This window comes from Ptychodera flava, chromosome 6 (assembly GCF_041260155.1).
Source record: "Ptychodera flava strain L36383 chromosome 6, AS_Pfla_20210202, whole genome shotgun sequence".
In the NCBI taxonomy this organism is placed as follows: Eukaryota; Metazoa; Hemichordata; class Enteropneusta; family Ptychoderidae; genus Ptychodera; species Ptychodera flava.
Genome location: NC_091933.1, coordinates 43,256,423 through 43,400,601, shown reverse-complemented (window position 1 = coordinate 43,400,601; position 144,179 = coordinate 43,256,423). Strand labels below are relative to the sequence as shown.

Here is a 144,179-nt window from a genome sequence, read left to right as displayed (position 1 = left end):
CTCCACAAACAACAAACACCAAAAACTTGAAAGCTATCTGAAGCTGCTAAACTCGCACTTCTAGAGATACCCTTTCAAACAAGGAAACAAAACATGTCGCGTGCTAAAAGAATCGCGATAAACCAGCTTGCAAACAATAGACAAATTTCGGGGAAAAAAACCCTCGACAAGGGTCGGGTTTTCGTCATTGTCAACACAAACGATTACGTACTCGAATGCGAAAGGCAATTACGCAACACTCAGTATTATACACAACAAGCCAGAACAAACAGTAAACAAAGTAAACGAACTATGAATCAAAATGTACGAGAACAAGCACATCAACCAGGATACTTGTGAGTATCTTGATCCAATAAACATAAAATCCGTACCCCCAGTGGTACTTATTGCCTAAAAATTCACAAACCTCCGCAAAAATCTAAAAGACACACCAGTCAAAACAAAATTTACCGAAGTAAGAAACATAGAACAAACAAACCGAACCACCAAACGGACTCACAACGTGACCAAAAATTAATATACTTGCCTCGCTAATCGAAAAGCAAGACCACTAAAATGCATTAAAATAAATTTTCACAAACACAAACTAAGGAAAGAATCTACACCGCGACTGATGAGAAACCACAACCGGGTTTCGAAACGCAAGCGTCAAAGGGCGACTCTATCAACTTTTGTAACAACATAGGTCCGGCTGCGTCTCGCCATAAGCTTTCCCCACACAAACAAAACATTACCGTACACACTAATCCAAACTTCTCTACAAATATCCAAAGCGAAACAAACATTTTTATTAACACACACAATCGGATAAGAATGTAGGAACACATTTTCGAAACGAATCAAACACAAACTCGACACAAAAACATTTAGGATAGTTAGATGGGGAGCCTCTTTTACATTTTTTACATCTCGCTATACTGTCTATGATTCTAAAAATAAAGTCATCTGCCACTTTTTCTGTATACGCGGTTTGGCAAAACTCATCTCTTCAATCGAAAGTCGGGCGATTTCATGGTTCTTTGGGGTACGTCGAGCTTAAGGAATGTGGTTATATTCGCGATGTTTTATTCGAAATTATTTATTTCTTCTAGGGCAAATGCACGTAATTCATGCTGTTGGAAATACTGGCCGCTCATAAACAAGACAATAAACTCGATATCTGTGCATCTTTACTTTTATTGTCAAAGTACCATCGACACCCAAAAAAAACCAAATGGTTCAGTCCACGCGTGGGTTCAGTCCAGGTATTTGCAACGCCAGTCACCTAGGCGACGGTAATCCGCACCACTTATCACCATGAGGAAGGTACTCCTCCCCCTATGCCACTGGCGATCCCACCCTCAAGGCACTGCGTCATTCGACCAAGCATTGTTATTGTAATTTTCTGCATAAAATTAACAGCGAGGTCAACCGGTCAAACTCTCTCGGCATTTTCTCTCATGGCAATATTGAAATTTATGTAATGTGAACTCGATCGCGATCGTGATCGTACTCAGACAAAACTCATCGTTGTACAATCATAATCAACATCACAAGTCAACTCTTGTTTCTTTTGCGGTCCATTTCGTTGATCAAAGCATGGGAATGTGATCAAAGGCCCTGCTAGTGCTACACCGCCTACCTCTGTGAACACTTGTCCGCGATGTATACTGTCAGCTGTCTTTGTTGGTCGTAAACTAATAGTCGTTCTGGAATGAAAATTTGTGAACAACCCAGCCGATTCTTCTATTGTTTTAACGTTCCTCTCAACACTTCCGGACAACTTATCTGATGCATACCATACTTCACACCTTCCACTCTTTCACCAGGTTAAAAGTTGCAGTGAGCGCTTATGTGTAGACAATGCATGCATCAGCTGGTAGCTACGCAGAGCGTGTGAACTAAAGGATGGCGGGAATATTTTAAAGCGTAGCGGGGAGAATCAAAGCGTAGCGGGGGGAGGCAAAAGCGTAGCGGGACCGCTATGGCCTGGGGATAACACTGAGTTTTGTAGTTTTATCAATATAGTAACATTTAAACTGTTCATGCAGTCACTGATCATGTGCCCCAAAGAATTTTCTTTCTCTTCAGCCGTTTTGGTTTGGTGTTATAGTAATCAGTATGTAGTTTGCCACAGCCGCCGGCCTCAAACCAGGAAAAAAAGGGTGACGCGCTGTTGTTCAAGTGACGCGCGCGCTGACCAGAAACATTTTTTTTTTTTGCCTAAGCAGTTAATATTTGGCTTACTGAAGGCGGCAAAAATGCCTCTCTGCCTCGCCTTCCCTAACCAGAGACATATTTTGGGGTCTGTTAAATTATTCTTTTTCTTTAAAGAAACAAATCAAATAATAGTCAAACCAAAGAGGATATTTCTGTTTTCTTTTATTATTAACCTTAATTTTACACTCTCATTGATGGCTGAAACAAGACAATCGTTGCAAAGTTGTATGAATTTATCAACACCATCTTAGCTCAGTGAAAGGTTTGAAGTAAGTCACAGGTCCCCACCAACGTAACTTTATGAAGGTTGGAAGTAAGTAAGCTCGTAAGTTGGCACTTAGCTCTGTGAAATGTTGAAAGTAAGTTGACAATGTTGCACAGGCCCCAACACTCTCTTTAAATTATTTGCTAATATTATGTTGCTCATTAACATATTTTCGTGTATCCCCACCTAATTTCGTGTCAGCTACATAGACTACCTGGCTAAATTGAGCTGCAAGCTGGCTGTATGTTCAAAAGGAGTAAATAATATGATTGTATATAAGCTTAATCTGCTGAGCAACTTTCTTTATTGAATATTAAGAGAAAAAAAATGAAAAGATCCTGCCACTTTGGGAAATTCGTGCGCTCCGGTAACACTTTTAATTTTGCGGTCCGAGAGCACCTGCACACGGCCGTGTTTTTCACTCTACTCACACGAAAAGGTAAACAATTTGAGACACTCATTTTTCACATCATTCTACATCTCCGTTGGAGCATTAATCTGTCTCTCACATATCTTTCACATTCGAAAAGTTTAGAAAGTCACAAAAAGAAACAAAACAACACTACAAACCTTTGTCTCCACCTAAGATCGACATCGGCGTCACTCAGGGTCATAAACCTTATATTTGTACCAGTGTAGAACAGTTTCACGTATGCCATGCTTTCCTGTTTTACTCCTAACTAATTTGGGGAATATTGAGCCTATGCCCGATTGTTTCGTGGCTAAACGTCTTCTCAAAAAAACGTAGCACCGATAGTTTTTTTATTCGATCATAGTCTAAACATCCTAAAATTGAGCTGCAAGCTGGCCGTACGTTCAGGAAAGGTAAAAAATATGATTGAATATAGCTTAATCTGCTGAACAAGTTTGTTTATTTGAAGATCAACAGGAAAAATGGAAAGACCCAGCCACTTCTGAAAATGTGTGCGCTCATTGGCACTATTAATTTCGGGGCCCTAGAGGGCCCGCAGACAGCCGCGTATTTGACTCTAATCGGACGAAAAGGACAACAATTTCTGACGCTTACTCGTCACCTTGGTTTACGCTTCAGTGGGAGCATAAAAAAGTGTTTCCTCACATATCTTTAACATCTTAATCCTAAGTTTTGAACAAGAATGGCTTCAAGTCAGACGCCTCCAACTCAGGTACTACTTTCCTCATGGACTTTCTTCATGGGTAATCTAGTCTAATTGCCTTGTTACATTCCGCTACTGAAATTACTCATTTGCAAAAAAATGTAGTTTGACTGATCACTATTAAAGTTGCTGGTATGCTATCGAATTTGAAGATTGCTTGTAAGTGATCGAAGTAGAACAAGAGAAGATATACAATAACATTATAAACTGCTACAACGGACATAAATACGTTTCAGGAGCTGACATTAGTACTGCCTTTGCTTTCAGTGTCAATAATACGTTCCCTGTTTAGACACTGTCGTTTACTTTTGAAAAGTAAAGGGTTATTATTTCTGATATTTCTATATTCTGTCCAAGTGATTATTGATTTGGTGTCTATAAGTTGCCAGCAACTGTTTCATGTTTGCGTGATACAGGTAACGTAGAGCTGCAACCCTAATGAGGTTCTCATTACTCACTGTCCAATAGAGCAGTGAGGAGTAAACATGGTGGTTTCAGTCGGATTCGAACTCAAAATGCACGGCACCAAGTCGCCTGGCGTAGAAGCAACAGACAAAACCGCTCAGCCAAATCCCCAATCAAAACCAAAGTGCCTTCCTCAAGGGCACAACACAGTGTATACTGGAGTCCGAATCCTCTGAAAGTGATTCCGTCACTCTGGATATAACGGGTCCTGAACTCGCCATCCTCTGATAGTGAGACCAGTACCCTAACTACTGCCCAGCGGTGCCTCTCTTGTCTAAATTCAACGATAATAAGTCAACGTGTTCTCTTGATAGAAGACCAATATGACATTAAACTGGTCCAATAATCATTTCCGTTCAAGATAATATATTACTAGGTCCATGGGACAATTGTGATTTACAAATTTAAGTCGGACCATCCTGAACCACTGATAGTTGGTGGTTGTACCAGGTGTCCGGAATGGGTAAGCGTACCCTGCTAGCATGCTGCACCCGTCAGGATTGGTCCCAAAATTGTCTAAATGTTTTATGAAAAGATACAGGATATGAATCACTGTAATAAGTCAAAACCGGTAATGCTGTCCTTAATAATTTGAGTGACCGAGGTGTCATATTTGGCCACAATGTCGTCATATCGACTGTAGAACCTTTTGAAAGTCCCAAAGTGTCTTTTTGTTGTATATCCTTGTCTCAGTAATTTTGATGCCAATGAGCTGTGTCTCAGTTGAAAATCAGCGTAGGAATCACAAGCCCTACAATACCTGAGAAGTTGAGACACGTACACACCCTAAGCAGGTGCAGATGGAATATTACTTGACAAGTGGGGATAATTTATAATTTCAAAATCAAAATCATCCCTTTTGTCATACAGTTTTGTGTGTAGCCCTTTAGTACCCACTTGTAGGAACAGATCAAAATATGAAGCAGAGTTCCTACCCTCTGTTGTTTCTTTGATTTCCAACTCATCGGGGTAAATATGATGTACGTAATTTGATATGTCTGGATTGTCTAGACTAATTAGATCATCGATATATGTGTGCGTGTTGTTAAAATGCCTTACAAGGTTTTTAGACCCTGCTTTGTAGAGAGATTGTAGGAACTCTGCTTCATATGAATACAGAAATAAGTCTGCAAGAAGGGGTGCACAATTTGTACCCATTGGTATACCGATAGATTGTTGAAATGTCATACCGCCAAACTTAACAAATATGTTGTCGATTAAAAAATTAAGTATTTTAATAATTTCTTCATCTGTGTATTTGTGCTGGGCATCCATGTTGTTACTGAAATAACCTGACCTATGTTTGATGGTAATGTATTGGTACCTTCTACTGCCATTTTTATGCAGGAAAGCCAGTTTAACAAGAGATGACAGCCTTGTTTTAAGTTTATCGTGGGGAATTGTGGTGTATAATGTGGAAAAGTCAAATGTTCGGATTGATCTGAACTTGTTTTCTTGACTTTTAAATCAAGCAACAATTCCTTAGAATTTTTCAGTATCCACATTTGATTCAACCCACTTGTTCCATACACTTTGTCACAATATCGAAAAAGACGATTTTTGATGTTGTTAAAATCATAAAATCATAGTCAATAATTGTGACAGATGTTTTGTAGTGCAATTGCTTGATCCTGCAATAAAACGTTGTTTGTAAGGGTTCTGTGCAGTTTAGGTATCCAATACAACATAGGCAGTTTTTTGTCCTTCTCTTTCAAAGGAATGCCAAATTCATTGAGCACAGATGAATGATTTGGAAAAATGTCTTCATCAGTGAGGGAGGAAAAAGTGTAGGTTGTATTACTCTTATCTGAATGAAGGTTTAATTCATCTATTATACACTGGACATAATAGTTTTTACAGACAAAGATAATGTTGTTTGAAGCTTTGTCTGCAGGAACTACAACATATTCGTTGTGTAAAGCATCGAGGCATGCTTGACAGATGGGTCATCTAATACTGAGGAAGTATTTACATCTTTACTGTGAGAACGGAAATGTGAAATACGTGATTTTAATTTATCTCTGACTTTGCTCAGCCAGTCAGAGAGACATTCCACATCAACTTCCTCAACTGCAGCCCACTGTGTTGCATATGTTTCGGTGGCATCCATGATAATTCTTAAATTAAATTTCTAATTAATATTTTGTGGCTCTCGATATTTTGGGCCATATTGAAAGAGTTGCCGAAGTTTAATGTTGATAATGATGGTCAGGTCACCAGTTATTATGTGACCAAGTGGTTTATAGCAAAAGGGGATGACAAGCAATTGCAAGTTCTGCTGTTGTTCAATGGAAAGTTGAAATTTTTCAAGACATTGCTATAGTTAAAAGTTTCCTACCAATGGTTTTGTGTATGAGTAGGAAACTAGAGGTGGTTCTTGAAATTTAAAATATGGAGGTATTTTTTCCACAACTTTCTTATCATGCAAAATATTGCTGATGTTTATTTGGTCAATCCCCTTGTATTTGTCCCCTTGTTTGCAAATGGTACAAGAAAAAGTAAACGCTTGTCACTGTTCAAGAGTTCTGTCCTTACTGGCTTAAACAGCCGGTAATTGCTGATATCGATAATAATTTGGACTAAACGATAATCAGGGCTGTTTTGGTTGATATTCATCGTTTGAACTCTTAACAGTAGCAATCTCAATTTCTGCAAGGAGCAAGCAGACAAAGTAGTTCTTATTTTGTGAACTCCTAACGGCTGATTAACAATAGACAATAGATCACTGAACTTGGGAGGACGGCTGGTATTACCATGTCTATGCCCATGGCTACGTCGTCTTCTTGTATGAGAGTTAAATAAACCCATCACATTTACACGACTCCCCCTAGGGCTGGATAAATTAAACCCATAGTATATTATCGTTACATCCATAGGGCATAGCCGTACCAAGTTCAGTGATCCAATAGTGTTCACGTTGCTTGCGGTAGCTCCTGCAAAGTTTAGAACTATTGGAAGGATGATAGATTTTTTCCAGTATTCTGACTTTCATGTTTAGTATGGAATGTTGAGGACTGTTAAAATGAGTGTATAGGCATGTCGGCAAGTTATTATTTATACCTGACATATGGCCACACATTCTCTTAGATAGTTTTTCTCCAGTCTCTCCGACATATATCAACCAACACAAAGTACAGTCAATGCCATAAATGACATGTTTAGTTTGGCAAGAAAGGTCTTCAAAAGCCTAGTGTGGTATGTCTTTTTGGATAAGTTGGAAGGACTGGAAACTAGTTGCAAAGACTGTTATTGCAACTTGTTTTGAATATTAACCAAAGTTCACCGAACAGCTTGGTCTAAATTTCAGTACTTGTACTAGCGGATTTCACTGCAGTGTGTAGTTTGCTACTTTTGGATAGTTTGTGTTCTAACTGAGACAGGTTCAGAAAGCTTGGCTAGATAATTATCTCCTTGTGTTTCTCGCATAAATCCAATACTCAAGGTCCAAGAACCCTCTCCATTTTCTGTAATGTATCATAATATTTCGCCTAGATTACTTGTTTGCCTAGTTGTGACTGTAGCAACATTAATTACAAGGAAACATTTTTCGTCCAATGACCACCCTTAACATTTTCAAGATCGACAGCGTGTCAGTATGTACAAAAGTTGAAGAGATGTTCGGTTACTGAATAAGTTGACCATTTTACTTCACTCTTCATTCCTTTACATAACACTGTAAACACACACAATCAACGCAAACACGACAGCCTCTCACATTAAGGTAGTATTTGTCTTGAAAATAGAAGACTTACATTTTTGCCTAAATTCTTCTTCTGGATACTTTCAACCATACTCTTTCAAAATCAAGAATAAAATTGGGTCGCCATGCAAATTATACTACTAGAGAAACAAGTTACCCATGATTTACCGATATTTTATATTTAAAGTAGCCACCATCCCTGTTTCAACATTATGGAGCAGGAAAGTTTCGATTTTCGAAAAACTGTGACGGTAAAAAATGTCTTACACCAAGAGCTTTAAAATCAGCCCCAACAAGAGGTAGATCATAGAAAAATTGTAACAGTTCGAGAGTCCGAACATCTGCCGCATTCCGTCTGACGATAACAAAAAGAGATTACGTTCACGTGGGCTAGACTATTCAGCGTAGGCCAAGACCCGGGAGCATTGATATTTTGTGTGTGTCCGTTTTGCTGTGTTTGTTGATTTCAAAAGCTTACAGAAAGGTTTTCTGTTGAGTGAACGTTCCTGAACAGCACACATACAAACAGTGACTCATAAACTAAATAATAATCACAAACGGGCCATTCAAGTAATGATCATGACATGATTTATTCTGACAATCAGTAAACTGAACGTTACAATTGATTTGAATTAGTAATCATTATAAATTCTACAAGTACACTGTGTTAAATGTGATCCGAGACTTTGATAATAATCAGTTGATTAATCTACTTCCCAACACAAACCGGAGCCACTGGAGCTTCGCTGCAACAACATTGGTCTAAAAGAGATGAAATATATTAATATTAATGTCATGTATATTGTTATGTAGGTCATTTCCCCCACACTCATCATGACCTGAGTTCAATCAGTCTAGAACATTCCCAAGGTCACTGCCCTTGATGACCTCACAACCTTGAATTCAATTAGTCATGTTTGGAATGTTCTGGAAAGTTGATTAGTTGTGTAAGGGAGATAATTTTAGAACAGTAATTAGCATGTCAATAAAAGGTTCTAGATTGTTCTACATGCCTTTATAAAAGGGACGTGCACAGCTTCCAGTCAGACTTTTGGGATCGTGTCTCTTGTGTGTTACTAAACTCCAGCAGTAGTCATTCTCAAGACTTTTCAAGACCTTCACTGTCAACGCTGGATTTATACTGTGGTCTTTGTGCAGCTTCAAGCCTGCAAGCCAAAGGACTGTTCATTCATCCAACTGACTGTTACAACTCTGAGACTGGAGCTTTGCCGTCCCAGCTGAGATAAGTAGTCTGTACACTTTTAAAGCTTGTACTCTGTCCCTAACTTAGCAATTAGTTTTGTTTTCGTAATAAATTTTGTTTAAACGGAAACTGCTGAGTTCACCCTTTTGTTCGTTTTCTCTGCACGTAACAAATTGGGGGCTTGTCCGGGATACGAATATTTTGAGCCGTTTGACAACATTTTGACAACATTTTCAAAACTACTGTATACTTTGAACTCAGCGAAATTCAATCATGGCGGAATTTAAACCAGAGGAAATGGATGACCTTGATCAGGACACATTTGATTCCCTCAGAAAAGATGACCTCATAACACTGGCCAATTTCCTTAAAGTAGAAGTCAAAAGATCTATGCGCAAGAGGGAAATACAGTACCGTATTGCCAAACATCTAGTTGATTTAGGCCAATTTGAGGAATCCACCCTGAAAGATTATGAGCCCGAGTCTACCTCTGAACTCAGAAAATTAGAATTAGAAATGCAGACAAATTTGGAGATCAAGAAACTAGAATTACAAATGGAAAAAGAGAGACAGGCATTAGAAAAAGAAAAAATACAAATGCAATTAGAAAGGAAGAAAGACAGAGAGAGAAAGATAGGCAGGAAAGATTAGAAATGAAACGTTTGGAGCTTGGACAGTCAGGAAAATTCTTCCCTTCAGACAAGTTTGACATCACTAAGCATTTCAGGTTAGTTCCCCCTTTCCAAGAAAAGGATGTTGATAAATATTTCCTTCATTTTGAGAAAATTGCTCAGAGTCTGAACTGGCCTAAGGAGTCCTGGTCTATGCTTTTGCAGAGTGCTTTGGTGGGTAAAGCCAGAGAAATTTACATTCAGTTGTCAGTAGAGCAGGCTTCAGATTACGATTCTGTGAAGGAGTTAATTCTCAAGGGTTATGAGTTGGTGCCCGAAGCTTACCGTCAGAAATTTAGGGATTGTGAGAAGGTGAAGGATCAAACTTATGTTGAATTTGCTCGAACAAAAGAACAACTGTTTGATCGTTGGTGTTCTTCGAAAAAGGTCAGTCAGAATTATGACAAATTACGACAGCTTGTTTTGATTGAGGAATTTAAAAGGTGCATCAGAAGTGACATCAAGACGTTTATCAATGAACAAATGGCAGATACATTGGAGGTTGCTGCACGTTTGGCCGATGATTATTCATTGACCCACAAATCTTCATTTCTCAGCAAACCATCCCAGTCCTTTTCCTACAGAAACAATGCAGGTAAATTTAACTCGTCCTTTTCATCCAAGAATTTTTCAAAGGACAGTAGAAAATCAAATGACAACAGTTCACAGAGTTCAAGTAACACTTCCACATCATCAAATCCCAAGTCTCAATCTCCTTCTGACAAACAGTTCGGTACACTTTCTTGTAATTATTGTAAGAAAGACGGCCATTTAATGTCAGAGTGTTTCAAATTGAAAAAGAAAAGTGAAGGTCAAAGTGGTCAAAGTGGATCTAAGCCAACCGGCTTTATTTCTTCATCAACTCAATTAGAGTCTAATAATGTGTGCAACACATTTTCTGAGGTTAAACCCCTCTTATCCCCAATTAATGAGGTCAAGGTCAATTCTTCTCAAGATAGCATTATGGGTATTTTCGAGCCATATTCATAATGGTTTATATCACTTTCTAGTGATTTCTCTTCCGCTACCCTGTCAAAATTTTAAGAGATACCGGGGCTTCCCAGTCTCTTTTGTTGGCAGATACCCTGCCGTTTTCTGAAAAGTCATTTTCAGGTTCTAAAGTTCTTATTAAGGGGGTAGATTGTAATGACTACATTCCTGTTCCTCCCATAATGTCTATTTGTCTTCGGACTTTGTTTCTGGACCTGTGGCTTTAGGTATTAGGCCTTTTTTGCCTTTTGAAGGGATTCACCTTCTTCTTGGAAACGACCTTGCTGGGGACAAGGTCATTACTAATCCACTTGTGACTGATAATCCTAGTTTAGATCAGGATCCAGAGCCAATTGAACAAGAGATACCCGATTTATTTCCTTCGTGTGCAATTACTCGAGCCATGTCCAAGAAAACTTCTGAGAATCAAAATACTCTCAAAAATAATGTCACAGATGTTGACTTAAATGACACCTTTCTCAGTCAGGTGTTTGACACGGATCATTCCGTTATCCCTCGTGGATTTGAAACTTCCAGTAAAACTTCTGCTGACCAAAGTCAGACATTTTCTAGATCAAATCTCATTGCAGAACAACACAAAGATCCAGATATTTTGTCTTGTTTGACAGGGTAGATGATGAAGATAAAACTTCAGATAGCTCTGTTTCCTATTATACAAAATCTGGTATTCTCATGCGTAAATGGAGACCTCCAGATGTTTTGGTTGATGACGATTGGCTATAAAACATCAAATTGTGGTTCCAAAGCCCTACCGTGCTGAAATATTGCGCCTGGCCCATGAAACCCCCTGGGCTGGTCACTTAGGAGTAAGGAAAACTTATCACAAAATTCTCAGTCACTTTTATTGGCCTAATCTCAGGCAAGATGTAACACATTTCTGTAAAACTTGTCACACATGTCAAATGGTAGGAAAAGCCGAATCAGACCATTCCAAAGGCCCCTTTACAGCCAATTCCTGCATTTCAAGAACCATTTAGTAGGATACTAATAGACTGTGTTGGGCCCCTACCAAAAACAAGATCAGGAAATGAGTACATGCTGACAATAATGTGTACATCAACTCGGTTCCCCGAAGCCATACCACTGAGAAATATAAAGACAAAGACTATAGTGATAGCTTTAGTCAAATTTTTCACTTTATTTGGCCTCCCTAAATGGTCCAGTCCGATCAAGGCTCCAACTTTATGTCTGGTATTTTTCAACAAGTAATGGATCAGCTAGGCATTAAACAGTATAGGTCATCCGCCTATCATCCAGAAAGTCAGGGTGCTCTTGAGCGATTTCATCAAACTTTGAAAAACATGGTTAGGACCTACTGTTTTGACACAGAGAAGCAGTGGGATGAAGGAATTCATTTTCTGCTCTTTGCTGTTAGAGAGTCAATTCAAGAGTCTCTTGGTTTTAGCCCATTTGAGCTTGTATTTGGACACACAGTCCGTGGCCCACTTAAGCTCGTTAAAGAGAAATTCCTATCAGACGATGATGATTGTCTGAATATTTTGCAATATGTCTCAGATTTCGTACAAAGCTCTCTAAAGCATGTGAATTAGCCAGAAAAATCTTGAGTCATCTCAGCAGTCAATGAAAATCAAATACGATAAAAGCACCTCAAAAAGGAAGTTTGAACCAGGTCAAAAAGTTCTTGTTCTACTTCCAATTCCTGGCAAACCACTCCATGCTCGTTACTTTGGGCCATACCTAATTGATAAAAAATTGAGCGATTTAAATTACATCATAATAACACCTGACAGGCGAAAACAAAAACAGCTATGTCACATAAATATGCTTAAGCCATATTTGGATAGGGATAATCCTACTATAACTCAGCCTGTCAGTGCAGTCAGTTCAAACCATTATGAAGATAGTGATACTGAAACTGACTTGAGTGAAAATACTCTAAACTCAAAGCTGGGCTCGGTCAAGCTTCAAAACTCAGAAATCCTGGAGAAGCTGGAGTCTACAAAGTTGGCACACCTCCAGCCAGAACAACAACAACAGGTGAAAGAACTGCTCCACGAATATAAACACCTATTTCAAGATGTTCCAACGAGGACAAACGTCATCTATCACGACGTTGATGTTGGGGACAGTAAGCCTGTAAAACAACATCCATACAGACTGAATCCAACAAAAGCGAAATATCTCCAGGAAGAAGTCAAATACCTGCTGGACAATGACTTATTGAACCCAGTAAAAGTAACTGGAGTTCGCCGTGCATACTTGTTCCCAAATCAGACCACAGTTATCGTATGTGCACGGACTTTAGGAAGGTCAACACTTTAACAAAGACAGACACTTTCCCAATCCCGAGGATTGATGACTGCATCGACCGAGTGGGAAAAGCCAAGTATGTGACAAAATTTGACCTACTGAAGGGATTTTGGCAAGTCCCTCTGACGGATCGTGCTCGTGAAATATCCGCCTTTGTTACACCAGACGGATTGTTCCAGTACAAGGTGATGCCATTCGGAATGAAGAACTCTCCGGCAACGTTCCAACGGATGATCAACGACGTCATATCCGGGCTAGATGGGTGTGCAGCCTACGTTGACGACGTCGTCCTGTATAGTGACACCTGGGAGGAACACATCAAGCTCATGCGGAAGTTCTTTGAGAGACTGAGTAAAGCAATGTTGACTGTCAACCTTGCAAAATCTGAGTTTGGTGGGCGAGGGTGACTTACCTCGGACATACTGTAGGACAGGGTGAGGTAAAACCTGTTGATGCCAAAATCAGTGCCATTTCAAGTTTTCCCATACCAAACTGCAAACGACAACTGATGCGCTTTCTCGGTATGGCTGGTTACTACAGAAAATTCTGTCCAAATTTCTCCACAATTACTGAGCCTTTGACTAACTTACTTAAAAGAAAGTAAAGTTTGTTTGGTCAGAGCAATGCCAACAGGCATTTGATACACTTAAAGCCATACTGCAAAGTGCTCCAGTGTTGTCTGCACCAGATTTCACTTTGCCATTCAAATTAGCTGTGGATGCTAGTGATACGGCTGCTGGTGCTGTTTTATTGCAAGAGGATAGTCATGGGGTAGATCATCCTGTTTGCTATTTTTCACGCAAATTTAACAAATCCCAGAGAAACTACTCTACAATTGAAAAAGAGTGTTTATCTTTGATATTAGCTTTACAGCATTTTGAAGTTTATGTTACTTCTTCAAATCAGCCAATAGTGGTTTATATTGATCACAACCCTCTTGTTTTTCTGCAGAAATTTAAAGGCAAAAATCAGAGATTGCTAAGATGGAGTTTAATGTTACAGGAGTTTAATCTTGACATTAGACATATCAAAGGCAGAGACAATTTAATTGCAGACTGTCTCTCTCGTATTTAGAAATTATTGTTGTTCACTTTCAAGAAATTTTATTGTTGTTCACTTTCAAGAAATTTTACTTTAGAGTAAAACAAAATTTGAGTACTTAAATCCTTTTCAAGATTACATTTGTAAAAGAAAGATTTTTCTTTGAAAAATTTTCTTTTTTGAAGAGGGGGTGTGTTATGTAGGTCATTTCCCCCACACTCATCATGACCTGAGTTCAATCAGTCTAGAACATTCCCAAGGTCACTGCCCTTGATGACCTCACAACCTTGAATTCAATTAGTCATGTTTGGAATGTTCTGGAAAGTTGATTAGTTGTGTAAGGGAGATAATTTTAGAACAGTAATTAGCATGTCAATAAAGGTTCTAGATTGTTCTTACATGCCTTTATAAAAGGGACGTGCACAGCTTCCAGTCAGACTTTTGGGATCGTGTCTCTTGTGTGTTACTAAACTCCAGCAGTAGTCATTCTCAAGACTTTTCAAGACCTTCACTGTCAACGCTGGATTTATACTGTGGTCTTTGTGCAGCTTCAAGCCTGCAAGCCAAAGGACTGTTCATTCATCCAACTGACTGTTACAACTCTGAGACTGGAGCTTTGCCGTCCCAGCTGAGATAAGTAGTCTGTACACTTTTAAAGCTTGTACTCTGTCCCTAACTTAGCAATTAGTTTTGTTTTCGTAATAAATTTTGTTTAAACGGAAACTGCTGAGTTCACCCTTTTGTTCGTTTTCTCTGCACGTAACAATATGTATAGTCAAAATGTGCATTAAGTGAATCTATAGGTTATTATATCTGTAAACGATACGAAGTTTTAAAGCCTAACCGGACTCCTTGCTGCCTACCGCCAGTTGCCAAACAAATCGTTTTCCTAGTGCAAGATTTTATATGTCACATCGTCTGAAATTTAATTAATTGCACAGCGAATGCTCGGTTTATATCAAACTTACTTGGAATTTCGCAGATGTATCCTCTGCGCCTAGAATGGCAGTATTCATCATCCCATAAGCCATTATGACCAAATTTGTACCTGAAACAAACAGACGTAAAATGTAAGAACAGTGGACACCCATAACTTGTGTTCGATGTCGATATATGACACGGCCGAAATTAAGCAAGCAGAAGCTTTTCTTCAGCACGTGTTAGATACATTCTTTGTGCTTCACACCACAAAGTTAAACCAGCTTTTCCATTAACTATCAAATTTGAGATAGTTGCGACAAAATAATTACGGTATTTATATTCATTATCTACTAGAGGAACAGCTTTAGGCCGTAATTGCACGCTCCTTTCGTATCATCATCATCATCATTGTTTATTTCTGGCCATAAAATGTGCAAAATTTTAGGCAATTTTACAATGGCGGCCAATCAATAGATGTATCACCGTATGACATCATCCGGTCACATCTATTCACGTGTTCTTCTCAACCTCGAACGAAAACATTACCAACACACTAAATAAGGAGTACAATACACTGCATAACTTTCCTTTGAAAATATCATCAAAAGAATATGTGTATTTGGCAGTAAAAACAATTGCATGTTTTTAAGATTGACTACCATGTAGCCAATCTTTGACTTGCAATACTTTGGTATTGTCACGATCCTGAATACGGCTAGATATGACTTCTTCCTTGTTTCCATTCCATATTTTATTTTATTTCATATATTTGAGAATAATTGTGACACGATCAAGAACTTACCAAAGCTTCACACAGTCTTGTCCCACCAGATCTTTTCTCCCAATTTTAAGGTTGTTTGGTTGCCCCGGGGCCCAGTTAGTGAAACTACCTGGGCATATTGGGTTGCCATTGCTCCGTACATAAGTACCTTCAGCCGTGGCATCGCTAAGACCGATAAAAAATCCATGTTTTTTTATGCATGGAGGTCCACCAAGTCCTTTTCGGCGATGAAGTTCTTCACCATGGTGTCAATTTCGCTGTCAACTAGGTTGGCAAGGTAACCTCCACGTTCAGCACATTGGGCCGCAGCGTATCCCTGGGAGGTCAGTCCATCGAAGTTAGCATCTTCCAGTATGTCACAATGCACCTCATACCTCTTGCACAGACAGAACGATGCTACCAACGAATAAAGAACATCGAATGTAAAAATCAAAAATGCACCATTACCATGCAGAATACAGAGTGCACAAGAAAGACATTGCAAAGAGGGACTGTTCACATGCCAAACGAAAAAATCTTGATTTCACATGACACTCGCTGACTAAAAATAATAGTCATCGGGGCTCATCATGCATTAATTGTGAAAGCAGGGGGGAAGATTTCTCCCATAAAGCATACATTAATGCAGTTAGTCAAGTAATGATTCAAGCCCTGTCCTCTGATCGTATCCTGCAGTAAAGTGACATTTCAGGCGTTTTGTGAAGTGACAAAATTATTATTATAGTGTCTTTATGGTTGCGTAGTCATACTTACGTACGCAGTCCTGTGAAATAAAAACAGATAAAACTGATGTTTAGAATGAATGTCTCATTCGATTGCAACTTAAACAACTAGGATTCTACTCAGTAGTTATTATTTGACGTGAGAGATAAGTATCTGGGAAGAAAGAATTTTCTTCGGACGGCCAAAATCTGCAACATTCTAGTCTGAAATCTACGGAGCTAGATGAAGATATTGAAAAAGATTGATAACGCTACCTCTGCAACAGCAAAAACTACCCCGTAAAGGAAGATAAGAACAAGTCTTGAATTCATATTTTGTCTGCAAATGAAAAGGAAGCACAATATAAATTGAGTATAACACGAAGATAATCAAAAGTGAAAAGTTAATTTCTGACTATGACAGACAGCTACAGTCAAAAATAAAAGACAGTGATAAGAAAGTTTCTCATACCTGGTCAGAGTACTTGAAACAAAGTTCCTCTTCTGTGATGAATACTTGTTTCAGTTGAAGATATAGGTTTTTTATTAAAACTGTTGAAATCGAGGGTGTACAGTTCGCTCAGAACACTATTGACATACAACTTTCACTTATGAGCATTTTGAAAGATAAGAATCGGTGACATGTCTGGCGGGTTCTCCAATGGAACAGGAAATACGTCACATCTGAAATTTCTTTTGACTGGATTTCGTTTTAAATCCATCTTGCTGGATGTACGAACAATAGGATATTGACTGCTTTTGTTCAGTCCATCACCACTAATATAGCGATTAATGTAGCATTCCAACTTTTCCCCACACAGAAACTGGGCAGTTTGGATTATTCATACCTATCTTAATCCTACTGTTCGTAATTTTTATGTTGTAAACACATCTATCGCACACTTTAAACACCTTTCCCGGGTTCTTGAACCCGGTTGGTCAAAATTGGCTGTTCTGGCCTTTTTGATCACCCCTCTCAAAATGCTTGGATAGTTGACTTGGAAAACAATTAACATTAAAAGTTTCATTAGCAATTAAGCCAAACACCGGAGACATCATGAGACACGAACAATCGCAACAACACCAATTCAAAGAAAAGTCAAATTGGACTCCACGAACAGCAAAAAATACAAAAACCTGAAAGCTATCTGAAGCTGCTAAACTCGCACTTCTAGAGATACCCTTTCAAACAAGGAAACAAAACATGTCGCGTGCCCAAAGAATCGCGATAAACCAGCTTGCAAACAGTAGACAAATTACCATAAAAACTTTGACAAGGGTCGGGTTTTGTCTTTGTCAACACAAAAGATTACGTACACGAATGCGAAAGGCAATTACGCAACACTAAGTATTATACACAACTAGCCAGTGACGACACAGAACAAATAGTAAACAAAGTACACGAACTATTAAACAAAATGTACGGAAACAAACACATCGATCATGATACTTGTAAGTATCTTGATCAAGAAAACATAAAATCCGTACCCCGCAGTGGTAATTATTGCCTAAAAATTCACAAACCTCGGCAAAATTCTCAAAGACACACTATTCAAAACAAAATTTACTGAAGTAAAGAAACATAGAACAAACAAACTGAACCACCAAACGGACTCACAACGAGACCCAAACATTAATATACTTGCCTCGCTACTCGAAGAGCAAGACCACTAAAATGCATTAAAATAATTTTTCACAAACACAAACTAAGGAAAGAATCTACACTGCGACTGATGAGAAACACACTCGGGTTTCGAAACGCAAGCGTCAAAGGGCCACTCTATCAACTCTGTAACACAATAGGTCCGGCTGCGTCTCGCCATAAGCTTTCCGCACACAAACAAAACATTACCGTACACACTGATCCAAACTTCCCTACAAATATCCGAGGCGAAACAAACATTTTTGTTAACACAAACAATCGGATAAGAATGTAGGAACACATTTTTGAAACGAATCAAACACAAACTCGACACAAAAACATTTTGGATAGTTAGGTGGGAGCGTCTTTCACACTTTTTACATTCATTGCTCTCGTGTGGGGGGTTGTCAACCTGATGTAATCGCAAATCCTCAGATTTCCATCTGATATAGGTATGTACGTAAACAAGAAAAGTAAACTCATGAATTTTAATAGACGGGGTGGCTGAGACTAATTTCAATAGAGATTGGTCTCAGCCACCCCGTCTAAGTCTGTGTGGGGAAAAGTTGTCATGTAGCAAACATGTTGTAAGCCATCATTTCTATAAAAGATAACCCCTTTACCATCTGGCTTTACTTATTTCAGCCGTTGCCTGAAAATTAACTTTTTGGCAAGGGTATTGCGAATAAAATAAGAATTGAAAGTCTATCTTCAACATAAAGGAATAGGCAAACCAATGCTGGCTGACGTTTGGAAAGAATATCAATCAAAATATCAAAAGTATAATATGGTTTGAATGGCTGCTATTCTGTGTCAACTTATTGAAATTGCACATATAGCTCATTGGTGAGTAAGTCAAGCCTTTCGAGGTCATGGACAACGATTCCACTTTTGGGACATAGACTTTGCTCTGCAATCAGGCCCTTGGACCAGCTGATCACTAGAGCACCGTGAGATCAAGACCGAGGAAATAACGATATGTCAAAGTTTCAGGATCACTGCATAAGATCCTGTGGACTCCAAAATTATTCTAAAGTGATCTGTATTGATCTGCAGTCACGTCGTGAAATAAGAATAAGTGTGTTTATATGTTACGAACGAGCACCAAACCAAAGGCACTTTAAGTTATTATAAATATCAATTTCTACATTAGACAGATATGCAGTTAATTTTTGGTTTTACTGAAGGCGGCTCGTGTGACAAATAAGCCCCTCTGTCAACACTATTTCGGGGTCTGTTGAACTGCTCTTTTTCATGAAGAGACAAATCAAATAATAGTCAAACCAAAGAGGATATTTCTGTCTTAACCTTAATTTTTACTCTCTCATTCATGGCTGAAAAAGACAATCGTTGCAAAATGGTATGCAAGTATCAACACCATCTTAGCTCTGTCAAATGTCTGAGGTAAGTAAGTTCGCAAGTCGGTGTACAGGCCCCTACCACCTTACAATACTGGAAGGTTGGATGTCAGTAAGTTCGCAATATGGCAAAGCCCCCACCAACGTAACTTTATGAAAGGTTGGAAGTAAGTTAGCACGCAAGTTGGCACAGGCCCTTACCACCTTAGGGACTGTGGATAATTAAAACATGCATGGTGAACGCAACTTCTGTGTTTAAGGGGGAGGGGGTTTGGCTGTATTTCGATTACTGTGCACAAAAATCGCACTTACTACAAGTTTTCATATCGCAACATCTCGCTACACGTATTTATGTATCACAAAATATCGCGCTATATTGTTCGGTGTGTACCAGGCCAGGCCAGTACAGCACCGGCACTACACCAGCACTCCTTTGACATAAGCTTACATGTGAATCAGTGCACGAGTAAATAACGTAACAATCATTTTGGAAACACTGTTTCATTTCATGCTATTGGTTGCGTCATTGTTGAGTTGCGCTGAACAGAGATTGATTTTAGAGGGGTTATGGGGGCGGTATACGTGATTTCATAGCGACGGGAGGGGGGTTGAGGCCAAACGCACTCAGTTTCGTTTAACGTGCGCGTGTTTTAATTATATACGGCCCCCTAGGTCTGTGAAAGATTATGACAGAACCGCATGGCCTTGTAGGGCACCTATGCAGTTCTGATATTATTACATCGTTCCCAAATTTTGTCGATCGCCTTCGAAAAAACAGCTAATCACAACACGGCCTAATTGCATATAGATTCTATATAGTAGGCATTGATATGCTGTCAATGAACTTTTTTATCAGCTGTGAGCTCACGGATTGGCTAAGGGAAACTTCCATATGGAAAAATTTTGACGCAGCGTACCGAGTTCACATCAGTGTATTTCCATCTCAACTAAGACAACAAAAACAGACGCAAACAAAGACCTTTCAGGACAGAAATCTTAAAACATTTTTAATACATGTGAACAAGATTGGTATTTGGAGTAACTAGATCAACTGTAGTAAAAATTCGAATGACTTAAAAATAATCGCAATCATACCAATCCATAATCCAATAACACTAGGTCAGAATTCGTAAGACAATAGTTATAAACATTGACACAAAACAGCACAGAACAGACAGTAACTAGACAGTACCCGAACAAAGTCAAATTCAAAGTTTAAAGTTGTGCTCGAAATTAAACTAATCAGAGTCCGAGTACGGCTGTCAGATCTACGGTGAATGAATAAGACGCTGTTAAGAGTTGTTTCCTGAGGCCGCGATGTTGAATGTGAATTTGAAGACTCCTAACGGTGATTTGAATATTTGACAATAGCCTAGGTCACTGGTTTTGAACTTGCTGGCTACACCATTGCAAGGATTGCGAAGTACTGATCGCTCATTGTCTGAGGAGCAGATCTATCACTCACGTTGCTGACCATGGCCAAAGACATTTGCCTCTGTCATGGCCGACACCGGTATCGCACTATCGCTTGTCTATGCACTCGGTCACGGGTTGAATTTGTTATCAATCCCACTCAATTATATTACTCATGTGCCGTTGTTGATCTTCGTTTACGACTGATTAATGGTAACTGGATACCGAATCTAGCTCATACTCTTCGTCGCTATCTTTCCGTGCACTGACGTAAAATCTGGCAAGATTTACTTCTCGGTCGTGGGTCAAGCTCAGCTGGTGGAAATACATTCGAGTCTACGACCTTCCGTTGTTATTGCCCGAAGCCAGTCGTTGAAAACAGCAACTTCGCGACGTGTTTTCATTACGGTTTTTTAGTTTTTTGGCAAACTGACGAGAGCTTTGACATCTTCGGTCGAGATCTGGCAGCAAATCTTGCAAATGTCAATGGCTTATATCGTTACGTAGCTTTCGCCGGCACCACTTCCATCGTAGTCACAGGTTTTTTTTTGTTCCGTCCATGCCAAGATATTAGTTTAGCTTCGGTAATAAAATTCTGATTCCAAATGTTCGAAATAAATACAGTTCTGCCAAGCCTAATAATTATTTTCCTCCACTGATATATAATCCGCTTCAATATATGGCCAGGTGTTACTTGCATTGAATAAATTTATGGTTAGACTTTCATTTATTCAGTTGTTTAAGCATTCATTTTCATAGTTTCAGTCATATGAAAACTCTATACATTACACTCAATGGGAACTGTCATAAACGCCCTCTTGTGTCATACATGTAAGGGAAAGTCCCCGAGTTTGACCTTTTACACGGCAACTCACTATAGCCTTGATCTATCTTTGACATAGGTAAGCGCTTTCCCTTTAAACATTCATTTATCAGCTTATAACCTAGCCATCCGTCATCAAAACATGCATCAAAGTGTTAATTGAGATCTAGAGTCAACTTTTATTGTGTTTATCATGAAGATTTACTAGGATTGAGTTATTTTGAAGTTTAAAACTTGTAGCTTTTGACGCGACAACTCACATGGACTTAATCTATCTTTGACATAGGGAAATAAAGACACCGTGGCCGCTTCGGCAGTTGAGCGCACAAAACAAATTCTCTCGGCATGTGTGTGTCTGTATCCGCTCTTCCCGCGGGAGGCGTGAGCACCTACTAAGTAATTTCGTGTCCCAGGCTTTGGTAGTCCGTGTGGGCTACCATTTCATGGGTTTTGGTAGCCCAAGGGGAAAGTTGGCAGTCTGTGGACGCGGGACTACCGCTAATTTCGAGCCCTGATTTGTCAAAATATCTAGTTATATTTGACCTTGTTCGAGAGTTCCTTCACTATTCATCGCATTTTATGAGATACTGTGAATTATACATGAATTAAATATTGCCAGGAGAAATTTTGTCCTTTTCCCTGCGGTAGTTGGTTGAAATGAGTACTGGTAACTTTACATACTAAAATAATTCTGTAATGTAAATCGTTTCCATCCACGAAATTTGATGTATAGTACTATACGAGGTAGAAATTTCAAAGATATATATGTACCGGTATATAGATATATTGAGTAATTTTGAACAAAATTGGCATCGTCACTCGGGTCTTGAAAATAAGTAATTTTAGGACCATGCAAATCAGTGAATACACTACAGTAGAAACGGACATAATCTTATACAAGGTTGAATAATCTTTAGAGAGTGTTTGTGGATTCTCGCAGGTTAGCTAAATGGCTCTGATAAATTTATTGATCAAGTCAATTTTGCATTTCTCCAAGAGTTTTCAAGAAAGACATTCATACATGTCTGTCTAAAAGATCGGTTTATGTAGGTTACGACCGGTACAATTGACCCACAAGAATCTATGACGGCTGACACCAGCTGCAGTCAGTTGACTGCGAACATCTGTTCTCACACGGTCACAATTTTCGATCTTTGGAACATGGTAAACGGCTTACTGAATTATATAATGAACCCCATGTGTTTCCCTTGAAGCTCTATCGTTTCTTCTTGTAATTCACAGGCCTTACTATTGTCGATGCGGCCAATACCCCCGTCAAATGAAAATGAAAATGAAAAGCGTGAACTTTGTACGTAACCAACAATTGAAAAACAACTAGCCGACATGCCTGTAATGCATAAAGGGACAGGGATAAGTAAAAACATGGATATTTAACGCATGAAGGTTTGTCAGGCATTTTTCGTTGTAACGAAATCCGTGAACATCAAGAATAAGGTATTACTTCAGCAGTCCCAGGAAGCACGTGGGACATTGCATAATGAGGCAGTGAACACTGGAGGACCGTACCTACACATTAACCAATCAGGGAGCTGTAAAGTGAATAATACATAATAATGAGACCTAACGCATGAAGTCCCACCAATCAGCGTAACTCGAATGGACCTTAAATTACCAGATGAACCAATGACTGATGTTGGTACATATGTCATTGACCTGACTTATGAAACAGGACTACTACAACAGACCACCAGTCAGTGGGCAACAGATGTACAATACCTCATCCATACCTGCTGGCACCCAGTTTAACCTGTATACATTGTCAAGTGGACCAGTGGTCAGTGGGCAGCAGATGTGTAATAATTCCGCCATGCCTGTTAGTGCACCGTTTGGCCAGTATGCATTGCCAACTGGACAGACTCCCGTCGTACAAGGGTATCCAACTCCCGCAATGTAACCTGTGCAGGGTATGGCAAACCAGGCAAACCAATCTGCAGAACAATGGCAGCCCACTACACCTCTATCCAATCAGCAGTTTAATATGGTGTCCAGCCACCAGCTGCAAAATATACCCATATTTAGTGGATTTTAGGATGGTAAGCTTCTGATTGAAGACTGGATACGTGATATGCAATACTTGCTACAAGCAGGCGGGACACCATTGAGTTTGCAGTTTCCGACAATTGTCAGGCATTTGAGTGGTGAAGCAAGGAAATTGGTGTTAAATTTGCCTGTTCATAGCAGTTACCAGACAGGGCATTTGAAGAGCTGAGAGCCGAGTACGGTGATTTCAGATGTCTCTTGATCCAATGGCTTCATTCTATGTGAGCTATCAGAGACCAAATGAACCGGCCTGTTCGTATGCAATTGCCCTTGAGGACATTCTGCGCACCATACAAGAACAACAAAATGGTGGAGTACCTTTCCAGGACAGGGACTATAAGCTGACTCAGCAGTTCATGAGAGGATTACAGGATAGTGCAGTTTACCAACACCTTGCACCAATGAAGCCTCACGGTATGTGTTTCAAAGTGCTGAAGGAAGAGATAAGGTATATGGTACGTGAAAATAGGAAGGTAGCAGAAATGCCGGACAAGTCAAGGAATAAAGCACAAAATCAGCCACAGCAAACAGTGGGGTCCAGTCAGCCAAAGCAGGGGAATGAGCATAGAAACATACGTGACAAGGAAACCAAAGCAATTGCAGAACTGACAGAGATGGTTAGGCAGATAGCAGCAAATCAGGAGGAGTATGGAAAGAGGATGATGACGATGGAGCAAAAGATTGAACAAGGTGTGCCAAAAAAGGATAGTGGTCGGAAGTGACAGGAAGCTAACCAAGGCTTGATCAACAAACGCTTCAGTCGTTGCGGTGGTAAACCAGTCGTATGTTATCTGTGCGGGCAAGAAGGGCACTACACCAGGGGATGTGCATCCACTCCCAAATCAAGTGGTGATATCACAACAACAGCGCCTCCTTTAAACGAATAAAGCCCATGGCAGGAGGGCAAGCCATGGGCTACAACAATACGGACAGCCCTAATGATGTGTGTTTGAACACACCAGAGTCTAGACTTGTAGGGGACCAGACTAGTGAAGTGGGCAGCGAGATGTTGGATTCTCCACCTAATTTCTCAGCGCCACACCAGCAGTTGGTTGGCCCGACTAATGAGGACACTGTCAAGGTAAATGGTGTAACCTGCGTTGCAGTAGTGGATACCGGATCCATGGTTACTATGGTTACTGGGAATTTTGTGCATCAGCATCCAGAGCTGCGTAGCCAAGAGTTTGAAGCCAGTGACATTGAAATTGAAGGACCAGGTGGATACAGTGTCCCTCACAGTGGTGTTGTTCGACTATCAATTTCCTTTTTAGGACATACATACCAAGGAGTGCCTGCATTTGTAGTGCCTGTGGATGACTATAGAAAGGATGTACCCTTACTTATAGGAACTAATTTAATAAGGGCATGTAGAGATGAAGAAAGAGAAAAATATGGTAGAAGCAACCTAATGAAGACGAAGAAGAAATCTGAAATGTGGTATGGTGCTTTTGCCAAGATTGGATGCAACGACTTTGGTGGTAAGAGAGGTAGAGTTGGATATGCAAAGTTCAAGGGTCGACGCCCTCGTACAGATGGCCCGGGATGGGAGGTGCATATCGGTTATTGTTTGTGTCAAGAGGACTGAATGGCGGAGATTACAGCGCTTTAGTTGAAAGCCCACAAGACAGAGACCTGCCCAGTCGAATTCTGGTGGGAAGAACACTGTCAAGTGTACAGAGTAGCAGAGTCACAGTGCGACTTTGCAACATCTCCACCAGACCAGTAGTCCTCAGACCTAACGCAATACTTGGTGAGGTGTTTTTTGGTGGAAGGGTTGTTAAGACACTGCAGATGGATCATAAACCAGCAGCGGAGACAGTTAGATAATCCCCTTCCAACAGAAGCAGACCAGCAAGACGCAAAGTTGATGTTGATGGGAGACCAGTCAGTAGGAAAAGACGCCAGTCTACAAGCAAGCATGACCGTGTTAGATGCTACCACCAACGTTCATGTGCAGAGAAGCCAGACTACCCTCAGGTAGATCTCTCACAGGCTTCGATTTAGAGTAAGGAGAAACTGCAGCAAGTTCAAGAACTACTCTATCGCAACAAAGATGTCTTTTCGCAGCATTCCATGGACTATGGGTGGACATCAATAATCCAGCACGGGATTTCATTGATAGATGACAGGCCTGTGCAATTGCCTCTTCGTAAGATAATCCCTATAAACTATCAAGAAGTCCGACTATGGAAGAGATGGCAGAAGTGGGAGTTATACAGCCTAGCCAGTCACCATATGCATCCCCTATTGTGGTTATGCGCAAGAAAGATGGTTGTATGAGAATATGTGTTGACTATCACCAGCTAAACTCTCGCACTGTACGAGACTCATTCCCTCTACCAAGGATTGAGGAGGCCCTTGAAGCGTTGGGCAATGCCAATTTCTTCTCATCACTAGACCTGACCTCAGGCTATTAGCAGGTTGAGGTGGCAGAGAAAGATCGCCAAAAGACTGCCTTCACCACACCCCTGGGACTATATGAGTGTAACCGTATGCCCTTTGGCCTTCAGAATGCACTGGCGACTTTTCAAAGGCTTATGATGTGTTGTTTTGGTGATCAGAATTTTGAAAGTATATTGATTTATTTGGACGATATTATTGTTTTCTCAAAGACTTTTGAGGAACACCTTGAGAGACAACAGATGGTATTCGAGCGTCTCAGAAAACATGGCCTCAAGTTAAAGCCCTAGAAGTGCCATTTGCTGAGAGAATGAGTTGGATACCTGGGCCATATTGTGAGCAGGGATGGTATTGAAACCGATCCAGAGAAGATCAGCAAGGTGATAGATTGGAAGCGACCAACAAACCTAAAGGAAGTTCTCCAGTTCCTTGGATTTTCTGGATATTACAGACATTTCATCAAGGGTTATGCTGCCATAGCTGCTCCTCTGTACAGACTGAAGACGGGAGACCCACGGAAAAAGATTGGGAAGAACACTCAGAAGTGTAAACCCCAACCGTTCCTATGGATGGAAGAGTGTGAGTAATCTTTCAATGTACTGTAGACAAAGTTGACTACAGCACCTGTCCTGGTTACCCTGACTTCGGTCTACCATTCATGCTACAGACAGATGCATCCATAGATGGACTTGGTGCAGTGCTAGCACAGACCCAAGGCAAGCATGAACGTGTGATAGCATATGCAAGCAGAGGATTGACCTCAGCTGAGACTCGATTTCCAGCTCATAAGCTTGAATTCTTGTGTCTGAAATGGGCAGTCACTGAGAGGTTCAGGGATTACCTCTATGGCAACCAGTTTACCGTTCTGACTGACAGCAACCCACTCAAGTATGTGATGTCTACTTCTAAACTGGACGCGACACGACAGCGATGGGTGTCAGAGTTGTCAGCCTTCAATTTTGAGATTAAGTACAGACCAGGTAAGAGCAACGCAAATGCGGACGCCCTGTCCAGAATGCCCAAGAAGGAGGTACAAGATGCTCTCAGAGTTGTCATTGGTGTAATGAAAGGAAAGGGACACTAGAACGATACTTGTAAAGAGAGGAATCAGCAAACCCATTCTGAAGACAAGGGATCACTGGCTTTGCCTGGCATTAGTGCCATTGACATGGAGGTATTATAGTGGAAAGATGCAGTTGTTGGTAAGTTTTTGCATTTCCTCAGACATAGTAGGAGGCCAAGTCAACGGGAGAGAGCTCTTGAATGCAAAACACCAACCTATTGCTGAAACAGTTGGATAGACTTTTGGAGTCAATCTGGGGAACCAAGAAGAGGAAGTCGAGTATTCAGAGTACATTTCAGGTCTGCGTGACAGACTCCAGATCGCTTATGAGGAAGCCACAAAAAGAGCAGATGTGTCAAGAGAGAAACAGAAACACACATATGACAAGAAAGCAAAGGAAGATGTTCTACAGCCAGGAGACAGAGTTCTTGTTCAAGATAAGCGCCCAGTTCTTGGAAGGCATAAACTGAAAAACAAGTGGGAACCTGTCCCTTATGTAGTCATCAGTAAAAAAAACAGATATTCCAGTCTATGTAATTCAGTCAGAGGAGACCGAAAAACAACGTGTTTTGCATAGAAACATGCTAAAGCCTTGCATGTTCTTGACACCCAATCCAGACCGTTTAGAAGAAAAGATTGACAGGAAAGAGAGAGATGGGGACTAATTAAGCAACACGGCAGATGAAGGTCTAGAAGACTATGCTTCGGATTGTTCAGATGATGATGAACTCATTCAGACACACATACTTAATTACACATCATTGAATGAGATACAGCCAATAGATGACAGAGCCCACCATGGTCTAGCAGTAGACGATACAGGAGGATACCATGGTGAAATCACAGTTGCTGAAACTGTACCATTAGTAGCGATGGAAACAAAACTAGACAGTCAAGTGCAGTGTGGTGCAGGACACTCCACTGAATCAGTGCAGGACAACTGAGTAGATCTGGCACAAAATGAAACGATGGAAAAGCCAGAAGCAGAAGACTGCTTTTCAAGAACACTGCCAGGAGAAGGAGAGTACACCCTCCAGTGCAATAGTGAGACACAGCATGAAGCATCACAGTCTGATCAAAGTGTAGTGATCACTTCACCAGAATCAAACTTAGCACAGATGCAGTCATGTTCAGACACCTTTGTAGATGGAGAGTCGAGTGTAGCACAGAGCCCTGTTACAAGAAACGAGGCAACGTAGTGTGACCAGACTTCTGGAGAAGAAACTTTACAGGAGGAGACAGCTCAGTGATATCCTGTCAGAGTGAGACGGCAACCTGATATATTGATGTACTATTGCATGACTTTATTGTGTCATTTCATGAGGACACAGTCAGATTTCATGGGTAAAACAAGTCAAACTGACTGTTGTGTCAGTCGAGTAACTTAAAAATCATTAAATAGGTGTTATAGTTTTAGGTGTTATGGTTGAACAATAGGGACATCGTTCCATAAACTGGTGGAGTATGTGGCCAGATGTTACTTGCATTGAATAAATTTATGGTTAGAATTTCATTTATTCAGTTGTTTAAGCATTCATTTTCATAGTTTCAGTCATATGAAAACTCTATACATTACACTCAGTGGGAACTGTCATAATCGCCCTCTTGTGTCAGACATGTAAGGGAAAGTCCCCGAGTTTGACCTTTTACACGGCAACTCAAATGGACTTGATCTATCTTTGACATAGGTATAAAGCGCTCTCCCTTTAAACATTTATTTATCAGCTTATAACCTAGCCATCCGTCATCAAAACATGCATCAAAGTGTTAATTGAGATCTGGAGTCAACTTTTATTGTGTTTATCGCGAAGATTTATTAGGATTGAGTAGTTATTTTTGAAGTTTAAAACTTGTAGCTTTTGACACGGCAACTCACATGGACTTGATCTATCTTTGACATAGGGAAATAAAGACACCATGGCAGCTTCGGCGGTTGAGCGCACCAAACGAATACTCTCGGCATGTGTGTGTCTGTGTCCGCTCTTCCCGCTGGAGGCGTAAGAGCCCTAATTTACGCCCGTCCCACACGGACGCCCGACCTAAGCGCCACAAATATTTATTGTTATTCAGGAGCCGCTAGCTGGCAACAATATTTACAAATTGAAAATAGTACTGGATAATAACTAATTTGCATAATTTAGCGTGAAATAATTCTTAACCATGGTTTTCTATGTAAAAATCTAATGGCACGTGACCTGTTTTCAAAATGCTTTGCAGTTGGCAAAACACGTAAAATATTATGCTGAACGTAAGCAATCAGTAAAATATTTAAAAGCAGTGATACTTAGCTAAATCAAAAGCTAAAATAGAAAAGTGTCAAAGTTTTTGAGAAAACACAAAAAATATCAGGACTATATTAACTCTGTCTGTGAAAATACCAACTTTATTTTCGCTGCTAACAGATTGGTAATCTGTGATATATATGTAATAATGGAAGTTAATTAACAAAGTTTCACAGGCCGTCAGACTCACTCTTTCAAGTCTTTGCATACTAGTATATTATTTTGCTCATGAATATATTTTTAGTGCAAAGTACAAGTTTCTTTATTTGAATATCAAGATGATAAAACAAATTAAAAGATCCAGCCACTTTGGGAAATTCATTCACTCCGGCAGCACTTTCAGGACCCTAAGCGCCTGCAGACGGCCGTGTTTTTTCAGTCTACTCAGAGGAAGACGACAAACATTTCTGAGCCCCACTTGTCACATCGTTCTATTTTTCTGTCGGAGCATTAATCTGTCTCTAACATATCTTTCACATTTGAAGTCTCAAGTTAAACAATAATTGCTACAGGTTAGAAAACTCAGAAGCACTCTTCATGACAGTGAACAAATCTCCGCAAAGGTTCTACCGACATTGAAATATATTCCGAGCCTAAAACTATTTTCTCACCAATCTTTCACATCTTAAGCTCAAGTGGAACAAGCACTGCTGCAGATTATTATACTCAAACTCGGATACTACTTTCCTTACGGACTGTCTTCGTCGATAACCAAAGCAATCAGATTAATAGTGAACAAATCTCCACGAAGGTGCCACCACAGACAAACTTTTCTTCTTGTCTTTGGTTCCACCGACAATCCCGACCCTAAAACTATTTTCTCACGAATCTTGCACATCTTAAGCTCAAATTGAGCAACTCACATCTGGATACTACTTTCCTTACGGACCATCTTCGTGGGCAATCAAAGCACTTCGCATGACAGTGAACAAATCTCCAGAAATGTTCCACCGACATTGGGAAAAAAGTTTAGAAAGTCAAAAAAAAACAAAAAAAAAACAAAATTACAGGAAAAGGACAACACTTTCTGACGCGTACTCTTCACCTTGTTTTACACTTTCGTGGGAGCTTAAAAAGTGTTTCCTCACTTATCATTAACATCTTAATCCCAAATTTTGAACAAGAATGATTGCAGGTCGACACCTCAAACTCAGGTACAGGTAACCAAAGCAGTCTGTATGATACAGAGACAATCTCCAGAAAAGTTCAACCGACATTGGAAAAAAGTCTAGAAGAAACCATAAAAACAAAGCAAAACAACAAACTATTGTCTGCACTTTGGATTGGCATATCGTCATGCAGGGTCATCAACCTTATGTGTTAAGTGGAGTAGTATGAATATTTTCTTTAAAATATACGACAATTCTTCGGAATGAAGCACCTGTTTTAAAAGTCTGCCTTTGTCTTCAGATACTTGAGTCCAACATTGGTCCGAAACGTATTGTTATCTTCTTTTCCGGAATGATGGCTGCTGAAGCTGAGGTAGCTTTAGTGGAATTAGTTAGATTTTTTCAAGTAATAGTTAAGAGATATTGACTAGATCTAGCTGCATTTCTGTCAGCGCACAATTTGCACAAAGCTGCCACTAAGCGTACTCAAATGATAAAAGCAAGGACATTTAAAGAACATCTACGTCTTTTGTTTCCTTTATAATTAGCTCCACAAGATTGCGTACGTAATTATGAAATCATATTTTATGGTCCGAATTAATGTTGTAAACATTACATGTCAAATGGACACACTGTCTCCTTAGATTGTATGGATATGATAGTTCAGGTTTGATGCCATATTAATACATTCTTCAGACAATCTGATATCACGTTTTTATCACTTTATTCTCGCAATGTGAGGCAGGACCGTTTTTAAACGAACTTTGTTTAAAATGGCATTTCCAAATGCGACAAAGCAGGTAAACCAGGATGAAGATGACATTGTTTGTCTTTCATAAGGTTCAATATCTGTATTTAGAGATGATGAGAAACATTTCCTATAAAAGGCTTCTTACTTTGAACACATTAATGTTTATGTAAGGAGGTACACACACTGTGAAATGCCTGTGAAATGCCTGAGGATGTCAACTCTGGTGGATTCACCTACTATGAGTTTGCGGCAGATCAGTGTGATCTATGTGGAGGTTACCTCACTAACTAAGAACATAGACCTCTCCTGTCTATGCATAGACAACACGAATATTGACTCCTTGTTGGAAAACTTCATCTCCGCAGAAGGCCTTGATGGCCCTCCTCGCCTCATCAAACCATCGTATGGATTCTTTATTGGTCTAATCGATTCTGACATCGAAGATACATTTGTTTGGAGCAATGGAAACAGAATCTTCCCTGTTGACTTTCAAAACTGGGATCGTGGTTACCAAACAACAATGTTAATCACGATTCTAATGAGCAAGACTGTGTACAGCTTTGGTATGTAAACCTTATTTCTAACAATTTTGAGCAAAAGAACAATTGCCATCCATTTTTTATTGATGTCCGCATAAAACACGATTGGAACTAATTTGGGATGAATGAATCTTCATATTTTTCAAATTTCTCAAAAATGATAGCTGCCTTATAGCTAAATGTTGCAATATTACAAATTACTCATAAAAACGAGTCTGTAAAGTAAAAAAAAGCGGATGAGCTTATGTTTGCAGATGTAAGCCACTTTACTTTACAATCAAATTATTCCAAATTAGTTCCAATCGTGTTATAAGCAAAAAATAATACAACTTAAATTGTGATATAAACGTAAGTTTCAGTCATTATAATGATGTACGTTTGAATTAAGTTACATTGAATAAACAACATTTTCAAATCGAACGACTCTGGTTTGGGTATACATGATTGAAGTGGAAAATCATGATCATAATAATCAACTGAACATTCAATGAAAAAGTTGACAAACTTAATACTTGTGACTATTCTAATAACGATAACAATAAAACAATAAAATTGGAAAACTAATGATACTAAACACTGTTTCAGTCAGTAATTAGATATTTAAAAGAAATATTATACGTTTTGCTATGCAATGCACGGTATTAGGCTCATATTTTGAAGGGAGTCGTCGCAACGTAGCAACAGGTGGCGAAGGTAGCGAAAATTGGCAAGAAATCCTAAGAGTATTATTAGACTAACCCGGAACATTTTCAGTTGAGAGTCGATGTGCTTTGTAGCGAATCGCTTCACGTACAGCTGGCACTGCAACTTTGATAAGTGATCAATAATGTGGCGTGCCCACTTGACGTGAATAAAATGATGATGATCAACAAAGTCCATTTACCTTCCATATTGTACCGCGAAAAACTGCAAAAGTCAACTTACATTAACGATTCCAATTAACAATCGTAGACCTCATTTCTGGAAGGTAATGTCGCTTCCATAGAGTATCATTCTATTCAAGAGACAAGTATGGTAATAGGGAGCTTGATGAAACTAAAAGGTGTAAGTTTCTTCTTAATGTCACTCTTAGAAATACCAGGTGTTTGCGTAATACAATTAACGTAGAACTACAACCCTAATGAGGTACATATTACTCACTGCCCAATTGAGTAATAATGAGTAACCTGCCTTGCTCAAGGGCACAACACCGGAGTCTTGAACCTAGCATCCGTGAGTGAGTCCGTCACTCTGGACTGATAGTGAGACCAGTACCCTAACGATTGCCCCGCGGTGCCTATTTTGTCTGAATTCAATGATAATAAGTTCAACTAAAATGTGGTATTTGTACTGCCAGTGTTCACTGCAGTTTGTACTCTGACACTTTCGGATAGTTTGTGTTCGACTTGCAACAGGTTCAGAAACCTTGAATGAATAGACAATTTAATTCTCTTTGTGTTTCTCGTTGAAATCTAATACTCAAGGTCCAAGAACCCTCTTTATTGTCTTTAATGAAGCATAACATTTCGCCTAGATTGTTTGTTTGCCTAGTTGTGACAGTAGCAACAATTACAAGGAAACAGTTTTTGCCCGATGACCACCCTTAACATTTTTAAGATCGACAGTAAGTCAGTATGCATAAAACTTGAAGAGAGGTTCGGTTACTGAATAAGTTGACCACTTCAATGCACTCTTCATTCCTTTACATAACACTGTAAACACTCACAATCAAACATAAACACGACAGCCTCTCATTTAGGTACTATGTGCCTGGAAAATGAAAGACTTATTTACATTTTTGTCAAACTTTTTCCTCAAGGATACTTTCAACCATACTCTTTCAAAATAAATAATAAAATAGGGATCACCTTGCAAATGTTGCTACTAGAGAAACAAGTAACCCAAGATTTACAGATGTTTGAAATATAAAAGAGCTGCCATCCCTGTTTGAAACCCTAAATTGAAAAAAATTCTATCTGAGATGGTAAAATTGTTCTTGCACTAAGAGTTTTAAATGTGCCCCCAACAAGTGGTAGATCAGAGAAAAATTGTAAAAGATCGAAAGTTCGAATATCTGTCGCATTTCACCTAACGATAACAAAAAGAGATTTCGTAGATGTGGGCTAGACTTCTCAGTGTAGGCTAAGACCCCGGAGAATTGATGTTCTGTGTGAGTGTACGTTTTGTGAAAGATCCTGTTGAGTGGATGTTCCTGAATAGCAAACATACAAAAAGTGACTCATGAAACAAATAATTACAACATACATCTCATTCTAGTCATGATGATGCCATGATTTATTCTTAGTATCGGCAACCTGAACGTTACAATTGATTTGAATTAGTTATCATCGAAAATTCTACAACTACACAGTGTTAAATGTGATCCGTTACTTCGATAATAGTTGGTCGATTACACTACTTCCCTTGAGCCGCTGGAGCTTCGCTGCAACAACAGTGGTCTGAAAGAGATGGAAAATATTGAATGAATGTCATGTATAAGTCTAGTCAAAATTTGCATCAAGTGAGTCCATAGATTGTTATATATGTATACTATACACAGTCGTAAAGCCCAACTTGAATCTTCGCCACCTACCGCGAGTTGCCAAACAAATCGTTTTCCTAGTGAAAGATTTTATGTCACATCGTCTGAAATTGCACAGCGAATGCCCAGTGTATATCAAACTTACTTGGAATTTCGCAGATGAATCCTTTAGGCCTAAAGTTGCAGTATTCATCATCCCATAAGCCATTGTGACCAAATCTGTACCTGAAACCAACAGACACAATTTACGAATGATGGACACCTGTAACTTGTGTTTGATGTCTATATCTAACAAGGCCGAAATTCAGCAAGCAGAAGCTTTCTTCAGCACGTGTTAGCAACATTTTATGCTTCACTACACAAAGTTGAACCACCTTCCCCATTACCTACCAAATTTGAGATAGTACCGACAAAATAATTACGGTTTCATTATTCATCATCTACCAAAGGAACAGTTTTAGGACGTAATTGCTCGCTACTTTCTTATCATCATTATAATTGTTTATTTCAGGCCATAAAAATTTGAGAAAGTTAAAGTAATTTTACAGTGGCGGCCAGTCAATAGAAGTATCAACCTCTGAAATCATCCAGTCACATCTACTTACGTGTTTTTCTCGCCCACGAACCAAAACATTACCAACACATCTCTAAAGGAGTACGATACAGGGCAAAACTTTTCTTTGAAAATATCATCAAAAGAAAATGCGTCTTTGGCAGTAAAAAATAATTGCATGTTTTAAAGATTGACACCCATGTAGCTAATCTTTGACTTGCGATAGTCAGGTATGTGTCACGATGTTGGATACGACTGTTAGTTCTTCTTAGTTTTTACTCATTGATTTAGGTTATTTAATATATTTGAAAAATAAGCATAACAAGATCAAGAACTTACCAAAGCTGCACACAGTCTTGTCCATTTGGATCTTTAGTTGTCAAGTTGTTTGGTTCGCCCGGGGCCCAGTTAATGAAACTGCCTGGGCATATTGGGTTGCCATTGCTCCATACATAAGTACCTTCAGTCGTAGCATCGCTAAGACCGATAAAAAATCCATATTTTTTGATGCAAGGAGGTCCATCAAGTCCTTTATCGGCGATGAAGTTCTTCACCATGGTGTCAATTTCGCTGTCAACTAGGTTGGCAAGGTAGCCTCCACGTGCAGCACATTGGGCCGCAGCGTATCCCTGGTAGGTCAATCCATTGGAGTTTGCATCTCCCGGCATTTCACAATGCACCTCATACCTCTTGCACAGACAGAACGATGCTGCCAACGAATGAAAAAAACGAAAACGCACTTTAACCATGCAGAATACAGAGTGCACAAGAAAGTCATTGCAGAGAAGAACGGTCCCTATTCATGTTTAACGAAAAAATCCTGATTTCATATGACATTGGATGACTAACAATAATATTCATCGGGGCTCATCATGCAGCAACTGTGATAGCAGTGGCAATATTTCTCCCATAAAGTATACATTAATATAATTAGTCAAGAAATGATTCAAGCCATGTCCTCTGAGTGGATCCTGCAGTAGAATACATTTCACGCATTTTGTGAAGTGACTAAATTACTATATTGTATTTATAGTTGAGTAGTCATACTTACGTACGCAGTCCTGTGAAATAAAAAAAGAAAAGACCGATGTTTATAATAAATCTTCTCAATCGATTTCAACTTAAACAACTAGGATTCTCGTAAACTGGTATTATTTAATGTGAAAGGTAAGTATCTGAGACGAAAGAAGTTTCTTCATACGACGAAAATCTGCAACATTCTAGTCTCAAATCTACGGAGCTAGATGAAGATATTGAAAAAGATTGATAACGCTACCTCTGCAACAGCAAAAACTACCCCGGAAAGGAAGATAAGAACAAGTCTTGAATTCATATTTTGTCTGCAAATGAAAAGGAAGCACAATATAAATCCAGTATAACACTAAGATAATCAAAAGTATGAACATTTAATTTCTAAAGATGACAAAACGCAACATTGATACAGTCAATAATTAAAGATAGAGACATGAAGGTTTCTCATACCTGGCTAGAGTACTTCAAACAAGGTTCCTCTTCTGTGACGAATACTTGTTTTAGTGGAAGAAATAGGGCTTTTTATTGAAAATGTTGAAATCGGGGGTGTACATTTCGCTCAGAACACTATTCATATACCACTTTCACTTACGAGCATTCTGAAGGATAAGAAGCGGTGGCACGACTGTCTTGTTCTCCCCTGACACAGGAAATACGTCATCTCGAATTACTTTTTGACGGGATGTCGCTTTAAATCCATCTTGCAGGATATAGGAACAATAGGATCTTGACTGCTTTTGCTCAGTGCACACCACTAATATGGCGATTAATGTAAAAACCATGTTTTAAGCCAGAATTTCGATTAAAGAGAATCGCTTTACCATCTGGCTTTGCTTCTTTCAGCTGTTGCCTGAAAATTAATTTTTGGCAAGGGGCTAAGCCAGCGTATAGAAAATAAACTAAAAATGGAAAGTCCATCTTAAACAAAAAGGAAAAAGCAAAGTAATATAGGCTGACGTTTGGAAAGAATATTATCAATCATTTTTGAAAGACCTCCGAATTCAAAAGTATAATATGGCTGTGTATTGCTGCTATTTTGTTCAACGTATCGAAATTGCACATAAAACTAATTGGTGAGTAAGTCAATTGCTTCGAGGTCATGGACAAATATTCCACTTTTGGGACTAAGATTTTGCTCTACAATCAGATTCTTGGACCAGCTGATCACCAGAGCACCTTGAGATCAAGACCAAGGAAAGAATGATTTGACCAAGTTCAGCATCACTAGATTAAATTCCGTGGACTACAAAATTATTCCAAAGTGATCTGTATTGATCTGCAGTCACGTCGTGAAATAAGAATAAGTGTGTTTATATGTTACGAACGAGCACCAAACCAAGAGGATGAATATCAATTTCTACATTAGACAGATAAGCAGTTAATATTTGGCTTACTGAAGGCGGCTCGCTTGTTAAAAATGCCTCTCTGCCTTGCCTTCCCTAATCAGAGACATATTTTGGGGTCTGTTAAATTATTCTTTTTCTTGAAAGAAACAAATCAAATAATAGTCAAACCAAAGAGGATATTTCTGTTTTCTTTTATTATTAACCTTAATTTTACACTCTCATTGATGGCTGAAAAAAGACAATCGTTGCAAAATTGTATGAATTTATCAACACTATCACTGAAAGGTTTGAAGTAAGTCACAGGTCCCCACCAACGTACCTTTATGAAGGTTGGAAGTAAGTAAGCTCGTAAGTTGGCACTTAGCTCTGTGAAATGTTGAAAGTAAGTTGACAATGTTGCACAGGCCCCAACACTCTCTTTAAATTATTTGCTAATATTGTTTTGGTCATTAACATATTTTCGTGTATCCCCCACCCAATTTCGTGTCAGCTACATGAACTATCTGCCTAAATTGAGCTGCAAGCTGGCTGTATGTTCAGAAAGGGTAAATAATATGATTGTATATAGCTTAATCTGCTGAGCAACTTTCTTTATTGAATATCAAGAGATAATATGAAAAGATCCTGCCACTTTGGAAAATTCGTGCGCTCCGGCAACACTTTTAATTTCGGGGTCCTAGAGCGCCTGCACACGGCCGTGTTTTTCACTCTACTCACACGAAAAGGTAAACAATTTCTGACACGCATTTGTAACATCATTCTACATCTCTGTTGGAGCATTAATCTGTCTCTTGCATATCTTTCACATTCGAAAAGTTTATAAAGTCACAAAAAGAAACAAAACAACACTACAAACCATTGTCTGCACCTAAGATCGACATCAGGGTCCCTCAGAGTCATAAACCTTATATTTTCACCAGTGTAGAGCAGTTTCACGTATGCCATGCTTTCCTGTTTTACTCCAAACTGATTTGGGGGAAATATTGAGCCTATGCCCGATTGTTTCGTGACTAAACGTCTTTTCAAAAGAACGTAGCACCGATAGTTTTTGATTCGATTATAGTCTAAACATCCTAAAATTGAGCTGCAAGCTGGCCGTACGTTCAGGAAAGGTAAAAAATATGATTGAATATAACCTTAATCTGCTGAACAAGTTTGTTTATATGAAGATCAACAGGAAAAATGGAAAGACCCAGCCACTTCTGGAAATGTGTGCGCTCCATCCGCACTATTAATTTCGGGGCCCTAGAGGGCCCGCAGACAGCCGCGTATTTGACTCTAATCAGACGAAAAGGACAACAATTTCTGACGCTTACTCGTCACCTTGGTTTACGCTTCAGTGGGAGCATAAAAAAGTGTTTCCTCACATATCTTTAACATCTTAATCCTAAGTTTTGAACAAGAATGGCTTCAAGTCAGACGCCTCCAACTCAGGTACTACTTTCCTTATGGACTTTCTTCATGGGTAATCTAGTCTAATTGCCTTGTTACGTTCCGCTACTTAAATTACTCATTTGCAAAAAATGTAGTTTGACTGATCACTATTAAAGTTGCTGGTATGCTATCGAATTTGAAGATTGCTTGTAAGTGATCGAAGTAGAACACGAGAAGATATACAAAAACATTATAGACTACTAGAACGGACATAAATACGTTACAGGAGCTGACATTACTACTGCCTTTGCTTTCAGTGTCAATAATGCAATCCCTGTTTAGACACTGTCGTTTACTTTTGCAAAGTAATGGGTTATTATTTCTGATATTTCTATATTCTGTCCAAGTGATTATTGATTTGGTGTCTATAAGTTGCCAGCAACTGTTTCATGTTTGCGTGATACAGGTAACGTAGAGCTACAACCCTAATGAGGTTCTCATTACTCACTGTCCAATAGAGCAGTGAGGAGTAAACATGGTGGTTTCAGTCGGATTCGAACTTACAACGCACGGCTCCCAGTTGCCTAGCGTAGAAGCAACAGACAAAACCGCTCAGCCAAATCCCCAATCAAAACCAAAGTGCCTTCCTCAAGGGCACAACACAGTGTATACTGGAGTCCGAATCCTCTGAAAGTGATTCCGTCACTCTGGATATAACGGGTCCTGAACTCGCCACCCTCTGATAGTGAGACTAGTACCCTAAGGGACCGTTCAGTTTTTACGGCCGGGGGGGGCGGGCAAAATCCAGGGGGGGTCATCATAATTTTGGAATCCGCGAAGGGGGGGTCATCACTTTTTCACTGGTAGGAAAGGGGGGGGTCACCACATTTTCAAAAACATAATACCTACAATAAAGTTCACTTTATGCCATGGCCATGATCGACCCTCTTTACCGGCGGGCCGCCTGCGGCGGTCCACTACAAGACATTGACCTTATTGTAATACCCCATGACCATCTTAACGGCTGGACGCCTTCAGCGGCCCTGTTCAGTAAAGTTTACTTCGTGCAATGGCCATGATCGACTCTCTTTTTACCAGTTGGCCACCTTTGGTTGCCCACAAGAATAAAGTTGACTTTACGTAATGGCCCATGACCCTCTTAACCAGAGGGCTGCCTTTGGTGAACCACTCCAATAAAGTTACTTTATACAATGTCCATGGACATAAGTTGTCTATGGAAATGAAGTGAAAAATTGCCTTACAGTCGTCCTAAGTAACAGACGTTGCATGGATGTGGCTGAGAAGTTTGTGCACTGCCATCTCTGCTACACGAATAAAGTGCGCCGCGTACCGGAGTTCAAATCCAAACCGTGCGGGTAAATTTGACAAATGGGTTTTGGTTATTTTTCAGCGGGGGGGGGGGGCGTCATCATTTTTTTCGTCTGACAAAGGGGGGGGTCATCATTTTTTCGCGAAAAATGCAGGGGGGTTCTATATTTTTTTGAACACCGGCGACAAGATTTTGCCGGCCCCCCAGGCCGTAAAAACTGAACGCTCCCTAACTACTGCCCAGCGGTGCCTCTCTTGTCTAAATTCAACGATAATAAGTCAACGTGTTCTCTTGATAGATGACCAATATGACATGAACTGGTCCAATAATCATTTTCATTCAAGATAATATATTACCAGGTCCATGGGACAATTGTGATTTACAAATTTAAGTAGGACCATCCTGAACCACTGATAGTTGGTGATGGTACCAGGTGTCCAGATGGGTAAGCGTACCCTGCTAGCATGCTGCACCCGTCAGGATTGGTCCAAAAAATTGTCTAAATATTGTATGAAAAGATACAGGATATGAATCACTGTAATAAGTCAAAGCCGGAAATGCTGTCGTTAATCATTTGAGTGACCAAGGTGTCATATTGGCCACAATGTCGTCATATCGACCGTAGAACTTTTTGAAAGTCCTAACGAGTCTTTTTGTTGTATATCCTTGTCTCAGTAATTTTGATGCCAATGAGCTGTGTCTCAGTTGAAAATCAGCGTAGGAATCACAAGCCCTACAATACCTGAGAAGTTGAGACACGTACACATCATAAGCAGGTGCAGACGGAATATTACTTGACAAGTGGGGATAATTTATGATTTCAAAATCGAAATCATCCCTTTTGTCATACAGCTTAGTGTGTAGCCCATTAGTACCCACTTGTAGGAACAGATCACGATATGAAGCAGAGTTCCTACCCTCTGTTGTTTCTTTGATTTCCAACTCATCAGGCTAAATATGATGTAAGTAATTTGATATGTCTGGATTATCTCGACTAATCAGATCATCGATATATGTGTGCTTGTTGTTAAAACGCCTTGCAAGTTTTTTAGACCCTGCTTTGTAGAGAGATTGTAGGAACTCTGCTTCATATGAATACAGAAATAAGTCTGCAAGAAGGGGTGCACAATTTGTACCCTTTGGTATGCCGATAGATTGTTGAAATGTCACACCGCCAAACTTAACAAATATGCTGTCAATTAAAAATTAAGCATTTAACAATTTCTTCATCTGTGTATTTGTGCTGGGCATCCATGTTGTTACTGAAATAACCTGACCTATGTTTGATGGTAATGTATTGGTACCTTCTACTGCCATTTTTATGCAGGAAAGCTTGTTTAACAAGAGATGACAGCCTTGTTTTAAGTTTATCGTGGGGAATTGTGGTGTATAATGTGGAAAAGTCAAATGTTCGGATTGATCTGAACTTGTTTTCTTGACTTTTAAATCAAGCAACAATTCCTTAGAATTTTTCAGTATCCACATTTGATTCAACCCACTTGTTTCATACACTTTGTCACAATATCGAAAAAGACCATTTTTGATGGTTGTTAAAATTATAGTCAATAATTGTGACAGATGTTTGGTAGTGCAATTGCTTGATCCTGCAATAAAACGTTGTTTGTAAGGGTTCTTGTGCAGTTTAGGTATTCAATACAACATAGGCAGTTTTTTGTCCTTCTCTTTCAAAGGAATGCCAAATTCATTGAGCACAGATGAATGATTTGAAAAAATGTCTTCATCAGTGAGGGAGGAAAAAGTGTAGGTTGTATTACTCTTATCTGAATGAAGGTTTAATTCATCTATTATACACTGGACATAATAGTTCTTACAGACAAAGATAATGTTGTTTGAAGCTTTGTCTGCAGGAACTACAACATATTCGTTGTGTAAAGCATCGAGGCATGCTTTGACAGATGGGTCATCTAATACTGAGGAAGTATTTACATCTTTACTGTGAGAACGGAAATGTGAAATACGTGATTTTAATTTATCTCTGACTTTGCTCAGCCAGTCAGAGAGACATTCCACATCAACTTCCTCAACTGCAGCCCACTGTCTTGCATATTTTTCGGCGGCATCCATGATAATTCTGAAATTAAATTTCCGATTAATATTTTGTGGCTCTCGATATTTTGGGCCATATTGAAAGAGTTGCCGAAGTTTACTGTTGGTGATGATGGTCAGGTCAGCAATTATTATGTGACCAAGTGGTTTATAGCAAAAGGGGGATGACAAGCAATTGCAAGTTCTGCTGTTGTTTAATGTAAAGTTGAAATATTTCAAGACATTGTTATAGTTAAAAAGTTTCCTACCAATGGTTTTTGTGTATGAGTAGGAAACTATAGGTGGTTCTTGAAATTTAAAATATGGAGGTATTTTTTCCACAACTTTCTTATCATGCAAAATATTGCTGATGTTTATTTGGTCAATCCCTTTGTTTGCAAATGGTACATGAAAAAATAAACGCTTGTCACTGTTCAAGAGTTCTGTCCTTACTGGCTTAAACAGCCGGTAATTGCTGATATCGATAATAATTTGGACTAAACGATAATCAGGGCTGTTTTGGTTGATATTCATCGTTTGAACTCTTGAGAGTAGCAATCTCAATTTCTGCAAGGAGCAAGCAAACAAAGTAGTTCTTATTTTGTGAACTCCTAACGGCTGATTAAGAATAGACAATAGATCACTGAACTTGGGAGGACTGCTGGTATTACCATGTCTATGCCCATGGCTACGTCGTCTTCTAGTGTGAGAGTTAAATAAACCCATCACATTTGCACGACTCCCCCTAGTTCTGGATAAATTCCCAGCCCTAGAATGTTATCGTTACATCCATGGGGCATAGCTGTACCAAGTTCAGTGATCCAATAGTGTTCACGTTGCTTGCGGTAGCTCCTGCTGAGCTTAGAACTATTGGAAGGATGATAAATTTTTTCCAATATTTGGACTTTCATGTTTAGTATGGAATGTCGAGGACCGTTTAAAATGAGTGTACAGGCATGTCGGCAATTATTATTTATACCTGACCTATGGCCACACATTCTCTTAGATAGTTTTCCTCCAGTCTCTCCGACATACATCAACCAACACAAAGTACAGTCAATGCCATAAATGACATGTTTAGTTTGGCAAGAGAGGTCTTCAATAGCCTTAGTGTGGTATGTCTTTTTGGATAAGTTGGAAAGACTGGAAACTAGTTGCAAAGACTGTAATTGCAACTTGTTTTGAATATTAACCGAACCGAACAGTTTGGTCTAAATTTCTGTACTTGTACGAGCGGATTTCACTGCAGTGTGTAGTTTGCTACTTTTGGATAGTTTGTGTTCTAACTGAGACAGGTTCAGAAAGCTTGGCTAGATAATTTTCTCCTTGTGTTTCTCGCTTCAATCCAATACTCAAGGTCCAAGAACCCTCTCCATTTTCTGTAATGTATCATAATTCAATTCAATTAATTCAATTCAATTCATTTTATTACCTTTTTTTTAAATCTTGACAAGTTCATTATTACAAAAACTGAAAATAGGCAAAAGGCAAATATGGATCCAGAAAAATAGCTATATGCTAATCGAGTCTGGTCCCATTCTCTTAAATATTTACATTACATATTCCACCATATGGCGCTCAGTGAAGTGAGTAGTATAAACTTTCTCAACTAATTTCGTAACAACCACTGTTTTAATGATTTTATGAACTTATACCTGTACTTATTTTAACAGTATTTGGTATATTATTCCATAACTTTGCACCCATGTACGAAATTGCAAATTGACCAAAAGAGGTATGCATTTTAGGTAAAGATAGATTCGCACCAAGTTTGAATCTAGTGTCATAACAATGATCTGCCATTTCATAATAATCTTGTATAGGAAAAGGAAAATTATGATGCAACAAGTCAAAAATAAATATCCCAACAAGAAGTTTGTGAAGTTTATAAACATCTACAATTTCCAAGTTCTGGAATAAGGGTGAGGAAGGCTCTTGGAATCCAGAAAACGTTATCGCACGTGCACACATTTTTTGAGAGATAAAAATAGTATTCAAGTATGATGAATATGTATTACCCCAGACTTCAAGACCGTACATTATATTAGGTAAAATGAAAGCATTGTATAATAAAACAAGTACATTTCTTGGAACATAATTTCTTAATTTGAATAAAATCCCTGCTTTTCTTCTTATGCATTTATTTATTTCGGCAATGTGTTCTTTCCACATTAGATGTTTATCAATTGTCACTCCGACAAATGATGCCTCCGAGGCCTCGTTAATTACAATGTTTCTGACAGACAAAACCCCTGTGGTTGATAACAATGTGCGTTTACTGTGAAAAATTACATAACTTGTTTTAGAAGTATTTATTGTCAACTTATTATCATCGCACCAGCGTGTAACATTCTTAAGATGGTGATCAACTGTAGATAGATCTACATCCATTATGTCAGCTGGAAAAGTATGAAAAAGGTTTGAATCATCTGCAAATAGTCGAAAGTCAAAGTACTTAGAAGAATTTGGTAAATCATTGATATACACTAAAAATAAAGTCGGTCCAAGTACAGATCCCTGAGGAACACCACAATTCACTGATAGTTTTTCTGACATAAATTCGTTTCTACACACATATTGGGTTCTATTGTTCAAATAATCTGTAAGCCAGAGAAGTGGGTTTCCCCTCACACCATAGTGCTGGAGTTTCGATAGTAGTACATTGTGATTAATCGTATCAAATGCCTTCGTAAAATCAATGAAACACCCATGGTTGAATGTCCTTGATCAATTTGCTGTATTAAATTATTCACAAGATTGATGAGGGATAATTTGGCACTTCGTTTCTCACGAAAGCCGTATTGGTGTTTGAAAAGAAGGCTATGCCAGTCCAAAAACTTCATAATCTGCTTATTTACAATTTTTTCCAGAATTTTACTTACTAGGGGTAAAACAGAGATCGGACGATAATATTTCGCCTAGATTACTTGTTTGCCTCGTTGTGACTGTAGCAACATTTACAAGGAAACATTTTTCGCCCAATGATCACCCTTAACATTTTCAAGATCGACAGCGTGTCAGTATGTACAAAAGTTGAAGAGATGTTCGGTTACTGAATAAGTTGACCATTTTACTTCACTCTTCATTCCTTTACATAACACTGTAAACACACACAATCAACGTAAACACGACAGCCTATCACATTAAGGTAAAATGTGTCTTGAAAATTGAAGACTTACATTTTTGCCTAAATTCTTCTTCTGGATACTTTCAACCATACTCTTTCAAAATCAAGAATAAAATTGGGTCACCATGCAAACTATACTACTAGAGAAACAAATTACCCATGATTTACCGATATTTTATATTAAAAGTAGCCACCATCCCTGTTTCAAAATTATGGAGCAGGAAAGTTTCGATTTTCGAAAAACTGTGATGGTAAAAAATGTACTATACCAGGGGTCGCGTTAACACGGTATTCCGCGTCCGGGACGCAAACTTTTTGGCTGGGACGCGGGTTCCCTTTGATGTCCGAGTCCAGGGGACCCCTAACTTGCACTGCAATGATCAATTTGTGATTTTTTTTTTCTTTTGAAAACCGCTCATACTGCTCGATTATCCGTAAGATTGACACTTTTGAACAAAAACATAGAAAGCTGATTGGAGTTTTACCGACAAAAGAAACTGGGTTCATTACGAAGTCTTTGGCGTGTCCGGCACGCCTTGTCAACAAGTCACTTGTGAACAACCCGCCGTTAATTAGATGATAATATATGCGTTGAGTTGAAAGGTCGGCGGATTGACTAAAGATGGCGGCGGTGCCCAGAAACGAAGCAAGCGCGTTCTCGCTTTTGATTTTGCTTTTAACGATAGTCGGTCTTCATCGGTGTAATCCATTCACACCGTTTCTCTTGAAACTCTTTGATTTATCCGACTCCTAGCTTGACTGTGTATAAATATGGGGATAAAACTCGTGAACGATCAGAACACTCTGACGCTGATACAGCCATGCATCGCTTCCTCACTGTGGTACCCCGTAAGTCTACTGACGAGCAACGTCCATGCCTTGGTCTTCCATGCCAGTCAGTAGCAATGGTGACGTCGGTAAGAACGGTAAAAGAGTGTTTTCGTGTGTTGATCAAGATAGTTCAACACCAACTAAGCCTGCGGCAAAGAAAGTCAATCGCCACGAGAACTTTCTTCCCAGTGGTTGTCAGTATTTCCGTGGCTAGAGTTAGCTCTGCATGGCAGGGCTGTGGGTTACCGGCGTTACACGGCCTCCCACCACAGCCCTGCAGACTGATATAGAAAGAACCGCTGGTCCACCTGCAGAAACACGGTGGGCAGTTCATCCGCCGAAAACAGGCGATTTTGAATCCAAAACTTGCATTGATCTTCGTTTTCGAGCACACCCACCTCGCCTGGGTACACGATGTGCCCAGCCGCGCTTGTAAACTCACGCAAAGCCTAATTTCACTCTCTATGCGAGGGAAGCATTCGTAACCGCCGCCATTGTTATTGTCATTCAACCCATGAGCACTCGGGCGAAAACCAGCCTTGCTAACAAAAGAGCATCGCGCGATATAGAGCTTCTAAAGTCGACGTTCTGAGAGGAGTGGAACAAGAGAAAATTGTGAAATATATAAAATGTTGAAGAGAAAAAAAAAAATTATTTTGTCAACAGAAAATAATCATCGTAGATTGTACATAGCTGAGTGGTGGTTAGAAATGATATTTATTACAGTGTGCAACATCGCGATGCTCTTTTGTTAGCAAGGCTGGTTTTCGCCCGAGTGCTCATGGGTTGAATGACAATAACAATGGTGGCGGTTACGAATGCTTCCCTCGCATAGAGAGTGAAAATTAGGCTTTGCGTGAGTTTACAAGCGCGGCTGGGCACATCGTGTACCCAGGCGAGGTGGGTGTGCTCGAAAACGAAGATCAATGCAAGTTTTGGATTCAAAATCGGCTGTTTTCGGCGGATAAACTGTCCGCCGTGTTTCTGCAGGTGGACCAGCGATTCTTTCTATATCAGTCTGCAGGGCTGTGGTGGGAGGCCGTGTAACGCCGGTAACACACAGCCCTGCCATGCAGAGCTAGGTTAGAGTATACCAATGGTGCCATGTTTTGCAAGTGGTGCAAAACGGAAAAGAAGAAGAACAAATTCACCGTCGATGGCTGTAAGAACTTCCAGAAATCTGCACTTAGTCGTCATCAAAGCCATCAAGACCATTCTGATGTTCTACTGGCTAGAGCGGGTAGGAAGGTAAGCATGGCGTTTCTTTTTTTTTGCATGAAGTTTCTCCTCTACGCCACACTACGCTGTAGCTAGCGTGACGGACGAGTTCCTCCGACAATGGGGCTGACACGAGTTTTCTGAGAGTGAATACTCGAAATCGAAGGCTTCAGGGGGGCTCAGGTAGTGATATGTTGTACAAATTCGTGTTAAGTATGCAACAGTGGTGCACATTTATGTCTGTGAACAAGGTAATGGCGTCAAAATCTTGAAGTTTACTAACACATTTTGTCAACAAATGTCAGGGAGGACGCCATCTTGGAAGTCGTCCACTCCCACACGAACGGCAGCGATCGCGTGAACGGAAATACTTGTATTTTACAGTGAATGTTGCGAAGATTAGGAAGTCAAGATAAGAGCAAAAATTTCCCCGAAACGTCTTTTTTCGCTGACGAATTAGAATTGAAAGTAACAGAATGCAAGAAGAATAAGCATATTTTTTATTATTTATTTATTTTCCTTCTCTCTTTTTTGTTGCTGCAGCCACTGAGAAGTCATCTGACAGCCTTCAAACCCAGATGAAGTGTGTTTACTGGTTAGCAAAGGAAGAACTGCCTGCATCAAAGTTTGAGTCGTTGGTTGGGTTTTTGAAGGAGACTGGTTGCCCAAGCCTCACTGCTGTGCCAAGTGACAAGCTGTACAGTCATCACAGTTCTGTTGAAGACATGGAAGAAGCCATTGCTGAGGTGATTGACTCTGAGATAGATAGAGACATTCAGAATAGTGGTGTTTATGGCATTATGGTTGATGAAAGTGTAGATATAGCTGTCCATAAAGTTATGTCCATTGTAATTAGAATAGTGGTAGGAGGTGAAGCCAAGAATTGTTTCCTTGGAAATGTTGAGGTGCATGATGGAAAGGCAGAAACTATTACAAATGCTGTATGTGACTTTTTGACTGCTAGGAACATTCCTTTAGAGTACTTTGTAGGTTTTGGTAGTGATGGTGCTGCAGTCATGACTGGCAGACTAAATGGGGTTGCAGCTCGTCTTAGACGAGATGTTAACTCTTCATTGGTCTCTGTTCATTGTGCTGCACATCGTCTCAGTCTTGCATCTTCCCAGGCCGCAAAGAGTATTGAGTCATTGAAGAAGTACCAACAGGTTTTGAACAATTTGTACATGTTTTTCAATTCATCACCAGTGCGTTATAACAAACTTAGAGAGATACAATCTGTATTAGATGAGGTTCAGGTTGCTTTGCAACAGCCAACACCAGTCCGTTGGCTTTCTGTATCCCATGCAGTTCAGGCTGTGCATAGGTGCTGGATAGTTTGGTTACAACTTCGGAAACTATTTATTCTGAGTGTAACAATTCTGTCGCTAAGGGTTTGTTGTCAGAGATAACCAGTTACAGTTTTGTATCAATTACTGCATTACTTATGGATGTTTTACCTGTAGTGTCAAATCTTTCCAAAGTTTTTCAGAGAGAGCATGTAGACTGGTCAGTTATCAAACCCAAGTTACAGATAGCTATTTCACTCTTCAGGATATGTCAAAGACACCTGCTTTGATGAGACATCTTTCGCAGTTCAAGCTTGAGTGTAATGAATTCATGTACTTTTCGAAAGGCAGAGAGTTGAGGTCTGCTGGTAGAAATGTTGATATTGACAAGTTGTGTAATACTTACATTGAAAGCCTTGTTTGTAATTTGTCTGATAGATTTCCTCAAAATGACATGGATATTTTGCAGTGTTTTGATGCAGTCTTTAACCCCATATGTGTACCTTTGGAAACCAGTCAGCTGTGCTCTTATGCTGACAAAGAGTTTGAGAAGATTGTCACTCATTTCAGTAGCATGGTAGACAAAGATAGGGCAACTGATTGTTTCATTGAGTATAAGTATTTGTTGCACTGTCATAGAAGCTTGTCATTTCAGCAGTTTTGTAGATTGTTACTTTGTCAGCACCAGGATGATTTTCCAGACTTTTGTAAGTTAGCATCAATAGCTTTGGTTATACCACTGTCCAGTGTACCTTGTGAGCGGGCCTTTTCATGCCAGAACAGAATCAAAACTAAGTTAAGAAATCGTTTAACACCAGCCCATTTATCAACGTTGATGAAAATTTCACTAGAGGGTAAAGAGAGATCTGAGTTCAATTTTCTTCAAGCTGTGTCAAACTTTAATGAACAGAAAGCTAGGAGGAAGTTTGCTTTGTAAAATAGAAAAAGAAAATAAAAAAATGAATGTGGAAATACACTTACATTGTATAACTGATTTTGCTTATGAGTGTGCGGGTATGTGCGTGTGTATGTAAATTGGAAAAATGAGGACCCACAAAAATATTTTGGGACCCCTAATTTTCACAAGGAAAGGGGTCCCAGGGACCCCAACATTCTGAGAACTAGCGCAACCCCTGCTATACCAAGAGCTTTAAAATCAGCCCCAACAAGAGGTAGATCAGAGAACAATTGCACCTGACGATAACAAATAGAGATTACGTTCACGTGGGCTAGACTATTCAGCTTAGGCCAAGACCCGGGAGCATTGATATTTTGTGTGTGTCCGTTTTGCTGTGTTTGTTGATTTCAAAAGCTTACAGATAGGTTTTCTGTTGAGTGAACGTTCCTGAACAGCACACATACAAACAGTGACTCATAAACTAAATAATGATCACAAACGGGCCATTCAAGTAATGATTATGACATGATTTATTCTGACTATCAGTAAACTGAACGTTACAATTGATTTGAATTAGTAATCATCATAAATTCTACAAGTACACTGTATTAAATGTGATCCGAGACTTTGATAATAATCAGTTGATTAATCTACTTCCCAACAAGAGCTGGAGCCACTGGAGCTTCGCTACAACAACAGTGGTCTAAAAGATGTGGAAAATATTAATATTAATGTCATGTATAATTATAGTCAAACTGTGCATCAGGTGAATCCATAGGTTATTATATCTGTATACGATACGACGTTTTAAATCCTAACTAGAGTCTTCGCTGCCTACCGCCAGTTGCCAAACAAATCGTTTTCCTAGTGCAAGCTTTTATATGTCACATCGTCTGAAATTTAATTAATTGCACAGCGAATGCTCAGTTTATATCAAACTTACTTGGAATTTCGCAGATGCATCCTTTGGGCCTAAAATTGCAGTATTCGTCATCCCATAAGCCATTATGACCAAATCTGTACCTGAAACAAACAGACGTAAAATGTAAGAACGGTGGACACCTATAAGTTGTGTTCGATGTCGATATATGACACGACCGAAATTAAGCAAACAGAAGCTTTCCTTCAGCACGTGCTAGATACATTCTTTGTGCTTCACACCACAAAGTTGAACCAGCTTTCCCATGAGATAGTTGCGACCAAATAATTACGGTATTGACATTCATGATCTACCAGGGGAACAGTTTTAGGCCGTAATTCTTTCTTATCATCATTATAATTGTTTATTTCTGTCCATAAAATGTGCAAAATTTAAGGCAATTTTACAATGGCGGCCAGTCAATAGATGTATCACCCTATGACATCACCCGGTCACATCTATTCACGTGTTCTTCTCAACCACGAACCAAAACATTACCAACACACTTAACAAGGAGTACGATACACAGCATAACTTTCCTTTGAAAATATTATTAAAAGAATATGCGTATTTTGCAGTAAAAATTATTGCATGTTTTTCAGATTGACTACCATGTTGCCAATCTTTGACTTGCAATACTTTGGTATTGTCACGATCCTGAGTACGACTAGATATGAGATCTTCCTAGTTTCAATTCCATATTCCATTGACATGAAAGGCTGCTTCTTCCCTGAGACTGACGAATGTCATCTGAAATTATCTTTTGACTCGATGTCGTTTCAAACTCATCTTGCAGAATGTAGGAACAATAGGATACTGACTGCTTCGGCAAAGTTCATCACCACTAATATAGCGATTTAGTATGTCTATAAAAGATAATCCCTTGACCATCTGGCTTTACTTCTCTTAGTCGTTGCCTGAAAATTAATTTTGGCCTTGGGACGAAGCTAGCGTATTGTAAATAAAGTAAGAATGAAAGTTTATCTTCAACAAAAAGGAACAGGCAAACTAATGCTGGCTGACGTTTGGATATAATGTCACTCATTTTAGAGGGCCTCCGAATTCAAAAATATAATGTGGCTGTTTATGTCTGCTATTTTATTCAACTTATCGACATGTACAGAAAAATTTAAAATAGAAAATGTAACTCACTGGTAAGTAAGTCAAGCGTTTCAAGGTCTTGGACAACCATTCGACCTTTGGTACTCAGACTTTGCTCTGCAATCAGACCCTTAGACCAGCTGAATCACTAAGGCACCGCGAGTTCAAAACCAAGTTAAGAATGATTTGACTAAGTTTCAAGTTCACTGGATTAAATTCCTTTGACTACAATAAAATTATGTTAAAGTGATCTGAATTGATCTACAGTGACTGTCACACCATAAAATACGAATAAGTGCGTTTTTCTGTTTTCAACGAGCACAAAACGAAAGGCAAATGGAAATATTATGAAAATCAATTTCTACATTAGACAGATATGCATTACACTTCACGCGTTTGCCTTTACTAAAGGTGGCTCGCGTGGACAAAAAAGCGCCTCTCTATCAATAATATTTCGGGGTATGTTAATTGCTCTTTTTGATACTCTAGTAAGGGTGAGGTAAAAATTTCCGTTTTCTTTAAATTATTTTAGCCTTGAGTTTTTACACTCATTTTAATGGCAGAAAAACAAAAACTACCACAATCGTTGCAATATTTTACGTAATTATCAGTACATGAAGAACTTCCTTTAAAAATTGAGTGAAGTGAACTAAAAGCTCTACACAGCCTTATATCGATAAATCAATATTATTGCGTGTGCCTTCAGCTATAACCAACATGTGTGAGGGACGAACCGATGGATCTTAGCCTTGAAGGGCTAGTTTCCAAATGCCTGCAATGCAACGTTAACAAATGCATTACCACTGAATTAAAACTCTAAATCTGAGCTATTGACAATCCCGTCAATTTTATGTGATTGTTTTCAATTTGTTCAGAGATTGGGTCAGTATTGTGAGCTTAAATGCCATCTACTTACATGATCATCTGGCCTATTTCTCGATATGTATAGCGCGTAATTCAAAGTTTTGTATGGATGTAAATAACCACAACCCCCTCAAGCAACTGAGCAAAAATAGCCTCTAGCTTTTGAAAAAATAACCTCTAGGTATTGATTATCCGCACTGCAACTTGATTATCACAAAATATTTGCACCTTGTTACAATCCCAGAGATGGCCCCATATTTTGACGAAAACTGTAGCAACGAACTGCTTTGGTGCATTGATGTGGTTTCTGTCAAAGATGTGATGTAATCCATACATAAAATACATATTCATCTCTAAAGAGACCACTTATACTTGTCAGACACGCGTTACATGACAGTGTATATGAGATGTCCCAGTCAGAAATATTTATCATTGATATCCCATTACATGTATTCATGAACTCCATCCAACTCAATAAATCAACCATAAGACTGATGATTGGAACGACTCATAGTGCGGAGTAGCTCCAACATTCGAGCCAGGACTAGTCGGTCTGGTTTTACACACTTGGCAATGAACGCCAACTTGGCTATGAGAGACTTAACTGCTGTTTAGTTGTGAGTTTACCATTTTGCTGAAGTAAAAGCTCGTTTCCAACCTTACAAGCCTGTCAGGGTTATCTCTTTAGTCATGGTAACTGTGTCAAGAGGTATCCCTAGAAATTTCATCCAAATTGTTGCTGCTACTGCCATATGAGTAGAGTCTTGTAATTCTCACGCTGAAACACTGTCTTTAGCATTAAAAGAGCATCTTAGCTCCGTTAGGAGTCTTAGACCCCCCCCCCCCAAAAAAAAAATCATCAAGGTAATCGACACATTCGTAACTCTCTCAGCTGAAAATGAATGTATAGATCAGCTGTGTGTAATCCAAACGGTAACACCAAGTCGAAAAACAAGAGATCATCCCATTTACAACCTAACAGATTTCAGTCTTTTTGATCCAAAGATTTGTTTATATGCCCTGCTAAGGGCACATGACAACAAATGGCAACATTTACGTCTGTGAGTTATTTCTACAATGAAGCTGCGGTACTGGAGTTGTACCAGTTCCTCCAAATATTCGCCTTTTGGTATACCATCGTCTACTGAATTATTTGGGGGAAACTAAGATGGAAAACAATCCCCCTTGACAGGAATGACTTTCTATTCAACCGTCTGTATGGGGATAAGATTAATGGAAAAGTTAAAGGATTTCTCCGCAAACGCTCCCATTATGGCCCCATCTGTTTCCATTACAATCAAACTGTCAACATGTCCAGCATGACAAAGTTGTGAGGGATGATTTCTTATGATGCTAATTGGTAAATCATGCACTGTATAATTTACTGGTCAATCTAGTAATCGCAAATAATTTTGTCATAGTACTGTTGTAATTCACCAAACCAAATCGGTATCTGTAAATTTGACGGTACTGGAATTAAGCAAACCTGAAAATTTGGTAAGCCTGACTTGGCGACAGTTCCATGACATTTCCATGCAGTGCAATCACTTTCTGCAATTAAAAGGTGACTCTGGGGGCCATATGCCTTGATTTAGCGTTGTGTTTTGCTGAATCTGAAATTGTTATAAACCAGCATCTGTTTATATCATATATGTCTCCAATGCTGACCTTATTGGCCATTTCTGGTATTTTATCCAGTGTGCTTTAGCTCTTGGTGAAATTTAACTCAAGATTGCTATTTTGTGTAATATCCATCAAATCGTCTAGCATCACGAAACTGTCGAGTTGACACCCATGTTGTCAACACCAGGCACACTAGCTCTGGGTGTAGCCATAACTGTGGTGTTGTACGGGGTGGTGGAGGCGTTAAAAGTCGTAAAAGTCAAAATCTGCCCGTGAAAGGCAGGAATCCCGTCTGAAAACACCACAGCTATGGACCCACAGCTACAGGCACACTAACAGATTGACCATATCTTGAATCAGTTGCTAGCTACTTTATTCGTGAGCATGGTGAGAATCGATTAATCTCTCACCATACAACAAGACAAATGGGTTTGACTATGCTATCCTGAACGGTAACAGGACAGTTACCCCCGGACATTTAGTCCTCGGACATTTGCCACCTACCATTTAACCCCCCCCCCCCCCTGCCCGCTTTTTACCAGCGGACACTTACCACTCGGACACATAACCACACAAGACATTTACCACCAGGACAATTACTCCTTCTCTTAAAAATTAATGTTAAAGGATGTCTGATTCATTATCTTTATTGTATCGTATTGTATTGTATATGTTGGTGATAAAGGAATTAGTGTAAGCATTTTATGAAACACTAACACATATTCTACTCGTGAAACACGAAACTGAAGATGTGTGTAACTTTCGATGCAACCCGGTTTTGACTATAAAAAAGACAAAAATAGAAGAAGAGACAAATATTATTAATTGCCTAATGTTAAGGTCAGGGTTAGGTTTAGGGTAAGGCAACAAAATGATTCGTAGAGAGATATCATTTTAGTCCGTTAACACCATATAGTTGTTATTTTATTGTCATTCACAAACACTGTTTTACAAGACTCGCCATTTTTAAGGCACTATTCCCAGTATATTGGAAGGGTCACCATTTTTCAGTAACCGATGATGCGTGATTTATTTTTAACGTTCACTGATGCTTACTCCGTAGAATTTGAATCATTTTTTACTTTGACTGTTTTTATTCTGCAGAAATTTTCATCATTTTAACAATTTACATTTTTACCTAATTTGATTGTTTTTACATTTTACGTTTGTTGTCTTGCTTTGCTGGTATTTTACCGATTTCAATGTGTGAAGCACACTGAGACGTTTGTGTATTGCGTTTTTAAAGAAATATATATTATTATTATTATATTATAATTATTCATTTATAGTATTCATTTATTATATAATGCATGGTTAGGCATACAGTGCCAAGTTCAAGATTAACATTTCAACTGACAGCCGCAGACAACTCCGCGTGGCGTAGTGATCAGAGAGGGGTCTTTAGTATCGGGCGTCCGTGTTCGCTTCCCTGATAGGCATAGGGTAAAAATTAGAATGTAAGGTAACACTTGCCAGGCCATAGCAAAAGGTAGATCATGTGGCACCCACCAGGAGACAGAACTAGCAAAGATGCAAACGCAGTCTTCGCGATTGTTCGGGAACCTTCTTTTTTCATCGTTTCTCATTTGACATAATTTTCGACGAAGCAATATTGTTGTTATAAATAGTATTAGGGGTAAATATCCGGGTGGTAAATGTCTTTGGGGTAAATGCCTCGATGGTAAATGGTTGGCGGTAATAAGCCGGGGGGTAAATGTCTGGTGGTGACTGTCCAGAGGGTATTTGTCTGGGTTCTAACTATCCTTGAACCTCATGAACAATCACAGTTACACGTGTCAGATCACAAATGCAAATTGAAACTTAACAAGCATCATTTTATTGTAATTCAGTTTGTGTTCTGGTTTGTCTGCCTGCAATGGCCCACCCCGCTACATCATATAACCATAGAAAGTAAAATTGAATTATAATAAACAAGAAATGAACTCATTCACGGAGAGAGGCCACTAGTATATCAGAATACTTTAGTTGTAGCTCGGGCTGAGTTCCAATTTTGTAAATAAAGCCATCAGTTTTACCGACGTGTTCATCCTCAATTATACAAGTATTGCGGTCCCGTGGTACCCCGATGTCTGGTGATGACTGGACATCATACAACTACTGTTCTCAATAGAAAGGTCGAAGCAAAAGCAAGAGTGATGGTAAATTGAGTTGCGACAGTAGATAGCGGTTCAAAAATTGAAACGTCAACTTTTCCTAAATGTACTCTTTCCTACCACACAGCAACATACTATGGCTAGGCTACCCACAAAAAAGTTACAATTTTCCCTGTTAATTAAGGTTCCAAGACAACAAATTGACCTTTTTAATGTAACAATTCTCTGGTGGTTAATAAACTCGGAAGCCCCGTTAATTATAATTTTCTGAAAGCCTAGATATAGGGGAACATCTTGGTAACAACACCCTTGTTGACATAACTATCACGTGAGAGGTAAATTGCATAAACTTTCAATAATCGGTTTTCCCTATGTTTTGTCTCGATACTTCAAAACATCTGGCCCAAACTTGGTGGAATGCAAGCCGTCACAACGCTCTTCCAAAGCGTGTCTCAGATTTTCTTTATCTTTCTTAGCTTTTAGCACAATTTTAATGAAATTAACTAGGGTTAAATTCACCGCTCTGGAAGTATTTCTGGCAAAACGATTGTTTAAGGAAGTTTAAAAAAATTCTGAGACACTGTTTAAAAGATCCTTAGGACAGCTTGCACTCACACAAATTTCAGCCACATATCTCAAAGCATTGAAACAAAACATAGGGAAAACCGATTTTTGAAAGGTTATGCAAATTACCTGTCAGGTGATAATAATATCAACATTGGTGACAAAAATGTTCTCCTATATCTAGGCTTTCCGAAAATATACAATTTACGGGGTTCCTGAGCTTATTAAACACTAGAGAATTGTTACATTAAAAAGGTCAATTTCTTGTCTTTGAACCGTAAGTATTGTAATTAAGAGATCCATATCTACAAGCCAAAAACAAGGTGACATATTTTTTTAGCCTCTCAACATACAAGACATTCATGGTTTTTGAGACCAATGCTCCCTTCTATGTGACCGGGGAAAGTTCATATTGGTATCATTCAATTTAATTTGATAAATTTGACATTGTGTAGCACTATAATCCCAGCTTCAAACAGCTGCATAATCCTACCAACTGTTTTCCAAAATAGTCTATATGATAAAACAGAATGTGAGCGTGGGTCAGGCCTGCAGGTCTGAATAGTCAATGTACTGACTCCGATATTGGAATTTCATGTCTGATATAATAGCCTCATGAATGAGAAAACAGTTAAAGAACCAGTGACCTATAGATAATACTGTTTTGTGCGTTACATGTCTATTGAATTACAAATCTAATACGTCTTAAAGGGGAAGAGGAGGAGGAGGAGGCAAAGGCAGTGTAATTAACTCCCCTCTAAGTGCTTAGATTATTATCTTTCCCCTAATTGTACACATTATACATATGGGAGGGGTTTATTACCAACATGCGGTTACGGTTGTGAACTTAAGTTGGTGTCAGTTACTTTTCTCTTTTAAATGTTCGGGAGGTTTTCATAGTTTTCTGTAATTAACTTTAGTAAATTTCTAGTAAATATGCAACTTTCCTTAAAATCGAAATATGAATATATTTCTATAATAACTGTTTGTATAAAAACAGTATAGCAAATATTTTAAGAGACGAACTAGTATTTGCAGTGCTTTAATTCTTTATTGCTCGAATCGTCTACGTTAAGATTTACAATGTAATATTGTTTCAAACGTGAAGTAGGTTTACAATCACTGATAATGCTTCACCGTCACTGTTACCGTGGCTGTCCATGGAAAGTGTCCTACTGTCCCTCACTGCAACAGCAATTCGCTGTAAGAGACAAACAGTCTTAGGGTTATTCTTCTGGTTACGCCATACAGCGATCATGCAACAATAAAATATAAACATACCCTTGAATAAGCCATATGTATATATAGGCAGGTAGGTAGGCATGTATGTATATATAATATGTATTTAGATAGACATAGACATAGATACATCCACACATAGATATATGCACACAGAAACATATATTGGTGTACATAGTCTAGACATATACACATCAATTCTCTTTCTTGAAGTTGAATATGTGGAGTATTTGTGTTTGTTTGTACGTATGTACGTATGTACGTACGTATGTATGTATGTATGTATGTATGTATGTATGTATCTATGTATGTATCTATGTATGTATCTATGTATGTATCTATGTATGTATCTATGTATCTATGTATCTATGTATGTGTGAGCAGATATGTTATAATAAGGAGATATAGATAGACATAGACACAGATACATCAACACATAGATATATGCATACATAAACAGTAATATACTGGTCCAATAATCATTTTCATTCAAGGTAATACATTACCAGGTCCATGGGACATTTGTGACATACAAATTTAAGTAGGACCATCCTGAACCACTTATAGTTAGCGGTGGTACCAGGTGTCCGGAATGGGTAAGCGTACCCTGCTAGCATGCTACACCCGTCAGGATTGGTCCAAAAATTTCCAAATATTGTATGATATGATACAGGATATGAATCACTGTAATAAATCGAAGCCGGGAATGCTGTCACTAATCATTTGAGTGACAGAAGTGTCATATTTGGCCACAATGTCGTCATATCGACCGTAGAACTCTTCGAAAGTCCCTAACGAGTCTTTTTGTTGTGTATCCCTGTCTCACTAATTTTGATGCCAATGAGCTGTGTCTCAGTTGAAAATCAGCGTAGGAATCAAAATCCCTACAATACAGGTGTACATGTTTCTGACATAAACATAGCAATGCTTATTCGTCCTCGTTGAATACGGAGAGGTTTGGTAAAAGTGAATACCATACGTTGCAATAGAATATAGAAAGAAAGGAAACTTACTTGGAATCTCGCAGATGTATCCCTTTGTTCGGAAGTTGCAATATTCGTCATCCCATAAACCATCGTGACCGAATCTGTACCTGAAGACAACGAAATAAAAAGTATCCAAAAATCACTGTTTTTATTTCACACTTTCGTCCTTCATCTTCACTCGAACTTATGTTTCTGTTGTGAAACGTTTATTCACTCCTGCCTACCACATCAATGCACAATCAACTACATATAAGATCGAAGTTCTTACCATGTACTTTACTGTAAAATTTATAAAGTCTCTTTGAATATCGAATTACTTACTCCTATAAGTGTTTTCCAATTTTAACATCACGTTCCTTTTATTTGTTGCCTTTGTTGTGCGTTGTTCAGCGTCTATAAGTACTCTTTTGGACATATTGAACTTCGTAAATGCGTTATTATGTTTTGTAATTTGTTATTAACATCATTATTGATGTTGGTGCTGATGTTATTGTTATTTATGTTGTTTTAATTTGTTGTTATTTTGTTGTTGATGATGATGTTGTTGTCGATATTGTTCTGAATAATGAAAAGTATTGCAATATTTAATTTGTCAAATTTTCATTGTATGCACAGTTGAATGTGCCTGACTTAAATCATCAATGCAAAAACTAGAGCTGTTAGATTTGAAAATATAGACTGTTAAATGTAACTAAATTTAAACATACATCTTTATAATGACGGAACCTGGCGTTAATATCATAATTTACGCCATGTACTCATTACTTTGCTTATGCTAACATAAAAATGGGTAGCATTTTTTTTTTGCACAAAATTATTAGAAATATGGTTTACATACCAAAGCTGTACACAGTCCTGCCCATCAGGATCTTTATTCATGTTGTTGTTTGGTTCACCTGGAGCCCAGTTTGTAAAGTCACCATCGCAGATGACGTTTCCATTGGTCCAAACAAATGTATTTTCGGTGACAGTATCGTTTAGACCAATAAAGAATCCAAATGATGGCTTGTTGATGCAAGGAGGTCCATCAAGGTCTTCTGCGGAGATGAAGTCCTTCACCAAGGAGTCAATATACGCGTTGTCTAAGTTAGCAAGGTAACCTCCACGTTGAGCACACTGATCTTCTGCATACGTATAGTAGGTGAACTCACCAGCGTTGGCATCTTCAGGCATTTCACAGTGCACCTCGTACCTCTTACATACACAGAAATGTGCTGAAAGCAAGAAGCTTTTCATAATGGAGATTTCTGATCTTCTCTAAATTACGTGCAGAGAAAACGAACAAAAGGGTGAACTCAGCAGTTAACGTTTAAACAAAATTTATTACGAAATAAAACTAATTGCTAAGTTAGGGATAGGATACAAGCTTTAAAGTGTGCAGACTACTTATCTCAGCTGGGACGGCAAAGCTCCAGTCTCAGAGTTGTAACAGTCAGTCGGATGAATGAACAGTCCTTTGGCTTGCAGGCTTGATTTGCACAAAGTCCACAGTATAAATCCAGCGTTGGCAGTGAAGGTCTTGAAAAGTCTTGAGAATGACTACTGCTGGAGTTTAGTAACACACAAGAGACACGATCCCAAAAGTCTGACTGGAAGCTGTGCACGTCCCTTTTATAAAGGCATATAAGAACAATCTAGAACTTTTATTGACATGCTAATTACTGTTCTAAAATTATCTCCCTTACACAACTAATCAACTTTCCAGAACATTCCAAACATGACTAATTGAATTCAAGGTTGTGAGGTCATCAAGGGCAGTGACCTTGAGAATGTTCTAGACTAATTGAACTCAGGTCATGATGAGTGTGGGGGAAATGACCTACATAACACACCCCCTCTTCAAAAAAAAGAAAATTTTTCAAAGAAAAATCTTTCTTTTACAAATGTAATCTTGAAAAGGATTAAGTACTCAAATTTTTTTTTTTTTTTTTTCTAAAGTAAAATTTCTTGAAAGTGAACAACAATAAACTCTAAATACGAGAGAGACAGTCTGCAATTAAATTGTCTCTGCCTTTGATATGTCTAATATCAAGATTAAACTCCTGTAACATTAAACTCCATCTTAGCAATCTCTGATTTTTGCCTTTAAATTTCTGCAGAAAACAAGAGGGTTGTGATCAATATAAACCACTATTGGCTGATTTGAAGAAGTAACATAAACTTCAAATGCTGTAAAGCTAATATCAAAGATAAACACTCTTTTTCAATTGTAGAGTAGTTTCTCTGAGATTTGTTTAAATTTGCGTGAAAAATAGCAAACAGGATGATCTATACCATGACTATCCTCTTGCAATAAAACAGCACCAGCAGCCGTATCACTAGCATCTACAGCTAATTTGAATGGCAAAGTGAAATCTGGTGCAGACAACACTGGGGCACTTTGCAGTATGGCTTTAAGTGTATCAAATGCCTGTTGGCATTGCTCTGACCAAACAAACTTTACTTTCTTTTAAGTAAGTTAGTCAAAGGCTCAGTAATTGTGGAGAAATTTGGACAGAATTTTCTGTAGTAACCAGCCATACCGAGAAAGCGCAAAGGAAAGCGCATCAGTTGTCGTTTGCAGTTTGGTATGGGAAAACTTGAAATGGCACTGATTTTGGCATCAACAGGTTTTACCTCACCCTGTCCTACAGTATGTCCGAGGTAAGTTACCCTCGCCCAACCAAACTCAGATTTGGCAAGGTTGACAGTCAACATTGCTTTGCTCAGTCTCTCAAAGAACTTCCGCATGAGCTTGATGTGTTCCTCCCAGGTGTCACTATACAGGACTACGTCGTCAACGTAAGCTGCACACCCGTCTAGCCCGGATATGACGTCGTTGATCATCCGTTGGAACGTTGCCGGAGAGTTCTTCATTCCGAATGGCATCACCTTGTACTGGAACAATCCGTCTGGTGTAACAAAGGCGGATATTTCACGAGCACGATCCGTCAGAGGGACTTGCCAAAATCCCTTCAGTAGGTCAAATTTCGTCACATACTTGGCTTTTCCCACTCGGTCGATGCAGTCATCAATCCTCGGGATTGGGAAAGTGTCTGTCTTTGTTAAAGTGTTGACCTTCCTAAAGTCTGTGCACATACGATAACTGTGATCTGATTGGGAACAAGTATGCACGGCGAACTCCAGTTACTTTTACTGGGTTCAATAAAGTCATTGTCCAGCAGGTATTTGACTTCTTCCTGGAGATATTTTGCTTTTGTTGGATTCAGTCTGTATGGATGTTGTTTTACAGGCTTACTGTCCCCAACATCAACGTCGTGATAGATGACGTTTGTCCTCGTTGGAACATCTTGAAACAGGTGTTTATATTCATGGAGCAGTTCTTTCACCTGTTGTTGTTGTTCTGGCTGGAGGTGTGCCAACTTTGTAGACTCCAGCTTCTCCAGGATTTCTGAGTTCTGAAGCTTGACCGAGCCCAGCTTTGAGTTTAGAGTATTTTCACTCAAGTCAGTTTCAGTATCACTATCTTCATAATGGTTTGAACTGACTGCACTGACAGGCTGAGTTATAGTAGGATTATCCCTATCCAAATATGGCTTAAGCATATTTATGTGACATAGCTGTTTTTGTTTTCGCCTGTCAGGTGTTATTATGATGTAATTTAAATCACTCAATTTCTTATCAATTAGGTATGGCCCAAAGTAACGAGCATGGAGTGGTTTGCCAGGAACTGGAAGTAGAACAAGAACCTTTTGACCTGGTTCAAACTTCCGTTTTGAGGTGCTTTTATCATATCTGGTTTTCATTGACTGCTGAGATGACTTAAGATTTTCTCTGGCTAATTCACATGCTTTAGAGAGTTTTGTACGAAAATCTGACACATATTGCAAAATTTCAGACAATCATCGTCGTCAGACAGGAATTTCTCTTTAACGAGCTTAAGTGGGCCACGGACTGTATGTCCAAATACAAGCTCAAATGGGCTAAAACCAAGAGACTCTTGAATTGACTCTCTAACAGCAAAGAGCAGAAAATGAATTCCTTCATCCCACTGCTTCTCTGTGTCAAAACAGTAGGTCCTAATCATGTTTTTCAAAGTTTGATGAAATCGCTCAAGAGCACCCTGACTTTCTGGATGATAGGCGGATGACCTATACTGTTTAATGCCTAGCTGATCCATTACTTGTTGAAAAATACCAGACATAAAGTTGGAGCCTTGATCGGACTGGACACATTTAGGGAGGCCAAATAAAGTGAAAAATTTGACTAAAGCTCTCACTATAGTCTTTGTCTTTATATTTCTCAGTGGTATGGCTTCTGGGAACCGAGTTGATGTACACATATTGTCAGCATGTACTCATTTCCTGATCTTGTTTTTGGTAGGGGCCCAACACAGTCTATTAGTATCCTACTAAATGGTTCTTGAAATGCAGGAATTGGCTGTAAAGGGGCCTTTGGAATGGTCTGATTCGGCTTTCCTACCATTTGACATGTGTGACAAGTTTTACAGAAATGTGCTACATCCTGCCTGAGATTAGGCCAATAAAAGTGACTGAGAATTTTATGATAAGTTTTCCTTACTCCCAAATGACCAGCCCAGGGCGTTTCATGGGCCAGGCGCAATATTTCAGCACGGTAGGGCTTGGAACCACAATTTGATGTTTTATAGCCCAATCGTCATCAACCAAGACATCTGGAGGTCTCCATTTACGCATGAGAATACCAGATTTTGTATAATAGGAAACAGAGCTATCTGAAGTTTTACCTTCATCATCTACCCTGTCAAACAAGACAAAATATCTGGGTCTTTGTGTTGTTCTGCAATGAGATTTGATCTAGAAAATGTCTGACTTTGGTCAGCAGAAGTTTTACTGGAAGTTTCAAATCCACGAGGGATAACGGAATGATCCGTGTCAAACACCTGACTGAGAAAGGTGTCATTTAAGTCAACATCTGTGACATTATTTTTGAGAGTATTTTGATTCTCGGAAGTTTTCTTTGACATGGCTCGAGTAATCGCACACGAAGGGAAAAGGCCCGGATTTCTTCCTCTATTGGCTCTGGATCTGATCTAAACTAGGATTATCAGTCACAAGTGGATTAGTAATGACCTTGTCCCCAGCAAGGTCGTTTCCAAGAAGAAGGTGAATCCCTTCAAAAGGCAAAAAAGGCCTAATACCTAAAGCCACAGGTCCAGAAACAAAGTCCGAAGACAAATAGACATTATGGAGAGGAACAGGAATGTAGTCATTACAATCTACCCCCTTAATAAGAACTTTAGAACCTGAAAATGACTTTTCAGAAAACGGCAGGGTATCTGCCAACAAAAGAGACTGGGAAGCCCCGGTATCTCTTAAAATTTTGACAGGGGTAGCAGAAGAGAAATCACTAGAAAGTGATATAAAACCATTATGAATAAATGGCTCGAAAATACCCATAATGCTATCTTGAGAAGAATTGACCTTGACCTCATTAATTGGGGATAAGAGGGGTTTAACCTCAGAAAATGTGTTGCACACATTATTAGACTCTAATTGAGTTGATGAAGAAATAAACCGGTGGGCTTAGATCCACTTTGACCACTCTGACCTTCACGTTTTCTTTTCAATTTGAAACACTCTGACATTAAATGGCCGTCTTTCTTACAATAATTACAAGAAAGTGTACCAAACTGTTTGTCAGAAGGAGATTGAGACTTGGGATCTGATGATGTGGAGTGTTACTTGAACTCTGTGAACTGTTGTCATTTGATTTTCTACTGTCCTTTGAAAAATTCTTGGATGAAAAGGAGGAGTTAAATTTACCTGCATTGTTTCTGTATGAAAAGGACTGGATGGTTTGCTGAGAAATGAAGATTTGTGGGTCAACGAATAATCATCGGCCAAACGTGCAGCAACCTCCAATGTATCTGCCTTTTGTTCATTGATAACGTCTTGATGTCACTCCGGATGCACCTTTTAAATTCCTCAATCAAAACAAGCTGTCGTAATTTGTCATAATTCTGACTGACCTTTTCAGAAGAGCACCAACGATCAAACAGTTGTTCTTTTGTTCGAGCAAATTCAACATAAGTTTGATCCTTCGCCTTCTCGCAATCCCTAAATTTCTGACGGTAAGCTTCAGGCACCAACTCATAGCCCTTGAGAATTAATTCCTTCACAGAATCATAATTTGAAGCCTGCTCTACTGACAACTGAATGTAAATTTCTCTGGCTTTACCCACCAAAGCACTCTGCAAAAGCATAGACCAGGACTCCTTAGGCCAATTCAGACTCTGAGCAATTTTCTCAAAATGGAGGAAATATTTATCAACATCCTTTTCTTGGAAAGGGGGAACTAACCTGAAATGCTTAGTGATGTCAAACTTGTCTGAAGGGAAGAATTTTCCTGACTGTCCAAGCTCTAAACGTCTCATTTCTAACTGTAGTCGATGTTCTTCCAATTCTCTCTCCTTTTCTCTCTGTCTTTCTTCCATTTGTAATTCTTTGTCTTTCATTTGTAATTTTTCCTTTTCTAATTCCAATTTCTTAAGCTCCAAATCTGCCTGTATTTCTAATTCCAATTTTTTGAGTTGGAAGGAAGACTCAAGCTCATAATCTTTTAAGGCAGACTCCTCAAGATGGCCAGAATTAACTAAATGTTTTGCAATCTTGAACTGTATTTCTCGCTTGCGCATAGATCTTTTGACATCTACTTTAAGGAAATTGGCCAGTGCTATGAGGTTGTCTTTTCTGAGGGAATTAAATGTGTCCTGATCAAGGTCATCCATAAATTCGTCTGGTTTAATTCCGCCATGATTGGATTTGGCTGAGTTCACAGTGTACAGTAGTTTTGAAAAGGCTGGCAAAATGTTGTCAAACGGCTCAAAATATTCGTCTCCCGGACGAGCCCCCAATTTGTTACGTGCAGAGAAAACGAACAAAAGGGTGAACTCAGCAGTTAACGTTTAAAACAAATTTATTACGAAAATAAAACTAATTGCTAAGTTAGGGATAGGATACAAGCTTTAAAGTGTGCAGACTACTTATCTCAGCTGGGACGGCAAAGCTCCAGTCTCAGAGTTGTAACAGTCAGTCGGATGAATGAACAGTCCTTTGGCTTGCAGGCTTGAATTTGCACAAAGTCCACAGTATAAATCCAGCGTTGGCAGTGAAGGTCTTGAAAAGTCTTGAGAATGACTACTGCTGGAGTTTAGTAACACACAAGAGACACGATCCCAAAAGTCTGACTGGAAGCTGTGCACGTCCCTTTTATAAAGGCATATAAGAACAATCTAGAACTTTTATTGACATGCTAATTACTGTTCTAAAATTATCTCCCTTACACAACTAATCAACTTTCCAGAACATTCCAAACATGACTAATTGAATTCAAGGTTGTGAGGTCATCAAGGGCAGTGACCTTGAGAATGTTCTAGACTAATTGAACTCAGGTCATGATGAGTGTGGGGGAAATGACCTACATAACAGATCTTCTCTAAATATAGACATTGAACATTTTGAAAGACACACAATGTTATTTAAATCCTAGCTTATCAAATCTTTCGTATATGGAAAGACCACTTCAAACAACGTGCACTTGCCAAATGTCCTGCATCAAATTATGAGGATAACGAGGCAGTCTTTCAAATAGTGGAAAAAACTTGATGTCAGGTGGTTTAAGGAATGCATTAATATGACATTCAACCTGGACCAATAATCATATCCATACAATATCACATATAACTAGGTCCGTGAGACAATATGTTTCCAACATTAGTTTTGGCTATAAAATGGAACAAGATAAAATAAGAATTTATACTTACGTATGCAATCCTGTGTAGCAGGTAATATGGAGATAAGACGTAGACATTAATTAAATTAGCATGCTGTTTGGTTTATCATTTGAGTACAAATGTCGCAAATTTATTATGCGAAGTGTTCACTGACAGAAATACAGCCAAGATAATTATTATCTCGTAACCATTACTTGCCAAAAACCTAACAAATTCTGATAAAGTGACGCCAATCAAAATGTTGACATATAGGTTACATTACCCATGCTTCTGCAAAAACCATTCCGGAAAAGAAGATGAGAATCAGTTTCGGATCCATTTTGGACTTAGGTATCTGGGAATGAAACGCAAACTTTTCAGAACAAACAACAACTTCATTCTGAGGAGTTGTGTTTTATTTTTACCTTTTTAAAAAAATTATTATAAGTACCATTACAAACTTCATCATTTCATGTCCACAAAAGCCAGTGAATTGTCTCAAGGTGTATTCATATCAGCGCACCACTACTACAAAATAACGTAACGTCAAGCTAAATAGACGAAATTCAACAAATAAAATTAATAGAAATAGAATCTTTAGCATATTACCTTATCGGCTGATATGACGAAAATGTTCCTTCTGGTTTTGTGAATATCTTCTAAAAAGAGCTCTATTTATTAGAAATGATGCAGACGGGGTACGCACCTTTCTTTCGCAGGATATAACATTTTATCTCCAGACGTATGAGACGTTCTCTAGCAATATAACTGATTTCTATTTAGGATGGTATCCCCCTGGTCGATGTTCTTACCTCATCATTTTAAAATTCTGTTTCAATAGGCGTAACTCAATGTGGACTTTTTTACAAAGCACATCAAATTCTTTTGTTCATCTGAGAAAACCAGATGGTGTATGTTAAAAACCCATACCAACTTCTTTTGTTTAACTAATAAAACCAGATGGTGAGAATAGCTGTCCATCTGTAATTTATATAATACTAAAATGGTTTCATAATGTAAATGGAAGCCAAAAATTAATCTGTCTGGCCAGACACTGTCTGACTGTTCTGGTTTCTATTCTTTTATCAAAGCAACAGAGTTTCACACACACAAGAGCACTTTACATGTTTATATTTTGTCTTTCCATCCCAGTTATCTTGACTGTCTCAAACTTTCATTCCATCGAAGACACGGCCATGTGGAATATGCTGTCTTTCGAAAGTTCATAAACTTTGGGATGTCACCTTTGAACAATCTGGTTTTTCCGTCAATGGCATGTATAAGAGTATGATTTTATTCTTCGGCGCAAATGTGGAACACACAATAACATTTTCTGATCAAGAATCGAAGGTAAGGGTGCAATCTGGAAACTGTGGCCGTCTTTGTGAATTTCAAGGAAAGGATTGAAACAATTTACGCTTACAAAAATTAGCAATCATCACTGACTCTTCAGTTTCCTCACATCTGTCGGAACCAAAGAGATAATCATTATTACGGAAAGACGGCAACATGAAACAGTTTCAATAAATAGTTGCATATTGCGTTTCGGCTGTATTATCGATGATCATACTGCCCCACCAACAGTAGACATCATGTAATAAAAGTTTACTACCTAATCCCGATAAGACGTTCACTACCCAAAACAATCGACATTTGTGAAATGTTGGAAAGCGCGAATATATGTTTGACGAAAAGTGTATTCGAGCAGACTTTTGAAAGAAAACTTCAATAAAAGCAGAGCAATGAATAATAACAGGTAATAGTACTTTCTTAATAATCCGCATCCCTGCGGTATAGTTGCCTTTATGTGATTTATTGTGTACTTAGTCTACATTTACCTCATCAATCTAAATTTTGTAAATTTATTATGTTCTTAATCAGAATTAACCTGACAATCTATGTCGTATTTTTGATTTATTATCCTACAATTTGATATTATTTCCTAATATTTCTTCGTCCGCTCGACAAATACTCATGACGTAACGACCGCGTTGACGCAGTGTTGAGCTGAAAGAAGCAAAATACCGGGGAATCATAAACTTATCATATACACAAGCCAAGAATACGTTATTTTTGAACTTTCCGCGAAGTCATACACGATTTGAAGATAGCATAGGCCGAGAAATTTACCTCAGACAAGTTACGCTATTTTTCCGAGAACAAAAGTCGACTGAATCTTAACGGCGCGAACACTATACAATGTCGGTCCAGCCGGCTGTCGAACCCGGTTGCAATTCTTACCGAACCACTTATGCGACCAGCATAGAGTTCTTTGTTTCCAAAAATTATTCACGTAATTTGTTAGGATAATCCGGGCGTTAAACTCTTGTCTTTTCACTGTTCGGATTGTTATTAACGTAGTCAATGAAAAGATTGATTTCAGGTACAACTGTAGGAGGCTTAGCATGCGGTCTGGACGCAAAACCTAATGTCCTCCGTTGTTGTAATGGAAACTATGTCCATCGCATGAAATAACTATCACACGTTTAAAGATCAGGCGGCGATGGGGTCTAGATATACGAATACAAACTCCCATATTGGCGACAAAACAAAAACATAGGGACTCAAAATATAAGAATGGATGCATTCTGTCAGACTCTAGTAATTATGACTGATATCTACGAAATGTTCAAGTCAGACAAATTTTGATTGTAGTAGAAATACGGGCCGCCATGTTGTTTGTTTACATCGACCAGCACATTGAAGATCGACGCAGTTCGAAGCACCAAAAATGATGGCATATATGTGAGCTGTCATGACATAGAACGACCAGAGGATAAAATGCGTATTTTTGTCAAGAGATGACAAACTTGGCTTGTGCATGTCATAATTGATGTTTATTTTGATGACTTTTTCTATTTTTTGACTCCAGTTTTGGAACAGATAAACGTTAGTACGTTAACTTTTATGCTTCGATGTCCGTAAAGCTTTGTGGTCTTGGTACTCGTTACATTACCGAGCGAGCTTGTATAAATTGACAATATATTGAATTCTAAATAATTATTGCTTAACAAACTTGGACTGAAATTACCAAGGAGTGCAGGGGTTCCACTAAGAGCAAGTAAACTAAACAGTAATGACCTATTACACTTAAAGATCGAAGCATAAAAGAATTATGACCTCCCAAACATTCATGATTTTAAGTTTAAAATGTAATGGTGGCATTTTCAAGTCTGTTTTCTTTAAATCTATGGCCGATAAAGGAACGCTAAAATCAATAAGTGGTAAGTGCAATATTAGGACAGCGAAAGTGTGAAACGTTGGTTGTTGTGGAAGATTTGAAGCATCAACTGTTAAGGATAATTCTTCCCGTCCACACATCAATATATTACGGCATGAGCTGTCGACTCTACATACAAAAATTACAATTTTCACTGTTTATTAGGTAAACAATCCTTACAAGCCTAAAACAAAGAAAGACCTTCAAGGTTAAGGAGGACAAGGCTACCTGCCATGATCGGCTATTTTTAAAATCGCCAGAAAGCCAAAGTGCGAGAGAATGCAGATGCAAACCAATCTTTGGAAAATCAAACCAGGTTTTTCTCGCATGGAAAATTGTCTCGTAAGTGAATTTCTTCACACAAGGAACGTAAAGATTGACAAATTGGTGAATTTCTTCACACAAGGAAGGAAACACACACAAAGATTGACAAATTGTAGTGCCTGCTGAATGTTGACAGATATTACTAAGAGTGTCACATGACATACCTCTATTCTGTCATGACATCTTTGTATAGGAAATACTAAGTAACGGTTGGTTGATTGGCTGGTTGTACGGTTGTAAGCAATTGTATGTGTGTGGTTTGTGTGTATTTATGGCTATGTACATGGTTGTGTGTTTTTACACATACACGTTTCAATGCCTGTATTGTTTGGCTATGTTCACACATATGTATAACTGTACGTAGATCTTTGTTTTACCACAGAGTAATATCATAGACAGTCTATGATATTACTATAGTTAGTGTTCAAATTGGCGAACTAATTCTGTTACATTCTGTGCACCGTAGAATACCTACGGCTCAGAAGGAGAGACAGACAGACAGACAGACAGAAAGACAGACGGACAGACAGACAGACAGACAGACAGAGACAAGACAAGACAGACAAAAAAACAGACAGACAGACAGACAGACAGACAGAGAAGACAGACAGACAGAGAAGACAGACAGACACACAGACAGCTGTTTTTTGGATTTTTGTCGTTATTAACTGTGGCACCGTACATTTCTTGCAGTTAATTCATTAAAGTTCGGGCTGCGACACAAGAAGAACGTTTAAATCGTTATTCTTTGATGGACACGTCTTTTGGGGAAACCTGTGTTGAGTTGTGTATTGTGACCGTTGATTGCAGCGACAGATGTGGTGTGCACAGCTCGTTGTTTTGAGGCAAAGCCATACTAACTTAATTGACAAAGACAAAATTTTCAAGAGGAGCAACACAGTAGTATATATTCCACTCAATAGAAATCGAATATCTTATATTGATCATTAAATAAAATTCAATATATCCTACAGTAAGAGTAGCTAGCGGATGGCAATCAAAACAAGTAAACACTTTCTATTACCTGTATTTAAATGCACCATGTGAGCAAATGCCTGCTATAATAAAGGCGATTTTTCTTTATTTCTGCTGGCGGCTAGCATCTCCGCAAAGTAATTATCAAACTGAGAAACAGTTTGCTCAATGAACAAGTGATCTTACATCAGCGATTTTAATTCAAATAAATAATGTCATTGAACCACGCTAATAAAGTGCGGCAATATCATATCAGCACCAGTAACCTTCCTCAGGTCAATAAACATTAACTTTCTTTTTCATTAGTGGATGCACAATATCTCAACCAAAAAGAGGGCGCTCTTTGCCAATCGCTTCTTGTACATTGACAGATGTTGTTTGAACACATTGTCAGTATTATCAAAGGATTTATGGAGAAATAAGGCAATACAGTTATTCGCTGAAAACCCATCTTGCGTCCACAATTGGTGTGTTCATATCAAATCAATTAAAAGCTATGAATGCCAACTGTCCCTTGAAACCCAACAGATGTCAGTAAGGCCGATTCTGCGAAATGTGCTGTAGTCTGCAATTTATAAAAGTATATTAGTTTTGTTCAGGAAGCTTAATTCCGATACTCAGGCTGACTAATCTTAAATGTGTTTACTGATGACAGGGCTTGACCTGAAATATTAGTGTTGAAGACAGGCTGCCTTTGTATTAAGAGGACTCGCATGTGTGTCAGACTCTGGCTCCACATATCGATAAAAATTGAATGCACGGGGTCACACAATTTGTAATTTATTTCCATAAAGTGTTGACCACTTCCAATATGAATGTGCATTTATAATGACTGAAACGAACGAACGAACGATCGAGTGTGTGAATAAATTAATGGACAGGTTGACTTTGCCGGTAGTTACAGCTGTTTCAATCCGAGCGAAAAGCGGTTGATTTGAATTCGAGCGTACTTTTGGGTACTGGCTGCTGAATTAAATGATCTCTCATTTTTCCAGTAACCCTGTGAAAACGATTGGTTGCTATGGTGAAGACACTGTGCACCTGGAACGTGGCACTTTGCAATCAATGGCGCCGACTAGCATCTTCATGCGGATGAGCACCCTCAGATAGTCTAAATAAATTCAAAGAGACACAACTTTGGAGTTGCCATTCTTACTGTTTAAAATTATATGTCATAATGGAAACACAATTACTGGTGGTTCCCTTTTTCACTTTTGATCTCATTTCCTGGGTAAGTTGTCTATTTTCCTCCAGGTTCATCAACTAACATCAGGAACGACTTAATATGTATTGAATGGTTTGATCACCTCATAATTACAACTTCACTGTCCTAGAAGCCTGACTAGGACAATCATTCTCACTATCAGGGTTTTGAGCATAGAGGTGATATTATTCTGGACACACTTTCCTCGTGTCGCGGAATCATGGAAATAAATTTACATAACTAAACACGAAGCGTGAGTCAGAAGTTGTACTGATATAACTTTTTAAAAACAGCATAGTACGATATCAGTGAGACTAGAAATGACATATTTGCTTCCTGCGTCAGCTGAGTTTCGCACTCTCAGGTCTCTCTGTCTACACAACAATATGTACGACTTTTGTTTATACCGGACAGCTCTTTTTGCTGCCTGTGGCTTTTTCAACATCGAGAAAGCGTTGCAGATGTGAAGCCGACGAAAAGCCCTTCGTTTCCACTGGAAGATTTGTTTCCTCGAATGCCAACTTAACTCTCAACATTGAAGTGTTTGGGTACGCCATGTGCGTTACATGTGACTCAATATAATCAGGCCAAACAGCATAAACTTTTGTTTCTCACCCTCACTCGCGGCAATCTAGATTACCAACGTCAGCCTTTGTTTCATAGTCGCTTAGAAAAATCGAAATATGAAAATTACAGTGCACTAGAAATGTTCACATCTCTTAGACTCACATGGTATTCACTGAACAGTTCTGAACATTGACTTTATCGTCATCATCAAGCAGCATATCAGATTTACTGCTGCAATGTAAAAATTCCTGTTTTTTTGCTCTTTTACGTCGTTGATTGGATCTTGTAAGCTAAAAAGCAACAACAATAACAACAACGACAACAACTAAAATACGAAAATAAGCACCACGTCACCGCATCATTTGTTTAGGAACTATCAGAATGAGAACAAAAGCTATAATGCTTTCTCGGCAAGGACACGTCACTCCAACAGTTTTTTGTTACTCTTGTCAGTAAGGATTTTTTTTAAATACCAGAAATATGATGACCATACGGTATAATGACGTATGTCTACCCAAATTATCATTCTGGTGAGGACATGTCTCTAAATTTTTTACTCGTTTCCATAAGATACTATTTGGAGCTCGCAGTATGCAACCGAATTTATTGGCGAAAACACATAAACGAACAATGGAGGGACTCTGACGTATGTATGTATGTATATACACCCGTGGCCACTTTAGTGTTGATTAAGCCTGTCTGGTGCAAGCAGAATTTCTGTTTGTATAAACGAAACAAAGTGGTGATCGATGTAATAAATGTAAGGTTCACTATCGGCACCCCACTGTTAGGATTGAGATAACGTTCTACTAAAATGTCTCGCCTGCCCAATTCAAATCGATCACAACAATGCACTGTAGACACGCTGTAAGTCTGCACTCCGACAATGAACATCGATGACAACGGTCGCGAATATCATAGGGGCAACTCCTTCAGTGAGGACGTAGCAAGCTTGATTGTTCAAAATATAAGAGATTGTGGTGGAAATCCGGCACCTAGCGAGGTACCATGAGGAGCTTACAAGAAACAAGCAAGCGTTTTAAGATAAGCGTGGAGGGTGCCAGAAAAGTTTGGAAGAGATGTACATGTATCAGCACAAGTTTCCCTTCAACCGGGATGAGAAAAGTGTCGTTCATATGGTTACACACATGTGAATACATGTACATGTAAAATGCTACCCCGACTGTACTTTACTCTTACCTTTTCTCTCGTACCAAGTGACATTGGAGTACGTTTATTCACGGTTTGTAGGAAAGAAACATGGCTTAGTGCAAGTGAATGTTTATTTTGAAAGTTTTGCAGGCAAGACGGGCGATGTTTGTAATTTAATCGCTAACATTTTCAAAGTGGCATTTTCTCAATTCCCGCGTCTGAACAGAGTCTGAACACGACACTTGCGATACACGCTGTAGTATCGTTGGTATTCATTCACTGCAATATTGAAATCGGCACAAAATGTGTGATGTTCTCTAACACTGACTGCATTTGAAACACATGCTGTGGTCAACATCATTTGTATACAGTGTATTTTATAATCACTCCCTAATTTCAGGCTAATCGGCGTGTCCACGGGGTACCGATAGTAGGATCATTATCACCACTGATACAGGGTAAAGTAACCGTTTTATCACCCTTCTGCAGACAGAATTTCTGCTTGTACCAGACAGGCTTGATCAACACTAAAGTGGCCACGGGTGTATGTATGTATGTATGTATGTATGTATGTATGTATGTATGTATGTATGTATCTATGTATCTATCTATGTAACTATGTATCTATGTATCTATGTATGTAATCTACAAACAACGGAGGACAAACACTTCTGACTTGGACAGAAAAAACACAAGCATCGTCCAAGATTTGCTCGATATGATTTGTTTGAGAAAGACGTAGTTGTCAACAAGCTCCAGATACCTGTAAAAGCGATGTTCCTTTAAGGGGAAGCCATAATGATTTTTATCCAAACTTGCAAGAGGCGATGATGTGCAACATTCCAGAAAAAATAACACGTCTTTCAACAGGAAATGAGTTCGAATTTACATATACAATATCTAACGATATATCATTGGTATATTGGCTTTTAGAAGGGAGGGCATTTATAAATGTAGTCACTTTATCAAAAGAATAAAACAAGGTGACCATTTGAGTCACAAACGTTATTTATAGGATTCTTCCTTGTGAGTAAATCTCGATATTTACGCATTAAAATGAGTATTACCATATTTGTATATCATTTTGTTTTTGTTCCATTCTTTGATTGTCTGTCTGTCTGTCTGTCTATACCTATTCCAACCTGTTCCAGCTGTCTTTAAGGTAGAACGCACCTCGGGGACAGACATTCGGACTCTCAAACTTTTACAATTCTCTTCTGATATACCACATGTGGGGGTTCATTTTAAAGCTCTTGGTGAAAGAAAACTTTTCACCGGCTTAGATTTTCGAAATTCGTAAATTTTTATTTTTGGCTGTAGAGTTAACACAGGGATGGCGGCCATTTTGAATTTCTAATATCGGTAAATCTTGGGTAAATTGTTTCTCTAGTACCAAAATTTGCACGGTGACCCCCTATTTTTATTCTTGATTTTGAAAGAGAATGATTGAAAGATTCCTCGAGGAAAATTAGAGCAAAAGTTTAAGTCTTTCACCTTCGAGGTGCATACTACCTTAGTGAAATGGTAATACCCAATCTCCTTGAAGAGAAAGACAATTTAAACAAATGCTACACGTATTAAAACTATACGTTCATTAAGACTGATGAATTGTCGATTGCATGCGCGGAGCCTTAACATGTAGTTCAACTGTGTTCCAACCTGTATAAGCCGGAAAAAAGCACTTACGTCATATCCCAATACTATCTCTTTTATCCAGTACCACCGTACACTGGCAGGGCATCACCAGCCATTCAGTTTCAAACATTCTAATGTTTCAGAAACATTTGAATAAACGTCTGCGAATTTACATCATAAGCCAAACTCTATCGTGATCAGAAATCTCATTATTTTTATAAAATCTGTCTCTCGAATTGAATGATTTGTTTTGTTCATAAATGTCTAGTACGGATCTTTGAAAACTGAATGTATACCCGCTATTTACTAAAACTCGTTTTCCCAAATGTAAAAAATGGTTTACCTCCTGGTTTTGCATAAATTTGGGGAATTATTTTCCGATCGAGTGAGACAGAATACACAGTACGTATATCCCGATTCAAATATATTTAGAAAATTTTGCATATTTGGTACACTTTCTTCCATTGTCCATATCCATCTCCTTCCGCTAGAACGCCTGGCTGATTCTAAATTTGTGATTTTAATCGTTCGTTAATGCAGTAGACTGTACAAATAGAAAGTGAAGTCTTTGTTGTTTTACCATTTCATGATTTGCTGCCACGCTTTTTCACCAAAAATTCCGTTGCACTGCTTGATCCGATTCAGCTTATTCGCTCGAGAGGTCAATTAATTTAATGTATATAAATCCGGTATGCATATGGTGGAAGCCCGCATGGCTGTAAGATTTCTAGTATTTGTAAAATCATTCTGACACGAGTAACAAAGCACTGACAGGTGACTGACGTCGATGTGCCATTTGGCGACTTATTAGAATAACTGATGAGGTAGCCATTCTGATTTCCATTCGTGTCTCGTTTCATATTACCAAATAAACTTGTTTCCGTTAGGAAACAGAAAAAAAGGAGCACAGAGACAAAAAGAATACACAAGACGGGAAAAAGACGTTGGCACTTAAACTTCATGACAAATTCTAACAAGAGTAATTGGAAGATGACAAATTTTCAAGCGAAGATCTCTACTTTATCTTCTGTCATTGTCCCCATATTTATTATGTTGTACAGATTCTGAATGATACCGTAAATGACAAAAAACATCGATGCTGAAAGACACGGCAACAATCCAAATCACTCGACGAAACAAGGATTACGGTGTGAGTAAATGACCTTTTGTACGGCTGTACACTTCGATTTCACGTTGTTACATGATGAGCAAGTCACAGCGACAAACAAAGCTGTTCACGTATCAAGGAAGTATTCGGAAGCGGTATCGTGGCCAACTGGCATTTTTTTATTTCTTGTATGCGTATGACGGAGGGCGGGGGAGTAGCGAGCAGGGAAATCCAATTGTTTACTCAGCGACAACTAATTGATCGCGCATGGTTGTTTTGGGGGATTTGCCGGGGAGAATGGCAAAATCATGCACTGGAAAGAGGAGATTTTGGAGGCGGTCGTCGGGAAACGAGCAGTTTTCCTTAACATAAAGCGCTTTAAATAAAATTCTTTGTTTGATACGCATGCTGGTAGGTTTCCAGAGAAAATTAAGAAAACAAACACAATGTTATCACTATTACAAATAAAGATACTATTTTTCCACAAGAACCCAAATAAAAATTTAGCTTATGTTAATACACTTGTATTTTTTGTCTGTTTTTGTTTTCTTCTTTGGCTGACTGTCAGGTTTTTCAAAAATCCAAAGACGGCAAACAAAGAATTTTCTTTAAATGCATTGGCCTAAGGTGAATTAATTGGGAGACGGGAAGTTTGTATGGGCCAAGGAAGAGTTTCAGATCGTAGCGGGAGCAATTACGAAAAGCTCCACCCCGTACAAATTTCAATTTGTTCAAATAGACCTGTCGAGTCTGGTTACAATTCTTGCTGTCTGTCCATGTAAATCATTTTAATTCTGTAGCTTATACGACACTTCCTAGTTAGGTTTCCAACATGAACTGACCTTGAATCAAAGCTTCTCACTTTATGCTCCGCATCGTCATGTCAGCTCGGCTTGGTTAGGTCGGCGTAAAGTAGCATAGTTTTCCTAACCGAAGGTTGATCACTGCCCGGCCCGTACGAAACGTCCTTGGCTAGCCAATTTGCATGCTCCGCAATTACATGCATCCCTTGGCTTTCGGAAATGTTGAAGGAAGGATTGATATCACAGTTGTGATGCAGAGGTCTGTTTCTGTAGCATCAGCCACCATACCCGTATTTTACATAAATTTCTTCGAAACCGAACTAATAACGACTTAGTTTCATTCAGATCGTAAAAAAAATCGCAAAAGAGCACACAATGTTAGCTGTGGGTGCACAGCTGTGCTGGTAGTGTACTTACGGGTTTTCTGTCTTTTACGCGCCGCAACCACAGGTGAAAAATCGTCTAAGTCATCATCAGCACGTAAAGGACGGAAAATCCATTAGAAAACCACTAGCACAGCTATGGCCCCACAGCTAACACAATGGATACTGTGATTATTATGGAAAGAAAACACGAGCTGCAACTGGTGATCCTTTTCAAGGCTGTGTTTCAAGTACATGCAGTCATTGATAGATGTTCAGCTAACGCAGATGATCATCTTATATGATTGGTAGAGCATGCTCCTTCTAAAGTGAAGTACCGCAGAAGATAAAAAGTTCTGTCGCTTTCCTTGTTGTTCTCCGCGATTTGAATGATGTTCAAGATACAGAAAAAACAAAACAATTATAGATGACAAATGGGCTACAGACTACACAACTTTCTCAGTTGTGCAACAAACACGATTGGAACTAATGTGGGATAATTGGATGGCGAAATAATGTCGATTTAATCTGCAAATGTAACTACATCAGCTTTTCTTTTTAAGTTATACACTTGTTTTTATGAGTAATTTATAATATCGCAACATTCAGCTATAGCACACCTAACATTTTGAGAAATTTGAAAAATATAAAGATCCAAGTATCCCAAATTAGTTCCAATTGTGTTAACAACGCCGATTACGATGCTACACGTGTTATCCCATAAACAAGAAGGGGCTAACGAAAGGTTTCGGGAGTGTTGTTTCCTGACAGTGCGAATATAATTTCAAGTTTTCACAACGATGACCTCGAAATACAAGAAGAAATCAGGTTTGTCGATCAGGTAGCAAAATACAGCTGGCGGTATCACAATCAAATGCAGTAGAACTGTTGAGTCAGTAGTCTCGGTTACCCAGACTGCTCTGTGGGGACCATTGAGTAAGAAGTTTGTCGTGCTCTTGTTGATAAATCAACGCCCTTGGTCTGTCGTCATAAGATTAACTTCACAGCTGGGACCATCATATAATATTATTGAATTTCCTCATGCATGAAAGGATAAATACTGATAATGGCTGGCGTCAACTCAAGCTAGGTTAACATTAGCTGCAGTACAGTAGCTCGAGGTTTTGCCTGGGTATTTGGGTCGGACGGCAAATTTTGCCGTGTCAGAATCTTTGGAGTTTCCTGTGCATCTAGGTTAACATATACATGACAACGTCCAGCAAGCTCAAGCTCCCTCATCGGCAAGTCGGTGAAACCATCGATCTAGGTGAGGGCGGGCTTTTTAATGACAAAGAAACAGCGAAGTTAGCGGAAAGTCGGTGCCGAGTCAGCTGTTTCTTCGCGTAAAAGACTCGATCGAGAAGAACGCTATAAAATAGAAACTTATTGTCTAGAAGCATAACACTCCAGCGCCGTTTCTTAGCGAAGACGGACACTACACAGGTGACTATGGTAATGTAATTGTGAACTCGAGCACAGAGCGTGCACAGTCCCTCGTCAGCTCCTATCCAAGGCAGGGGATGCCGGTGTGGATAAGGACTGATATGCGTGCATGACATATCCGAGCTTTTCATGAATGCTTCCTGTGCAGACTGCAGTTATCCCACTGCGGATACTGAAACATTGGGGTTGCGATTTGGACAGATTGTTGTACTTTCCACCGCTTGTCCTCGGAAGTGTGTAAACCCTCCCCTAGCCCGCAGCACTATGCACGTGTAAATTTTTCAGCATCTTTACATCTTATTTTTCTTACACTCTAAGTTACAGCTAATCAGCGTTCTTGAAGTTGGAATCTGAACCATGCCTGAAGGACCAAGTGTCAAAAATTGGAGCACCAAAGCAGAGAAGTTCATTGGCAGAAAAATAAAAGTTGTGGATGGAAACACCCATGTCGTTGACAAGCAGGCCCTTGTAGGTTGTACTCTCTCCTCTGTTGAAGCTTATGGAAAGCAGTTATTCCTGTGTTTTTCCCCATGTCAGACAGACGTCATCACCAAAGATTCTGACACGGCAAATCAAGACAAAACTGGAGAGCATGACACAGGGGATTGTGAAAAGATCTGGCTGAGATATCACTTTCTAATGTGGGGGAGTCTTCGCGCCAATGAACTGAAAGGACCCTCTAAGAGATCAAAAACTCAAAAGATCCCAACACCACGATTATTAATCAGGTTCCAAGATGAAGAGTTTTTGGCCTTCTACAATGGAAGTGTCCAGTATGTTGAGGAACCATGTCCTGACAATGAAACTGACATCCTGAAGACGAACTTTGACGTAGAGAAAGCCACAGCATCAGTGCAGAGCAATAGACCAGTATGCTACACACTTCTGGATCAAAAAGTGTTTTCAGGGCTAGGCAACATAATGAAAAATGAAGCACTGTACACATCAAGACTCCATCCACTTGAGCTGGGAACAGACTTAACAAAAGAAGAAGCTATGACACTTGTGAATGAAGCCTGTCAAGTTCAGTGCGATGTGGATGGAATATGAGAAAAACAGGGTCTTTAAAGAAACATGGTCAAAATTCAGTGGAGAGTTTCAAATATACAAGAAACACAGATGTCCAGAAGGCCACAAGACAAAACGAGACTGGTTTGGAGATGGGCTCAAGAGAATGACAGTCTGGTGCCCTGAATGCCAACCTCTGAAGGGGAAGGAATCAAAGATGGCAAAATGTGTGAATCTGATGCCACTTCTGGCTATAAAGGGTCAAAAGTCAAATCAAGGAAAGCAAGCAAGAAGATGAAAACACATTCCAAGGAGCCACAAGTTACTACAAGCATAAATGAAGCTGACAGTGCAGGTCATAATCCCATCAAGGAAAAACCTGCAGAAGTAAAGAAGAGGAAAAGTGTCGATGACTACAATGAGACAGAGGTTAAGAGAAGGATGACAACAATGAACAGTGTATCTGGCAAAGGAAAAAGTAAGGATGGTGCAGGAATAGTAAATGTAAGGGAAGGAAAAACAAGGAAGGGACAATTGGTGAGGTTGAAAAAGTCAAGCAAGGCTGGCAGAAAGAGACAGCTGGCAAACAACAATAAGCAGGAAGCCAATCTTACAATCATGGAGACCTGAAGTCACATCACCACATCAAGGTCAGAAAACTCAGGAGTGTCAAAGATGAAACATGTCCAACATCCCTTGATCATCTCATATAAAATGCAATGCAACAAAAAAACGTAAAATATCTAAGCATTCATGAAAATTACTATGTCAAAGTTACTTTCTTCAAGTTCACAGCAAATTGGCCTGTCACTTTTGATGTGTTCAAATAGTCAACTGCTTGAATGAATTCACATTAAGTTGTAAAAGAAAATGTATTTCCTGTGAACATACAAGTAGAAGTCTGTAAAAGTATTTTTTACCATGTCACCGATGCTGTTGAAAACAAATCTAAGTCTGACAGCAAACTTAGAGTTAAGTGTTAATTTTTTACTATTATGAATATCTGTTTTTTATGTTTGATACTTATATTATAAGAAAGAGAAAGATTTAGTTTAGTCTCTTATTAACTAACAAAAATGAATAAAATTATTCTCACGTAGTATTTAATCTTCCTTGATACTCTCTCACCATCCCTTGCTTGTTGTTCTGCAGATGCATCCTTACAGATCTACATTATATCGATTCACTCTCTCCAAAAGCAACAATTGATGAGGCTTTGTTACAGCTAGCGCCACACCATAGACTAGGCTTGCATTAAAGGATGCAATGCATATTGTCAAGAAAGAGAGACCCCCTCCCCGGCCAGTTAAGTACCGTAGTTATTACATAGGACCATATATTCTTGAACTCATGTCTGATCCCTTTGAGTCAATTTAGAGACTTCTTGAAATTTCCTTGAAGCAACCGTATATTCATACATACATGAAATGTTCCTGGGTTCTAGAAACCATGCTTTACTATTAGACAGCTGCATGTCAAATTGCCTTAGAAGGGTATATTGGTGACTGACAAGAGAGTTTAATGTGGTAAAGATAATTCATGATAAAAATTTCAAGAATGTATTTACATTTCGATATATTGCACTTTCCAACCCCCATATTGTATTAAAAAGATAGTGATTATTTAAGATAAGACAGAGAAATATATTGAATTTACACTTTATACTTGATTAGAAAATGGAAAGGTCACATATGATATTAAACTTTGTCAGAAATTAATTGTGTGGGTTTCCTTTTTATCATGACTTTTGAAATTCTCTATATGGTAAACCATCTACATTATATTGATTCACTCTCTCCAAAAGCAACAATCGAAGAGGCTTTGTTACAGCTAGCGCCACACCATAGACTAGGCTTGCATTAAAGGATGCAATGCGTATTGTCAAGAAAGAGAGACCCCCTCCCCGGCCAGTTAAGTACCGTAGTTATTACAAAAGACCATAGATCCTTGAACTCATAAATGTCTGATCCCTTTGAGTCAATTTAGAGACTTCTTGAAATTTCCTTGAAGCAACCGTATATTCATACATACATGAAATGTTCCTGGGTTCTAGAAACCATGCTTTACTATTAGTCAGCTGCATGTCAAATTGCCTTAGAAGGGTATATTGGTGACTGGCAAGAGAGTCTACCTTTGTGGTAAAGATAATTCATGATAAAAATTTCAAGAATGTATTTACATTTCGATATACTAGTATTACACTTTCCCCCATATATTGTATTGAATAGATAGCGACTATTTAAGATAAGACAGAGAAATATATTTGAATTTACACTTTATACTTGAATAGAAAATGGAAAGATCACTTTTGATATTAAACTTTGTCTGAAATTAATTGTGTGGGTTTCCTTTGTATTATGACTTTTGAAATTCTCTACATGGTAAACCATGAAGTGTTTAAGCAATAAAGCACACCCAGCGATGGTATACCGCGAGATTTTGACCAGTTCACTACATATATGCACGAGCAATAGCGAGTGCATATATGAAGTGAACTGGTCAAAATCGAGTGGTATACCGTCGCTGGGTGTGATTTATTGCTATTATATCATAACAGTATATTGAAATTCTGGCATGGAACATCATAAAAGGACTTTTCCTCAAGCTGAGAGCTAGTGCGCATGCCAACTGTGGTATATCGCCAATATACCACGGTTCTTTTCCAATCAGATCGCTGTATTTGCACCATCAATATACTGGCATGATATGATTTCAATCATTGCATTTACTTGGTGCATTGTTTTGTTGTACCTGGGCATACTGTCTGTTAAAAGTCCAGTAGCTGTGATTTCTGATTACTTTTGTATGGTTTTCGTCTTCTCTGCCAATTGCAAGTTCTTATTCTACTCCACGGAGCATGTTTAAATGCCAACTATTTAGCTTGTCAAGCTTCTATAAATGTAGAATGCACCGTTATTGTTTACATTTGAATTCTAGTCCAGACCAGAATTCACATGTCAACAATAACAATGCAGTTTATACATGTACAGGCTGAGTTGACAAGCTAATCGCTGTGTATCCTAAAGCGGCAATTTGGTTATCAGCTTTAATCTCTGAACAAACTGATTGACTGGACACAACTTTCAAAAGAAAACAAAAGACAAACACCCTCTAAATTGTCAATGTCAATGAGCACTAATGTTAGAACCAGGGATTGAGGACAGCCGTCCTGTTAATGTTTTATTGCGTCAAGTTCTTTTGGCTCACTAACTGTACAAAGTACAACTTGATCAACTTGAACCAGAAGCTATGGGATCATGATGAAGGGTCTATCAAAGCCAAGTTGCATCAGCAGCGTTACCTCACCAAGCAACTCTGCAATGTCATAGAGGTTGTTTATCAGTTCAAAAAATTTACAACTACCTATGAAATCCACATCAATTTTAAATAGAAATCAACCTAGAGTGGGCATAACCACATGTATCTTTTAAAATAGTGAGAAAAGATTGTCACTTTTCTAAAAAAAATTCACAAAAATCTAATTTGTAAGGGAAAAAGAAAAGCGAAACATAATAAGGCACTCATACCGGTATTCTGAATACTTGAAGAATATTCGGTGTGTGAAGTCTTTTCCAGCCTCAGTGGGGACACCTGCCAATTAAAGAATGCAACGTTATCTCTTGCTTTTTGGATGAATTGATGAGTTTACTGCTGGTGATGAGAAAGGGAATGTACTTCTGCCAATTACAGTTCAGTTTTTTGCCAGTTTGAACCCCTTTCTAACCACATTCACTGACACCTGTCGTTACGAAGAAACTTGCACGTCACTGCAATTTGCCGTTTACTCAAGGCAGAATGTGCCACGGGACAGAAATTCAGACTGTTTAAACAATACTTTTAGTTCTACCTTTTGTGTAGGTTCATTTTTGAGCTCCATAAGAAAATGAAGTTTTTACTGTAATATTTATGTGAAAATCCAAAATTTTATTCCTCAGGGCCCCAACAGAGTTTACACAGGTTTGCAGAAATTTTAATTTCAAGAGTTTTATTTTTAGTTATTAGGGACGATTCAGAATTTACTTCCAGGGGGAGGGTGGAGGATTTTCTATTTTCTGGGTGATTTTTTTCCACGGCCCCCCCTAGTAAATTATAGAAAAAATCTATGGCCCCCCCCCCCTCATCTTTCCTGTTTTTTTTCCATGGCCCCCCTAATATATACATGCATGCTTATACATTATAGACATATCCAGTCTAACAAGTTGCAGGAACTGTAGTGGACATATAATCGATGATATAACAAATCATTTCAGGGTTATGTGACTATAAAAAGAATGATTTGCAGGGACTGCAAGTGGCACACTTTTGGAAAGGGTAGCAATAAACATATCTGGTTGTAAATTTCTGAAGAAAAGTTAATTACTAAATATGAATACTTTTTTCATTATGTCTCACTGATAAATATGATGCACACAAAGACAAGCAAAGATGTCAGTTAGAGATAGTGAACAGAAAATCAAAGGAGCAGATAATTGGCAAAGTGATATATATCTTGAAGTTTAATGGTACATCATTTGCAGATATCCAGATATTTCTGGAAAGTGAGATGTACATGTACATGCACACGTTCAGCATACATTTTCATTTGATGATGCTGAATATTTGCAGACTCACAGTGAAAGTTTTAAACATTAGGCATTAAAATTGGTGAAAGCCAACTTATTTTTAATTTTCTCTTTTTTCTCAATTTGGTTGTCATAAAACCAAGTAGCTGCCACTGAAAGCAACAATTGCTGAGGAATATTTTAGAACATTTCTTGAACAAAACACCTTATCCAAAAGAATGAATTCACATGTTATTCTGCTCATTCCATTCACAATCCAATGTTCATATTAAAATGCAGATTACCCTGTGAAAGTCAAAGTTCACATTTTGTCAGCAGTATTTTTCAAAATTGACAGAGCATTCATATTTCAAATTTTTTTAACAAACTTAATTTAAAATAGTCATGATGCACATGTTTTCAGATGACACGAAACAATACATGTTAATTTGTTTTTTTTGCCTTTTCTGCCAGCCGCCACTGTGAAATCTTTGATTATACATATCAGAATGAATGGGACACAAAAGTATTAGCATCAATACACAATGTGTAAGCCTATCCACATTTCTCCTAGCCTCATACACACTGAGATCACTTCTTGGACTACAGCAAATTTCTTGTGTACACAATATTTCAACAATCCGACACCATAGCATTGATGCAGTGCCACATGATCTTCTGGATGCCCATACAGGATTATTGGAAAATCAACCCTTTTGTAAATTTATCACCATATATTTTTGACAGTAATACATAATATTTTATTTTAAACATTAAAAAACTATTCGCTGAAAAGCAACTTGAAGATGAGACGGCCATAAATTTATTTTCAAAAAAGTTTATAGTAGACGTAAGCACTGTAAAAAGTTATGTAGAACATTTAAAAAATTTAGAAAGAAATTGATGAGAATGAAACATAGAAAAAAGGAGCAGAAAAGAAGAGAGGATAAAAAATACGAGGACTATGACTGGTTAAAGTTGCTCTTGAGTGGGAACCTTCAAAATTTAAACGTAAAAGAATTAAAAAAATACCTTGATAAACATAAATTACCAAAACAAAACAAAATTGAAAGCTGAAAAGTTCAAATTATAACCGCACATATACATGCACAACCTTCATTCAATTTAAGAAAGCTGTCAGGGAAAGATATTGTAACAACTTATGTCACAGATGAGTCAGAGTCAGATAGCAGTGACTCTGAATTGGAAACCTCTGTCAATGGAGTCATTGAGAGTGATGATGATGGTGTTGGTTCTGAATATGATAGTGACACAGACACTGACACTGACAAAATCCCAGAGAACCAACGTGACCATGTTACTTTAAGAAGTGGCAGAGTAGCAAATCGTTTTGTTTTGAATTAAGGTGGAGCTGCATGTTGCCAACACAGTTTTTTTTCAAAGCAATATTTCTCATCAAAGATGACAAGGAAACCCCCTCATACCATATATTTTCAAAAAGCAGAGACTCTAAAGTTTAGTATGGTAGCAGTAGTTTACTCAAAGGATGAAGTGGGTGTATATTTGGGGTAAAAAACTTCAATTTTGGTATTAATGATAAAAATTAATTTAAGTCAAAAACTAGACAGTATTTTCTGAAATGAAATATTTCACTTGAAAGGAGAGTATATGTAGAAAAAAACAACTATTTTATTTGGCATTATCCATCCTCATTTTAAAATTATAGGGGTTTAAAGACTGACACACTAATAATTGATTAAAATCATGATCAGCAAAATTAAAATGCCTCTTATTAAAAATGTAAGAGCTTTATTGCCAAACAAAACCAATTGATAGTCGTTGTGTTATATATCATATGTAAAAAACATAATGTGAAATTTCAGAAAATTTGACCCAGCCGGAGTGGAGTTAAATTCTTTGGAAATTTTGAATTGGGAGGCAAAAGAAGCCAAGAAATCAGGTGATTTGCATACATTTGCATAAATTAACACTTATTTATCATACAACTTTCAACTGCTTTGCAAGCTACAAGGTAAACCCAACCTTAAAAAGACATTTGCTGTATTTTTAGCATTTGTTCAATGTTCATCTCTGTGTATCAGCATTTGTTTGTTATTCTATCACTACATAGAACACCAATGCTGTATCGAGCAACATACCAGTGTGAACATAAATGACCATTGTTTAATGTTGATAAATGAATTCTAGTCTGGACTTGATCCGAGATCTCTTTTCAACAAAAACAACCCTGACTGTTCACTGTATGGTTTGTGTTGACATGCTAATACTGGACATTTCATGACGCTTTAGGGAGGAGAACAAGATACTGCAGTAGATGCATAAAACAAAACCACTGTGAATATTACCGAATTTGGCAGCTAAAGGAGTTTAACTAAACATGTTGAGTTTATATGTCACCCAGGTAGCGTCTATGGTTCTCTTTTGTAGAGATCAGAAATTCTGGGCAAATATGATGTTTTTTTCCTTGGCCCCCCTAAAAGATTGTGGTATTTTTGTCTGGCCCCCCCCTAAATTTTCGTGGGAAAAATGGGTGCCCCCCCCCCCTGAAAATCCTCCACCCCCCCCCCCACCCCCCCGCCCCGGAAGTAAATTCTGAATCGTCCCTTATTTGGTAATTTGCTTCTCCAATACTTTTCCACAATTACCCCCTGATTTGTTGTTCTTTGTTTCAAAGGAATAGTTTTAAGTTTCCTTGAGGAAAGTTTGAGCAAAAGTTGAAAGTCCTTCAATTTCAAAGTGCACACTACCTTTAGTGTTAAGAGATGGCAAAATAATGCCTTTTTTTTTAATTGAGCACAGAGGGCGCTGTTCAGCAAGATACAACCCAGAAACCACTCCTCATACTTAGATTGATAAATTGTTCAATACAGCTATCACAATTGTAACCACAATTTGGAAGCATCGGTATGACGGACCCCTGCTAATTAGTGTACAACATTTTGCAAAGGAATGCCACAAGTAGTTTTTGAGTTAAACATAGTAAAATAATTCTGTGTTGAATCTTGCTACCAATGGATCCTGAAAATGCTTGATAAAAGGCTTCAATGCCAAAAAGAGAAATAAGACCCTAAAGAAAAACATTTGAAGGTACTATGAGCTAGTCATGGTCCCACAAGAATTCCATCACACATGTAAATTATCAGAGAAGCTTCTCTATTATTGCAGACAATTTAATCTCTGAATACCTTAAGTTTCTGATTTCTTTGTACAGTAATAACAAACCAACTTAGAGTAACAATAGTATGATCTCATACTATTCAATGCAGAATCAAGAAAACCCCCATTTTCATTAAAGTTACTGTAAATTGAACTTTAACCAAAAAAGTGACGGGATTTCAAAAAAGATTTTGGTCTTCATCAAAAGAGGTACTTTGTCAAAAAGGTTTGGATGAAACAAATGGGACAATCCAGCAACCGCTTATAGTTGGCTCCTCCATACTCTTTTGACATATTTTGGAAATGTAACATTACATGGGTGATAAGGAAAGTTATTTCTTACCTTCAATTAGTGTACCTCATAGTTTTTTGCAAATAACATAGGTCTGTATTTGGCTGAAAATTTCCCAGTCATTTGAAGTAGAGGGCAAGAATTAAGCAGAATTTAAATACAACAGCAAAATTTCAGAAGTTGGCAGTTAAATTGGCAAGTGGGATAGAGTGTGGCATAGATGGAAGTGTTCGTTTTCTTTTTTTTGGCAACTGGCTTCCCTTGGAAATATCTGGACGGATCAGAGACCGTGAATTCCTTTGGATATTACAGAAAGAACGAAGTGTCCAAACTACATATTGCATCACTGCAACAGACAGTTCCAAAGGTCAGATCTCTGTAACACACAGTCAATGTTTTCACTCATTCACCTGCATAGTTGGGTCCAAGAGGCAATTCTCTCTATACTTTACCTTGGAAAATACCCTAATAATTAATGAAAATCAGCATTGCTGCTTTTGCAATAAGGTCTTGAAAATTTGGTTTCAAATTGCCGTCCACAGAAGGATGAAACATCAAAACAAGAATCTTTTGCTGGCTATTGCTTCTACTCCGGAATAAAATAGACACGCTGTGTCCACAGATTCACTACACACATGAGATCACATGACAACGGCCAAAACCAACCCATGTGTGCAAACACTGGCGGAAAGTTTTCTATATACATTTGTGCATGTCGTTTTGTTAGTACCATGGTCAATTGGAAAGATTCAATTGAAATGAGAATTCAGTATCAAAATGCAAATATAGGCAAATGCATATATATATATTTGTTCCAAAACAAAAGACCTGTATTCAAGCTTCAAATTTGAATTTTGGGAGTGAACTCTATAGAAACTTGACAAAATAATACTCTGTTGAAGTTTCTCATTCAGAAATAAGAGAAAATACACGAAAAAGTTTAAGAATATTTTTTTAATATAAAAAAAAGACATTCAACAGGTAATGCTCACTGAAATGTTTACACATGAAATGAAATTCTTGTCTTTTGGCCTAGAAATATCAAGGGTGATTACATAGTTCATTCCTGGAGGTAGTTGAGGCACAAAAAGCCATCATCTTAGCAGGTTGCAAAAATAGCTTGACATGCCATTAATGTAATGAATTTAATTCTGATGGTGAAAGAATAATGCAGCCAAAATTTTTGTTGACAACAGCTTCTCACAATTTCTATTTCAGAATGGAATCTGAATTTCTGTAGCACTGCTGTTGTCCTCTTGCTTCAGGACTGAGTTTGGATTCAGTAGAATGCTTACCAGTGTCCAGAGATGTACAACTTGTAAACTCTCATACACACTTGGGGTGACTTGTAACTCTTGGGGACAAATTTAGGATGTGGTCCTTTCTTGGCTTGATTTGATGTAAATCTCCAGATTTCATTTTCACTGAAGACAGAATGGGCCTCGGGACAGACATTCAGACTTTCGAAGTTTAACAATATATTTTCGGTCTACCACTGGCACTCATGGGGGCTCATTTTAAAGCTCATGGACGACACGTTTTCAACAGCATATTTCTTGCACGAGGCTCCCCATCTTCACACACACACAACCACACACCAACAAACTTTAGCATGTGCTTGAATGAGAATTTCCCAACCAACATTCTCATGGTGTCATTTTATCTAGGTAAGCAACTCTGATATGGGTAGTGTGCTTCACAGTTTACACAGCTAGACTGCATGTTTGAGTGTTTATGGTCCAACAGAATATGATGGGCAGGCATAAGCAATTCACAACTGATAAGGTTGGAGTTGACAGAGACTTCAACACAGGAATGATGGTCAAGGGCACTCCTGATTTCAAGGTCAATGTTTTGCGTGAGCTTCTTCAAAGTGTATCTATGTAAACCTCTGTGGAAGATATACCGCTGATATTTTGGACAATTAAAATTTTTGTTTTAAAGACACCCTTATCAGGTTTGTGTCTGAGTTTACTTACCTTGTGTCTAAATGAGGTGTGACCATAACATATTGTTTTCAAGTTTAGAAGTTTCATCCCTAACATACATCAGGTATTGCTTTATTATGAAAATTGACAGCAATGATGTATGAAAAAGTCACATTACCAGTTCTTGCCTGATTCTTAACATAGCAGGATGTAATTGATAAATGACCTCAGAATAATAAAATAATTTTTACTACCTCATTTTTTGGAATCCTGCTGACAAAAAAATGCATTTTTTTCTTTATATGTACATGACAAAGGATCTAATTTTATAAAATATACAGTACAGAAATTTTTTTGTCGGGCTATTGTCATGCCATTCAGTCTTGCCATCTGCAATTCAGAATTTGAAGTCCCTGCTGTGTACTTAAATCTCCCTGAATTCATGGCAAAAATCTGTGAATTCATGGCAAAAATCTTCCGTGAATTCATGGGAGAAATCCTCCCTGAATTCATGGCAAAAAACCTGTGAATTCATAGCAAAAATCTTCCGTGAATTCATGGCAAAAATCCTCCCTGAATTCATGGCAGAAATCTTCCCATTCCTTTTGCCATTACCCTGACATATCTCTGTCTCCTTTCTATTTCTAGCAATGGAATGATGTGTCAGGAGGTCACCAGACACAGCGTCTATAATTGTTTCTTACAATCTCTCACTAAAAAGAAGCTAAATACTTCTAGTGACCCTGGTGTAATTTGACTTTAGTCTGTCTATTGAGCTGCAACTTGACCTACTGTCTGAATCACACATACATAAAGGTCAAAAGACAGCACGATTAGGTACTTGGTATAATTGTTCTTTCAGAAGCAAGTGTGATATTTCACTGTTAAAAAAAATCTTTACATCATTGTAATGAAGTTGACCTTGACATTGCATGTGCATCACTTGCTTTTGAGTTCTACTGTTCCATTCATAGGACAGTCTCCACATCAATAACTGGCAACTTGGTTCAAGAGATTTCATTGTCCTAAACTTTCCTAACTCTGGGGTGCCAGGTCAAACCTTTTAAACCTGTCTATATCAAAGAAACCTGCTTTAACAATGCGTCCTCCAAAGTACCTGCCATTCAAATCCACCACAGCTGTGAAAATAAAAATTCCACCATTGATGGTTATTTTGCACAACACGTGGGTAAAGGAAGCATCAAACGCAAAATGAAATAAGTCATTAGTCATTTGCTTGCTCCCAATGAAGTGAAAAACAATTCATTAATGTTTCACTTATGACCTTAAATTAACATTATGCAAAAAAATCGGTCATGCAGAATCCATTGTTACTACTCAAAAAATAACTCTGCTTCTGTGGTTGTTGTTGTTCAAATGAGATCAGAAATACATTAAGGAAAGTAATGAGATCATGAGAACACAACACAGATCTATATACAGGTCTGCTGAAAATATACTTTCTGTTTTCAACACAGAACATTATGAATATACTTGCATTGTTAGTGAGACTAAAACATGTTTTATGTCATAAAAGTCCAAATTTTAGGTGACTGACATTGTCATGTCTGATAATTTTGGTGAGGGTGAATACCTGATGCCATATCAGTTTAATATGCCTTACCTGTATTGTCAGTTTACATTGCTATATAGGATAATATCTGCACAAGAACTACTACAACTATAATGACTGTGTGAAATGTTGATACAGTGCAGCCTTATTCACCAACTCACAGACTAAATAGTATGAACAGTCCATGACTGAAAAGAGAGATCATACTGCCCTTAGGTTATTTATGGATTATTATATAACACATCAGGAAATGTTACCTTTTATTGCCGATTCTAATCTCTCGAACTCTATAAATATCCTAACTGCCTCCTCTTCTGATCCGCCAGGCATCTGATGCAACACACGTAACGTGACAAAATGGTTATTTCCCTTGTATGTTATATCATCATATAAATTGAAAACTACTACACTGCTAAAATGCGCTTATAAACACTGAAACTCATTCACACACTAAATCAAACTACCCTCCCCCTTCAACCTTTCTCATATCTGAACATCATTCACAGATATACTCTTTATGATCTTCAAAAATAAAATTCATCTGAACAACATACCAGTGGTGTTTTCTCCATGACGCCCTATTGCACAAATCCCCCTGATCATAATTCCCTTTTATTTGAGACTATGATTTCCACAGAGTATTTATAGCAGCATTCCACTTCATGATTACTGACTATGATCAGAACCGAATCCTCCCTGAATTTTGAAGAAGGGGCAACATTCCCCCGTGTGAGAGAAACCTAGACAAAACACTGTGCTGGACAAACTGACAGGCACTACATAATCCACTCACCTAGCAACCCCCCCCCCTCCCCCCCCCCTCTCTCTCTCTCTCTCTCTCCTCTCTCTCTCTCCTCTCTCTCTCTCTCTCTCTCTCTCTCTCTCTCCAGTGTTCTCCCCAGGAAAAAATCATAGAGTATCGGCTAATTAGCATAAATTTACATAACAATAAGTCATGCATATTTTAATTAATTATTTTCGTTAAAATTTATGAAAAACATTTAAACCTGAAGATGCTATATTGTATAGTGTCATTTCCTCTGTGTTCGTGTTGAACTGTACGTATTCTGAAGGACTTGGGGAGTCTAATCACAAACCGGCATCTTAGGGTGTCTACCTTTTGTGACGCAGCAATATGGCCTGTCAATATGTCGGCTGCAGTGTGGTTGTTTGGATGCCGTCGATATTTCTTGTCAAACTTTGAGACTTAAAATGCCACATTTATCCATTTTATGTTGTTTTGGACCAAAACGATGAATTCTTTGAACAAAAGGTTTGTAAATGGCTGGTTTGTATATTATCATTGACGGAAAAACGGTGTGCACGTATCGCTCAATTGAGAGTACAGCGTACTCGTGTAATAGTAATTGACAGACAAGAGACACTGACACTTCAGAGACGTCCTTATGCTTTACCACTGAATTTACGAGGCCCTACAACCTTGATTTACTTCTTCAGTTACAAATTAATAGTGACTGTAGGCCCTAGAGTTTATTTTAGCATGTCTGCCACAGGAAACAAACTTGTCAATTGTCGATGGTTTGTGTTTTACCGTAATTCAAACCTAGCTTCCCGGACGCAGCTGTCAACATTCTTGATAAAGTTACGGACGACCGTCTGTCTGTTACCAAATGCCGATCTCTTTGTCCCATATACAACATCAAATCACGTTTGACACCTTTTTTTGTTGTGAATTATTTAAAAATAAACTTGTGAAGTACACTTTTTGTCTGTCACTGACAATAAACTTGCAAGTGCACGGTAATCAGCTACCCATTAGCAGGTCATTTGTACATGGCGGTTGGTTCAAATAGGGTATCGGATAGCGTATCGGCCGGCGTGAAAGCGTATAGGCCCAAATTAAAGCCTATCGGCCCCGATACGCTAAAACCCTCTGGGGAGAACACTGCTCTCTCTCTCTCTCTCTCTCTCTCTCTCTCTCTCTCTCTCTCTCTCTCTCTCTCTCCTCCCCCCCCCCCCCCCACATCTTAGCAGTCATGTATTGATGCATTACAAAATGACACTGACACAAGGAACCCCCCTACACAGGTTATAGCTACTCTAGCACATAAACATATTTCTCCATTATGACATTTCAAATTCACATCACAGACAGAAATCTGTATGCAAATGGAATTGGTAACTTACTTCATAAATAAGAACTTTTGTAACTTTGCCGTATTTGGTACATTCCTCAGCTGTTTCTGGTTCTAAGTCTTCGTCTACCTCACCAGGACCTACCATGTTCTACATGGTCAGGGCATCATTACATGGTTAGTTAACAAGTTAAACAAAATGGGCATATGTATTGCAAAATCAACATAACACTAAATTGCTCACAGGAAATGACACATACATGTAATGCGGAAGGATGTTAAACATGCATGTAGTCTCATAAAAATGGGCACAGTCAAACATATGTACAATGGTTACCAAGAGAACCAAGAAAAGTGACCACCATAGGTAGTTTGCCTTTCAGTAAAACTGGGTGTGGCATTATAGTTATGGTAGGTGATGTACTGAATGTTACAGTGGTTTATTTGAATCGCTGGCATTAAAGGAACTAGACAAACTTTCTAAATTGAGAAGTTGCCAACACTGTCAGGTGTAACTATCATCTAGGTGGTAATATCAGTCAATCACAAAGAAGTAACTCTGCGAAAGTTGAAACACTGTCTGGAAGGAGGTCACGCATAGTCAAAACAACACTACACATCCTGCTCACTGTCCAGACTGCATATTTGCAAACATTGTTTGTGCAGATCTTGTGGTACTGTTTTGACTATGTCTGGCCTCCTATCCGAGAGTTGAGTGATCTGACCCAAGATTGTAATGGTTTGTGGTATCATGTCATTGGTGAAATGATATACACCATCTCACATTGTAATATATCATTCCTTTGGAAAACCTGAAATTTGCATTTTCCACACAAAAAGACAATTCAGGTTTAGCTAAATCAATCCAAGATGTTTTCAATAACCTCTCCCTTTTTAATGTCAGCAGACTTCAAATGTCTCCTGCAGATTGATGTATGCTTGCTAACAAAGTACCTGAATAGAGGTGTATATACTTACTCTAAGCAGTACTACTTTACTGGGATTTCTCATGGCTTCTGTTAGATCGGAGGCTGAATTTTTGGGAGGCAGTTGATCTTGCATCATTTGCGGCGGGGGAGGAAGTGGTTCAACTGGCATGACTGATACAGGGTTAAAGCATTACATAAAACAACAAGAAATCTCAGTTAAAACAATGAATTCCTTTTGACATATCAAATGGCAGCAAGAAGAAAAAGAAAGATCTGGAAAAGGATTTGGATTTGCCTTGCTCATTGAAAACAAGATACTCTGGAAGAGCACTGTTGGGTGACGTTCCTGTTTGACCATACACAGTACCTTTGCCCAGTCCATGATACTGCTGACAGGACTGGGTTTAGACACATTTGCAATGCTGACAAAATAGGGCTTCAATGCAAGTATAAGAATTGAGCGACATACACCCGTAAAAGTACAGTACAAGTGAAACATAGTTTATACATCTGTGTTCAGTACAGTAATATCTTTCTATTGCAAGTTGGAAAAACTGAACAGTTTCACTGATATTACGAATGTATTGCACTGTGATTATGGAAAATATAAAGGCTTCATTTATCCATCTGTACCATGATATCAACATATCAGTGTTATCAGGGAAAGGTTTTACTTATGGTGTCAGCCAGCTACATACAAAACAATAAAGTATCAAGAGCATCTAGGACTCATCTTTGCACTTGTCTCCTGAAGTTGAAAAACTCAGATAAAATCTTCTCACCTGGTTTATCACCAGCGATGATTTTCCCCCCTCTTTTACTCGTCTTCTCAACTTGCAAAGCAGAGCTGATACCCTGCTCAGACTTGCCAAGGCCTTGTCCCTCTCTGAAGCCATACTTGGCCATGATTTTGGCAGCAACAGAGCCCGACCTGTGAGTCAAGTGACACAAAGTATAACCACACAGATCACTCAACAATGATGTTTTACTGGTTTGCTGACAAATATTCTGCACTTAAAATAACTAAAATTCACCAGTTTGATTTAAATACTCAAACAATGATCATAAATACACTTTCCACAAATAAATACATTTATTTGGAAAGTCTAGCACCAGATGTTGTATATTTTCGAAACAGAACTGATCCTAAAATATTGCAGTCTTCAAAATTGTTGACATGAAAATCAATCTAACACAACAAAATCATGGAACACTCTACTTACCCAAGTCCTACTGGTGCTTGGAAACCACCCTGAGTTGCTTGTGGTTTTGGCATAATCAGTGGCATTGCTGGTGGTGTTGACATTATGGGAGGAGGTGACACATTGCCAAAGGAACTACCTGGCGGTGGCGTGGTAGATCTCTCTGGGTCTGCATCATAGTTTGCTACTAGTGGTTTTGTGGCTACTATCTTTGCTTTCTCAAACGGTCTTGTCGGAGGAACAACTGAAATAAAATGAAAATCAGTGAATATCTGAAAATGACAAGCCTATCTCATATGAAAATCTCCTGACTTTAATCCAAATGCCATGTTTTCATCTTATCTTTCCCTTCAGAGCCTTGCTACATAACAGATTGAAGACTTAGTATGCACCCGGTCATGATCACATCAAATAAGAACTGAATACAACTAAAAAGCTGGGCAGACTGTTTATTCACAGATCTGTCTGCAAATGTCAGGGTGTACACCATTCTGCATAGTGTTTAAAACATCATCAAATTCACAATACACAAGTAGAAAGTATGCAGTAATACATAACTTACATGGTATATCATTGTTATCCTCTACTTTTGATTGTGAATCTTCTGCTATAAGTGACGCTGGTGGTGCTATGGCAGCCCCACTCATTGCTGCCCCTGTGTAAATTCAAAACAGAAACCAAAGAGTCAGTATCATGTGGTCGGGATATCATTGCTTGAATTGAACATCAACAGATATTACATTCCAATCCCAGTCCATTGTTGCTAATCTTGGTGAAGGTGGATAAAGTAATAACTTAGCATTTCAGAAATACTGTAGAAAGAATAAAATAGGTTCATTTTTATAGCCTTCTTTTGAAAGAGAGCAGATACTCCTGTGTTCTGATATCTATGCAATGTCACCGTATCATCAGACTTGCAAAATACAAAGTCACACGACGACACATTACCTTAAACACTGAAAGTACTGGCACCCTGTCAAAAATTACTTTGACAAATAAACCTATCATATTCCCAACACCTTTGTACATAAGCAACATGCTTTGGAACGGTTCATGTACAAAATTTGCAACAACACATCCCCTCCATGGTTAAAAACTTACTCCAAGTTTAAGTTCAAGTGCCCTTTTTTCAAAAGTTCTGTAATAAAAAGTTGCACTCTGATGACAGTTAAAGTGTTCTCTTCCAACAAACACTAAATCTTCTGGCTAAATGCTGAAAATTCACAATCACTCTGCACCAAAGAATGTATATTATCAGTTGTTCTACCAACAGTGGTACAGTTGAGAGATATGTAAAGATCTGAACAGAAAGTCTAATCTGATGGATGCTTTACATACCTTGTCTTCTCTTTTCTCTCTCTCTTTCCCTTTCTTCATATTCTTCATCATCACTATCTGGTCTCCTGGAGAATCCCCTTGGTGATCTGTCCCTCCCATATCTCTCACGATCTCTATCCCTGTCCCTATCTCTTTCTCTGTCCCTCTCCCTCTCCCTCTCCCTGTCTCTGTCCCTCTCCCTATCTCGGTCTCTGTCCCTGTCTCTATCTCTGTCTCTGTCCCTGTCTCGATCCCGCCTATCTCTTCTCCTGTAGAGAAAAAAGTATCACTCATTGGTAATGAGATTAAAATTTTTAACCGCTGATGTCATGTGCTAAAAGTCTTTCTTCGGTTATTGCAATTTATTTCACAAATGAAATTACGAATCGAATCTGTATCTTTTCTATGATACAATCTGAAAACTTGTCTTTACACTTCTGTGTAATACATCTGAAGTGAAACCTTAGTGGCTGAAAATGGAAACAATGGTTTGGTTGGTTGTCAAAGAGGTTTCCACCACCACAACACGTACAAAGACAGAGTTTTCCATGACGAAGGTGACCTAAATAGAATGAAACAGGTAGATTGAATGACAGAACACCTACACTGTATTGATTTTTCATGTGTCATTATACTGTAATTTCAACATGAGGCCTGGGTAGTACATTGCTTTCAGAATCACATCTTTGATTCACCAAAAATCAAACATTGACTATGGCCTCTTTACCTGTCATCCATTTCTTTTTGTCTCTCATACTCCCTCTCTTTTTGCCGTCTATCTCTTCTCTCTTTCACAATTTTCTCATACTCATTCGGCCAAAGAGGATTGTACTCATCGTCCACTCCAGGAAAAGAAGGCTCTCCCGCACTTACAAACGGCGAAGGCTTGGAAAACATTTCCTCTGGCATAGGTTGTGTAATAACAGTCTACAACAAAAGGAAAGGAAATGATACTCCATTAAAAGTACCGACATTTTGGTCACATACAGCCAAATGGACTTTCAGAGTAGTTATGAAAGTCTCACATAACAAATTCTGTAGAAGTAGCTAAAGCGTATGATCTGTTCCATTAGCCTGAAATATCAAGCATTGGCTGTCTCCATAAACAAAGATATAACTGATAAAGATGTAAAATGCTGAACCATCTGTTGTCTAATCAAATTCTATAACACAGTACAGGCATAACTGTATTGTATTGTCCCTTTGTTAATTCAACTACAGCTGTTTCATCCTTGCTCAACAGTTGTGTGACCTGCAATGCCAGTTATAAATTTAGACATTATTGAACCTTTCACTGGATGAGGGAGTAATGTCTAGTTGGGAAACCTGGCAACTCTTAACAGACTTTGCACACTGCATGATAAAGAACAATAAAGACCAACCTTGACTGGTTTTGCAGCTGCAATCTGCATCTGTAAGGGAGGGGGTGGCATGTCCCCTCTTTCTTCATTGATTTTCTTAAGGTCAACCACAGGTGCTAGAGTAGTGGTTCTAGTGGTACCACGGATTCTCCTTTGTGCTTCGGTGAGTGCTGCTTTCTTGATTCTAAGCTGTGACTGCATCAACCTGATTCCGGTTGACCAGCCGGCTGAAATGACAAGAACTCACTTTTACCCTTTGACAAAATGTATTAGTATTATGTTGAAAATTTTATTATAATTATCATTATGTTGAAAATTTTGTTGCAGCTACCATTTCGCTGTTGAGGATTACCAAGCATTTTGAGTTGTAAATTTATTTCCATCTTAAATCGCAAAAGAATTGTTCAATAAAAACATTTAATGTAAATCAATGAAAGTCTGACATGCCAAAATGATGCAGAAGAAAGCATTATCTACAGTGTCATGTGTCTCATTATAGAATAACTTTTGCATATCTCCATAATGTATAGCCAAACATTAATTACATCAGACTTTATCAAAAAAGTTGTCTTTTTTCTTAATGTATTACGTGAGGTAACTCCTATGAATGCGTATATACACGTACATAAAGCAGCCCATATTTTTTCACTAGCACTTTGCATGTGTTACTTGATTGAACAATCTACATGTATGTACCACTGTGTTATTAGGAAATTGGTCGCTTTGCTTCATAGACAGGCTATTATCCAATTAACTTTAACAGGTTTCACTCATTCTATGGCTGCACAATAATGGTTCTACACTTCTTTGAATATCGTTGTCAGCAGCCTCCCCCTTTTGGAATAATTTTGTTATGTGAAAAAGACTGTGAAGCACTCAAATGCTACTGACACAGAAATTTACACAGTGGACTTTATGTATGTGATACCAGGAGCTACCAGAATTTTTGTATGTATTAGCGTTCTACATGCTGACAAAATGACTGAACCACACACAACTTTCAAAGAAGAACAAAGGATTAAATCCACACAAGTAGAAAATGTCAACTTGCTCCCAGTCACAAAATCTCTGCCTTTAAAGTGGCACGTTATCAGCTTCATCTGAAACAAGGGCCTAGCACCAAGTATGTACCCAATGTCAAGCAATAATTAATGCAAGAACCAGGAATTGAGCTTTGCCTCTTTAAGTAAGCAGAATAGAAGACAACCGTATACAGTTAAATTTATTTACACATCAAATTTCCATAACGGATAACTGTGTACAACTTTCCATACTAAAAATGATAGTATTAATTTCGGCAATATACGGAAAGCGTATTCCATTGCATAAAATTATCAGAAATACAACAAGCAGTAATAATTTATTGGAACTGAAAAAGATTAGCATATTTTTCAAGAGATGCACCAGCCCTTACAATAATTTGTAATGCTGGGCAATTAGCATCAGGACAACAGACAGTTAAGTATTTGCTTAAATAAAAATGAAAAAATTCTATAAAAATATTGACATGATAACAGGAAAACTCAGAACAGCTGAATCATAACACTGATGTAGCAGTAGATGAAACAGGAGGTGAAACATGTAAATGGATTGCCAGAATGACCAGTATGTGAACATATGTAAATGTTAGCATGATGATATAAACATAATTCCCACCTGAATTCACTGCAATAAAATGAATAAAGAGTGTATGCACATAGTCAAGTTGCACACAGGTCCTGAGCAACACATTTAATTTACATGACAGAGTTACATAAATTTTGACATTCCTTTTTTATGGAAAGTAAAATCTATTAAAATAATGTATTATATGAAGGAGAGATGAGTTGTTAAATATGTCTGTCTCTACAACTTCCTAGGAAATTTTGTGCATTCCAACATAACACAAACTGTTATATTGCATGTACATGTAGTCATGAAGGCTACAATATCATAGTGGGGGAAAGTGAATCAGATACACAAAACAGAGCAATACATTATATTTACATACTGTATAAGGATTGTTGTAGAACAAATAGTGTATGATGCAATGTAGATCTATTTTCAAACAGCCCCTAGATGGCTATTCAGTGTGACAATCTCTTGCTAGTGACAATCTAACTAAATGCAGTCTGGTCCAGCAAGCTGGTAAAATTTGGTTATGCTATGCAATGCCTCTGGACCTTACTGCACCACACCTTACAAGGCACATCACCATAAGCCAGAGATTAGAAGCTGTATAGTGAAAAAGGACGGCTATGGAGTGTATGTGCAATGACTCGTATCTGCCCAAGTTTAATAGAACAAATACCATTACCATTTTCTGAGTGTATTCAAAGTCAAAAAAGGAAACTTTTGGAGAAAGCACTCAACTTGATAATATAACATTACAGTACTTGTATATTTTACAGTACAAATTTTATGAGCAAATCATATACATAACAGATGACAATATTGGCTAAGATGTTTTTCCCTCAAAGCTGTCACTGTTTGCAAATCAAGAAGTTCAAACAACAAAACCAATGATTCAAATCAAAACAGCCGACCAGTCATCATACAGACAAAGAAAAAAAGAGGAATTCACTTTATTGAGATGTGACAAACATTTCCACTGTAGCACATGCTGATATATTAGAACTTAAATCGCCACAATCTTTCTAATCCAAGTCTCCTTTTTACTAAGCTTTTACAATTCACAACTACTTGGTTCCATGTTTGACAAAAAATGACATGCTCCATGACCTATTATTTCAAACTGTCTCCTGCAAATTCACTTTGCTATGAGAGTTTAGCAAGGTAATTAAATTTGAATTCACAAAGATTTTCAGGTGTCATTAGCATAAAACAGGTATTCAACAAGGGTCAACTTGGCCGTAACTTAAGCAGGATGAATATTAACATAGATGTCAATAAAAATCTATCATGTCTTTCACATAAATATGAAATGGGTAGACTTCAAATTGTTTTACCAAAATTTGGTAGCATGTAATTTTGAAATGTACTGGCAAGCTGACAAGTACATACGATGTTCAAAATACTTGAACACAGAAAAGAGACAGTGCCGTAAAATAGACTTGCAGTTACACACTCCTCAGCACAGCACACCTTCAACCATGAAAACTTAAAATTAATATTTTCCTGTCTGTACACTTAAATGTTTTTTAAGATATTCAATCAGTAGATATTAGATGGAGTGACCTAGCTGAACTTGAATGGGGAAATCTTTTCTGCTTGGCTGAGCAATGGCTAATTGAAATCAATGTTCAAGGTACTCACCCATGTCTGATTTCTTTCCATCACCACTATCTTCCTTCTTGGGGCCTGTATCCAACCCCAATCCATCATACAATGACATGATGGAGGACAGTCTCTGTTACAAAACACTAAACATGACAGTACAAGTGTGAGTTGTGGAGTTTTACTCAGTCTTACTTGAAGTTGATGAAGATGTGGTGGATCTTCACTATGGTCTACAACACACAGGCAAACTACTCCTTACACAGTCTACATACTTTCTGTTACATGTACATGTAATATGACTGAGACATCTTATTTTGGCTGTATGGTGGTAATGAGACTAGATTCTGGTTTTCATTGGGAACACACTGGATGCAGACAGCAACTTACATGATGATCTGAAAAAAATCCCATGTCATCAAAGAAAAGGTCAAAGTTCATCCATAGCAAAGTAGAAGGCATCGTTTGACCTTATTTTAAGACGTTTTTGTTCGTGTGACAAGCATTCACTATAAGATTCTTGAATCCCACTTTATAACACAGATCTTATACTTACATTATACATGTATAATTTCTATTAAAAGCCAAAAATTGTCTTGGAAGTATTGTTATGCCTACAGACTTGAATAGGCATTTGACAACAGCTTATAATTATATTTTGTACTGGGGAGTTACTGTACATGCAAAACGAAGAGACAAAACTGACTAATATCATTCACAAAGAGGAATTTTTTTTCATAAAATCTTTGAAGAAAACACTCTTTTTTATAACACACCTCATCTGTGTGTTTTCATTCGTCAATTGATAGTCATGTGGGATGGGTTCTTTTTGTGCTAATCCACGAAAACAATGTCATCAGGCATCATTTGTTGGAACTGTTGCCTGCCAGGCATCAGTTCAAAACAATGATGTCTGCTGACTTCAAAACCGACATTTGTATATGTGCAATCTGGAATGTAAACAAAGATGTTGTCTGCGGCCAAGCGAAAAGATCGTCTTGAAATTTCTCTGTTTATCCTACTTTCTGAAGAAGAACTGAATGCTCTGGTTTCTAACGAGGACTGGAAATAGAGGAAAGCGATAATCAAAGGTATATTCAACGTTTTGCAGACGTATGGTGACGACGCTGTACAGAAAAACTTTTTCTTGCCGAACCACTCCTACATATTATGAGACAAGTTTTGTGTGTGGTACATTCTTATGCATGACTGCAGATGAGGTGTGTTACAAAACACATATTGACTGGCCATGAGGGCAAAAGCATGTCTTTTACCCCTCAGGCCTGTGAGTCACCCCCAAAAACAGATCGTTTCCCTCAGCCTTCAGCCTCAGGAAACAATCTGTTTTTAGGGGTGGCTCACATCCCCAGTGTTTCCGCTGCCCGCTCGCCAAATCGCAAATGCGAGAAAAAAGTAGCGTTTGGCGAGAAGATTTTGGCAAAAGTTAGCCAAACTTGCGAATCGAAAATTTCACTATGACGTCATCACTTTGTCTGTCCGCGCGCACATCGATGTCCTGCATTCAACTTGAGACGTCATGCTTTATCTCTCTACATCCCCGACCTTATGCGTCAGGAGATCCTATTTGTAAAACATACAGTATGAATAAATTGTAACGAAATAACTTACAAATCAATAGTACCGCATGTATATATCATGACCAGTTGACTAAAATGTTGCGAGGTTTTGGGTTTGACTACGCGCAATGTGTGATAACTCCGTGCAGTGACAGCGATGTCATCGTCAACACTGAAGGATCGTAGTGACTGTGAAACTAAGCAAAAACGGCAAACTTTCCTTTTTGACTTTGGCTGCTCCACCAATATGGGGGGAACCACCCCTACAACACACATTCTACGCGCAAGTAAAGCTATGAAATGGAAAGAAAGATTATGATCAATGTAGGAAAGTCGACCGTGAATTTGGAAAGGAAGGTAGTGGCATGCATACGCATGGCATTTTTTAGAACGTAGAGCGAGTAAGGCACACTTGAATAGCGAAAATGTTCCTGGTGTATTGCTGCCAACAAGAAAATACCTTTACTGGCGTTAGAAACTTGTGTGAATTGGCTTCCTTAAATATAAATTCGCGGCAATTTTCAGTGTATCACGGACCGTGGTGTATTGTGACGTGACATCGTATACAGACTTTCAGAGAAGGCGCTCGCTCGTCCGCTGAGTCGGCCAAGTTCCGCATTCACATCGTGCAAATACGCTAAGTCTTGTCGCGATATTTGAGCATTTAACTTGATCGTCAGTTAAACAAAAAGATGTTTCTCCATATCAAAATGGTATATATTTGATATTTTACGGTTCTGTTTACATAATAGACGTGAACATTTGGATTTATGATCCGTGATTTCCGCGATCCATGGCATGATTCAAGTGGCTGTGAATACACACTTACGTCTTTGATGATGACCCCTGACCCAAGCGCCATTGATACGCTGTGCGCTGTCCGAGCTTCGCTTGCTAAACTTCAACTTCAAGCGTAAAGCAAATGTATTGGAAGTCTAAAAAAATGCACATATTTCTCAAGTCTGAGATATTTTACTTTCGAACTGCTACGATTAAATGGATATCTGATTCGTTTGAAAAAACTGGTATGCTGAACCAGGTTTGGTGCCGATGTCTGTAGCGATATGTACAGTATCGCACGATAGCGATTTCAGGTTTGTTACTGAATCGAGTATAGTTGCATACGCCTTAAACTTTGGACAAGTGTCGCTTGAAATTCGGACAAATTTTATGTTGTATGCGTGGATGATGTTGGCACCTTGTAATCTGAACCATAAATTGGTGTTACTTTTAGTATCCATAGTAGCACTAACAGGGTTTATTTCCGTCATTCTTACGGAAAATGCAGACAAATATTTATTTTTGCATATTAATGAGAAAGAAATGACGTCATTTGTGATCAGTGGTATCGGCTTGGCTAATTGAATATCTCGTTTGGCGAATAATTTTTTAGGGCTTCTAGCCAAATTTGCTACAAGATTTTGGAACCCAGGGGAAACACTGCATCCCTCAGGGTACAGACATATGCTGTTGCCCTCATGGCCAGTAAATATGCGTATACTGTATTTTGTATCCTCTGTATCAGACCTCTTTGCCCCAGACCCAATTTGCCATTCCCCCCCCCCCCCTTAAAAAGAAATATTGTCAACCAGTAAAGTAAAGCTGAAAATTATCCAACAATGCTCCCAGGAAAAAAATTGAGTTGTTGCTACTACTAGCTCTACCAGCACACTTACTCGTAGGGCTACGATTATATATATGCGTGCAGTTTTACCCACACATTTGCCCTATTGTTTCTAATTTAGTTTCTTTGGGAGGGAACAGTTCACAGAAGCCAAATGTCTTGACACAGGTATATGTCAAAGTTACATGTAAAGATGGTGACTCACGGCTGTTTTGGGATGATGAGCTGTTACTTGGAGTGAAGTGGTATCAGTACGACGTGTAGATCTACGAGAATGGCACGAGTGCCCGGCTTGGGCTACACTGCCTCCCAACTCCAAGGAGTCCGCATACCCAAAGCCGGACACTCTCTCCATATTCGTAGGGCTATACAATGTGGTTCTACTGCCAGGTACTTGGGGCAAAAAGGTGGTACTTGGGACGGGTTGGTTTGGTATAAAATGGTTTCGGAATGGCACTGTGTGTGTCGACTTGGTTTTCGTGTGGTGTGTGTGGACCAAATAATATTTGCATTCTCTGATTCTCACACTGACAAATACTGCAAAGCTGTGACACTGTTCAGCATATCAAGACAAACTAGACGGTTCATCTACACTGTATTCCTTTCAGTTTGACATCAGCATTACTATTAGAAAGCCACTGGCTGCAAACTTGTCGCCGAAAGGTGAAGATGTCTATGATTTTTAGGACCGCTTCACTGTACAGTAGGGCTACAAGTTTGAAGCTAGGAAAGCCACGTACTACAGAGTGAGAATCTATTAAGTAATAATTTCATGTAAACTTTAAATTGCGCATAACTTTGGTTCGGGCACGCCACACATGTGATTTACAATTTCTATTTGCTGAAAGAGGCCCTACTCCTGCCTCGAATGCGGATATTTCTGTCGGTAAGAACTGTTACTTAACAATCTCATAGGTCTTGTACACTTTCGAAAAAGAAAGGGGCTCTCTTCTTTTCTTTTCCAGTCCGTTTACAAGGTGTAATGAAAACTTAATTTCGATCACAACAAACGGTACAGTCTTCTTGCTGTGTCCCTCCCTTGCAGCTGCGGGGGTCCACCACGCCGGTCCAGCATCGGCGCCTCTGCTCTGAGGTCATGGGTCAACACTGACAACAGTAGATGTTGACATGGCAAGATTGCTATTTCTTCTCCTTTACTGGAAGAAGAGCTCATGTTTAAGGCCGACGCACAACCTAAACATCACATAAATGAGCCGATGTGCTTTTTTCTGGCGGAAGTGGATATCAAGAGGGTTCGATATCCAACACGCGATGACTACATATTGCAGCACCGCCAAAACACGTTGTGCAGCTGAACTCATTCTAATCTTAATATAGATTTTTTTACCTTAAAGAATACAAAATACATCGTATAACCGTATTGGTAAAATACACTATTGCCCATTCTATCAAACTTACCACTTACTGCGATGAAAAGCGCGTGAAATATTGTTGAAAGTTCAATGTTTCGATCACTCCGTACGTACGTCACCTCAAACGTCGCTGCACAGTCAGTACGCTTTTGGGTTGTCGACGAACAGACAGTCAATTGACTGCACATGCTCAGAACGAGCAATACACATTTCCGGGACGATTGCACGTGTGGAAAAAGCCAGGGTACGGTAGGGTCCAATTTTACTCAAAATCAATGGTGGAGGGGGGATGTTCTGGCGTTCAAAGGAAGAACGCCAACGGAATTGGTACATCCCAGTTGCACTTCATCAGACTGGATAACCGGGTCTATATAAAGCCAACGGTACAGTTACGACTGAAATATAAATGTATTACAGGTATTCTTCTCAATGCAATTGCAAGCAAACCGTCACCGACGCATGCACCCAGTACTCTTACTGGTTGCACCAGTGACGGTTTGCTTGCAATGAGTCGAATGCCTGTGTTTGAAAGGGTTGGCATCTGACGCTTTTGTAGAGGGGCCGTCTTACGGCAGCGGCAAGAGTTCCTTTTTGGCCCCCTCAAACCTGGAAATCACAATTTAATTGCGGACTTTCCTTGGAAGAGGCTCATCAAATCAAATGGTAAACGATGCTATCAGTAGATCCTGGTTTATTTAAGTGTTTTAATTAAAGAAAATGGATTGAACTTCCTCCTTGATAAAGCTCCATCACTCAAACACCAAAAAAGTTATAGCTGGATTAATGAAAACAACTTTAACAAACAATTATGAGGTCTTTTGGAAAAATTTGATCACTGATGAAAATAGTAAACTAGAATGTATACCAAAATAAAACATCATTTTAGATTAGAACCCTACTTAACGCAGTTACAAGGTGAGAAAAGAAAATTACTCACCAAACTTTGCATAAGCAATCATGATCTAGCAATTGAAAAGGGAGACACGCTATTCGAAAAACCCTAATTACTGAAAGATAATGCAATCTGTGTAACACCAACAGCATTCATGAAGATGAAACACACTTTTTATTAGTCTGTCAGAAATATAAAGTCCAAAGAAAGAACTTTTGCAGTAAAATTAATTTTCCAAATGATGCAACTGAAAATCAGTTTATTTCTTAGCTGTGGAAGTGCAGCTACTAGTATCTGTGGCCAGGTAGCGTGCGTCTATGCGGGTCATCAAAAGGTCAACCCCGCCACGGATATCTGTGGTGGGGTTCACATTTTGAAGACCCGCATAGACACACGCTACCCTGCCACAGATAGCTGTGTTTCCACAGGTACTTATTTCTCTACTAACAAAACAACTATCTTTTAATGGACAACTTGCAGATGATATTTTTTACTTTATATAAACAAAGAAATACCTGGTTATGTTTATTATTGGAGAAAAGTTCAAACTTATTTTTGCATGACATTTTTATTGCCACAAATGTGATGTAAATCCTATATTTACAAACAAGCAATAAATGTAATTATTGCATGTATTAATACAACTTTTGGAGGGGTTTAGTTGTATATCCTATCTAAGATAGAAAACAATTTGGTCTTAAGGAACTCTCACCCCCCCCCCCCCCCCCAATTTACAAAATCTAGCCTATGGAACATTCCATATCACCTCAAGTATAGACCTGTGTGCTGCATTTTGGAGTGTACACATTTTATCAAGATCAGATGAAACCGTCAACTGTCAACTAACCTTCCTTTGTCATTGTAATGATCATTTTGATGAATATACTGTCTGGTTTAGGATGTGGTAACCACAGAAACAATGTGCAACATATTCATCAACAACATGACTACTTATTTATTCTTTCTTTGTTTCTTCATTTGTTCAGTAATGTCTTTATTCATTGTAACAGATCAGCTGCTTATCCAGTATCTCTATGGTAAAAATGGAATCTTGAGACCTCTATAGCATGGATAATGGTACCTGAGAATTTGAGGTCAACATAAACATCTGTACTGCCAGATTACATATGAGGTGTACTATCACAAGAAGATGCAAAGAGTTGTTAGTAAAGGAGCCGTAGACTACTTCTACTTGAAAACAACTCTGTAAGTTAAAATTAGCTTGCATAAAAAAGTGAAAATATAAATCATAAAGTAAATAATAATAGCTGTATCATTCTGCATTTACTCCCTCCTTCCCCCCCAAAAACTCATAATATCTGTGTTATTTTTGCATTTACTCCCTCCTCCCCCAAAAAGCCCTATAATAGCTGTGTCGTTTTACATTTTCTCCCTCCTCCCCCCCCAAAGCCCCATAATAGCTGTTATTTTGCATTTACTCCCTCCTTCCCCCAAAAGCCCCATAATAGCTGTTATTTTGCATTTACTCCCTCCTCCCCCCCAAAAAAGCCCAATAGTAGCTGTGTCGTTTTGCATTTAATCCCTCCTCCCCCCAAAGCCCCATAATAGCTGTTATTTTGCATTTGCTCCCTCCCCAAAAAGCCTCATAATAGCTATGTTATTTTGCATTTGGTCCCTCCCCCCCCTCAAAAGCCTCATAATAGCTGTGTTATTTTGCATTTACTGCCTCCTCCCCCAAGAAAAGACATCTTTATTAAAGCTGCAAGCAGCCTTGGCGGGGCCCAAGCTGCTAATATGGTTTAAAGTTCTTGCACTTATAATGTTATATGCAAAATTGAAGTCTCGAAAAGTAGGATTTTGAGCATCATCTTATGGTTACAGTACCGGTATGTTTCACTGGTAATTGCATGTTTTATACAAAATCAAATATCGCTGCCAAAGTTCTTCACGGATCCAATTGCCTATCAGAAACAGTAAAGTGCTCAGATAGGAGTAAAATGTCATTGAATCGGTATGTTCGTTCTTGAGAAGAAGAGCTTTAAATAGTAAATTGCAATTTTCGCAAAATCCAATATGGCGGCCAAACTACGTGACCGATCAGAACGCCTTTCGCAAACTTGAAAGATATCACACTTACGATGGAATATGCAAACTTTCAGTTGAATCGGTGTGTTGGTTCTGGAGAAGAAGATTTTAAAAGAGTAAATCACGATTTTTGCAAAATCCAATATGGCGGCCAAACCACGTGACCGATCAAAACGCCTTTCGCAAACTTTAAAGAGATCAAACTTAACATGCTACATGTAAAATTTCAGTCAAATTGGTATGTTGGTTCTAGAGAAATAGATTTTTAAAGATTAAAAGACGATTTTCACAAAATCCAATATGGCGGCCAAACCACGTGACCGATCAAAACGGGTTTCGCAAACTTGAAAGACATCACACTTAAGATGGTATATGCAAAATTTCAGTCGAATCAGTGTGTAGGTTCGGGAGAAGAAGATGTTTAACGATTTTTGCAAAATCCAATATGTCGGCCAAACCACGTGACCGATCAAAACGCCTTTCACAAACTTTAAAGACATCACACTTAAGATGTTACATGTGAAATTTGAGTGGAATCGGTGTGTTGGTTCTGGAGAAGAAGATTTTTGAAGATTAAATTGGTAGTTTTCGAAAATCCAATATGGCGGCCAAATCACGTGACCGATCCAAATGTCTTTCGCAAACTTGAAAGAGATCACACTTAAGATGTTACATGTCAAATTTCAGTTGAATCGGTGTGTTGGTTCTGGAAAAGAAGATTTTTAAGACTAAATCACGATTTTCTCAAAATCCAATATGGCGGCCAAACCACGTGACCGATCAAAATGCCGTTCGCAAACTTGAAAGAGATGACTCTTAGAATGACATGAGCAAAATTTCAGCTCAATCGATGTGTTGGTTCTGGAGAAGAAGATTTTTAAAGATTAAAATGGTATTTTTCAAAAATCCAATATGGCGGCCAAGGTCACGTGATCGCACGCGATTTTATTTGCCAATTCTTAAGACCTTAGGTCATGCTTGCTATATAAAAATTTTCAAACTGACTTGACCTCTAGGTCAGCAAGAAAGCCATTTTTAGTTTTTCGGAAAATCCAATATGGCCGCCAGGTCACATGACCAATCAAAATTTTAAGGATAATATGCATGAGAACCCATTAGTAGCTATTAGCACTGCAAGTTTGAGAAGTTTCTGTCATGCGGTTTCTGAGATCAAGAGTGACAAAAAAAAGGACAGTAGAAGAAGAAGATGAGGAAGAAGAAGAATATTGAACTCCAGTAAAACCAATAGGGGCCAAGCCGGTAGGCTAGGGCCCCTAAATATTGAGAGAGATGTTTTGGATTCCTGTCATTAATCAATATTGTCTTTCAAAATGTCAGTGTTCCAATTGTTGCAAGGTGCAGGATTTGGTCAGTTAAATTCCCCGGTTTGACCCTTTCACCCCAGTTCTCTGTATACAGGTCCAACTTTACCATAGAAAACAATGGATTTGGGACAAACCATGGTGGTGAAAGGGTTAAATTCACACACTGTACACATATTATGTGTAGCTACATTTGAGTTGCAACTCAAAAATTATTCAGTTGTTAAAACGAAAGTTGTGTTCATTGCCAATGTTGAACAGTGTTCCTTGGTTACATTACAGTAAGCATTTTTAAACAAGTTGTATCTGATTTCAAACCATATTATTTTTATTTTAAATTGCAAAAAGATATAGATAAAGGGGCTTTTATAATTACAAGAATGTGATTTATGACATTGCTAATGTAAGTCATGGTACCTCCCATAGTGCTTTGCCTAAGTTTAAAACATGGTATATGAATGCCAGTTCCTTCAATAATGACCTATTTTATTCCACCTTTATCATGCCCTGAAAGACTGCTCTGAGCCAAAGAGAAGACAGAGGACATGTTTTGATGTTATCAGTCAATTTGCAGGAAAGAGTGTTCTTTGGAAGTGCATGTTCTAATCCCTGTTGATGTTACGGCACATGTTCAAAGACAATTTGTAGCACAAAGTCAACAAGTCGAAAAATTAAGAACAGTAATACTCGATGACATTTATGTCGCTGACCAGTTATGGCTGGTGTTACAGGGAGTGCACGGTGAAAATATCCAGGGTTATCACTATCCTCCTACCAAAAGAGCAGTATGTGTACATTTAATGTTTTGTCATAGCAACTGGGCTAAAAATATGAATCTTGTGCGGTTGCTTGGTTTGAATAAGGCAATTTTTTGCAGTTTCATTGTACATATTTACAACTCTACTTACATTGGTACCACTTTTAGGGAATTTAAAGACAGCAGTTTTCAAGTTGATGGCTTACTATTCAAGGCAATCATTGTCAAGGCACTGTTGTCTATGTTTGGTGAAGTTGGTGCTGCTATCAAAGTGGACGTGTTGAAATTTGATGAAGACACCGGAGAAGCCATTTTGAGAGTGCATCATAGGTGAGTTTATTTCTCGCACTCTGAACAACATTTACACTCCGAATGATTTACTTTGCACATCAGTCCACTCCATGTGTCACCTCTCCTCCACACTAAATGATACAGATTTGTGGATCAGAGATCATGGGTGATTGAAAAGCAAGCATCATGTTATCAGCATTTAAGTTGCTGAGGTAATCTTTGAATCAACAACAAATGGACAAACTGGCTCAAATTGAGCAGGAAATGACTGATATAAGTTGTTGTTAATACTTTTCGAAAAGAGGAATTACACCTTTGGCTTATGCAGAACTCTTTCTTTTTAAACAAATTAATGTGCAGTCTGTAGTGTTTCTCCATACTCTCAATCTGACATCAGCATTTTGCACTTGTATGTTTTTACCAGTGGAATTGGCAAGCTATGGACTGCACTGACATTGTACAATAAATATAGCCAGCAGGAATGTGCTTTCAGGGTTCAACAGGTGAGACTTATGCACACACATTCATCAACCAATATGCTAAAGACACACAAAATATTGCACTCAAGACTGATAGAAAAGATAAAACAATATTGATGAACACTGATTATTCTTGAAAACAGACTGAGGATTATAAACTTGTTTATTATCTCACCTCATGTTGACATATTATGCATAATGCTGTTCATAAGGTGGCGTTGCACTTGACCAACACACATTTTTATCAAGGCAATATTTCTCATCAATGACCTGAAAATCCTGTCATACTTTAGACTTTCTAAAAGCAGAAAATTTAAAGTTTAGTTTGATGGTAAATAGTTTACTAAAAAGATTTTAAGGCGGTGTACATTGAGCTAAAACAACCCAATTGTGGTATAAATAAAAAAAGTAAGTCAAAACTTTATCCTATTTTTTAACCAAGTATCTCATTTGAAGTTAGAGTTTATTTTTTAAAAAAAATTATTTTTCATTGTCTATTTGTATTCTTAACTGGCAGGAATCAAGACTGGCATTCAAAAAAGTGATTAACATTTATGATCAGCAAAAGTGAAATGATTCTATTTTCCCACTGTTATTACAAAACAAAATTTCTGCTTTGTTATTATTTCAAATATGAAATGCGAAAATTTCACAAAAATTTGACCCAGCCACCTTGGAGTAGAGTGGAGTTGTATTCATTTCAAATGTTCACAACAGGTGAAAGAAAAAACAAAAAATCTGATAATTTGCATAAATTTACATTTCTTTCTCACCTAACTTAACTGTTGCCGTACAAAAAACTCCTTGTCAATATATACCCAATACCAAATTCCTGAAAATTGGATGATTTTTTGCAAAAAAAATATTGGACAAAAAAAACGCTGAGTCATATGCTGCCACAATTTCAACAGACAAAATCTGAGCTTACTATGTTATGAACAACATTAATATATAAGTTTTAATTAAAAGACAAATTTATTTTTGAAATATGAATGAAAATACAGTGGCCAATTTTAAGTTACACACTGTCATGTCATTCCTATGTCACTTTCTCTGGCTATGCCATGATTTTACATATGCTGTGATGTATTTTGAACTTTTGATGCAATTCACAAAATTATAATTTTACTTCCTTGCCAATCCATTCATGTAAATGTTAGTACATTAATGTAAACAGTAGCGTGTGAAATCATCAAAAAACATGCCTTGTCAACATTCCCCTCCGAATCCTGGGCAAAAATTCAAATTGTTCCAAGGAGCTAATGTTATATTTAAATGCTTTACTTGATTTTGTGCTTGAATCATCCTAGGACACAACATGGAGGTAAAGTCTTTCTTTTCACCTCCATGGACACAATAACTTGGGTAGCAAGGGGTGCATTTTCAGGTCAGTCCCAGTATTGATACAGCGCCACCAGTGTCAAAACTTATGTACCTTTTGTTCAATTGGTCATCCCTGTACTCAAATACGTCATGCAGAAACATGACATTTTAATCAAAGAATAGTTAATAGATGCAACTTACATGTAAAGCCCCTGTAGCTGTAACTCTTGAAATTTGTTGACCTGAAAAAGGCTTTCTATTGTCTCTGGTTTTCTTTAAATTCTACAGATTTAAAGGTTATAGTTCTTTACCACTGAAAAATTGGACAAGTAAATTTAAATTTTAATCGTTATTTTGATCTCCCGCCATTTTTAAAAATTGGTAATATTACAAAGAAAACATAGCATATGGTGTCCCAGTGGCAAACATTCAGCACTATATGCATTATATTGGACTACTCTGTTGTTTCTGCATGAGGGCGCCATTTTATGTTTGGGCAAACATTTTATTGTTTATCTTGCTCAAAATTGCATATGCAGTGACAGTGGACAGTTTATTCTACATGTATAAACACCTCTCAATGAGTACATTCCCATGAACTTGTTTTAGTTTGGAAGTAAAAGCACAAAAAATAATGCTAAATGATACAGCTGTCGGGCCTTTAACTGTAACATGATCAATAAGAGAGATTCTTTGAGACTATTGGCTTAATCTGACTGAATGAACAACACTTAAATAATCTTATCTGCTCATGAAGTTTTATCCAGATGTCAATGTCTTTAATTTGCTTCAGGTAGCTTCATGTCTCATGGCACTTGCGGTGAACAGCAGGGAAGACCATTACGAGTGATTTGGTTCAGCAGCATGTTGTCCCATAACACTAGGATCTCAAGATTCTCTAGAACACTATTGCATCGTTCAGACCACGCCTGCTTTAATGCAGTGCAAAGGGACTATTGCAGTGACTTGCATGATAACAAAACATGAAGAATCCTGAAAACAGCGCTCACCTCAACATTCATTTTATTATAAATACCATCATGAGAATTGTAAAGGCTGAGTCCAAATGAAGCTGTTTATTGCTCATGTGTTTCAAGACACCTTGAAGTTTCAGTCTCTGCTTCCTGATTTCAAAAAAGAATATTTAAAAATGGTCAAATGTTAGACTCAATTTATGAGTTATACACTTTAATGAGATGTTCCTTGATTGAGCAAATGTCGTCTTCATTTACATCTTCACAGAATACCTGCAATGAAAAACAAGAATTTTCAATGTTTATGACAAATAATCTTATGACTTTAATCCTAAAGTGGACAACAGTTTCTGGCATGTGCATCAACAGTTTGTCCATTGACCTTGTACATTTAAGTTTTTTGTATTTTCTGATAGTCATGACGATACTGAGTTTTACTAAATTAAAAAAGTTGGTTGAAATAAAATGTTACATTTTCATTACCACTGGCTTGTCAACGTTTTAAGTACATGTACTGTGAAATTGAACATATTTTCTAAGTACAGTGGGCAAAGGATAGTGTATCACCAACCTCAATCTGATCAGCTTGTTTGTCTTTTTCTTTCTGTTATCAAAAGCCACACAACATATGAAAACTGAACACCTCTCTACATCTGATTTCCCTTTTCCTTCTGGTCTGTCACTTTCCATCATGAAGGTCCATAAAATGCTCAATTGAGCCACATTGAATTTTACCTCGGCGTGCATGTCATTAGGGTCAAGTTGGTAAAATCAAGTTTACAGTATCTGTTTTCGGTGGCCTTCAAATGCAAGATTCTGGTTTTAACTAACTTGGCCTGATAGTGACAGATGTATACGGAAAGACAAGGGACCAGACCGCATCAAACCTTTGATGCTACCTCTCTTGTAATAATGCCAGCAATGTTCAGTTGTTAAATACATCCTCACTAAACGAAAATGCTGGCGAGTCTGTTCCACAGTTCTGTTAGATAATAGTTTGTTACCTGCCACCATTTGTCCTTTGTTGTCTCATTTTGAGGAACCCTAACGTTGTGAAATTGCAGCGCAAAATACAACACTGCAACTGCCATGTGTTGAGCTTTCGTTTGCAGACATATGTCGCTATGGTAACTGTCTCTCAAGAAAGCCCATGCTGTGTTCCAAATAGGCTTTTTCTTCCACACCTGAGGATCAAGCCATTCTCTCATGGACTTCATGTACAGCTGCAGGTAATTGTGTGGCATTGTAAATGCTACCTGGAACTTCAGAACTCTCAAAATAAGTAGTTCACCACGAGCAATGCTCTCACGGAGTTCTATGTAGGTGTTGCTAAGTTCTGAGGGTGGTTCATCTTTGTGTAAAGTTCTATCAAGGTAAGTAAAATGAAGGTATGTAAGGTTCCAAGTGATGGCACCAAAGATTACTAATTCCATATATTTCCCATTCATTACATTCATATTCTACTAGCCCTAAAAAATACAAATGTTTGGGAGTTTCGACTAAGGTATCATTAATGTGACTAAAACAATCAAGTTATGAAAAGTTTTGTGTGGAATGCAATATCTAAGCCCGGTGTTGCACAGCTAGGACGGGCCCTTACAACAATGTCCCCAAAGTGGAACCCTTGTCCTGCATTCTCGCGTTCTGTGGGTCACCTCAAGCACACTAATGGGTTGACTGTGTTGGGTGTAAGCTACAAGTAATATCTGATACTGACAGTGGCCTTTGTTTTGCATGATTATTTTGAAGCATATATTTTTGTATTTTCAGAGCTGTGATTAGAAGTAATTAAATGTAGCACTTGATATTATAACTTGCTTGTAGTCTGACTGAGCTCTGATGGGCGGCAGGTATGGTACATGGATACTGCTACAATTACTATAATTTCCGGTAGCTTGAATTTTGTTTTTTGAAACTAATTTGTTACAAGAATGATACAGAATTGGATTTACAACTAACACGTTTTCCCCAAAATGTGGTAAACATCCCAAACAACAAACAGTAGAGGGACACAGTGTCCCCAGGTTTAAAAATCCTGGCTGCAACACTGTAAGTCATTTTGAATCATGGTTTGCCATGAGTACAGTGTAACCTATCTAAACCGAACCCTGTGTACACTGGAAACCTGTCTAAACTGAACCCTTTCCATGTCCATTTTCAATAGAACTCTACATTAAAAGAACCTCTATAAACATACACCTCTCCAAATAGAAAAATTTTCTTAGTCTGTAGGGTTCGGTTTAGACAGGTTTTACTGTATATGATAAATTACTGAAAAAGCAGAAAAATAATTGTATTCTTCACTGGTAGGGATTTTTGACTTTGTTGATATCGGAAACATAAATTTTGCCAAAACATGTAATAATGTGCATCATGGGATACTCACCTGTAGCACACCTTGACAATGTCCTTCAGACGAACTTGTTCCTCACACACTTTTGAAGCCAGATACATAGCTGATGCTGCTATCGTGTATGGATCATATTGTTCGAGGTCACATTTCTTGAAAAATTTATGATAAATCATACATGCGGTTGCCAGGGGAACTGACTCCATACGAAGTTTGACACCTGCATCCCATATGTATTTCACAGCTTTAAAGTTTATCTGCTTCTCAGATAGTGATTTCTTCTCTGACGTCGATGGAAGTGCTCCATCATCTTTACCTGTTGCCATGATAATGTTAGAGATGGGCTGTTGCGAATCGCGTTATACTGATGACTATACAGCTGTGCTTAATCGACCTGACCCCTGGGGCTGTTAGTCCCATGATCCGCCATGACGCACGCACACAAGTACCACTCCCACTGTTACCGGTAATACCACGTCGCCCTGTCCAGGAATGAAATACTGCGTGTTTAGCTCGTGTGATAACGCTCTCAGTAAAACGCAAGCATTGATGAAAATTAATTTTTGTCCAACAGACTTTCCTAAACAGATTGCCTGTCAAGGTCTCACAGAAATCGAGCCATTTCATAACCCTCTCATCGCCATACCATAACGGCATGCACACAACATGCACCAGTTCAATACGGAGCACGCGTGTGTGTTCATAGGGTCGTCGAGAGATGAAAATACGGAAGTGATTGTTCAAATGAAAACGAGGCTCTTTACTGAGCATGCGCATAGTCTGACCGCCATACTTGAACTGGCCCAAAGTTTGTTGACTTGATCGTCTACGTGTTTGTTATTGACAAAATCGAGGAAAGTTATACACTTCAAAGGCGTGTCACTTTTTCGTATTAGACTGCTAAAAGGCTGTGAAGATGGCAACAGTTTTGGTAGGTATCGAGAAATCAGACTGATGTAGGTTAGGAGGCCCAGGCTGATTTTGGTCAAATCAGACAACTCTGACATTTGATAATATCTGTCCCTACATGTCCCAACCCGATCATGCTATTCACCGTTTCTTTCAATGCATTGTTCCAACCCAAGGCTTGAACACCCGATAACGGAAATTTCAAGTTCGTAGCTCTAACTGAATTTTTAGAATATCGGTTATGGTAAGTTAATTACCGTATGGTTTCAGATATATTTTGCACTTTTATCAAATGGTCGTTATAATTATATTGCGTTGCGCACAGCTGAACCCCTGTGGAATTCAATTTGTGCAAAAGATCATAGCATACCTCACCCTGTGTGCGTTTAAAAGACAGGAAAGCTGTTAAGTTTGAAAATATTTTTCATTACATGGTGTACCATGAGAATGTTCTATATTACCACTGTTCAAGATTTTGCAATATGTTGTCCCGTTGTTATGAGTGATAATCTTTATATTATTCAGACAAAAAGCCATCGATAAATTCAATTTCGATGTTAATTCAGCCTGTCCAGTAGTACCAGGGACAAAGTTAATATCATTCAGTGTCTTGCTAGTACAGGAAGAAACCAACTTAGTCCTCTAAAGTGCATGGAAACCTTGCTCTACACTTCGACCTTGGAAAATTCCAGTTGTCAAGGGAATTATGCAATATGAATTGCCAAGGACAAATTTTCTTAGAAAATGAACCAATTTTGTCTAAAGCACATGTAAAAGCAATACTTTATCAGTTATTCAATGTAAATGAAACATTTATTTTTCAGAATTGTTGAGTGGAACGGAAAATTAACATCCTTGTAGAAAATTTCTCCATTATTAGTATTACCGGTACTATTAGGTTACAAAGCCATTTTTCCCTATTCACATGGTGATGGTGATGATCACATTGTGGGATACCCAGGGGAGAGTGACTCTGAATGACAGTGTCCAAGGTATTGAATCATGCCAAAACAAAGAAGTGAAGTTAAATTTTGATTAAGTTGGTTATGATTCCTTATTCTGCCTGCATGCATTGTACAACAGGAATTTTTCAGGTCTTTTACACTGAGCTGAGAAAGTGGCAGCAGTAGATTTGCTCACTATCTGGGCATTTTGATGTGTAAGGTTGCCTATGCTCACATATGATAAAGGTTAAGACAACATCAAGGAGAAGCTAATACACCATTTCTCATGAAAATCTGACAGTGTGTGGACAATAAGTGGCATTTTTGGAAATTCTCTTTACTGAACAGCACATTCTAAACATTATACTTTGAGAAAAATGAAGTACTGGTCAAGAGATTTCCAAAAATGCATAAATCAAAATCGACTCTAACAAGAACAAAATTATGAACATGTACAAACTGTGGCTTTCATTCCCATGTTGTTTGTTACTTTCTGCATATGAATACATATTGTGGCTTTCGTTCACACGTTTGTTACTTTCTGCAGCAAAATCTACTCGCATGATAAATAACAGACTTCTGGATCACCTCAGAATGATATAATTTAATTCAATTTAATTGTGAACAATGCTTTAAAACTGCTATAGTCTCATGTGATTTTTTAGGACCCTATTGGTGTGCCAGTTTGATTGATGATGACATTGAGAGTTCATTAACAAGTTACAAGTAAAGAACGATTTGATTTACAGTGACTGTAAACAAACAGTTGTCACAATCATTGTTCCTTTGATCATAAATAGTCTCACTTCTACTGTATATGTTTTGATGTACCATTTGTTATGACTCCTCATTCTACCTCCAGGGTTGTATGAATCTTGATGATTAAATAAGCGGTGAGAGTCATCATAATTATCTTGCAAGCATGTCATGCTGTAAAGAAACTTAAAACAACAGATAGAAAGTCATGCTAATAATTTGAAATTGACATCTTGCAATACATTCTATATTATTGCCATTTACTAGATAGCATCATTGATCAAATGAAAGCATACATGTAATTATGATATACCCGTGAATTTACTTTTTTACTTTTTTTCACCCAAATTTTCAGGAGGACCCAACATTGGAAAGGCATTTCAAAGGTCACAGGGACACTGTGACTAGTGTTGATTTCAACCCCAATATGAAGCAACTCGGTAAGTCTGCCAATGTTATCAACCAAGGCATGTTAGCAAGTCACCGCAAAACATAGGTGGGAACTTGCTAGTATTACCTAATACTTGGAAACATTCTGTTCAAACCCTGTGGATTTTGAATGTATAGAAGCAGTCAGACATGTGGCATGACTGCAGATTGCAGACTACGGATTATTACATTCAATTTTTGTAATGGTGCTTTGGCAAGATGGAGAAACAGTCATGCTTGTTTCAGTTGTAAAGGTTCCTCACACAGTAAACTATTTTGTGTGCGTTAAATATCACAGATATTTTACATTTTAAAATCATTTAATGAAAGAATTAAATGTGTATTCCAAAATCAAATACATGATAATGACTTTGTAAGGATGATTTGCACCTGTTTCAGTCACTCAGTCATCTGTAGACTCTCATTTGATAAAAATTAATAAACAGAAAAATTAAATAAAGTGAAAATAAATATCGTAATTTCTGCCAACAGCTTCAGGTGCTATGGACTCTAATTTAATGGTATGGAACTTCAAACCACAGATGAGAGCATATCGTTTTGTTGGACACAAGGTAACTCTATCCTCTTCAAAGTATAACAAACTTTTAAATGTCATGTTGAGATACTATAGCATATGAACAGACAGGAAGAGTGATCTTGTACAGAAGTAGTATGTGAGAATGACATGTTTCATCAAAAACATTTTTGTATATTTAGACCACAAACAGGTCAAAATTATTAAAAAGGAGTGCAGTTGTATTTTTCATGTGTTCAGTGGTATCGGTCATTTGAACATTTAGTATAATCGTATATTTTCAAAAAGGCTACAATTATAAATTATGACCAAATTGTTTACTTCTTTTGTATTCCTAGGATGCCATCATGGGTGTACATTTCTCACCATCAGGTCATCTTGTAGCATCTGCATCGCGAGACAAAACAGTCCGACTTTGGATTCCCAGTGTGTAAGTCTATATTATTGTGTCAACATTTCATGTGTACTATTGCTTGGCTAGTACCCTTGGGTCCTCTTATTTACATGATGCATTTCTCTACATGAAAGAGGTGAATGTCTCTGTGTGATTGTAAAGGACATGTCTGTGCAGGAAATTTGTGTTTTTAACTCAAAAAGCACTTAGCTGTTTGTTGCAAAATTTCAAACAGAAACATCTTGAACTTTTTTACAAATTCTGACCTTTTTTTGATGATCATTTAATAATAATTGAATTATCATTGATGAATAGGTTAATTGGACAGTCACATGTGCTATCTCCTTACTGAGTTCTGAAACTCATATTGGAAAGTGCCCTCGGCATCCAGAAAGTGTGCATGCTCTACTGAAATTGATGCAATCTCAAACAACCAACATTCACAACAGTGTAGCGTCAGTACATTGGGTGCCACTGAAGTCGTATATTGAGTTCACCAAGGTTTGCTTTGTCAGTTGTTAGAAAGACATGATCCCTACCTTAAATTTTTATCTTACTAAAAGCACACCCCTTTTTTCGGGGGAAACTGTCGAAACTTGAGAGCAAGCTTCAAAATTTTCTTCACTGTTACAGTAATACTGCTATGTCAAAGGATTTTGTTGACAAACTAAAAAAAAAAGTCTCCAATTTTTTGACAACTTACCTTAACTTTGCACACCATTTGAATGTCATCAGGTCTATTTCAGGTGCAAAACCCAAACACTGTGTCATTACTAACATACTATTGTGATTTGAAAATTGGACATTGTCCCATTTACAGGAAAGGAGAGAGTACAGTATTCAAGGCACACACAGCAACAGTCCGAAGTGTAGAATTCTCACCGGATGGACAACATTTAGTGACAGCTTCAGATGATAAATCTGTTAAGGTAGGCAGTAATAAATTTATGAAATATGGATAGTTGAATAACTTAGTAATTTAGACTATAGTACTGTAGCTGGTAATCTTAGAAATCAAAAGTCTCTTGGATTTCTTTCATGATGAAGTGTTTAAATGAACAAGCATCTCCAATGTTGTATCTGTAGTTAATCAAATATTTTAAAATCCAAGACTGGTTTATCTTTACACAGGTATGGACAGTGCATAGACAGAGGTTTCAGTTTTCTCTGAGTCAGCATCAGAATTGGGTACGCTGTGCCAAGTGGTCACCTGATGGACGACTTATCGTGTCTGGTAGTGATGACAAAACAGTCAAGATATGGGACAGGACAAGCAAAGAGTGTGTTCATACCTTCTTTGAACACGGAGGGTTAGTATTTACATGGTAGATTTCTTTCTTCTTCCTGTCTGTTTAGCATTTGGTGAACCAAATGCTTGGATTATCAAATGTCCAAAATACCACTAAATCTCAATCTTTAATTTTCACTTCTCAAACTCAGATTACAAATTCCAATACAAACATTTTTAGTTCAATTCTTTTAGCATGGGTTTAGATTGTAAACACTATTACCAATCTTATTGTTATTATTAGCTGCATTTTGATATAAAATAGGCACCCTTTCTGAAATGTGTTGAAACAGAATCCACTGTATGACATTACAAATGCTGTCTTCTTTTAGAAGAAATATTACTTCCAGCATTTGCCGTCATAATAATTTCAAGTCACCTATTCTTTAATCCTAATGTTGCCAGACAGTGCCACTTCCCAATCTGCTAAGCCTTAGTTAGTAAAGGTGATGTATGAGCCAAGTCTAGGCATGTTTTTACCTATTTGGTTGGTATGATATAGCAGGTTTTGTTAATAAAAATCATATTTACAGTTTACAGAGGTATTAATGGACCGTTAAACATTCAAGTATTTGTTAAAATGCTTCATAGGGCTCTATTATGCCTCACTTGTTTTATCCTACTTGACCTGATCGTGGCATATAAAGTTGGCAGGATAAGGGTATTTATTATGACAAGCAAGAAGTCTATTTGATACTGATGTTGTTTTGCATTAATCATCAGTAACCTAGGGAGTTGTTAGGGTTGATACAGTACTCAGCTAGAAGCTCTCCCTGAAAACCCTCTAAGTTCATATCAAAAGATTCATGTCCACTAATCTTCATACATGCTTTCTTTCACTGTACTGTACACTGTACATAGGTTTGTCAATTATGTGGCGTTTCATCCAAGTGGCACATGCATAGCTGCAGCTGGTACAGACAGTACTGTCAAAGTGTGGGACATCAGAATGAACAAACTATTACAGCATTACCAAGGTGAGCAGTGTGATTTCATTCAAATGAGGTGAAAGAGAAGATCTTAAGTGGGTTTGTTGTTGTTTTCAAATTACGATTAAATTGCAAGAGAGACAGCAGCCTAGGTCCATTTTATAAAAGTGACTCAGTGATGATAAGGACAGCCAAAGTAATGTTTACCTTTTGAGTCTTCAGCAAATAGATAATATCCACCAGATTAGCATGAATATCCAAAATGACAGTTTGGTGTTTGTACCACAATACATATGTGTTGCAGAAATAAACAAAATGACAGTCTAGTGTTTGTACCATACCACACAAGAGTTTCAGAAATAAAACAAATCATTGTCAATGACATAGTCTCTGCTCCGTTAATAAATTTGGAAACAATTAATGGAAATCATGGAGTGATATGAAATCAGTAATCTGGAATGGCTAAAAAAGTATTAACATTGTAATGATGTATGTGAACTGTTGATGCATTAAAGTAAAAATGGAATTAGTTTAGCTTAATATGTGCAATAGTTTTGCAACAGAGGTGGCTATATGTTGTGAGAATAAGTTTGAAAAAGAACAAACTGGCCACTTGACAGCCAAATGAGATTGTATCAGAAAGAAATTTTACGTGCATATACAAAGTCATAGTGTGTGTTACCCTTGTGCCACGTTTCAATGACATTGGTTCAGGCATGTGCGAGTAATGGCTTTGGACATGGAAAAATCAGAACAAAATAGCTGCCTGGCGACCGTAATTGATCGTACTGCTAACAATATTAGATAAGCACGGTACCTAACCTTTAAAAGCACCCCAGACTTCTTCTGCAGGGACTGATAATGATTTTTACTTGAATATTTTGGTTTAAATATCGTTTTTTGTCTCTCACAGCTCACACAAGTGCCGTGAATGGTCTTTCATTTCATCCCAGCGGTAATTACCTCATAACAGCATCAAATGACTCTACTCTGAAAATTCTGGACCTGTTGGAAGGAAGGTTATTTTACACACTGCATGGTCACCAGGTACTGTGTATGTTTTAAAGGTCTCTATCCAAGGTGAAAAATCACTCAAGAAGTGATATGAAGCTTGGTAACAGATACAGTTTAGGGGCGACGTCAAAAGTTCAATGTCAGATAAAAAACTTAATCCTTGGGGTGGGGGGTGGGAGGGTTGACCCAAAAATATACATTTCATTTCATACTGACAGTCTACATCCATTCCAAAAATTTTGAAAAAGTTTTTAAATTAATTCTTATCATTCTTGAATTCAAATTCCACTTAGCATCAGAAATCTCAACCCCTAACCCCAAGGTTACCTTTGACAGCCTGTGGAAATATACATTCAAAACAATGCCACGAGTGGTATCTTGTGTTAATTCTGCAGTTTCTGTTGGCTGATGGTACCAACACAATTTACATGTAAACCAAACTGGTAACCAAAGGAGTAAGTCATACATTTGACAATAACTGTTTCCAAACAGGTGGTAGAGGGACTGATCTGAATAAAACAGACCAACTCATTTAGTAATGATAACTTTTTAATCTTTACGGCCCTGATACGGCTTTTGCGGCCCGAGGTCGTACGGCGGAAGGGCCCGAGCGTGCGAGGGCCCGTACGCCGTACGACCAAGGGCCGCAAAAGCCGTATCAGGGCCGTAAAGGTTTTATCATATACCTTATGGAATGATAAATATGTAGTTTACATAATATTCAACATTGTTTAGGAGATAAAAATGCGTGCGATATCAAAAATTCATCGCCATTTGTGTCATTTTCATAAATACGATGGCCGCTTCCCGTCGCGGATTGACATACATAATGACGTCATTTGTTTACCTGCAGAATTCTAGAACGCGCAAAGCAATATACGTACTATTACATGACCACAGAGATCAAGGCTGAAATTGAGGTGTAAGAAGGACAAAAGCGTGATGTCAGTTTCTGGTAATTTATACTGAACATGCACGCACTTAGTATACACAGGATTTCACTAGAATTTAGAAATAAAAGCCGATGTTACCGGCGCGGCTCCACTGTTGCCACGCGCAACTACGATCTGAGCGAGCAGACGTTTTCCAAATCTCGCGCTGGCTTTGTGTACGAATGGAACGTTTGCGGATAGCAACGCGCGTAGTAACCAGAATCGAGATAGTTCAGAAATGCACGCGATTGCCCATATTTGGGCACCGGGCCGGGGCGTGATACGTAAAAAAAAATGCACGGATCTGAGGGCGCTTTCTCCCATAGCTTTACACAGGCACGTGAATGTAGGTATATGATAACGATATTTAATGAATTGTCTCAACTCAAATATCAAATTTGAAATCATAGAGCACTTGGATTATTTTCAGTCACATCAGATAGTTCAATTGATACCTCTTCCTGTATCATTCCGACAAAATGTTCTGGCATTAGTGTTCTACAAGTTTCTTCAGAGGAAACCATGGATAAACTTACAAACAAATGAACAAACAAATAAATAAATGTGGAGAAAACAATAAACTGAATAAACATTGAAATTATTGACTGAACAACACATGCAACATATTCAAGATGCAACATCAATATCATTACTCCTTAAACTCCCATAAGAGTTGCGACTTAATAATGGCCCATGCCCTGCCATGGTTGATGATATAATTTTTTCCTACCACAAATAAAATGACCGTCTGACCATTAATGAGTAAAAAGCTATACCAGTTAGTTAGAACATGAATAGAGCTCTCATATTCACCCTATAAAATGAATATGCAATCAATAAGAAAGTAAATTTCTGGCAATTTCCAAAATCATGTTGATGCCATTTCTTTTGATGGGCAGTAAATAGACCAATCGCGCAACCTGTTTTTGTAGAGGTGTAAGTTCACAAGTCGACTTGAATATATAGTTCAATCAATTATTTCAATTCTTATTCAATTTATTGTTTTCTCTGATATTTATTTTTTTTGCTTTGTTTATCCTCGCTTTCCTGTGGTTTTATCAACTAATGAGCATGCCTTCTGATATTTCTGACTCAATAGCGCCCTCTATTGACCCATGGTGCACATCAACAGAAATTGTACACAGTTTGACCCTTCATTTCCCTTTCACATATCCAGCAACGCACACAAGGTTGGAAAACCAATTGAAAGTGATGAAAAGATGTAATAAACAATTTTATTGGCTTATAATTGAAAGAGATTAATATAGGCAAAAGTAAAGTCCCATGAGGTGTACATGTTAAAATCTCTTTCTCCATGTACTAAAAACCAGAAATGTCAAAACGTCATTTAACCAGTCTCAGTAATAGTACATTGATGCTATGTTGTAATTTGACAGGGCCCAGCTACCGCAGTTGCTTTCTCCAGATCTGGTGAATACTTTGCATCGGGAGGCTCAGATGAACAGGTGAGAGCTTATCTGCTTTGACTTTCCGTGGTCATGTATCAGTTTTGTCACATTCCCCCAAAAAAATTGAATCGCGACGGCTGTTGCTTTCATCAAGACATATGAAATTCAAACACTTGCTCCTGTTTACCCCATGATTAGCCTGGAAACAACTCAACTTGCCAAGAAGACTGATAATGTTGAAAGCGAAAATGTCAGTTTCCATTAGCTCTGAAAAAATGTCATAGATTTGTTACAGAGCAAAGGGCAAGGGCAGGACCATATCATTGGTCCGTGTATAAACTTCAATACACTATCGTGTTGAAATATAGGTGGATGTCAGGTATGTATTATCAAGCTGTGTGGTCTGTGTAACTTATTTTCAGTATTTGTACGATTTCCTGCAAAGTGCAGAGATTATTAGTAACAAGGCCAAACTATGTTTTTTTCCTGTTTCTAAATAAAGGTATTTATTAGTAACAAGGCCAAACTACGTTTTTTTCCTGTTTCTCTATGAAGGTGATGGTTTGGAAGACTAACTTTGATCAGATTGATTACAATGAAGTTCTACAATCTCACAGACTTCGTACTCTAGATGAGCCAAGACCACACATCCATGATATCCATCCTAGGTCACCTCAATACAAACATCCTTCACATACATCCGCACCACAGGTAAGACAGGAAGCAACATTCATGGAAATATAAATAATTTTACTCTGTACTTCTATTTCTCTGAAATCATATTTGTTGAAAAGTTGTAAATACAATATAGATGAATGTGTCTACATGTTTCCTGTTTGGCAATGGATGATATACACGGTAGCGAATTTTACTCTAGTTCATAAGCAAACACATTTTTTTTTGTAGACACCACGGAGAACCAGTCGTAACCAATACACTTGCATGGTAGGTCTAAGCTGGGAAGTCTCATGCCATGAATGGCGCCCTCGCACAGCAAATTGTTGAAATTTGAAGGGACTAATGTACCATGCAATAATAAAGCCCTCTTTTGACCTTCCAACGTTTGCCACAGCAAAAGTATGTCAGAGTCAAAGCAACATTTTCCCTCTCATTCCATTTTACTTGAATATCATGTCACAAATTTTTTATTCCAATATATATGAACAAAACCAAAAAAATGTAGAAAATAAACCTTTGGCAAAACCACTCACAGACTTTTCACAAATATTCCAGGTTGATGCCAGAACAGAACCAAAGAACATGTCTGCACCTCAACCAAACGTGACAAATGTTGGTCCTGCCATGTTTGCTCAACCACAGGTGAGATGATTAACTCACTTCCCAGCTTAGGGTAACATACAGACCTCCTTGTTATTATGCAAAGTCAGGGAATGCAACAGCACCCTTACTAGAAACATCTCATTTCATCGCTACATTTCATCACCAAACATAGTTTCTTACATCAAAGGGAAACATAGGTACTGCTGATGATCCGTTGCTAGGCCGTTTCTGTCACTGCACATAGAAAAGTGAATTAGCTCCTCTGTGATAAATTCAAAAGAGATATTCTTTTTACCTATCCACAACCAAGTTGCCTGTTCTTTAAGATGAAACATTTAAATAGTGCATACACCTGAGTGTGCTGGCATTATAGATTACAAGATTACTGCATGTCCATACCATGAACTAACAGAAGGAACAGATGAAGTGTTTATGTCGCTGTATCAGTCTGCTAGAAAAGATACATTGTATGTTATACCATAGACCCTCAAGAAAGTTCATGAATAGTTGAAATGGGTTTGTTGCAATTTATGATGTTTTCAGTATTTTATGATTAAGCAATAAACCACACTGAGCAATGGTATACCACAAAATTTTGACTACTTTACGACATATATGCACTCGCTATCGCTCATGCATATAGGGAGTGAACTGGTCTAAACCGCGTGGTATACCCGTTGGCGGAGTGGTGGCTATTACTATTATATCGTAACAATATATTGAAATACTGGCATGAAACGTCAAAAAAGGAAATTTTCTCTAGATATGAGCTCAAGTGTGTTACAACCATGCTATATCGTGAATATAGCATGGTTATTTTCACATTTCAACCAATAAGTTGACTTTAAAGGGACAAAGTTGGCCATTTTTCATGAATTTTGTTTGATGCGAGATACTACTTATATTGTTTGACATGTCGAAAGATACTGATCATTAATTCATTTTTACGATGGTTTCATTGATCATGTCTAAAACCGGGGTCGAATTTATGCATGGTCACCCATTCAATCAGTATCTTTCAACATGTCAAACAATATAAGTAGTATCTCGCATCAAACAAATTTCATGAAAAATGGCCAACTTTGTCCCTTTAATTGTGCCGTCAATATGCTGGTATGATGTAATATTCAATATTTGAAACTAAATTCTTTAATAACGAAAAATACAATCTTTCATAAATATCACGTAATTTGATAATTTTTAACGCCCTAAATGCGTTATGAAGTTGAAAATTGTTCCTGGTCACTTCCAGTCAAGTGATGACTATGTGGCCTGCTATGTCATCAACAAGTCACATGGAATCCTATGGTGCTTATCATGATCAATATATGAGGCATTTGATATAGAAGAAAATATTGTACAGAGTATCCCTGCAAAGAAGGTATTGATAATTGTCTGTGCACAATTTATTTAGCCTTGTTGGACCATGGTGGTCAGTGTGTAATTTATCTGGGCTTGTTGGTGGTATAGTACTGGATCATGATGAGTTTTTTGGACCATGGTGGTCAGTGTGTAATTTATCTGGGCTTGTTGGTGGTATAGTACTGGATCATGATGAGTTTTTTGGACCATTGTGGTCTGTGTGTAATTTATCTGGGCTTGTTGGTGGTATAGTACTGGATAATGATGAGTTTTATTTGAACTTTGTTACGATTTCAAGACTAGACCTTCATATTCAAGTGTACATGTTTGAAAATTTCTTCTTTATATCAGGCTTTTGTTACATGTGTCATCAACAGTTTGTAGGTCTGCTTCCAACAACATTTGAAATACCCAGTACTCAGGTTGTCAACATTGACTGTAGGAAGTAGACCAAGGAATTGTAATTGATACATGCTACAAAAATAGAGATGTTACAGTTCCTGTATCTTTGATACTGAACAATACACACTGTATAGAAATTCATCTGTCACAATAGCAGGGCATATGCATAGACTACACAAATAGTGTTTACTTCAGAAGTTTTCAACCCAGATATTTGTACATTGTGGAACATAGCCATTGCCAATGTTACATAAAAGTCTTGTCAAGTTCTTGTCACTTTTGAACTACTATTATGTTCTCCCTGATACTAAAATAGGACATCCTGATGAGTAAAATTTGTCATACATTTGGTTAGGTTTCCTAGACCTTCACAAGTGTTGATAAGCTTTCCAATCAATGAAGGAAACCAGCGTCCGGGATGACATGCAAGTTCCAGATTGCCAGGAATCCTATCCTCCCTCTTTCACAATGGGTGGTCCCTGCCCAAGGCGTAAGGGAAAAGCGCCCCCACTCGACAGTAATGTAGAGAATGTGTTGTTGTCCTGATGTGTTAACAGCTCTCCTTAGTCTTGTATTATTTAGATGATAAAGGCCTGTCAGTGAGGTTTAATGAATGAAGCAATTAAAAAAAGCAAATGGATTGATTTGAGAATAAAGGTCTTTAAGTACAGTTAATCATCTGTTGTCTCTGCCAACTAACCAAAAAATGTCCCAGTTTTCCAATTTATCTGCTCTGATGTTGTTACATACAGGAAATATTTAATCGATAAGATACTGGGCCGTTTGTCTTCTTATCAGGTTAATGGCTCAGGCAGGAAAGGTCTGCATGACCTTGAGATGACATCAGCTGATATTGACAGGAGAGGTATGGCAGAGACTCAAGGAGGAGAAACAGGTCATTCTGCCCCCAGCACAGTGCCCTTGGAAGAGAGGAACATCCCCTCACAGCTTTCCAGAACACTGGAGCAGATTGTAGGCCAACTTGATGTCATAACACAGGTAGGGACAGATGGTAGCCACAGTGTGAATGCAATCAGAGTCTCACTGTAAGCAGTGAATTATCTTGCTGTGTTCTCAACGTCCATACCTAGGAGGGAAATGAAATTGGAATTACAAAACACTTAACAGTGTTATCTGTCCATCTAATCTATTTTATCAACCAATTTCCTGTTCATGCACCAAAGAATTTTCTTCTACTTTTCGAATTATCAGTTTCTGCCACATATCGATTTCCAAAGGGCTTGGTCAACAAAATATGTGTCCAAGTTTAAACATTTTTTGTGAGCAAGAAAGAAAGTATAATTGAAGGGAATGGTAAATTGTCAATAGCAAGCTTAAACAAGCGAGATGATCAAAAAATGACAAACTGTTCCTGCATCAATGATCACATAATGAACTTCAAGACAGAGAAATATTTTGAATACAAATTGTGAAAATTTTGCACGTTATCATTCATTTCATGAAGCATTATCAAGATGTCTGATGTTATGATCAAAAGACATGTAAAGTTGTGTTAGCCGGACTAATGCTTGTAAATGTACCTTTGAGAGAGGCAAACAGTTTATAGGTATTGTATGTCCTAAGGGTCAATATGAAAGTGATGGATGTGAAAATAAGTGATTTGTGACTGGCATGGTTGTTTTATATCTGTAGGACAAGCTTTCATTAAATAGTTTAGAAACTATTAATACTGGAAAACCTTTTAGATGGGCAATATGAAGTATATAATCTGCCCTCAGCCTACACTTTGGAAATACTAGCGCATGCCCATTGTTGAGTTCTCGGAATCATGTATGTTTATTTCTTGCAAAATGACACAACTTCATTTGAGGGGGGCTAGCCACACAATATTTATGTGTAATCAGTTTACAGAAGTCAGGATTTGTTTATCATCAGCAGTTTGACCCCAGGCATTGTGGTTATTTCGTCACAAAGCTGTTGAAACCTGACCTATTTCCGCAATATGTGTACGTGAGCAGGGAGCGTACTTTATGTGTATGCTTTGGAACTGTACCAACATCCGATAAGGGTACTGAGAACGGGTAGCGTGCATCTGCTAGTGATACCCACTGCTACATTATAAGATGACATGATACTATGAAAGATGAGAACAGTTATAAGGAAAAAACATAGGAGTGGCCAATAACAAGGCTAAACTGCCTTCAAGTTGACATTTCCCCTTGCACCCTATTTTAGTACTGTGCTATATTTAGCTTGTTTTAGTTTCTGTTAGGCAATAATTAATATTGTGTTACATTCCATTCCATTGATGAAACACCTGTTTTTTTCATGACTTGATTGATAAGCCAGCTGAACTAAAAGTTGTCAGTGCTTTGTGACTTTTCATGTGGCTAACGTTATCAAGCTGAATCAGTTATTTATTTACTTTTGTATTTGTTTATTTGTGCAGTGAATACATTTTCTACTTATTTCCATGGGAAACATGAACGAACAGAAGTTGGTGAGGTTGTTGATTTTCATCTGCTAACAGTGTGCACTACTGTTAAACCAAATGTTTCACTTTTGTCAGGTTACTTTGAAGTTTACAGGTACTGAAAGAGAGACTTTGATCAGACAGAGTTTGATATATACCATTGATATGTACAAAAACATAGATATGTAATTCCATGATGTACAAGTCCCCGCCGCGGATGCAGTCCGGCGGGGACTTATAGATTGGGTCCCGTCCGTCCATCCATCAGACCGTCTGTCCATCTATCCTTCTGTCCGTCCGTCAGCAGCCATTTCTCTGTTACCCCTGAGCCGAATTTTTTCAAACTGTGTGCAAGGATAAAGTACTGTGGCATACATATGCACGTCAATTTATTTTGCGATACGATCCGACATTGCCGCTGGGCGGCCATTTTGTCGCAAATTTTTCAGGCTTTTGAACCATAACTCAACTATCTTTGAATTGATTTCGTTCAAAGTTTGTACACAGATAAAGTACTATGGCATATGTGTGCATGTCAATTTATTTGCTGATAGGATCCTATATGGCCACCAGGCGGCCATTTTGTTGCGATTTTTTCATGGTTTTGAACCACAACTCAACTACCCCTTAACCAATTTCACTCACTGTTGGTACACAGATAAAGTACAATCATGGCATATATATGCACGTCAATTTATTTCGTGATATGATCCAATATGGCCGCCGGGTAGCCATTTTGTTGCGATTTTTTCATGTTTTTGAACCATAACTCAACTATCCCGAAACTGATTTCGTGCATTGTTGGTACACAGATAAAGTACCATGGCAAATGCATGTCAATTTATTTTGCAATGCGATCCAATATGGCTGCCAGGTGGCCATTTTATTGCAATTTTTTCATATTTTGAATCATAACTCAACTATCCCTTAAAAGATTTCGTTCAAACTTGGCACACAGACATTGTATTGTAGTGTGCATGTGCATGTCAATTAATGGTGCGATGCAATCAAATATGGCTGCTGCAGTTTATAAAAGTAACTTTTGATCTTGCCATGGAAAACACCAACAGCTATAACTTTACTGTCCCAAGTACACAAACATGACCACCCACAGACCACTATCATATGATTTCCCAACTTTTAACAAATTCACCCCTCTCCCCTGTAATGAAGCTACCAAGCATGTAATTCAATCACCGTCATTCAAACACCATAATCCAGCGGGGACTGTGTCATCAGCGATGACTTGTTTCATAACAGTTTTGTAAGTGTGGTTATTTTGAAGATTGACATGGGAGAAAAAACAATATCAGATACCATCATGTTTATTTTGTTAACAAAAATACAGAGATGGAGGGCAATGATAGACATGTTAGGCATGGTCATTTTGACACTGATGATGAAAGAACTACACCTACAAGGCAGGATATTAAATTGTAAAAGGTGTCATGTCAATTGACATATTTCCTGTGTAGCATTGACTTCAAGACAAGCAAATTTTCCCCATTTTTATCTTTTCTAGTATAAGCACATGTCAACTTTCCCAGACTCTCCTTCATGAAAGATGTCTTTAAACGAGAGTGAAAAAAACAGTAATATTGTTTGTCGTTATTTCAAATAAATCTTTCTAGCTCTCACAAATAATGTCATGTACTTCGATCAAAAATATTCATTAGTTTTGTTAAAGTTGTCTTCTTTTAATTTCATATGGAAACCTTATAAAAATAATCTACAATATAATACCCAATGCCATCTCTCTCAGCAAGCTTCAATATTAATCACTAATGGTCTGGCTTGTAACATGAAACAGGGGAAAATAGGCTTGCTGGCGAGATGAGGTCGGATGTGTCAAGGTTTTCAAGCTAAATCAAACCAGCCAAAAGAAAAACGCCGGAAAATAACAGGAAGTCACTATCAAAAGGTTTTAGTTTTGCTGTGAAGACTTGATTGGATGTATGGTTGTTCTCAGTTTTGTTCAGATTTCGGTTTGAATATACCCCCATCCACTACCTGATGTACACACTAAATCATGGTGCAAAACTTTGACAGATGAACGGTAGAGCCCTGCCAAGGCTACTCGCATAGTTCTCACAAATCTGCCAAAGTGCTTTAGAATAATTGGTCACATCTTTTGGTCAGATTTCTGATTGGAAACAGCTTGTGTGAGACCAGCATCAAACAAGACATTACGCATTAAGTGCAGACTTCCCAGGAAAATATTCCCACGATTATCAACGAAGGAAACAAACAGAATTCAGCAGTGAGCATTTGGCTCACTCGTCAAAAAAATGACCAACTGTCAGATATGTTGCATGTGTTGAATGTCAATGTATTTTTAATTTTCACAGACTGTGTCCATCCTTGAACAGAGAATGACCATGACTGAAAATAAATTACGAGAGTGTTTGGACAACCAGCAGAAGATCACATTGCAGGTCCGTCCCAGCGAATAATAAGCAGTGACATTGGTGACAAAAAAAATCGTGAATGAAAATACTGAATTTCAGGTGTCAAGTGAGACAATGGGTGGATGGATTGAATGAATGAGACTGGCCATGTAGTGTTGAATTTTTTTACTCAAACTTATTGTACATAAATTGTATCCATATAGTGTACCCACATTGATTGTTAAAGCACAACAAAAAATTGCAGGCAGTAGTCAGTTGGTCCAAAGGTAAAAACTTTATCTTCAAACATAGAAGTTTGTATGTTTCCTGGTAAGGTTTGATCAGATTGAATAACATCCTTGTTGTGTGTGCTTAATTCCTTTCAAGATAAACACGGTTTCATAGAAGCATATGAGTCTTTTCTGTTTGTGGAACATTTTCAGGATATCAGTGGAGGTTTGTATTTCCATGTACATTCCTTCCTACTGAGGAGTCAGATGGATTGCATCCAACATTTCATTTTGGACAGAAATGTTGGCTTAGACAGGAAATGACAATGGCATTCAATACAGTCATGTTTTCTTACCATTTGATGAGCAATTGTATATTGTATACATGTATCAAATTATCTAGTAGTCTAGAACCTACACCCAGAGTTACATTTCCCACTTCTGCAAATGTTCATAGAATTTAAAACCTAGGCTCCAGATTATTGCTTGTCTCTTGTTTTATGTTTTCCGTTGTTCACTAGACACTTCAGCTTTGTTCACTGGTGAATTAAGAAGTCAAGTTTCTTGTATATATTCATCTCTTTCACCATGATTTATGTCTTGTTTTCATGTAATGTGCATTGTTTAAATATTTTGTCAAAGATGTCTATTGAATTTGATCTTTGTAATTAGAATAAGACACACTTCACTCCAAAACAAACCTGGCAAAACCATTTGGCTCTGTACATGTTATCTTCCATTGACTTTTCACAGTAGTGTAGAGCCTATACACAGCCACATCGGTATGGAAGTTAGTGCTTCCCAACAAAATTACTCAGCAAAAGACTGGGAAGAAGTAATGCTAGATGCAGTGAATTTTTTCAGCAATATTCACTGATCTAATCTCATACGCCATCCCATCATTTATACATAAAGTCTAAATCTCAGTATGCAATGGATAGAAAGACTAGAATCATTTGATCCATGGAAAGTATTTGATTATTAAAAACTCAAGTACAAACTCTGGAAGATAACTAACGCTTTCATGCTTCCACATTTACATCAAGCTCAAAAGCTTGTTCATACATTGAGATAAAAAAAATACGTACCATTATTGCTGTTGAATAACATTGCTTATCTAGACTTTGTAAATGAAATTTGAAAGAAAAGAAACAGGAATGACACTTTCTGATCTGAAATTTCACCAAGAAAATTTGCTCATACAGAAATGGAAAATATTAAAATTTTATGGTGGGCTTTTTGACCAATGAGTGGAAATCTTTAGTTTTATATCTGTCAGTTTATATTCTGCCTTTTGTCTGCCCGGTAATTCCTCCCAGACAGAACCAGAATACACCGGTGAGCTTTTAGACTTCAGATCGATTAACTTAGATATGTTTTTTTTTATTATACATCAACTTTGGCAATTGAAGGTTGCTCTTAGTGATGCGTGTCCCAGTTGATTTAACAGTCTAGCAGAGCTCCTTTTCAAAATACTTCAAAGATGAATCCCTCACAATGGCGGTAGAAGTCTCCTGGGAGACGTGGAATAAACATAAAAGCATGTCATACGTGCCCCAAGGCTGTGTACATTGTGTACTAATCACAATTGGCCTTTCAGTAAAGTATGAAATGGGTAATTTTTGAAATTAATATTGTATTGCCTTTTCTTTGTCATTTGCCTGTTTTGTATATTTTATGAAGGCCACCTTGTCAATGTTGTAGTCACAAGGATGTTCATCAAGCTTCTAATGTTTTCCATTTAAAATAACATGTACCTGATTGTGGAATGTATCATATATTAACTTATTTTCCATCTTTGTTTTACGAAAATGTTGTATTTTGTGTTCTTTCTACTGTGTTTAAGTAACACAGTTGCATATTTTCAGTATCCATGAATGTAATCATAGCTCTTTTGCCAACAAATTCCAGTGTATCTCCCTGTCTCTTCCTTTGACTATTTTAAGGGGTCCTCCCTGATTAAATTGGAAAAAACAGATGTCCTATCAAAATTCAAATAAACAGAAATATGGAATTATTTTGTCTGTGTTCATTTCTGCCATGTAATTCTACAGTACAGTCTGTGTAAATCCCATACATGATCAGTGGCCTGACATATTTACTATCTTCCAGTTTGCCTAGCAAGATGCTGGAAAGTTTTGTTTCCCAGAACATTGTGATGCCAAATGTGTTGTCTTATTAAAGGAGGACTCTTTGGCATGTGCAGTCAGCTGTCCAACCTGTAACATTGATATTGACATTGACATTGAGAGTTTCTGACTTAAATTGGATAAAAGTTGCAATCTTTCCCTGTTATTTGATTTTAAACTTGTTGCATGTGTAAGAAGTGACTATGTGAATTCTTGAAGTTTTATCTGTTTTCCTCCTCTGCAATGTTGTGGCTGTGCCGTTCAACATAAAATAATCCTCCGGTGTTGAGAACATAGTCTAATGCCTTGTCTTTGTTTCAAACTTAAAACCAAAATGTGTCATGTGAAAACCACACTTAATCATCACATAATTGCTGTCTGTTCACACTCACAGATATCCTGTGTTTCAACATTCATTTATAATATGTCACATTGTATTCTTGCGACACATCCTGCAGTAACATTACTTTTCAGTGTTCACATATTCTGTAGAAATAAGGTAGAGCTTGTTTTTTTCTATGGACTTTGCTCTGTTGTTCACAAGATGATCTGATGACCTCTCAAGGGTCAACAATGAAGACAACCTGTTTGCAGTTTGCAAAAACACTACAGTCACAGTTTGCAAAGGGAAAACATTTCAATTCAGTAACAACTTCCCCAGTCTTTCAATGCATGTTGCTTTCTTCCCCTCAATGTACATGGGTTAAAGTGTCACTTTGATCCTTACTATGCCAATATGGCTGTTAGAATTCAAAATGATTAGTTGAGCCATGCCTTGTGCTGTTGCTGTTTACCTGGGGAAAATCACATACACATGATGAGTTTATGCCCACACTGAGTACCTGCCTTCTGCTAGCAAGAAGAGACTATTGACAGGGAAACACCACTCTGCACAAAATGCAAACAAAAGACTGCCAACAGTTTCAATAAAATCTGACATTGAATATTGATCAGTTTTGATGCACTGGAGCCAAATATATACCTCAACAGGAGTTTGTCTTCTCATTACATCCCCAGTGTAGAAATGTTAGAGCCAAACCGTAGTTTCCCTTCATCAACCCAGTTTCACTCTCTGTTTCTCATATTGTATTACACATGAATCCCTGGCATTTTACAACGTCAGTGAGAGAAATGAAAGTAATACATGATTGCTTCCAGAACTGTTTTATGTGATTTCAAAATCCAACAAAATACAGTCACAAACCTGACAAACTTTAATTTGTGTAGAGTATCAACAAGTTTGGTTGTATGTATGTATGTATGCATGTATGTATGTATGTATGTATGCATGCATGCATGTATGAATGTATGTATGTATGTGTGTATGTGCGTATGTATATATGTATGTATGCATGCATGCAAGCATGTATGTATGTATGTATGTATGCATGCATGCAAGCATGTATGAATGTATGTATGTATGTGTGTGTCACAGTCTGAAAACATCAGATGTACAATGGTAGACATCCATCAAGACCTGATACAATATCTTGTGCTTGTGGTATACAAAAAATTAAGCCTACGGTATATTTAGTTCAGAATGATATGACATTAATTTTTATTGTTAAACATTTAGAGACTTGTGCGACTTCCCTATGATGGCTAAACTAGAATAGGGGTAACATTACCATAGCCAACTGCAGCATATTCATGTGCATTCTGCTTTACGTCTTGTAACGCAAATCTAAACACCTCAGGGTTTTAGAATGCACTTCTTGGATAGCTCCTCATGAAGTATGTTTTTTACAACTTTGACAGTTCTATGTTTAATATGCTTACATTTTGTGTTGTTTCCAATGAAAAACTAAAATAGTTTACCATGTTGGTCAGGCTGCCCATATTGAAGTGTTTAAATGAATATTTTTCATGGTTATCCATAATTGAAAGGAAATAATTCAAAGCCTCCGAATACTTTTGATTTCATGATGCACATAACAATTTAGTTTTGTCAGTAAATGTCCATATCTTTGACACCAATGCTTTAAAATTTTCATCTTCTCAATTAATCTCATACTGCCAATAGCAGAGTGACCATACATACAAACTTCCCATACTCTAACCATTGCACTGTCGTCACTGCTCACCACTGAAAAAACTTTGATTTTCAATTAAAATTAAAGTGGTTGTCCAGTTCCAGGCTGGCCATTAAGTGACTAGTATATCTACCAATTCCTAAGAAACCCCAAATTTGTCATTAAAGTCTTCTTTTCCACATCAGAGTGACCATCTAGGATTTCACTGAATACGTCACCAACTGTTTTCTTGTAAATGTACAGTGGTGTGACCACAAATTACATCTCTGCCCTTCCTGTATGCCATGTCCTTCCTGTCAATACTTGTCACACACTGTAAAACCCAACCAAATCCTTCCCTTTCACAAGGACTGCACACCTGTTTAATCCTTCCTGTCTGTTTTACACAGTAACCACAAGCTTGTCTGTTTAACCACTGCTTCCCAGTTACATATGTCATTACAACTGGAGGTTTTTGGCATTTTCAAAGAAAATACACTCACACAAGATAAATTATTCCAGTATTTGAAGACCATCAGCAGAAGGGGTTGAAGTTTGCCTTTTTAACGGAATAATGCATTTCAACTGCTATAATTTTCCTTGACTTTTGTGACTGTCTATAACAATCGTATATCTGTCTTCTTTCGTGATTTTATGTTCCTTAGAATAAAAGAACACAACTACTAAAGTAATTCTGACTGTTCTGTTCCTACACAATGTTGTCATCAAGTATTGCCATGGTGCAGTTTGGATGGATTGCCCTCATCACAGTTCCTGATCTACTGAACCAACAAAATTTTTGTGTGTATTCAACGCTATTTTAGTATTTGTGATACATAAATGAAATGTGATTTTAATGTATGTGAAATGTGTCCCGTAGAGTAATTGCACTCCCAGCTATACAATGTGAGTGTGGTATGTACCACCCACACCCTTGTACATTAATCCCAGTAATTGGTCATTACCCAGTAAATCCAACCCTTCCTGCCATCCATGACTGTCACCACTCAAAAAGATCTTGGCACAGTTATCAATGAAACTTGCTGATTCATAACTATGACCGGTGAGATCAAGATAGCAATGATGGATTATGTTGTTTGTTTGCACTCAGAGTCACTGATTTGTTACTGACTAGAAACCCATCAGGCTGTGATTGCATCATTTTGTCACATGTGACCATAAATATTTTTGCCGCCCTCAACTGTAGGGATAACTCGGTAGACCAGGTGAATTGGGTATGCTCAGGCCATTTTGTTTGTTCAAGCAATCAGGACATTTCCACATTTTGAAGTATTTTCATCAATGATAAGGGTATGCTCCTATTCTTTACTATGTGTGTACAAAGTTGACACCTGTGATCCAGAAAACAACACACCATTTGACCCCCTTCTATCAGCCATTCTGTAGCCTCTATGTTGCACAATGATGTTTCTGATTTAGCAATTAAAATGTTCTGAATGCAGAAACTTTACTTTGTAAACAGAGAAATGAAATTACATTATTAAAATATTAGTAAACAAATAATAATATGTGCTTTTCCTTGTTTTCATCTCAGCGGTAATATTCCTAAACCTTCTTGAATCCTTGCAGTACATTAAATCAGTGATCAAAATAAGATGAGTTGGGGAGGGGGACAACACTGGACAACAAGCTATGTAAGGATACAGACATATATCAAGACAGAGCAATCCTTACATGTGGATTTAATCAGATTGAATTGATAGGTGTTGATAGACATCTATATCTTTTCTGATTCCATAGTATGTATTTCATAATTGCGTGACAGGTAACGTGAACAATAAATGAGCACTCCCCGAGGTGCCTGCAATGGACCTCATTCTCCGCTTTTGGCCGTCGTCCAAGGCCAAAAGCGGGGAATGGGGTCCAGGCTATCACCGAGGCTGTTAATGACTTCCTCAGCTGTTTTGATCATTAACATATACAGGACTGTCATGCTAAAAATACAATGTTATCATCATTTGATCAAGCATTGTATTAAGAAACAAAGTTTCTGAACAGCAGTGATATATATCCCTAATGTGAATTTTTACATCCACATTTGCAGGTGTTATTTGAGTTTGAATATTAAACAGAAGCCAAACAGAATGATAGGAAAGTTGAAGCTATACATACAGGGTTGTTAACAACAACGCCTAGATAACATCTTATTGTCAGCTTCAAAGTTCAAACACCTATAGACTGTTTCCTAGCTGTTGTTGCCCCTCTGGTATTTTATCATCCAAATTTTCACAAAATTGCTATGTAGTGACCTCACTTCCAAAATTTAGTTCAGATCAGAATAGGCTTGGCATGGCACTATATCTGTTGATTTGCTAATTACACACATATATGACACAGAGAGACATGACATCAGCACCTGTTCAGCAGGTGTATCCAATATTCCAAAGTTGAAACTCACAACAGTGACTGAAAATATTTACCACACAAACATAATTGCCATATATAAAGCATGGATTTACATTACACATTGACAGTCTATGAAATGCAAAATACCGCGATGACCAAGAACTCAGCCTCACGTGACTCACTTCCCTGCTACGATGAAACACCTCTTTCATTTACAGTATGGAAAAAGTTCTGTCAAATGCAATCTGATACGTTTAATCAAATTTACTCACATAGGAAGACAAATACTTGACATATTAGTTTTATAGACAGTCAGTAAATTTGACCTTTGTACTGGCGGCAAAGTTCTCGGCAATCGGTCAGCTATTGGTAGGCCGACCTCTGATTGACCCTTTCCAATCTCCCTCTTGAGACACGTGTACCAATGTTTAAATCTAACAGACTAACCATGAGTGGTGCAACACAAGCTCATTCCATTGACTTGCACATAAGAAAAGTTAAAAAATAAATGTCATTTTTTGAGACTCCTAAGGACAGGCATGTTGTGAGTTGCATTAAAAAATTGGTGTTGCAACGTTTGATTCTGAGGTCACAAGTTACAGTGGAGCTGCACTTTCCCAACACAGATTTTTCAAAGGAATACTTCTCATCAAAGATGATAAGGAAACTCCCCTCACACTATATATTTTCAAAAAGCAGAGAATCTAAAGTTTAGTATGGTAGCAATAATTTACTCGAAGGATGAAGGGGGTATATATTTAGGGTAAAAAACCTGAATTTTTGTATTAATGATAAAACTTAATTTAAGTCAAAAACTTGATACTATTTTCTGAAATGTAATATTTCATTTTAAACAAGAGTATATGTAGAAAAAAAAACGACTATATGTTTATTTTGCATCATCAACCATTCTAAAATGGCATGCGTTGAAAGACTGACATCCCAAAAAAGTGATTAAAAACATGATTAGTATAATTAAAATGCCTCTTATTAAACATTTAAGAATTTTATTGCCAAACAAAAAAGTGGTATTTAAATAACATGATGTGAAAATTCCAGAAAATTTGACCAAGCCAGAGTGGAGTTAAATTCTTTGGAAATCTTGAATTTGGGGGAAAAGAGAAGCCAGAAAATCGGGTGATTTGCAATCATTTGCATAAATTAACACTTCTTCATCATGCAACTTATGACTGCTTGACAAGCTAAAAGATAAACCCAAGCAATATTTTAATCTTGGGTAAACAAATTAATTAAATTAAATGAATATTTGCGACAAAAAAGTGATTTTTATATTGCAACTTTAAATCATAGGGCGCCAAATACTTTCCAGAAATTTGAACAATTACAAGATCCAATTCTCTCGAATTAGTTCCAATTGTTTTAAGATTTGCTTCGAGCAAAATACACTGTGTTGGGTGTGGCACCCCCATAGTTTCTTTCATTTCTTCCATGGTGAGGAAAATTGCTAATTCAGTAGATTTCCCATGATTTTTGGTACAGGCATCACTTATATCATAATCACTTAGATGGTTACCTATCTTTTCCTTCATAGCGTATTTTAAAGTCTCTTGTTAAGGAATGTTCCAGAAATCTGTACTCAAAGGAAACGACCTGAATTCAACCTAAGTCATATCCCTGCTTCTTTGAAGATGGCGATATTTGTCATCAGGTAAAGGGATATTTCCATGAAAAGTGATGTCAACAAGCTTGCATGGAACACCATGGTTTCTCATTCTATTTCTCATCCCCTTACTTCTACAGCACAGCAAGTGCAATTATAGAATGAAGATGTCAATATTTTTAATAATGCGTGCAGGTCCCCACAATGAAGTGACATTGTTGTTTTGTAATATTATTTTTTTCCAAAATCTCATTTTTAACAATGACATTCAATATAAACGTAACAGTCATGTATATGACAAAATCATGATAAAAAGGATGGTTTCTAGACATGACAATAAAATATGACATTTCTAGACATTTTCTAATTTTGAACAAGATAATTTGTGCTCCAAATGATTATTATATTGAACACAACAATTCTATAAGAAGTTAGTCATGCCATGGTTTCTCTCCAGAATAAAAAGGACGTGAGGTGTTCTACAAACTCAGTATGCTGTGAGATCACATGACTGCAGTGCAAAGAAATCCACATGCAGAAACAGGCATGGAAGAAATACATGTATTTCTATATGCATTTGTGGAGGTGGTTTTGTCCATACCACAGTCCAGTCGATTTCCATTTATAAACCATTACACAGTGCCATTGTTTTCAAAATGGATCCACACTCCCAAGCTCAGATTGCGAAAGTGAAACTGACAAGCATTGGCTCTCCAAAACTTGACATTAAATGACCCATTGAACTGCAAACCTCCAAAATATTGGTTTTTGTTTGTCAGTTTTTCCCTTTGCAAACATTGGCTGGTGGTATCAAAAAAGATGTTTGAGAAAATATGTAACTTTAATGAGAATGACAATATTGCTGGTATTTTTCCTGAATCTCTCTCATTAATTTCCACCAGGGGAAAGGACTGAAAACATCTGAGACAATGAATATCTTCCAAAAGTACACATCTAATTACAGTATTATGTGATGAAAAGAAGATGACACAGTAATATTTCATTCAGCAGATTACAAAACTCATTGAAAACATGTAGACCAACACTTGAAGGCAACCATGCATGTCAACAATATTACAAAGATGATTTTACAAAAAGCGTTAATCTCACAGATGAGAGACTAAAAATATGAACCAACAGGCAAGGGCTTTCATTTGGAGATATAGGGTGAAAGCTGTAGAAATTAATATGGTTTGTTTTTATTATGTGTGGGCAGGATTCCAATTGCTATGATGTTGAATGAAATATTCCAAGTTCTGTTCTCTCCTACACATGTAGTTATGCACTGATATATGTAAGGCAGATGGACGAAGATATCATTTGGATTTAATCCAGAAATAATTCATGGAAGTAGGCTAGTGTATACACATGTAACATCTTATAGGACTGTAACTGTTTTGATAACATTTTCTTTTTTTTTTTTGGTAGTAGGAAGTGTGTATGTTTTCTTCCTCTCACTGCAGTACTGTGAAATACAAGGTATTTGCCTTGCAAGCGAAGTTTATTGTAACAATACGTGATGTTGTTGTTTACAATGGAATTGT

The 144,179-nt window shown here is 38.1% G+C and overlaps 7 protein-coding genes and 1 long non-coding RNA gene across 12 annotated transcripts; 3 read left to right on the top strand and 5 right to left on the bottom strand.

The window, feature by feature from the left end:
* Positions 1-8,337: 8,337 nt before the first annotated feature.
* On the bottom strand, positions 8,338-16,061 carry LOC139135881 (uncharacterized). The gene is made up of 3 exons (XR_011553053.1): positions 15,687-16,061; positions 14,932-15,011; positions 8,338-8,527 (listed from the first exon to the last, which is right to left on the bottom strand). It is a non-coding gene; the product is annotated as an uncharacterized lncRNA (long non-coding RNA).
* Positions 16,062-34,040: 17,979 nt separating this feature from the next.
* LOC139134359 (perlucin-like protein) lies at positions 34,041-35,938 on the bottom strand. Its single transcript, XM_070701230.1, has 4 exons — positions 35,933-35,938; positions 35,221-35,590; positions 34,474-34,553; positions 34,041-34,245 (listed from the first exon to the last, which is right to left on the bottom strand). The coding sequence occupies exons 2-4, from the start codon at positions 35,547-35,549 to the stop codon at positions 34,202-34,204; spliced, it is 453 nt and encodes a 150-aa protein (XP_070557331.1). The 5' UTR covers positions 35,550-35,590; positions 35,933-35,938; the 3' UTR covers positions 34,041-34,201.
* A 21,644-nt stretch (positions 35,939-57,582) lies between these two features.
* Positions 57,583-59,990, bottom strand: LOC139134358 (lectin BRA-3-like). The gene is made up of 3 exons (XM_070701229.1): positions 59,615-59,990; positions 58,804-58,883; positions 57,583-57,752 (listed from the first exon to the last, which is right to left on the bottom strand). Exons 1-3 carry the CDS (start codon positions 59,947-59,949, stop codon positions 57,724-57,726), a joined length of 444 nt encoding a protein of 147 aa, XP_070557330.1. The 5' UTR covers positions 59,950-59,990; the 3' UTR covers positions 57,583-57,723.
* Positions 59,991-79,097: 19,107 nt separating this feature from the next.
* LOC139135879 (endonuclease 8-like 2) lies at positions 79,098-82,605 on the top strand. Its single transcript, XM_070703645.1, is given in 3 exon segments — positions 79,098-79,262; positions 79,587-80,279; positions 80,281-82,605. Coding segments are annotated over 2 exon segments (948 nt in total). The 5' UTR covers positions 79,098-79,262; positions 79,587-79,619; the 3' UTR covers positions 80,569-82,605.
* Positions 82,606-89,180: 6,575 nt separating this feature from the next.
* LOC139135875 (splicing factor 45-like) lies at positions 89,181-106,621 on the bottom strand. Of its 2 annotated transcripts, none has more exons than XM_070703637.1 (12): positions 106,484-106,621; positions 101,903-102,009; positions 98,669-98,874; positions 98,014-98,213; positions 97,308-97,555; positions 96,532-96,624; positions 95,991-96,213; positions 95,550-95,698; positions 94,817-94,938; positions 93,891-93,989; positions 92,000-92,072; positions 89,181-91,308 (listed from the first exon to the last, which is right to left on the bottom strand). In XM_070703637.1, exons 2-12 carry the CDS (start codon positions 101,979-101,981, stop codon positions 91,205-91,207), a joined length of 1,596 nt encoding a protein of 531 aa, XP_070559738.1. In that variant the 5' UTR covers positions 101,982-102,009; positions 106,484-106,621; the 3' UTR covers positions 89,181-91,204. The 2 variants fall into 2 exon arrangements, with proteins under 2 accessions (XP_070559738.1, XP_070559739.1); XM_070703638.1 differs by having other exon boundaries at positions 101,903-102,261; positions 106,484-106,600.
* On the top strand, positions 106,611-115,003 carry LOC139135878 (ribonuclease P protein subunit p14-like). Of its 2 annotated transcripts, none has more exons than XM_070703643.1 (5): positions 106,611-106,681; positions 108,340-108,535; positions 111,623-111,784; positions 112,170-112,248; positions 114,341-115,003. In XM_070703643.1, the coding sequence occupies exons 2-5, from the start codon at positions 108,480-108,482 to the stop codon at positions 114,395-114,397; spliced, it is 354 nt and encodes a 117-aa protein (XP_070559744.1). In that variant the 5' UTR covers positions 106,611-106,681; positions 108,340-108,479; the 3' UTR covers positions 114,398-115,003. The 2 variants fall into 2 exon arrangements, with proteins under 2 accessions (XP_070559744.1, XP_070559745.1); XM_070703644.1 differs by having other exon boundaries at positions 106,646-106,820.
* LOC139135877 (cyclin-Q-like) lies at positions 114,591-117,605 on the bottom strand. Its single transcript, XM_070703642.1, has 3 exons — positions 116,908-117,605; positions 115,526-115,886; positions 114,591-114,794 (listed from the first exon to the last, which is right to left on the bottom strand). Exons 1-3 carry the CDS (start codon positions 117,195-117,197, stop codon positions 114,720-114,722), a joined length of 726 nt encoding a protein of 241 aa, XP_070559743.1. The 5' UTR covers positions 117,198-117,605; the 3' UTR covers positions 114,591-114,719.
* Positions 117,606-117,640: 35 nt separating this feature from the next.
* Positions 117,641-137,853, top strand: LOC139135876 (POC1 centriolar protein homolog A-like). Of its 3 annotated transcripts, XM_070703640.1 has the most exons (14): positions 117,661-117,802; positions 117,957-118,024; positions 119,836-119,920; positions 120,402-120,481; positions 120,783-120,874; positions 121,659-121,767; positions 121,970-122,148; positions 122,988-123,103; positions 123,969-124,102; positions 126,399-126,467; positions 126,966-127,121; positions 127,644-127,730; positions 130,254-130,454; positions 134,238-137,853. In XM_070703640.1, exons 2-14 carry the CDS (start codon positions 118,022-118,024, stop codon positions 134,340-134,342), a joined length of 1,416 nt encoding a protein of 471 aa, XP_070559741.1. In that variant the 5' UTR covers positions 117,661-117,802; positions 117,957-118,021; the 3' UTR covers positions 134,343-137,853. The 3 variants fall into 3 exon arrangements, with proteins under 3 accessions (XP_070559740.1, XP_070559742.1, XP_070559741.1); XM_070703639.1 differs by lacking the exon at positions 117,957-118,024 and having other exon boundaries at positions 117,641-117,802; XM_070703641.1 differs by lacking the exons at positions 117,957-118,024; positions 127,644-127,730 and having other exon boundaries at positions 117,650-117,802.
* The last annotated feature ends 6,326 nt before the right edge of the window (positions 137,854-144,179 follow it).

Coding starts and splice junctions, on each gene's coding strand:
- LOC139134359 (XM_070701230.1), bottom strand. CDS start 35,549: ATGCCGGGAGATGCAAACTCCAATGGATTGACCTACCAGGGATACGCT. Junction 34,554..35,220: donor CAAGACTGTGTGCAGCTTTG/GTAAGTTCTTGA, acceptor TGTTGGTTTCAG/GTACAGATTTGGTCACAATG. Junction 34,246..34,473: donor ATTCATCTGCGAAATTCCAA/GTAAGTTTGATA, acceptor CATCTCTTTCAG/ACCACTGTTGTTGCAGCGAA.
- LOC139134358 (XM_070701229.1), bottom strand. CDS start 59,949: ATGCCTGAAGATGCCAACGCTGGTGAGTTCACCTACTATACGTATGCA. Junction 58,884..59,614: donor CAGGACTGTGTACAGCTTTG/GTATGTAAACCA, acceptor CGTTGTCTTCAG/GTACAGATTCGGTCACGATG. Junction 57,753..58,803: donor ATACATCTGCGAGATTCCAA/GTAAGTTTCCTT, acceptor TGTCTCTTACAG/CGAATTGCTGTTGCAGTGAG.
- LOC139135875 (XM_070703637.1), bottom strand. CDS start 101,981: ATGTCATTGTATGATGGATTGGGGTTGGATACAGGCCCCAAGAAGGAA. Junction 98,875..101,902: donor TGGAAAGAAATCAGACATGG/GTGAGTACCTTG, acceptor TTGTCATTTCAG/CCGGCTGGTCAACCGGAATC. Junction 98,214..98,668: donor CAGCTGCAAAACCAGTCAAG/GTTGGTCTTTAT, acceptor CTTTTGTTGTAG/ACTGTTATTACACAACCTAT.
- LOC139135878 (XM_070703643.1), top strand. CDS start 108,480: ATGCAAAGAGTTGTTAGTAAAGGAGCCGTAGACTACTTCTACTTGAAA. Junction 111,785..112,169: donor ATTTTGAGAGTGCATCATAG/GTGAGTTTATTT, acceptor TGTTTTTACCAG/TGGAATTGGCAAGCTATGGA. Junction 112,249..114,340: donor GTGCTTTCAGGGTTCAACAG/GTGAGACTTATG, acceptor AATTTGCTTCAG/GTAGCTTCATGTCTCATGGC.
- LOC139135877 (XM_070703642.1), bottom strand. CDS start 117,197: ATGGCAACAGGTAAAGATGATGGAGCACTTCCATCGACGTCAGAGAAG. Junction 115,887..116,907: donor ATTGTCAAGGTGTGCTACAG/GTGAGTATCCCA, acceptor TTACCTTGATAG/AACTTTACACAAAGATGAAC. Junction 114,795..115,525: donor CAAAGGACAAATGGTGGCAG/GTAACAAACTAT, acceptor TTTTCATTGCAG/GTATTCTGTGAAGATGTAAA.
- LOC139135876 (XM_070703639.1), top strand. Junction 119,921..120,401: donor CCCCAATATGAAGCAACTCG/GTAAGTCTGCCA, acceptor TTCTGCCAACAG/CTTCAGGTGCTATGGACTCT. Junction 120,875..121,658: donor CGACTTTGGATTCCCAGTGT/GTAAGTCTATAT, acceptor TCCCATTTACAG/GAAAGGAGAGAGTACAGTAT.